A 110,702-nucleotide genomic window follows, 5' to 3' on the forward strand; every position below is an offset into this window, starting at 1 on the left:
AAGCGTGGCGAGCGGACGCGGATACCTGTGAAGCCCGCGAAGGGACGCGTTTACCTGTGAAGGTATCCGTGTCCCCTCGCGGGGCTCGCTGCGCTCGCCACGCTTCGGGCTTGGTGGCTCGCTGCGCTCGCCACACTATTCTATTCTCAACTCCACGCCGACGTGGATAGTGGGGGTATGAAAAGGTCGGAGGACGCGTACCGCCGCCCCTCGCGGGCTCGCTTCGCTCGCCACGCTTCGGGTTGACGTTGATCGTGGAGTGGCGTTAACAATTGTGGGGGCCATTTCTGACTTTAGTGTGACTATTTGGGCTCTGTGGCCCATTTAACATTGTTTCCTATGGAAAAATCGCGGCCATTGAGCCACTTGAACACTAAAATCGCGTCCAATCACACTTTTAACATTGATCCCTATGGGAAATCGCGGCCATCGCGGGCATCGCATCGCACCCGTTTTTTAGTGCATGCGATGGTCGCGATGGGCGCCGTTCTAGGTAAAGAGTACCAATAATATAAAAATGCCCGCGATTTTTCCATAGGAAACAATGTTAAATGGGCCACAGAGCCCTAATAGTCCCCCTGAAGTCTTAAATGGCCCCCACAATTTTTAACGCCACCCCACGATCAACGTGAACCCGAAGCGTGGCGAGCGCAGCGAGCCCGCGAGGGGCGGCGGTACACGTCCTCCGACCTTTTCATACCCCCACTATCCACGTCGGCGTGGAGTTGAGAATAGAATAGTGTGGCGAGCGCAGCGAGCCACCTAGCCCGAAGCGTGGCGAGCGGACGCGGATACCTGTGAAGCCCGCGAAGGGACGCGTTTACCTGTGAAGGTATCCGTGTCCCCTCGCGGGGCTCGCTGCGCTCGCCACGCTTCGGGCTTGGTGGCTCGCTGCGCTCGCCACACTATTCTATTCTCAACTCCACGCCGACGTGGATAGTGGGGGTATGAAAAGGTCGGAGGACGCGTACCGCCGCCCCTCGCGGGCTCGCTTCGCTCGCCACGCTTCGGGTTCACGTTGATCGTGGGGTGGCGTTAACAATTGTGGGGGCCATTTCTGACTTTAGTGTGACTATTTGGGCTCTGTGGCCCATTTAACATTGTTTCCTATGGAAAAATCGCGGCCATTGAGCCACTTGAACACTAAAATCGCGTCCAATCACACTTTTAACATTGATCCCTATGGGAAATCGCGGCCATCGCGGGCATCGCATCGCACCCGTTTTTTAGTGCATGCGATGGTCGCGATGGGCGCCGTTCTAGGTAAAGAGTACCAATAATATATTTATTAACAGTTTCTTATACAGCGCACACATATTCCGCAGCGCATTTCGGAGAATAGTTGAACAGTCACATCAGTCCCTGCCCCAGTGGAGCTTACAATCTATATTCCCTACCACATGTACACGCACACAGACATTCTAGGGTTAATTTGTTGGGAGCCAATTAGCCTACCAGTATATTTATTGAATTGTGGGAGGAAACTGGAGTACCCGGAGGAAACCCACACAAACACGGGGGGGAATATACAAACTCTGCACAGTTATGGCCATGGTGGGAAAGGAGCCCAAGACCTCAGTGCTGTGAGGCAGTAATGTAACCATTACACCGTCCGTACTGCCCCGTATATATATAACACATGGTGGGGATAGAACCCATGACCTCAGCGCTGTGAGGCAGTAATGCTAACCATTACACCATCCGTACTGCCCCGTATATATAACACATGGTGGGGATAGAACCGATGACCTCAGTGCTGTGAGGCAGTAATGCTATAACCATTACATCGTCCGTACTGCCCCGTATATATAACACATGGTGGGGATAGAACCCATGACCTCAGCGCTGTGAGGCAGTAATGTAACCATTACACCGTCCGTACTGCCCCGTATATATATAACACATGGTGGGGATAGAACCCATAACCTCAGTGCTGTGAGGTAGTAATGTAACCATTACACCGTCCGTACTGCCCTGTATATATAACACATGGTGGGGATAGAACCCATGACCTCAGCACTGTGAGGCAGTAATGTAACCATTACACCGTCCGTACTGCCCCGTATATATATAACACATGGTGGGGATAGAACCCATGACCTCAGCGCTGTGAGGCAGTAATGTAACCATTACACCATCCATACTGCCCCGTATATATAACACATGGTGGGGATAGAACCCATGACCTCAGTGCTGTGAGGCAGTAATGCTAACCATTACACCATCCATACTGCCCCGTATATATAACACATGGTGGGGATAGAACCCATGACCTCAGTGCTGTGAGGCAGTAATGCTAACCATTGCACCATCCGTACTGCCCCGTATATATAACACATGGTGGGGATAGAACCCATGACCTCAGTGCTGTGAGGCAGTAATGCTAACCATTGCACCATCCGTACTGCCCCGTATATATAACACATGGTGGGAATAGAACCCATGACCTCAGCGCTGTGAGGCGGTAATGCTAACCATTACACCACCCGTACTGCCCCGTATATATAACACATGGTGGGGATAGAACCCATGACCTCAGTGCTGTGAGGCAGTAATGCTAACCATTGCACCATCCGTACTGCCCATATATCTTAAATTAAAAATGTATAAAATATGGCAGATACTGTTTGCTGGGAAACTGCCCATAGGAATCCATTTTTCACATTATTTTTACATTGTTTTAGTATCACCTGAATGAAATAAAGGGCTTTTGGGCAGTTATCGTCACCAAGGGGGAGGCCATCATTAGGGTGTGGAGGTGGTGTCCTACCGGAGGGTGACACCCAGGTGCGGGCCACACCCCCTTGTGACGCCACTGGGTAGGATAGGTGGATAGTTGGAGACCTGCTCTGGCTGCTGCAGCAACTTTTGCCCTGCTGTGGTTGGGAAGAGTAGGTGGAACAAGAATTGCATAAGCATCAACCTTTTTTTTTAGGGCATTAGTGATGACAGCTGTGTGTGTGCGTTATTAATTTAAGCAAAGCATGTTTATCTATTCCCGTGTAAGATCAGATAACATATTGTGATATACTGTATTGTGACATATTTGTGCAGAAATCCAGATTATTCCAAAGGGTTCACATACTGTACTTTGTCTCTCTACTACAGAAGATGTCGGAATGAATTATAGAGGTGTAGGGATGGGTTACATGATAATATCAGGGGTATACACTGGCCACTTTTCGGGTTTTGTGTTTTTATTTTGGATCTGGATCTCCCATCGCGGTTTGGAATTGGATTGGTTATGGCAAAACCACCCTTTTGGGTTTTGGGTTTGGATCTTTTTTTTAAATGCATAAAAACACCTAAAATCACAGAATTTGGGTGTTTTTTATTATTATTATTCCTATGCAATAATTAACCTCGGTACTCTTTACCTAGAAGGGCGCCCATCGTGGTGATCGCGGGCATCGCGGGCAGTACATTAACGGCCGCGACGCGATGCCCGCGATCACCGCGATTTCCCATAGGGTTCAATGTTAAATTTTGTGCTGACCGCGATTTTACATTCAATGCTTCAATGGCCGCGATTTGGCCATAGGAATCAATGTTAAATGGGCTACAGAGCCCAAATAGGCACAATTAACCCTTAAATGTCCCCCCAAATTTGTAACGCCACCCCACGATCCACGCGTCCTCCGACCTTTTCATGCCCTACTATCCACGTCGGCGTGGAGTTGAGAATAGAATAGTGTGGCGAGCGCAGCGAGCCACCGAGCCCGAAGCGTGGCGAGCGCAGCGAGCCCCGCGAGGGGACGCGGTTACCTTCACAGTTATACGCGTCCCCTCGCGGGCTTCACAGGTGTCCGTGGCGAAGGGACGCGTTTACCTGTGAAGGTATCCGCGTCCGCTCGCCACGCTTCGGGCTCGGTGGCTCGCTGCGCTCGCCACACTATTCTATTCTCAACTCCACGCCGACGTGGATAGTAGGGCATGAAAAGGTCGGAGGACGCGTACCGCCGCCCCTCGCGGACTCGCTGCGCTCGCCACGCTTCGCGTGGATCGTGGGGTGGCGTTAAAAATTTGGGGGGACATTTAAGGGTTAATTGTGCCTATTTGGGCTCTGTAGCCCATTTAACATTGATTCCTATGGTAAAATCGCGGGCATTGAGGCATTTTACATTAAAATCGCGGTCAATCATCCTTTTTAACATTGTTCCCTATGGGAAAATCGCGGTCATCGCAGGCAGCCGATTTTTATGTACCCGCGATTTACCCGCGATGCCCGCGATTTTTTACCCCCGACGCCCGCGATTCCAATCGCGGGCGCCCTTCTAGGTAAAGAGTACCTTAACCTCAATAACTTTAATTTTCACTCATTTCCAGTCTATTCAACATCTCATACCTCACAATATTGTTTTTAGGCTAATAGGTTGCACGAGGTAGCTGGATGACGATGCTAAGAGGCACATGGCACATCTAGGAGTGGCACTGAAGTGGCAGACAGTATGGCAGTTTTAAAAGCTAGGCCCCTAAGAGCACATAATGAGGTGCAAGATGTAATTGTCCTTGTGCCCTCCCACCCACCCTTGTGTTGCGTAAATAGGACATTCACACTTTAACAAACCAATCATTTCAGCACCAGCCTGCAAACCATGCAAGTTATAGACCGGTGAGCCTAACATCCATTGGCGGGGAAATATTATTAGATGGTATAAGTTTTGGCATCAAGGTGATAAGTAAGGCTCAACATGGGTTCGTTAAAAATAGATCATGCCAGACAAACTTAATTAGTTTCTGTGAAGAAGTCAGCAGGAATGTGGATGTAATTCTTCATGATTTTGTAAAGGCGTTTGACATGGTGCCACATAAAAGGTTGTAAAGAAAACTTAGTAACCTAGGGGTAGGGGGGGAAATTTGTGCTTGTCTAAAAAATTGGTCATACGATCGTGAACAGAGAGTAGCGGTAAATGGTAAACATTCCAGATGGGGAAAGGTCCAAAGTGGAGTCCCACAAGGTTTATTATTGGGTCTCAACTTGTTTAATATATTTATAAACGATATAGGTGATGGCCTAGAAAGTAAAATTGCCACAAAACTGAGTAAGAAAATTAACTCAGGAGGGGATGTGGAAGCACTGCAAAAATACCTAATAAAACTACAAAAATGGGCATACAGGCGGAAGATGTGATTTAACATACTGTAGATAAAGGCATTTTATTTAACATTTTATTCACTATGGAAGCAAAAATTAACATGTTAGTTATAAGTAAAATAAAGTTAATATGGGGAGCTCTGCAGTGCTAAAGGATTTAGCACACTGCTCAAGTGCTGCATCAAAAGCATTAAAAGGCGAATGGACTCAAGAGATGCTAGTGTGATAGTGCCCCTTTATAAATCATTGGGGAGGCCATACATACTGTGTTCATTTCTGGGCACCTCACCTTAAAAAAAATACATAAGTGAACTGGAACAAGTTCAGAAAAAGGCAACTAAACTAATAAGGGGTCTTGAGTCACTAGAATATAAAAAATAGGCTATCCAGGCTGAATATGGAAAAAACTGAGGCTAAGAGGTGATATGATTAGTTTGTTTAAATACAGGACTGGAAACCATAAGGAACTAGGAGAAATACTGTTTAAAAAGCTGTGAAAAAATATTTTTATTTAAAAAAAAAATTATCCTGGTCACCATTGTTTTTACCAATTTATTTAAGTCTTAAATCCATGCTGTAGATCTTTTTCAGGCTTCCATCTAACAGGACATACCATTAGTAACCAATATAGAGCATCTCCACTGTGATTGGTCAGAGAATAAAATCTTACTCGGATTCAACAGGTTATAGCATTCAATTGAAAAACATAAGCAGCACATACGTAGCGAAGCAGTTAGGGCAAAATGATTACAAAAATCATACTTAAAGAACACGCATTTGAAACCTGTATTCCCACTCTGGCAGACTTGCATAATTAATTTATACTGTTTGGATATAACGCTTCTCTTGCTAATTAACTTCCATTCTTTCATCAGTGGCGTAGCTATGTTTTGGGTGCCCCCCCCCCCCCCCCGTCGCCGCCCCACCAAGCACCCCTACCCCGCCGCCCATGCAAACCCCCCCTCAATCCCCCACAGCCTTACCTATCACACTGGTCCCGGCGGCTCCGTTCTTCTGCTGAGGACCACCAGAAAATGGCCGCCCCCATACAGCAGACAGTTTCAGAGAACTGTGTGCTATATGGGGGCGGCCATTTTGTGGTGGTCCTTAGCAGAAGAACGGAGCCACCAGGACCAGCGCGATAGGTAAGTCTGCGGGGGATTAAGGGGGGGTTTAACTATAGCACCGCAGCCCCCGGCGCCCCCACATGCACAGCGCCCCCCGCTTGAGACAATGGACACAGGGGGTTATTCTGGTTGATTCGCAAGGCTGTGAATTTGCAGCCTTGCGAGTTCACCAAACCCCGCTAGTGAACGCGCCCCCTGCTCGCGGCGTGTGTTCCCATAAACATCCATTCGCATGCTACGGGGAACATCCACATCTTTCGATGGTCACCGACCATCAAAAGATGTGGTAGGTGCACGCATATAAAAGTGACTATATGCATGCTATAGTGAATATGCGTGCATGGAAATGGGAAGGCAGCAGGCATCCGGTGATGTCAGATGCCCGCCCCCTGCACCCGCATCACAGCCTTATTACCATGAGACCGCCCAGCATTCTCATGGGAACGCCTATGAAGCGCTGGGCGTTCCCATATGGTAATGGGGCTGCCTGGCGCCCCACGCCCCTCTCCGCTCCCCTATAACCATGTTTTTGTTCCAACCAGCCAGATCTGAAGATAAATCTTACTAGTGTATGGGCACCTTAAGGCTACACAGACTAGCTGTAAAGGTGCCCATACACTAGTAAGATTTATCTTCAGATCTGGCTGGTTGGAACAAAAACATGGTTATGGATGAGTGACAGTTTGTCAGTTTTCCAGCATTTCCAAGCAAATGGTCAACTGTCATTTGCGCTCATCCATAACCAGGTTTTTTGTTCCAACCAGCCAGATCTGCAGATAAATCTGCGTGTGTATGGCCACCTTAACAGTAGCGACGTTGGTGCCACAGGTTATGTACATGATCGCAGCTGATGACCGATTCACACCCCAAAACAGCCATGACATGGCTGCGTATTGGCTGTCACTCTCCATTACCGACCCGAAGGGGTCTCTTTCCGTCAATCATTCTGCAGTGAAATCCTTACTGTGAAATGCGTCGTAATGGTACCGTGTGCTCTGGAATCCTTTGTATTGATTATCTTGCCATAACCCTGTGATTTGCCACACACCAATGTTGCATTAGGGGCCCCTAGATTATTCAATTGAAAAAAATTGACAAAATTGTGTTTAAATTTAAAAATGAATTTATCATTTTTTAATGGAATATTCCTGATGAAATGTATCACAAATGGCCCCATTGAACAAAATGTCACCCACTAAAGCTCATCGCTTGTCTTTGCCCCGGAAGATATATGACTTTCTTCTCCGGACTCTGGAACGTGAAAGGCAACAATAGGACATTTCTTCACGTTGAGACACACCAGCTTCTTAATGGAAGCAGTCTTTATAATATTAAATCCAGTTTCACCGCCAAAGGTGCTGGGTTTCCAGTATTCTGGAGAACAAATCGGGTTCCCCATAAGTCCTTTAAGTGAAAATGGTGCTCCTATCTCTATCATGCTTTCTCCAAAAATAGAATTTGGGTGAGTTTTTTCCAACAGAAGGCCAGGGTAGAACTCCAGGGCATCGATATCACCATATAGTGATTCCAGTTGGGATGCCATTTCTTCTTCTCCTGTCAAATAAACAAATGATATCAGTATGTATTAATTAATATATCAAATAGCTAATTACAACAATCATTTTCAATGTGCATATCAATATACTGTACTGTACAGTACCTCTTTTTTTAATATTACAGTGTGGGAGCTGCCTATTCATAGGGTTTAGTTATTAGTGATATGGATAGTCTGACTTTAATTCTTATGGTCTTAAAGGAGCAGTAGCTTATCTATAATGGGTGCAAGGTGTGTTGTGCACAAGGGCCCCTGGGTCCAGGGTGGCCCACAATCAGAAGCGAGTATACCTGCAAGTATATTTTTGGATTGCAGAAGAAAACCAGAGTACCCAGAGGAAACCCACACAAGGAGGGGAGAATATGCAATCTTTAAACAGTAAGGGCCATGGTGGGAATCAGACCATGACCTCAGTACTATGGTCAAAGACATGACAATTACAGTTTAATGTAAAAGATGCAAAATCATTTACTTGGGTCTCAAAAATCCAAAGACTAAATATAGTATATATGGCACTATAATGGAAACTACCGAGGGAGAGGGGTCTAGGTGTCACTATTTCAGGGGACTTAAAGGCACGTAGGCAATGTAACAAAGCAATGAAGAAGGCAAGTCAGATGCTTGGTTGCATAGGGAGAGGAATCAGCAGTAGAAAGAAAGAAGTAATAATGCCACTGTATAGGTCATTGGTACGACCTCATCTAGAGTATTGTGTTCAGTTCTGGAGGCCATATCTCTAGAAGGATATAAATATATCAGAGACTGTACAGAGAAGGGCAACTAAAATGGTGCATGGCCTACATCACAAAACGTACCAGGAAAGACTAAAAGATGAATACTATACTATACTATAAAACTATAGCTTGTGCTAGCATATCATGGCTAACTGAACAGCCCCGCGCAATACAGTTACCTGTAAATTACCATGTCCACACATACAAATTCTACCTGTTTTTTTTTTTTTCAGACTATTCACAAAAAATACTGTGTGAAATTAAATAGAATCAAAATGCCCCAAGAATTTTTTTTTTTTTTAATCTTTCTTTGAAAATTGAAGAACGTTTCTATTTAGCTCCTCTCACCAACATACTGTAGATGTCCCGGACACAATTTGGATATTTTCCGGAGCTTAAATATATGTACAGTAGGTGTTTTACCTGTAAAATCCTGGAAAGACTTATAAGCTTTTAGGCCAAATCTTTTTCTGTACTCATTGAAAGACTGCAATCTAAGTTTTCGGGACTCTTCAATGACCCCAACAGCTACATGCAGGAGACGCGGGTGAAGGTTTCGTCCACCCCCAATCTAAAATGTAAAAAAAAATTCAAGTAAAAGCTATTTTATTTGTAATAATTCATATTTTCTTCAACGGTCATTTTTTATTCTGATATTTATAGTAGCAGGTACAGCACAAATAAGCCACATTGGGACGCTTCAGAAAGACTTCCATCAAAAATGTAATACGGTCAACCGCTGCTCTCTCCACTACTAAAGCTGTTTAAAGCCACAACTGTATTTTTAGGGTCCCACCTCTATGACATTCCCATTCGCCAGACACACGGGTAACTTTAGTAGTATGGGAGATATCTTGCAGATGGGATGTTGCCTAAAACAACCAATCAGATGCTATTATCTTCTAGAAGGCGCTAAATAAATAAGAAGTACAATCAGATTGGTTGCTATGAGCAATCTTCTATAGAATTTTAGTACATTTACTCCACTATTAGCTCACTGAGAGGCCGTAGCAAAGACAGCAGCACTGGACTATTGGAGATACCAAAGGTAAAACAAAATGAGTACAAAATTCCTCAGTCCTGACAGTTAAAGACAGACAATGGAATCCCCAAGGATCACTGTCATTGTTTTAGCACACCCTGCCTGCAGCCTAACCCTAACCTCCCCTTCCTGCAGCCTAACCTTAACCTCCCCTCCTGCAGCCTAACCCTAACCTCCCCTCCTGCAGCCTAACCCTAACCTCCCCTTCCTGCAGCCTAACCCTAACCTCCCCTCCTGCAGCCTAACCCTAACCTCCCCTTCCTGCAGCCTAACCCTAACCTCTCCTCCTGCAGCCTAACCCTAAACTCCCCTCCTGCAGCCTAACCCTAACCTCCCCTCCTGCAGCCTAACCCTTACCTCCCCTCCAGCAGCCTAACCCTAACCTCCCCTCCTGCAGCCTAACCCTAACCTCCCCTCCTGCAGCCTAACCCTAACCTCCCCTTCCTGCAGCCTAACCCTAACCTCCCCTTCCTGCAGCCTAACCCTAACCTCCCCTCCTGCAGCCTAGCCCTAACCTCCCCTCCCCGCAGCCTAACCTCCCCTTCCTGCAGCCTAACCCTAACCTCTCCTTCCTGCAGCCTAACCCTAACCTCCCCTCCCCACAGCTTAACCCTAACCTCTCCTTCCTGCAGCCTAACCCTAACCTCCCCTCCCCGCAGCCTAACCTCCCCTTCCTGCAGCCTAACCCTAACCTCTCCTTCCTGCAGCCTAACCCTAACCTCCCCTACTGCAGCCTAACCCTAACCTCCCCTTCCTGCAGCCTAACCCTAACCTCTTCTTCCTGCAGCCTAACTCCAACCTCTCCTTCCTGCAGCCTAACCCTAACCTCCCCTCCCCACAGCCTAACCTCCCCTCCTGCAGCCTAACCCTTACCTCTTCTTCCTACAGCCCAACCCTAACCTCCCCTCCTGCAGCCCAACCCTAACCTCCCCTCCTGCAGCCTAACCCTAACCTCCCCTTCCTGCAGCCCAACCCTAACCTCCCCTCCTGCAGCCTAACCCTAACCTCCCCTCCTGCAGCCTAACCCTAATCTCCCCTTCCTGCAGCCCAACCCTAACCTCCCCTCCCTGCAGCCTAACCCTAACCTTCCCTTCCTGCAGCCTAACCCTAACCTCTCCTTCCTGCAGCCCAACCCTAACCTCCCCTCCCACAGCCTAACCCTAACCTTCCCTTCCTGCAGCCTAACCCTAACTTTCCCTTCCTGCAGCCTAACCCTAACCTCCCCTTCCTGCAGCCCAACCCTAACCTCCCCTTCCTGCATCCTAACCCTAACCTCCCCTTCCTGCATCCTAACCCTAACCTCCCCTCCTGCAGCCTAACCCTAACCTCCCCTTCCTGCAGCCTAACCCTAACCTCCCCTCCTGCAGCCTAACCTTCCCCTCCTGCAGCCCAACCCTAACCTTCCCTTCCTGCATCCTAACCCTAACCTCCCCTTCCTGCATCCTAACCCTAACCTCCCCTTCCTGCAGCCTAACCCTAACTTCCCCTTCCTGCAGCCTAACCCTAACCTCCCCTTCCTGCATCCTAACCCTAACCTCCCCTCCTGCAGCCTAACCCTAACCTCTCCTTCCTGCAGCCTAACCCTAACCTCCCCTCCTGCATCCTAACCCTAACACTCCCCTTCCTGCATCCTAACCCTAACCTCCCCTTCCTGCATCCTAACCCTAACCTCCCCTTCCTGCATCCTAACCCTAACCTCCCCTCCTGCAGCCTAACCCTAACCTCCCCTCCTGCAGCCTAACCCTAATCTCCCCTTCCTGCAGCCTAATGCTGGCCATACATCAGACCAACTTTCATCCAAACATACAACTGACCAACCGCCAAATAGTCTATCCAACTAAAACACCGCCCCACACTCCTAACCAACCTTTATTATCATACCAGCCAACTTCTGTCCAGCTCAACTTGTGATGTCAGGGTAATTAAAGTCCCCTATAATTAGCGCTTGACCCTGTTTTACAGCCTTTTCAATCTGCAGTAGGAGTTGTGCTTTCTCTGGCTGTTTGTAGCATGTCACAATAAACAACTTTTTGGGATATTTATCTCCGCTTGATATTTCCACTCATATTGCCTCTATATTATGACAATCCCATCATTGATAATTTTCTGTTATGCATGATTTTATCATTGGTTTAACATAGAGACCTACGCCAATGGTTTTGACCACTGGATTTATTGTCAATACGACACCATATATGAAATCACTCCATAGTAAATGTAGCACCTATCAACTACATACTGAAGATGAACCTTATTTTTAAGTTGTGCAGATGTAATAAATAGGATATCATTTACATAAACGTGTAACTGCCTAGGGCAACAGATAATAAAAAGGCGCAGTCTCGTCTAGAGCACTCGCAGCTAATGAATAGAATATTATACGTATGAACTTGTAAGTATAACATACAGTGGTTATTTAGACATGCCCAAAACATGTATATACATTGGAAGGAAATGGTTTACTATTTGCAAGGAAGAAATATGAGATACAGTAGTGCAATAATAATATCATACATATGCGGCTACTGTAAGGAAAAAGCATAATCAGTCACCGTTATGAAAGCAGCAATAATATATATAAACAAAGCTAATCAGGGGAATGAAGAATTTAAGCTACGAGGAGAGATTGAGCCATCTGGGACTATTTACATTAGAGAAGAGACGTTTAAGGGGGGATGAGCTCAAAATGTATAAATACATTAGGGGCCAATATAAGGAACTGTCAAACACCCTTTTTTCTGCTAGACAGGAATCTAGGACGAGAGGGCACGAGTTTAGATTAGAAGAAAAAATATTTTGTTCATCTAGAAGAAAAAATTTCTTTACAGTCAGAGCAGTCAAACTTTGGAACTCTCTTCCTGGAGAAGTGGTGTCGGCAGACACTATAAATATGTTTATAATAAGGTTGGATAAACATTTATTGGTTAAAAACCTCCATGGGTACGAATAAGTAACATAATCTGTCTTTAAAATATCAGAACATACTATACAACAAGGGATTAGCTACTATAAACATAGGTTGAACTAGATGGATGCAAGTCTTTATTCAGCCTCACCTACTATGTAACTTGTAGGTGCCTGGCATTTCTGTGTGGCCTCTGGTTTTGTGGTATGTTTGGAATGAGTAGAAACAGAGGATTGTAGAAATCTCAAGGCAGTCAAGGGCTGGCATGCAACCATAGTCAACCTTTGAAATTTATATTAATTCTTGGGGATATTTCAAAATATCCCCTCTCTCTGTGTGACGACACTCCTTTGCAATACTCCGTAATATACCACTTTCCCACTGATATCACAATAATTTTGGAGAAGGTGTGATTATGTGCATCACTAGGGGGTGTGGCGCCATTGAAGGGGTTGATGCCAAAGGCTCACTCATACTGGCTACATATCTTTCTGACTAAATCAGTGATGGCTAACCTTGACACTTCAGATGTTGTTGAACTACACATCCCAGCATGTCCTGCTACAATTTTGCTATTTGGCCATGTTAAAACTGATGCAGGGCATGCTGGGATGTGTAGTTCAACAACAGCTGGAGTGTCACGGTTAGCCATCACCGGACTAAATGGTCATACCTACCAGCAGCTGCCAACGGTATATAAGTCCAGTCATAACTTCTGTTCCAGAATGCCAGGCATGATGATGTCACTGCGCATAACATCGCCACTCCCACCTTGGCATCCTCCAGCTGGCACAGATATGCCAAAGCTCAAAGCAAAAACTTTGGGGAGGTGAGAAAGGCCAGGATCCGGCTGGAGGATTCACTAGGCATGATCCTAGGTCTGTGTACATGGATAGGGAGGAAAAGCTCACCCCAAAAGTATTCTATTGGAATCAGAGCTTGTGACGATGGAGGCTGTGTGTAATGTAGGGTACACACCAGAACGATTTGGCCTCAAAGCACCCAATTTCGATACAATATCAACCGATTTGAGCATGTTGTGGGCATTTCTGATCCGATTCCTATACGATGTGCGGGACATTTGGTCCTTTTTCAGATCCTACCAGCTGCAGTCAGGATTTAAAAATAACCCCTTCCACTGGGTACAGATCGGGATCAGATCGATTTTGGATCATATGCAGATCGTGTGTTTCAACAGATCGTGAGACGATTGTACGATCGTCTTACGGTCTGCTCATGATCTTCGTCGTTCTGGTGTTTACCTAGCATAAAGGTGCCCATACACTAGAATGATTTTTTTGCCGATTGGCCGATTTCTGACTGATCGGCCGAAAAGTCAGACGATTTTTACAGATAATAGGCCGCAAATCGGCTGATATCGATTGTTATTGTGAAAGGGGTACTAGTCAACATCAATATTCAGAGAGGCTCCGACATTTAAACAATGCTTATGGATAATTCATGTTGTTTATTCTAAATTCTAAGCTTACCATCTGAATATTACTACACAATCACCAATCACATTTTTTTTTTAAGTCTTTGTGGGGCCTATTCATCAAATAATATTTGTGGGATATCGAGGATTACCCTCAAATATTCAGCAATAGGATATATCAGATTCAATAACAATACCCTGTTTTTATTGGCATAAACAGCCCCCATAAAAACCTAGAATATACCAAGATGACGTTAAGCTTACAGGCTACAGTCCGCAAAGTTTACAGGGAGAGGGATCCAGAGGACCCCTCCCCAGTACTCTCAACTCAAACATGCACTGACAGACTGCACTGGGGCCCCATAGGCAGTGGCGTAACTAAGTTTTGGGCGCCCCCTCGCCGTTAGGGGGGGGGAGCGCCCCCCCCCCCCGCCAAGCACCCCCAATCCCCCGCCGCTCCGCCGCCCATGCAAAACCCCCCAATCCCCTGCAGCCTTACCTATCGCGCTGGTCCCGGCGGCTCCGTTCTTCTGCTGAGGACCACCACAAAATGGCCGCCCCCATACAGCAGACAGTTTCAGAGAACTGTGTGCTATATGGGGGCGGCCATTTTGTGGTGGTCCTCAGCAGAAGAACGGAGCCGCCGGGACCAGCGAGATAGGTAAGTCTGCGGGGGATTGGGGGGGGGGTGTAACTATAGCACCGCAGCCCCCCGGCGCCCCCACATGCACAGCTCCCCCCGCGGTGGCGGGGGCTGCGGTGCTATAGTTACGCCACTGCCCATAGGTGAAGAGAAGTGATATCGTCTAACAAAACACACTCTTATCGGGATACAAAAACATAATGATGACTTGTGGACAGTTATTAGAACACATATCAGAGGTGAACAACCAAGAATGGCATAAGTAAGCTTTTTCTGTTGAAAAAACATTACCAAATGAAAGGAAATGCAGAATCTTATCAATGTAACAACAATACAACTCTGTTCATATGGCAGAACAGGGCTCTATGACATAATGTGTCTCCCCCACCATTAGTCGTGATATGAAGATGAATTCCAAGAAGTAAACCACTTCTCAGAGGGCACAAAGGTAGCACCTATGGAGGAAAATATCTCTTGCCCTAACATGGAAATTTAAAATTTCATGGCAGATAAGAACCATTGGCCCATCTAGTCTGCCCCTTTTGTAACTCCTTGTAGTCTTCATTCTAGCACCCTGCTCCTTGAAAAATCCCTGCAGTGCCATCTTCCTGCCTGGGGTGTCTCTCTCTGCTGTGGAGTTTCTACAACAGTCTGGTTTGTATCTCAACATTGAGATACAACCCAGACTGTACTTGAAGTAGCACAGCAGAGGGTGACACCCCAGGCAGGAAGGAGGAACTACAAGGATTTTACAAGGAGCAGGGTGCTAGAATGAACACTACCCTTGTACCACCTATAGTGCACCATGCCATTAGTGTTACGATGTGTATGACCATGTGGGTTCTCCTGCAGTACCCACATTAGTAATGCAAGACACCTGGATGGTGTATCCAGTGGACGGAGGTATTTGAGGCAGTGAGATGCATTAGGTACCAATGCTGAGATGCAGTGAATGGAGAGACCAATGGAGAACCTTGTCAATGCTCAGGGCTTAAAATGGTCCTGAGAGGTGGGGGATTTAATTTCCCACTGCCATCCAATCCCCCCCCCCCTCCTTTTGGTCAGAGCCAGGGCAAGAGGTAGGGTTTTTGGCAATCTGTAACGCTTTTCTGTTAGAATTACTGTGCAGGGCCAAGTGAAGGTTGAACTACACCATTACCGGTGGTGGAACTCAGTTCCACCCCGTCCCCCCACAATTTAACCCGTGGTTGCTCTTGTATTCACCAAACAAAAGGTATTTAAAGTTCATGGTCAAAATTTACCTTTCCTGATATCTGTTTTGTGAAGGATTCCACCAGAGCTTCAACGCCGTAGTCCGTAAGGATTGAAGAGTTGTACAGGAATTTGCTATAGTCATATTCTTTCCCCATAATATTAAAGTGGTCTGGCATCAATGGATGCCAGTGATAAAGTTGATTGAACTCAACAGCAATCCGGTTACGGTACTGAAATTGTACCCCAAACAGCAATTCTGGATCAAATTTCAGTTTTAAGAAATATCCGCTGAGATGTTGAACATAGTCTTCTATCACAATTTTTATGGTCTCTCCTGCGTACAGAAAAACAAACAAAAAGAAAATTTTAATATGGAGGGCCCTTTCCTAAACTCTTATCTATGAGTTATTATGAGTACACAGTATGGTTATAAAAATAAACCAATGAACATTTTTGGTTGCTTTGGGTCAGTTCTAGATTGGATCCACAATGACAAAACTGTAAGCTGAAATAAATGTATATGTTCATACAGGTTGAGTATCCCTTATCCAAAATGCTCGGGACCAGAAGAATTTTGGATAACAGATTATTCCGTATTTCAGAATATTTTTATATTTCAATGAGGTATCTTGAGGTATCTTGCATTTACATTGTATAAACACATCAAAAACATGAAATAAACACAAATATATTTTACGCCTGTTGTTTTTGCGGCCGTGATACTGCGCGTCCGTGACTGCCAGAAGTCGGGAGTTTGCCGGATGTTCGCTGCGGCCGCCGGGCAATGTTTCACGGCAGGTGTGGGGGCAAGTGCAAGTGTCCTCCTCGTGGGTCCGACGCGTTTCGTGCATCCTGCACACTTTTTCAAGGATGGTTTGGCTTTCCAACAATGTGGGTTTTTATAGGAAAAACTTTATTGATAAAACGGAAGTTCTGTTCCGGAAGTAGAGAAAAAGGGTGGGAAACACATGTTCCTATCTTTATAATAGGAATTGGTTCTGTTTTAGTTTATAGCAGAATTAAAATTAAAAAACAAGGTACCACTCATAAAAATGCATTTAACTCAATGTCAATGTTAAGTCCTAGAGCAGGCATGTCCAACCTGCGGCCATCCAAATGTTGTGAAACTACACATCCCATCATGCCTTGCCACAGGTTTGATATTAGGGAATGCTAAAACTATGGCAAGGCATGCTTGTTTCACAACAGCTGGAGGGCCGCAGGTTGGACATGCCTGTCCTAGAGGTTCTAAAGTTTTCATGTATATCCATTTTGTTTCTGCTTTTTTAATTCTCTCACGAGATCGCCTCCTCGCCAGCTTTTTGTTATTTTCTGTATTGCTGTGCATTTTAGACCGGTTGGGTTTTTGTAAAAAGTGATTAGAAACACTGTGAGTTGTGAGTCCTTTTGTTATATTGTAGATGTGTTCCGCAAATCGAACCTTGGCTTTTCTTTTTGTCTGTCCAATGTACTGTTTCCCACATTGGCATTCCAGTAAATCAATTACTCCTTCTGAATTGCAAGATAGATGTTCTTTCATTTTATATTCTCTTCCTGTTTGGTTTGATTTAAAACACATCACTGGTTTTGTTGTTCCTTTTTAATTTTTACATGCTTTGCAGTTTAGACAACTGAAAAAGCCCTTCCTTTGGGTGATATCAGGATCTGTTTCTGATATAGTGAAGCTGGTGACTAGATGTTGTTTGATGTTTTTTGCTTTTCTGTAGATAATTTTGGGTTTTTATGGTTCTAACAGGAGCAGAGTTTCATCCAATTTCAATACCTGCCATTGTTTGTGGATGATATTTTCAACGGTTTTGTAGTTGCTGTTGAATTGGGTGAAGAAAGCAAAGTTGCAAGTATCTTGATTTTTCTCTTTTTTGTTGTATATAAACAGATCTTTTCTTTCTATTTTCTAGTTGATTTTCCAGAAGGTCATTGTTATATCCTTTCATCAGGAAGTTCTTTTTCATTTCTTCACTTCACTTCAACATCTGTGCAGTTCCTCTCGACTCTCCGGAATTGTCACACTGGGATATTGGAGACCCATTTGTTATGATGGTTGCTAGTGGATGGTAAAATGTTGTTCCCGCTGACTTTTTTTTAGATCTGCTCTTGTCTTCAGATGTTCATTTTCAGTGAATACTTCAAGGTCTAGATAGATAACTTGTTGTTTACTGAAGGTTGTTGTGAATTCTAGGTTTAATTGATTGGGGTTGATATATAGAATGAATTGTTGTAACTGCTCTTCTGTGCCTTGCAATATAAAGAACACGTCATCTATATAACGGTTCCAATTTACAAGGTGCTGAGTGTGTTCATTTGGGATCCAGATGTGGTCATCTTCCCACTTTGCCACAAAAAGGTTAGTGTAGCTTGGGGCTAGTGGTGTCCCCATAGCTGTCCCCCGTTTTTGCAGATAGAATGTTCTGTCATGCCAGAAGTAGTTATGTGGTAGGATGAAATGTATATTCTCAATTTCTCAATTACTCAATTTCGTGTCATCTGCAAATATTGCAATTTTACTCAGTATGTCACTTCCAATATAATTAATGAATATATTAAACAAGTTGGGTCCCAATATTGAACCTTGCGGCACTCCACTTTGGACCTTACCCCAGCTGGAATGTACCACCACTCTCTGTCCCCGATTTTAATCCAATTACAAATTTTATATCCTAACCCTAATTTACCTAGTTTCATTAATAACCTTTTATGAGGCACCGTGTCAAAAGCTTAAAGCTTAAGATAAAATCCCGACATGACACACTGCTGTGCAATCTGTGTTCTGCTACATATATATATATATATATATATATATATATATATATATATATATTCATTCCTCTTAGGAGGAAGGATGTGTGATTGTCCGGCAGCATTTGATTTGTTCAAGTTGTAGATGTAACAGGTGAAGATAGAGTTAGATTTGAAGGAATTGTTTTGTTTCTCTGCAGGGTAAATTTAGATTTCAGCTTCAACACACCCCACACAAATCTAAGTTGCTTACACGGTGCAATTTTGGCAATTGATTTTGACTATTTAGTCAAAATCGCATAGCTAGTCAGTGAAAATTCTGTTCAGCAGCATGAGATTCTGATGGGTGGCCCAGTATTGCATGGTTAAATAGCCTGTGCACGCAAGTCTATCTTGAATATGTCATCTGCAGAATGTATTTGGCCTAGGGCCAAATAGCAAGATAGTGTAAATCTAAAGTAAATCTTAAGCACAGTTAGCCAAAATCAGATAGTCAAAATCGGATAGTCAGAATAGGCCATTAGTCTGAATCTCACCGTGTGCACAAATCATTACTCTCTGCACCTGTTACATCTGCCCCAACTACAGTGCAGCATGATTTTGCCCATTTTGAGAACTAATTGAATTAATTATTTCAATTACTGAAAATAATCAGTGTTCATACAGTATATATAACCAAAGTAAAATGTGGATAAATAACTAGTGTCCTGTCTCAAATGATTAAATATGTCCTTTCAGCTTGAGACGTCATGAAAATACGAACAATGTAGACTGGAATATCTGATGAATTCTGGAAATATAACCTACCACCAATAACCAAAGACCCAATGGTCAATCATTAATGGATTAGTCACCAGACCATAAAAAATTACACAATACAGTCCAGTTTTCAGCCACTTTTGAACCAACACTTTAATTAACTTTTTGGCTTTTTTCCCTAAAAAAAACTGTTGGAATTATCCTAATTTATAGCTTCAATTTATGAAGAACATAACGTAACATAAGGACATTGAATTGCACATTATAGCTGTATTACCTGTGGCACTTTGGTGTGCTGGAAGCTTATTATTATAGCAAATTACTGGGAGTTGTCCTTGAAATGCACTTTATTGCAGATAACACAACACTAATCTCCTTATAAACACACAATGACTTCCGAAGACAGCCAAGTCTTTGCTGGTGCAGACTTGAAGTGTTAAAAATGGTAATTTACCCCATTTATGCTTCATGGAACTCCCAAAACAATGCTCCCTCTCTGTCTTTTATATTTCTTTTTCAATGATTGTACTATAAAAAAGTTGTTTCTGCACTGATCCACAAAACCAAGTACAGTGTACTTTAAATAATATGCTCTGAACCCCCCCCCCCACACACACACACACACACACACACACAGACACACACAAACATACATACCTCTGTTGCTGAGGCCACCATTTTGATACACAAATCTACCCTAGGGCCCCCCTGTGGTCAGCATGTGTTTTTAAAACAATTTTTTTTATTTCTTTTAGCTAAAGGTTTTGTGCATGGTAGTGGGGTAGTGCTGCAGTTTCACCTATCTGCCAATGAGACAATGATTAATGGTGCTGAGCATCGGGAGCCAAGGCACACTGACTGCACAAGTGTGCAGTGCATTACTGTGAGTTGACTAAGTCCCATGAGATTGCACAAGAGGTCAGATGCGGAGAGGCTTGTGCTGAGCTCTGATTGGTGGAACTCATCATATACTTCTCAGGCCCATGTAGACAGCAGCAGCAAGCTCGTCATGGGAGTGTTTTTTTTTTATTCAGAGGCAGCACTGAGCCTGCCTGGGAGGTCTCCTATGTGGTAGGGCCCCCCGAAGGTTTAATCCGGCCCTGTTGATTCCAGGATAAATTTGTAAAATGGGTAAATCCATATGCACTGCAGATGGGGCAGATGTAACATGTGCCGAGAGGGTTAAGCCCGCACACACGTAATTTGGAAAACATCTAGGTGCACTGGTGCACATTGAAACAAATAGCAGGACCTCAGTTTACTGGGCAGAGCCAACTCAGATGTTTTGTGTGGTCGGTAATTGCATTGGATTCAGTATTAACCTAAATATGCAAGTTGTTCAGTTTAAAATGGCTACAAAGTTGTATGCGTTGCTACGGAATATATTTTATAATTTAATCACGGGATGAGATATGATACATTTTATTAATCAGAATAATTATAATTACCTACCAATGAGAATAAGTCTTGTCGTTTGAAACAGCTGCTCGTCGTCCCAAGTGGGATGCTCCTTTTTTAGCACGTCACAGACCCGATTGTGCTCACGAAGCCAGATAGTTGCATACATCATCAATCCAGGGAGAAGACCAAACACCTCCTGTCCCATAGCGAGCCGCTGTTCTTTGGGAACACTGGTTGGGTAGATCATGTGAACCGGAGCATCGACCACTGTTGGTGGATACATATCTCCATTTATTATCTGAAGTACAAACAGACCCATGAAAAAAACTTATTGTTTTAGTTATATGTTAGACATGAAACTAATGCAGACATTGCTAAAAAAAAAACAATAGCCCTACAGATCTCATGGTCACGGGGAAGCACTGATTAAGTGTAAGGGCACCGGAGGTCTGCGGCAGCCTCCTCAGCATCCTCAAAAATGGTCTGCTGTTAGGGGCAGCCATTTTGTGATGGTAATTTTCATTAGCAGGAGCCAGCCAGGAGATGTGCCGGGACCGCGGACAAGTAGATCTGCAGGTCCCGGCCACAGACCCAGCGGCAGCGGGCTAAGGCAGGGTTGGGAGAGGGGGATTTATTTTACTGGGGGGACGGGGACGGGGGACATTGCCAAAATTTCCGGCACATTTTATAGTTACGCCACCGAAGAGTGTTACATAATTATACCAACAGAATAAAACCACTTATATATATAATATATAAAGCGTCTTAGGAGCAATTTGCCTTCATTCAACTATGGAGCACTGACAACATGAGCCGTAGTACAAGTAGATGGGTTTTTTCAGTAAATATAATGAATGCAAATTATACAGCCAATGTGATTTTGCATGTAGCAAGACACACCTCAAATGAATTAAGCTCATATGTCCACATGCTCTAAATTCCCAGCACCAGGTCTCTGGGGAAATGGCCACCACGCCATCCTCACAGTGATTGCTGCTGTTCTGCGGCACTTTCCTACACAGGACGCCAGATAAGTTAGTATAATTATACTGGTGCATTATACACACACTCTGCACCCATTACGCTCTGTGCACTTGCTTGCATGAAGACATTCATGATGAAAAAATACAATAGTGGCCAACACAATGCAAAGCTCCTAATATTGAAAACCTTTACAAATGTAATGTCCACCTGGTATTTCAGCTTTCCGTCCTCAAAAAGTCGGAGTGTGTGCTGCCGCTCTAAAGAATCTCCATATATATGACTAAGGTCAACCTATAAAAGACAAGACAAGTATCATCACAACCGTGTAGCTAATTGGAAGAAAAAATATACAGAAAGTAATGTCTTGTTGGCAGAATTATTTGATAAATGGGATACAACAGGCTAAACTAAATGACTAGTATGTCAAAGGGAAACACAGAAGGGCAATATAATTCATGATAGTGAAGGAGAACTTTCAGCACCATTGACAGTAATGCAATGTGTGTGGTCTTGTTTGGCTGAGTCCTAATATACAGTACAAAGTATAGACAGTTTTTGAACCAATGTATAATGCGCTTAAACAAGCAGCCTAAGGCACTGCTACCAAAATTGAAGAACCGCTTCCATGGAAAAACATACAATACCAACACAGATATTAGATATTTATAATATTTTTTTTAGTACCCAAAAGGAAAGAGAAAAAAATACAAATAGTGTAACACTGTAAGAATTCGTAATATTTATAAAAAAGAAAACATGTAATCATTTGATTCGTACCAGAAGTATATGTCTACGTGCAAGGTAGACATAAGCGTTTATCGAGGGACAAATTCCTGTCACCAAAGGTTTTGCTTTCTTCCTCATTCAAGATAAGTTGCTCAGATGAAAAATATAACGTAGAAAACCATCATGGTGCAATAAAATGTAATAAGATAAAATGTGATAAAACAACTGAGAGAGAGGTAAATCAAAGGGACTCTCACCATACAATTTTGACCACAAGAAAATGTAGACAAAATAAGCAGGAGGTGTTATCAAATACAGGCATCTCTGGAAGCGTTGGAGTAAGGCTGGAGTCCGTTGAAAGTCCTTCTGTCATCCACCAAACTGACCGGTTTCGGATATAGGCTTAAATGGTGATAGTTTTTCAACACTGTCTACATTTTGTTGGTTTATTATTTGAAAAAACTTTTTTAGGGTTAAATTACGTAAGAATTTTTGGACATCAATAAAGATGTCAAAGGGATTAGCTGGGATATTATAATATGGTATTTAAACAATCCCTTTCTGTTTTGAGGAGTCATAAAACAACGGATAATGTATTCAGAATGTTCATGGAATCCAAAAAACATGGCGGCTGCGTTCAGAGGAAGTGGCTGTGAGCAACATCTTGATGGACCGCAACTGAAAGCAGTCTCTGTGACACTCAGACGTCACTTCCGCTTCCGGCAAAATACCAGAAGTCACCAGAAGTCACAGACCGTGTGCATCGGATGGTGGGAGCCTGATGGATTTCACCTGCGGGAGGGGACGCAGGTTTAAAACACGGAGTGGACTAAGGACCATCTAAAGGACTTTTCAATTGAGTTATACATATTAGGTAATCCATGTCTGGCATTAGGATAGTTTGTTTGTGTAATGAAGGAAGGTATAAATACCTGCCATATGGGACTACACCTCCATACCTTGAAAAAGATGCTGCATAGTATCGAAACCGGTCGGTTTGGTGGATGACAGAGGTACTTTTAGAGGACCCCAGCCTTACTCCAATGCTTCCAGAGATGCCTGTATTTGATAACACCTCCTGCTTATTTTGTCTACATTTTCTTGCGGGCAAAATTGTTTGGTGAGAGTCCCTTTGATTTACCTCTATGTTTTGTCACATTTTATCTTATTACATTTTATTGCACCATGATGGTTTTCTAAGTTATATTTTTCATCTGAGCAACTTATCTTGGGTGACAGGAATTTGTCCCTCAATAAACGCTTGTGTCTACCTTGCACGTAGACATATACTTCTGGTACGAATCAAATTATTACGGGTTTTCTTTTTTATAAATATTAAGAATTCTTACAGTGTTACACTATTTGTATTTTTTCTCTTTCCTTTTGGCTACTACCTCTCTGCCAGAGAAAAATATTTGCGGTGTTCAGAATATTTATACATTATTCTTTTAAATAGCATCACCAGTATTTTAGTTCAGCAATTGTATTGATAGGGGCCCACACAAGTCAGTTGTCCTAGGGCTTCCACAAAGCTTAATTCAGCCATGCTACTATATATATTGGCTTTTTTTTATGACATCACAAATGGATACAATGACATTACAATAGCAAATATGGAACAGGATCTAAAAAGGAAAAGGAAACATAGAAAACCAGAAACAGATCCATAAAATATTACATGTCATTATGAAGGATAAAAGCAATATCACATAACTTCAATTAGACACAAAGGGCACTAAAAGTAGGACTTATCCATGGTGTATCCTATTATATCCCAATGAACAGATATGAGCCGCGGCTTCTTATGTATTATATTTCACCTGCCTCTGGCAGGCAAACTGAATCTGCAAAATCAGCCCTTTTTTGCTCAAAACCAGGGCTGTTTTTTTATGAGAAAACACATTTCACTGAACCTGTGTGATTTCAAGAATTGTTTTGTTTTTCAGGCAACCTAATTGGATAACCAGTAAAAAAATATTGGAGGCATGAAAAATTGATGTTTTCCACTCCTAATGTTTCATCTCAACTAATCTCCACAGACTCTAGATCAAGTGGGTGCCAGATGACTGACCGGCAGTCCGATTCCGACAATCATTACACCGACATCAGATTCCCGACTGCTAAAAGCCCGACAGATGGGCAGCGGGTATTCTCCCACATGGGGGTCCATGATTCCCATAGAGGGAAAATAAAATAGGTGGCGAGCGTAGCGAGCACACTGTGCCCACAGCGCGGCAAGCCAGCAAAGGGCATCATTGCGCTTCCCCCACTGTCTGAATCCCCGCAGTCAGGATTCCGAAGTTGGGCTAATGACTGTCGGAAACTCGACTGTCGGTGTGTTATACCACACCCGATCAAGAAGTGCTCGATTCAAAGGTCTTATTTCTAAGTGAGTAGAAGGAGGGTATGTGATACTGTAATATATGGTTTCCAAAAACACCTTTTTCTATATCAGAATAAGGGGCCCATTTATCACAGGGTTGCCTACTCTCCCTGAAGGGCCGGGAGGATCCTGGAAATCGGGTCCCCCTGTGTGCATGGGCCTTAAGGCTAGAAGCTATTTTCCATATACAGTGTAATAGTAATGGTATAGGATTAAAGGGTAAACTGAGGTGGAACAACTAGGTAAACCAAAAAGATCCTTGTTCCAATAGCAGTGGACTTTTGAACACAACTACACGTAATAAATATAAGATATATGACATTTATGGCAGTGGCCACATGGCTTTGGGAGCATGTAATGGTGTGGATACATTTATTTATTTTTTAATGCAAAAGTGTAAAGTTTATACAGACTGAGCAATTCTCATTTGAGCGGCTCCCGGCACGCCAAACACCATTCTTCGCCGGCGAATGGTGCGAATGCAAGTTGGTGACGCTCACGCACCCCGTTCTCGGGCGTGTGAGATGCTGGCGCATCCACATCCCCCGGCATACCAGCGGACAGATATCAGCGGATGGCGCACCGGGGGAAACAATGAAAACGAGTGTGCTGAGCGATCTGAGCTACAGTATGCTAGATCTCTCAGCACACACACACACACAGCGATGTGTAAAACTGTGTGATGAGGGAGATGTCAGCACCAGTGTTCTCCAGTGAGAGAACACTGGCGATGCCAATATTGATGGTCCCTGCTCATTCTTTATTCTACCGGCGATATCACTGCGCAGAGCCGGGCACCACTATCGCTGGCCCCTACACACACCAATGTAGTGTAATTTTCTAAGCGATCTAGTCAGATTGCTTTAAAAAAGGCTAAAAATCACTATGTGTGTAGGCCCCATAAGGGACATTTTCTATCACTGGCAGACACTGATCTAACTTTTTGCCAGCCTAAAATACTGTTACGAATTGTACATTACTGAGTAGAAAATAAATCTATTTATTCAGTGATAAAACAATGTTGATTTTTATATTGGTTTATATGGCGAGATGTTGAAACAGGGAGCAGCTTTATCGTCCTATACCTCCGGCTTCGCTTCTTTATCTAAAACTCCGGGGCGTGATCATAGCAGTTCAAATATTGGAAAACTGAAGGCGCCAAGCATACAATACTGTTTCTAAAGTCTTTTCTTTCTTATTGTCGTCAAATTTAACATTTGGATGTCATACAACTAATGGTGTTGGAAGTTTTAAGAGTTCACAAAGATATAGGAGTTGATCCAATTGTACTTAAAGGGTGCGATTAGGGTGTCCAATCCCCGGATCGGGGGGATCCCAGGATTTGGCCCCAAAATGTCCAGTATTTCAAGGATTGCGCAATCCCAGGATTTTGGAATTGCTCAGTCTATTGCCGGTCAGCGTCTGTGCACCCACTCAGATGCTGCCCAGCTGTTTCCGACACGGCCGGGAGAGTTCGGGCGGCGGCGAGGCGGCGAGCAGGTTCCAGCCTCTGTCACTCACTGTTGGGTGGCGAGCGGGTTCCGGCCTCAATGACTTCCGTGACACTGGAGAGGTCGGGTGACGAGTGGGTTCAAGTGCACATAACTCACGCAGCGCAGGCTACATCGTTGCACCTCTGGCACCAGATCACCGGAGCCCGCCCTCTCCCGGCCGCACACAGCAATCACCTCCATCCAGCGTCACAGCCGCCTGCCTTCATTCCACTGCCGCCTGCCCTGCTCCACTGCAGTAAGGCTCCACTAAAGTAAGGGGGGCAGTTATCTTTTACGGAAGCCAATCCCGGGATTCTGGGAATCCTGGGATTGAGCATTTTTCAATACCGATTCCCAGATTTGAAAAAATGCCCTGGGATTGGCATCCCTAGGTGCGATGTGTCAATGCTGTGGCGTTTCAATGCTGGCAATGGCACCTAATTTAAATATGCTCAGCTGCACACAAAAGTGTTCAATGCATTATGGGGCAGTGAAGTGCTCCCCCCTGGGCCAAGACTCGCATCCACAAGATTGTCACGTGTCATTGGAATAATCCCATCAAGTTTTAAAGGGGGATGTTTCCCTTCTGCGGTTATGTTTGCACTAGTTTACATATACAGGATCATTCCCATCTATGTTTATTATTATTATTACAATTATTTTTCTAAAACATTATCATCTTTATTATACAGAGCAAGCTGCGCAGAAAGGACATTACACAATTCTAACAATTAGAAACCGTATACTGTATTTTCCTAAGATAATTTAATTAGTCCGCAATGGGCTTTAAACTTTGAGATTTACATTTTAAACTACTTATCTCCAAACTGTTGATGCTTATCCTTTTTGCTGGAGGAATGGGGGAGGGAGTTAAATACCAGACTTTCCATTTATAATTGTAGCTGGCAGCCATTCAACCACACCCAGGATCTCCCTGTGCCAGAACTCACTAATCAGGGAGGCATGCTTGCTTAAGTGATGTGGAAACTCGTCTTTGGTGATTAATTGCTTCATACAGAAATGTTTCATCCTGAGAAGATACTGTATATTTAATGGAATGCATAAAAAAAAGGATTGCATCTCACCCCATGACCGAACCCTTTAACAAATCCTCGACCCATCCTCCCGTATGTCTTGAAAAATTGATGAGTAAAATGTTGGGCAAAGAAAGAAAACATCAGGTTGGAGCCCTGTGGGTCCGGGATGAACTGTTCCCTCTTCAGAAAGGTTTCCGCGAGTGAAACGGCATCTGGGAGTTGTAGATGTCCTGAAAATTAAGATAAGAAAAAGCACATTAAGCATTAATTAGGTTATGGAGAGAGATATGAGACCACACGAATTCAGAGCAAAGGCGATGATCAAGTTTACATAACTTTGTTACACCAGAATGAGAAACTTAAAGGGTGTACGCACGGTGAGATTTTGGCAGGAGATTTTGACTAGCTAGTCAAAATCTCCTAGAAGGTTAGCCAAAATCTCCCTATTTATTGGGTGATTTTATTAAACGTTATTGCCCATTTTGACCCTTCTGAGAAATATCCATTAAAATATTGCTTAGTATTGTATGGTACCCAGGGGTTAAAGTGAGGGGAAACGTGGTGGAACTGAGTTCCACCTCTAATGGTGAGGTGGAACATTTTAACCTCCACATTGGCCCTGCACAGTAATCTCACATTCTAGTTTGTAGGAGGATGCCAAAAACCCTACCACTGGCCCTGCCTAATGGGGGAGGGGAGGGGGGTAATTAGGTGGCATAGAGAAATGAGTTGCCCCACCTCTGCATGACCACTTTAAGACCTGATGGTACCAACACAAAACATGAGGGTGGGTGCGGGGGGTGCAAAATTTGTTGCTCCGCCACTGGCTGGGTCTCCATGTTCTGGCTCGCATCAGCTGCATGTGATGTCACAGCCCGCCCCACAAATGGTCCATTGTCTGGACCACACCCTTCCCAATGCCTATTGACGCCATGAAAACACTGTTTGGCCAAGCCCCTTTGGTCCTTAGCCTCCGGTTGCCTTTTACAGAATCAAACTCTAGCTTCAGGGTTCACATGTGCGCGTGTCACAACTGAAGGGCTGGATGAAGTCGTGTGGTGTGTAGCAACCGGAGACGGACCAGAGGAGGAAGGATTAAATCGTGCAGGTTTAATAATAGAATTCATAAATAGAACAATACACGCTTGAATACTTTGTTAAGTGGCAGTTTAGCAGTAATAAGAATTGAGCCGGCACGGCACTTTGTAAAGAAGAAAAAGTTCATTTAAACAATGACAGTTCAAGCACTGCGGACTGCAGGTTGGGGTCTTGGAAAATGAAGAAATCCGGAAAGAGAATGCACTTGATGGTAATGAGGGATCCTTGAAGACTGAAAGAAGATGGATGATGACAGAAGAATGGGAAGTTGCTTGGAAGCAGACGACTTGAAGAACTTAGGCCAGGAAGCTCAGGGATGCAGGCAGAGACCAGACTGTGGAGAGATCTGGCAGCGATGGGGTTAAGCTGAATCGAGACCAACACAGAGCACTGAAGCAAGGCACCAAGTCAGGAGAGGTGAGTCAGAGAGCCGGAGTCAGCTGGGAGCTGTGAACGCCTCTGGAGACTCTTTGTACTGACACTGAACAGGCCTAGGCAGATCCCCTATATCCCTAGAGGGCGGCTGCCATTGGCTGTCAGGTCAGTATGGGCGGAAACCTCAGACAAGGACCAATCTGCTATTTGCCCTTAATCAAGATGGCGGCACCGGCCTCCCGGCGCCCCTACAGCACATACCGCTACACTTGCTGGCGTCCCACGCTGCCTGCTGCCCACCAGACTGCCGCTGCCTGCTGCCGCTGACCTGGAGACCACTACACGCTAGCCGACGGCGGGCGCGAACGGGTGAGTAGTAAGCCCGCCGCGCACCGCCGCGGCTGCGTGTGACAGTACCCCCCCCTTTCTGGGTGACCCCAGGGCACCTACGCACCTTGTGTGGATTTCTTTGAAAGAACTGTCTCACCAGACGAGGAGCATGAAGATCTGCAGCATCAACCCAGGAATTCTCTTCAGGACCGAATCCAAGCCACTCTACCAGATACTGAAGATGGGTATTGCGGCAACGTGAGTCGATAATGCGCCTCACCTCGAACTCTGTTTCTCTTTCCGAGCCAATCTTGGGCGGTTTAGGCACCTTCTTCTGATATAAGTTCAAACGCAAAGGTTTCAGAAGAGACACATGGAACGAATTTGATATTTTTAAGGAAGGAGGGAGCTGTAGTCTGTAGGCCACCGGATTAATCACCTGAGTGATCGGGTACGGCCCGATGAACCGAGGAGCCAGCTTCATGGACGGTAACCGAAGGCGTATATGGCGGGTAGACAGCCATACTCGATCTCCAACCTTCAACTTAGGAGCTGCTCTTCTTTTCCTGTCCGCCATCCTTTTATATCGAGCGGATGCTTTGAGGAGAGCTGTATGGACGTCTGACCAGATCTTTGCAAACCGTTGTAGGGAAGAAGCAGCTGCAGGGACTTCGGACAATGATAGATCTGAGAACTCCGGAGATCGGGGATGCTTGCCAAAGACAGTGAAAAAGGGAGTGGTGCCGGAGGAAGAATGATAAGAATTGTTGTGCGCAAATTCCGCCCAAGGCAGAAGGTCTACCCAGTCGTCTTGAGAGGAAGAGACGAACAAACGAATGAAGGCCTCCAAGTCTTGGTTGACTCGTTCTGTCTGCCCGTTGGTTTGTGGGTGGAAAGCAGTGGAGAACTTGAGCTTGACTTGTACAGCAGAACAGAGAGCCCTCCAAAACTTTGCGACGAACTGCACGCCACGGTCAGAAATGATCTCTTTGGGCAACCCATGGAGTTTGAAGATGGTGGAAATGAAGAGCTGAGCCAACACTGGAGCAGATGGAAGACCTTTCAATGGGAAGAAGTGCACCATCTTTGAAAAGCGGTCGACCACCACCCAAATTACTGTATGCCCTTTGGAGGGAGGAAGTTCGCAGATAAAGTCCATAGACAGGTGGGACCATGGTTCTGTTGGTATGGCTAGAGGTAGAAGAGGACCGACAGGGGACGTTCTGGAGGACTTATGCTGAGTGCACTTTACACAGGAAGCGACAAAGGAGTTTACATCGCGACGGATGGTAGGCCACCAGTAAGACCGCAATAGGAACATTAAGGTCTTCTGTGCCCCGGTATGCCCTGCGAAACGGGAAGCGTGTGCCCAGGACAGCACTCTCTTCCGGAGATTGAGAGGAACAAAGGTCTTGCCTGGTGGAGGTGAAGGCTGGACTGTTACTTGAGCAAAGACCAGAGGATCGAGGATGGGTCGAGGAGGAGTCTCAAGATCAGCGGAAGTTTCAAAAGAGCGTGAAAGGGCATCGGCCTTGGCATTCATCGTCCCGGGTCTGAATTTGATTTGAAAATCAAAGCGTTCGAAGAACATGGCCCAGCGGGCTTGACGAGCTGTAAGACATTGGGCCTGCTTGAGGAATGAGAGGTTCTTATGGTCGGAGTACACCGTAATTTTATGTCGTGCCCCCTCCAGGAGGTACCGCCACTCCTCCAACGCTGATTTGACTGCCAGTAACTCCTGCTCTCCAATGGGGTAATTCTTCTCCGCTGGAAGAAACTTCTTGGAAAAGAAGGCACAGGGATGAAGCACCTGGTCCTCCCCTCTCTGTGACAAGATTGCCCCTACCCCCTCTGAGGATGCGTCCACCTCAAGAATAAAGGGTTTGTCGAGGTTTGGCTGGAGAAGGATTGGGGCGGAGACAAAAGCATCCTTTAGTTGTTGGAAGGCTTGAGAGGCTTCGGGTGACCACTGACTTGGATCAGAACCCTTACGGGTTAGAGCAGTAAGAGGTGCAGCAAGGGTGGAGAAGTTCCGGATGAAACGACGATAGTAATTTGAAAAGCCCAGGAACCTCTGGATGCCTTTGAGCGTGGTGGGCGCTGTCCAGTCTAAGATGGCTCTTACTTTCTCTGGATCCATCTCTATCCCAGTGCTGGAGAGGATGTGGCCAAGGAATGGAATGGAGGTAACCTCAAAGACGCACTTGTCTAGCTTGCAGAATAATTTATTTTGGCGAAGGCGCCGCAAGACCTCAGCTACTGTTTGCCGATGGAGATGGAGGTTCGATGAGAAGATGAGAATGTCATCGAGATACACCACAATGGAATGATACAATAAATCTCGAAATATGTCATTTACAAATTGTTGGAAGACGGCTGGAGCGTTGCAAAGACCAAAGGGCATCACCAGGTATTCATAGTGGCCGTCTCGGGTGTTGAACGCCGTCTTCCACTCATCTCCAGATCGTATACGGATCAAGTTGTACGCCCCTCTTAAATCCAGTTTAGTAAAGATGGAAGCCCCTCGGATTTTATCGAATAATTCGGTGATCAGAGGCAAAGGATAGCGGTTCTTGATCGTGATATCGTTCAGGCCCCTGTAGTCGATACACGGGCGGAGGGTTCCATCTTTTTTTTTCACAAAGAAAAACCCCGCTCCGGCTGGCGAAGTGGACGGGCGAATGAACCCCTTATCCAAGTTCTCTCGAATGTAGTCAGACATGACTTTGGTCTCTGGCAGAGACAAGGGGTAGATGCGGCCCCGCGGTGGGAACTTCCCAGGTATCAACTCTATCGGACAGTCCCAGGAACGATGAGGCGGCAGGGTATCGGCACCTCCTTTGCTGAAGACGTCAGAAAAAGAAAGATATGGTGTGGGTAACGACAAGGGTGGAGCTGGTGAAGATGAAAGACTGGAACCTCCTACTTCTTGAGGATTAGTTTGATGGAGTGGAATGACACGAGGCATGCAAGTAGTTAGGCAGTTCGTACCCCAGGCTGTGATCTCCATACTGGTCCAATCAATATGAGGGTTGTGCTTAGTAAGCCATGGTAGGCCCAGGACTACCTGGTGTGAGGACTGAGGAAGGACAAAAAATTCTAGAGTCTCTTGATGTAAGGCACCGACGAGAACTGTCACTGGATCGGTCTGAAGGGTGATTTGCCCGCTGCTGATGCGACTCCCATCTACTGCAGTGAGAGCCAACGGATGGGCCAAAGGTTGCACCGTCAAGGAATGTTGAAGAACGAAAGAGGAAGAAAGGAAGTTCCCGGCTGCTCCGGAATCTAGTAGAGCCTGGACCTTGATTTTTCCCTGAGGGCACACAAGAGTAACAGGAATGGTGGGCACAGTTGAAGAGGGAGATGAAAGCAGAACTCCTAACCTGGCCTCCCTCGGGGAGGTTAGGAGCGGTCGTTTCCCGGACGCAGTGGGCAGGAAGACAACAGATGAGCGGAAGAACCGCAGTACATGCAAAGATTCTCACGACGTCTACGGGATTTTTCTTCAAAGGAAAGCCGAGAGCGGTTGATCTGCATGGGTTCGTCTGGTGGTGTGGTTGTGGAGGGCCCAGGTCTAGGAACAGGAACAGCGTTGGTGGTGAGACGAGGGCGGAGACGGTCGGAGCGATTTCTCTCTAGTTGACGCTCCTGCATCCGTAGATCTACTTTGTTGCACAAGGAGATGAGTTCAGCCAAAGTAGCAGGAGAGTCATGGGTAGTTAATTCGTCCTTGATACGACCTGCCAGCCCATTCCAGAAGGCGGAGACGAGAGCCTCTTCATTCCACTTTAGTTCCGAAGCCAGAGTCTGGAACTGCACAGCATATTGTCCCACTGAGCGACTACCCTGGCGAATTCTCAGGATCTCAGTAGCGGCAGACGACACTCTGCCAGGTTCGTCGAAGATGTGACGGAAAGAGGTAATAAAAGCTTCATAGTCGTTGAGCAGGGGATCAGCACGTTCCCAGAGAGGGGACACCCAGTCCAAAGCTGACCCTGCTAGGAGAGACACAATATAAGCCACCTTTGCCTTGGAAGTAGGAAAGTGAGAAGACTGTAAGGTGAAATGCACATCGCATTGGTTCAGAAACCCACGGCATCCTTTCGGAGAACCATCATATTTGCTGGGGGTTGGTAATTGCATGTGATGAGGAACTATTGGTCCAGGTGTAGGAACAGGGACTGGAACCTCTGGAGCTGGAGCCACAGAAACTGAGGGAGCCGCCGGGGGCGAAGCCAAGACCTGAAGGAATTGAGCCACTTGACGTTGGGTAGCCTCCACTTGCTCCAGACGAGCCATGATGCTGTGAAGTGCGTCCGCCATGGAAGCCGGTTCTTCACCCGACTCCATCGGGTCAGTACAAACTGTCACAACTGAAGGGCTGGATGAAGTCGTGTGGTGTGTAGCAACCGGAGACGGACCAGAGGAGGAAGGATTAAATCGTGCAGGTTTAATAATAGAATTCATAAATAGAACAATACACGCTTGAATACTTTGTTAAGTGGCAGTTTAGCAGTAATAAGAATTGAGCCGGCACGGCACTTTGTAAAGAAGAAAAAGTTCATTTAAACAATGACAGTTCAAGCACTGCGGACTGCAGGTTGGGGTCTTGGAAAATGAAGAAATCCGGAAAGAGAATGCACTTGATGGTAATGAGGGATCCTTGAAGACTGAAAGAAGATGGATGATGACAGAAGAATGGGAAGTTGCTTGGAAGCAGACGACTTGAAGAACTTAGGCCAGGAAGCTCAGGGATGCAGGCAGAGACCAGACTGTGGAGAGATCTGGCAGCGATGGGGTTAAGCTGAATCGAGACCAACACAGAGCACTGAAGCAAGGCACCAAGTCAGGAGAGGTGAGTCAGAGAGCCGGAGTCAGCTGGGAGCTGTGAACGCCTCTGGAGACTCTTTGTACTGACACTGAACAGGCCTAGGCAGATCCCCTATATCCCTAGAGGGCGGCTGCCATTGGCTGTCAGGTCAGTATGGGCGGAAACCTCAGACAAGGACCAATCTGCTATTTGCCCTTAATCAAGATGGCGGCACCGGCCTCCCGGCGCCCCTACAGCACATACCGCTACACTTGCTGGCGTCCCACGCTGCCTGCTGCCCACCAGACTGCCGCTGACCTGGAGACCACTACACGCTAGCCGACGGCGGGCGCGAACGGGTGAGTAGTAAGCCCGCCGCGCACCGCCGCGGCTGCGTGTGACAGCGCGCATGAACAGATTAGCCAAAATAATTGAATAGCGCTTTTTGCTTATCAGTGATCCATGTTAAATTAGCCCCTTTGTATTTAAGAAATACAATGTTAATGCTGGCCTTAATATTTTACCTCGGGACTGTCTAGAAGGGTCACTTAATAAAAGAAGGAGAAACTGAAAATGCTTTCATGTCTGGTTTATGAAAGACTCACTTCTTAAGGCTGTTTCCTTTACCTCATTGTATAACTTAGAGTGACATTATAGGGGCCCACTTTAGGGGGTGTGGCCCGTCTCCAAAGGGGGTGTGGTCAGATGCCACAGAAGTTTGGCTTACCATTAGAGAGTAAATAGTACTGTATAGTATAGTAATTACTGTTAGTGCATGCATGATGATGTACCAGATTTATTACAGCAATGCACTGTAGAGAATTCACCATAGTCCTGTGCTGTATAATTTAACATATGTATTATGTAGAATCATGTGTATTATTGGAGGTGCCCAAGCAGTGGGGCCCACCAGAAATTTCCCCTGTGGGCCACACGGAGCGATGTAGGGGCATTTTCTAAGTGATCAAGTCAAATGACGCCCTGTGTGTAAGCCCCATTATTTTACCCAAACCAGCGCTATCCCTTGCAGTGCATTGTGGTGGACTGGATCTCCTCTTGTAAGCTCACACCCTCCTGTACCAATTCCACCACCATTAGGGTAAAGTGACAGTACTTTTTAATACAGAGGTTATTTTAATTATTTGCTACTAGTGGAGAAGCATTTAGCGGTTCATAAATAATAATAATATATAAAGAAACTGGTTGATATGGGCAACTTCTTTATTTGCCAACTCTGGTCTGAAGCTTTGATAAATATCCCCCGATATTTACCATATTTTGAAGCGTTGTTATTTTATAGATGTGGTAGATACACAGATTTTCGCTAGATACTCAGAGACCTCCTCAGTGATCACATCTCCCACACATAACTGATATGATAGGGAATGCAGATTCCAGGGCTGGGGTAAAATCAACAAACTGTTCCATGAAATACTAAGATAAAATATAATAAATGCTACAGTTTAATGCTAAAAACAAAGTTATATCCTAATTGCTCCATAGAAGAATAGACAGAAAATGTTTTCCACATTTGCCATCTTCAGACTCTGGGGAAATCTACTAAGATCAGATGGGTAAGAAGGCACCGATTCGTACCCATTTGATCTTAACTGCCATTCGGCTGATTTATTATCACCCAAGTAGCATAACGTAGAGGGGGTAGAGGACATTGATTGGGTCTAGATTAGGTTCACAGCCACTAACTCCCACAGGACACAGCTGGGGTCCCAGGGGCCCAAAAAGGGGTCCGGCCACTACAAAGTGGATCCGGGATGTAAGATATGGCAGAGTTGTATAACATAAAGGGGGTAGGGGACATGAGGTTTAAGAGAAAAAACTTTGCTCAGATCCGGGAGTACCGACACGTGTATACCGGTCACACCATGGGCTCAGATCCTGGAGCACCGACAGATGTATACCGGTCACACCATGGGCTCAGGTCAGGGAGTACCGACACGAGTATACCGGTCACACCATGGGCTCAGATCCTGGAGCACCGACAGGTGTATACCGGTCACACCATGGGCTCAGGTCAGGGAGCACCGACAGGTGTATACCGGTCACACCATGGGCTCAGATCCGGGAGCACCGACAGGTGTATACCGGTCACACCATGGGTATGGGGAAAGATCAAGCAATGCTAATTACACACAAACCTGAGCAATGCCGAGGACCTCGGTTAGTAAATTATAAAGGGTCCTGTAGCCTCCAATGCCCTGCTAGCAATATATATGGGACCTTATTCATATCCGTTCGGACCGATGTTGGGCATCTGCGCATGCACAACACGCGTTTCTGTGCATGTAAGGATACAGGGTGTGTGCACCCACGGCGAACATTTGGTTCCCCGGTCGCATGCACCATACACGGCAAGCGGGGGGGGGGGGGGTGCAGCCCCATTACCATATGGGAATGCTCAGCGTTTCATGAGCGTTCCCATGAGAACAGAGGCGGTGATGTGGGTGCAGGGGGCAGGCAGATGACATCACCAGATGTCAGCTGCCCGCCCATATTCGTTCCAGCATGCACGTATAAGTAAAGGACTTGAAAGTCACTTTTATATGCTAAACATCCATTCCCAGCCTGTGCGGGCGAATCCATGCTGCGAGTGGGTGTGGGCAGCTGGGTATCAACCAGCATAACTTCCATGGTCACAACAAATGCAGCAAAATAAACAGTATTTGGAACATTACACTGTCCGTTCAGCGATATACACCAATCATGGGACTAACCTCCACGCAGCCTCAGACCGGTGGTCCTGTGGCTGATACTCTGCGAACGGAGACTGATACTGCAACAACAGCTGTACCATACAAATCCCCCAGATGCTGTCAATTTCTAGATAAAATATTAATACTGACAGCCTTAGCCAGATAGCAGCATCTGATGCTCAAATATAGCAGCCAAAACCTATGAACAGCAGCTTACGGTGAAAACTGGTAATCACATACGGCAATATAACCACACCCGGCATCACCATATGGCAACATGATCAATGTTTACACTACTCTGGAATTGTATCAAATTATACTACTGACCTGTAAGTAAACTCAGACTGATGTGGTTTTTTTTATAGCAGGGGAACTGCAAAAGGGACCATAAATTCACGTGACACACTACCCACTCAATAACCATATGGAGAGATAGACAGTGTTGCAATTGTTACCAATTATATACAAACAGGATGATACACTGTGAAAACAAGATTAGAAAGTTTACAGCTTCACCTGCACAGACAGCATAAAGCAATAGAACCAGACATGTACAATGGCCCTTATTCTGGGATGCGGTCATTTGGTCTACAGCATGATGGTTGACAGTCATGAGGTCGACATGGGAAAAGGTCGACATGGGACTAGGTCGACATAGGAAAAGGTCGACATGGTTCTAGGTCATAAGGTCATTAGTTCGACAGGTCGTTAGTTTGACAGGTCATTAGTTTGACATTGTCTAGGTCGACATGGAGTTTTTCACTGTTTATTTGAGCCGACCATCCACTAGGGCGTGGTAAAATAGTGTGCCAAGCGCAGCGAGGCACCGTGCCCGACACATAGCGAGCGCAGCGAGCGATGTGAGGGGATGCGGTGCAATTTAAACTGTGTCCATGTCGACTGTGTTGACATTCAGGTAAAAAAAACAGTGAAAAACCCCATGTCGACCTTTTGACTGTCGACCTAAACATTATCGAATTAATAACCTGTCAAACTAATGACCTTTTGACCTAGAAACGTCGACCTTTTCCCATGTTGGCCTAGACCCATGTCGACCTTTTCCCATGTCGACCTAATGGTGTCCACCTAATGACTGTTGACCATCATGCTGTAGACCAAATGATCCCAACCAGTGGCATAACTATAGCACCGCAGCCCCCGCCACGGGGGCGCTGTGCATATGGGGGCGCCGGGGGCTGCGGTGCTATAGTTACACCTCCCCCCAATCCCCCGCAGGCTTACCTATTTCGCTGGTCCTGGCGGCTCCGTTCTTCTGCTGAGGACCACCACAAAATGGCCGCCCCCATATAGCGCACAGTTCTCTGAAACGGTCTGCTGTATGGGGGCGGCCATTTTGTGGTGGTCCTCAGCAGAAGAATGGAGCCGCCGGGACCAGCGCGAAAGGTAAGGCTGCGGGGGATTGGGGGGGTTTGAATGGGCGGCGGGGGGGCGCCCAAAACGTAGCTACGCCGCTGAGCCCAACCCATTGTGGTGGTGGTAGGTGATCTGAATTGGACTTAAGATTTAGAACACAACACCTCTAGTAAGGTACTTTGTCATCCCAATATAGAATACAGGCAATTCTGCTGTACATTACATGACTACCACACCCCACTATGCAAAAAAAGGGAAAACATTGTCATTTGCCCACGGTATAGGCTGATTTTTCGACTCAATGTTTATATGAAGCTATATGCTAAGCATCTTAAATTCTTACTCCATCAGCTGATTAAGGGGCCCATTTATTTTATTATTTATTTATTAGCAGTTTCTTATATAGCGCACACATATTCTGCAGCGATGTACAGAGTATAGTTGAACATTCACATCAGTCCCTGCCCCAGTGGAGCTTACAATCTATATTCCCTACCACATGTACACGCACACACACAGACATTCGAGGGTTAATTTTTGTGGGAGCCAATTAACCTACCAGGCACCTCCACTTGTAGAGTCCCTTTTCCCTTTATTTTTTGTTGTCGTTGTGGTTGTTCATTTTTTGTAACTTTTTTTTCATGTGAATGAGATATGGGTACTTATGTAGTATCTGGGCTGCCGATTTTTTGATTGTATGCCTTAAGTTAAGGCATACAATCAGATGCGATGCGATGCGATATCGCATCGCATCGCATCGCATCGCATCCGATATCGGATGCGATGACCCGATTTTTCCATAGGAATCAATGTTAAAATGATTCCTATGGAAAAATGGGTCCTTTTCATACCCCTACTATCCAAGTGGGCATGGAGTTGGATATAAACCTGTGGCGAGCGTAGCGAGCCACCGAGCCCGAAGCGTGGCGAGCGAAGCGAGCCCCGCGAGGGGACGGTATTCGTCCCCTCGCGGGGCTCGCTTCGCTCGCCACGCTTCGGGCTCGGTGGCTCGCTACGCTCGCCACAGGTTTATATCCAACTCCATGCCCACTTGGATAGTAGGGGTATGAAAAGGACCCATTTTTCCCATTGAATTCCATGTTAAAATGGACTCAGTCCATTTTAACATTGATTCCTATGGAAAAATCGGGTCATCGCATCGCATCGCATCGCATCGAATCGCATGGTCGCATGCGATGCGATGCGATCTCCCGATCCGACCCGATTTAGAAATCGGCAGCCCAGTTACTACATAAGTACCGAGATATGTAATCAGGGTCGGGGGACGGTGACTAGACAGGCATGCATTATGTCGACATGTACCAAGGTCGACATGACAGAAGGTTGACATGGGGTTAGGTTGACAGGGTCATTAGGTCGATGTGGGGAAGGTTGGCAGTCAAAAGGTCAACATGGGGGGTTTTTTTGAGCCGACATATGCCGACAGGCGGTATTTCATGCCCTACCAACCACTAGGGCGTGGCGGGAAAATAAAACCAAGGGGTCGCGGTTCTACGCTTCAGTGTCCATGTCGACTGTGTTGAAATTTGGGACAAAAAAAAAAAAGTTAACTTAATGACCCTGTTGATCTAACCCCAAGTCCACCTTGTGGTGTCGACCTGTACATTACATGACTACCACACCCCACTATGCAAAAAAAGGGAAAACATTGTCATTTGCCCACGGTATAGGCTGATTTTTCGACTCAATGTTTATATGAAGCTATATGCTAAGCATCTTAAATTCTTACTCCATCAGCTGATTAAGGGGCCCATTTATTTTATTATTTATTTATTAGCAGTTTCTTATATAGCGCACACATATTCTGCAGCGATGTACAGAGTATAGTTGAACATTCACATCAGTCCCTGCCCCAGTGGAGCTTACAATCTATATTCCCTACCACATGTACACGCACACACACAGACATTCGAGGGTTAATTTTTGTGGGAGCCAATTAACCTACCAGGCACCTCCACTTGTAGAGTCCCTTTTCCCTTTATTTTTTGTTGTCGTTGTGGTTGTTCATTTTTTGTAACTTTTTTTTCATGTGAATGAGATATGGGTACTTATGTAGTATCTGGGCTGCCGATTTTTTGATTGTATGCCTTAAGTTAAGGCATACAATCAGATGCGATGCGATGCGATATCGCATCGCATCGCATCGCATCGCATCCGATATCGGATGCGATGACCCGATTTTTCCATAGGAATCAATGTTAAAATGATTCCTATGGAAAAATGGGTCCTTTTCATACCCCTACTATCCAAGTGGGCATGGAGTTGGATATAAACCTGTGGCGAGCGTAGCGAGCCACCGAGCCCGAAGCGTGGCGAGCGAAGCGAGCCCCGCGAGGGGACGGTATTCGTCCCCTCGCGGGGCTCGCTTCGCTCGCCACGCTTCGGGCTCGGTGGCTCGCTACGCTCGCCACAGGTTTATATCCAACTCCATGCCCACTTGGATAGTAGGGGTATGAAAAGGACCCATTTTTCCCATTGAATTCCATGTTAAAATGGACTCAGTCCATTTTAACATTGATTCCTATGGAAAAATCGGGTCATCGCATCGCATCGCATCGCATCGAATCGCATGGTCGCATGCGATGCGATGCGATCTCCCGATCCGACCCGATTTAGAAATCGGCAGCCCAGTTACTACATAAGTACCGAGATATGTAATCAGGGTCGGGGGACGGTGACTAGACAGGCATGCATTATGTCGACATGTACCAAGGTCGACATGACAGAAGGTTGACATGGGGTTAGGTTGACAGGGTCATTAGGTCGATGTGGGGAAGGTTGGCAGTCAAAAGGTCAACATGGGGGGTTTTTTTGAGCCGACATATGCCGACAGGCGGTATTTCATGCCCTACCAACCACTAGGGCGTGGCGGGAAAATAAAACCAAGGGGTCGCGGTTCTACGCTTCAGTGTCCATGTCGACTGTGTTGAAATTTGGGACAAAAAAAAAAAAGTTAACTTAATGACCCTGTTGATCTAACCCCAAGTCCACCTTGTGGTGTCGACCTAATTTATGATCCAATGACCCAAACCCTTCAGATCTCTGTTGTTGTCGTACTTATCTATTTAGTTCCCTCTATTGCTGTTACTGTTTTCCATTGTGGTGTTTATCTCCCCTTGAACATTCTAATTTCATTGTTAAATGTTCGTTTTTCAACTGTTTGGATATATGAAATAAAGTTTTCTTTAAAAAAAAAAACAACACATGTAAGGCCCAATACTGTAGATCACAGAAGAACTAGGATGTAATGTACAGTAACTGAACGGCTTTACGTCATCTTACCTTTGGTTCCCATTGGTGTAGGACAATCGTCCGGCACAGGTGGAAGGACTCTGGTGTAGTAGCTAACATTGGAATAGGCTTCCCAGCTAATGTAACCATATGCTGAATTGTATGTCGGAGGGCTGGGTATCAGATTGGAACGCACTAAAAGAAATATATCGGATTTTAAGTAACATTTGTATTTTCGTTGCATTAAGTGATAATGTTTATTTTGAGTAACTTTAGTTTTGCACAATATCAAGATCACACTGAACCAAGGTCCTTATTCTTGGTGGACTCGCAAGGCTGCGCATTTCGCAGCCTTGCACATCCACCAAGTGCCGCCCGCCGCACGTACTCGCAGCCTTGGGTGAGGGGGGAGAAAACATTTGATGGTCATCGAACAGCGCTCACCTAATCAGTGTCTCAGACCTGCGGATGCCCTGTGCGAGGACAGGGCGGGCAGTTGACATCCGCCGCCCGCCGCCCACCCCTCCGCACCAGCGTCATCGGGAAATTACCATGGGAATGCCCAGAATTCTCATGGGAATGCTTTTGAAACACTGGGCGTTCCCATATGAAAATTGCCCAGACCGCCGCCCCACGCCCCCTCGGCCGGACTTCTGTGTGCAGCTGCTGTGGGGCCCAGAGGTGAAGGGGGCCCATCTTTACTGTATAAGTAATATGTTTTACATTCATTTATCACCATCAGTTGCTAAATAGGTGGCCCTTACAAACTTTTGCTATGGGGCCTACAAATATCTAGTTACACCTCTGTACTGTATACAGCGGCGTAACTATAGCACCGCAGCCCCCGCCACCGCGCGGGGGGGGGGGGCGCTGTGCATGTGGGGGCGCCTGGGGCTGCGGTGCTATAGTTAAACCCCCCTCAATCCCCCGCAGACTTACCTATCGCGCTGGTCCCGGCGACTCCGTTCTTCTGCTGAGGACCACCACAAAATGGCCGCGCCCATATAGCGCACAGTTCTCTGAAACTGTCTGCTGTATGGGGGCGGCCATTTTCTGGTGGTCCTCAGCAGAAGAACGGAGCCGCCGGGACCAGCGCGATAGGTAAGGCTGTCACTGTGGGGGATTGAGGGGGGGTTTGCATGGGCGGCGGGGCGGCGGGGTAGGGGTGCTTGGCGGGGCGGCGACGGGGGGGCGCCCCCCCCCCCTAACGGCGGAGGGGCGCCCAAAACTTAGCTACGCCACTGACTGTATATAGAGTTGCATTCCTATGCACCAATCCTATTTATTTGCATGTGAGAGTAGCCAGCACCATGATCAGCTTGCATCGGCACCACTTCATCCTTGCTGCAAACCTTCTCTTACCCCTGAATTGCCTCAGTTTCACCTGCATGCGCTTATGATATATATAAGCTTCCATTTACTGTCCATGTACACACTTTCAGCAGGAAGTGGAGAAGGATATGACCGCATCACATGTAGCTGCATTTACTTGACTCAAACACATACAGAGTGCGGATAATCACAAATCCATGTAAAGTTGGATAGTCACATTGGGGGTTATTCTGGTTCACTCGCAAAGGCAAATTCCTTCTCAAATGGACAAAACCATGGCCCTTATTCTGATCGGTGCGGATATTCCCGCATGCGGACGGGCCGCCGATGTTGTTCGTCTGCGCATGTGCAGAGGTCACTCTGCGCATGTGCAGGCGATTTCGCCGCACGGATTCTTTATACGCCGCACAGGGGGCGTAGAGGGGCGTGAGGGGCTACTTAGCCTCATTACCCTATGCATACGCCCCGCGTTTCATGGGCGTTCCCATGCAAACGCGGGGCGTATGCATGGTAATGAGGCCGTGACGCGTGGGTACGGGGCGGGCATCTGACATCGCCGGATGTCAGCTGCCCGCCCCCATACATGATTTCACACGGACAAGTGTCCGTGTGGTCTTGTGTGGCGGGACCTGGTGGAGCGTGCGGCCCTGCATTCGATGTTCGGCGACCATCGAATGCAGGGGCAGCTCCCAAGACGGAGGAGGCGTATCCCCGTCCAATTTCATGCGGATCGCCACATATCCGCGTATGGATGGCAGGTGGCGATCCGTATGGAAGGCGGGGATTCGCCTGCACGGTCGTGGCCGCATATTCTGATCGGGCCGCACCGATCAGAATAAGGCCCCATGTGCACTGCAGGTGGGGCAGATGTAACATGTGCAGAGAGAGTTAGATTTAGGTGAGTTATTTTGTTTCTGTGCAGGGAAAATACTGGCTGCTTTATTTTTACACTGCAAAATAGATTCCCACCAAATTACATCTGCCCCACCTGCAGTGCACGTGGTTTTGTCCATTTAAGAAGGAATTTGCCTTTGCGAGTGAACCAGAATAACCCCCAATGTGACTATCCATATAAGGGCCATAGAGGGAAATTTAATACGATGAGTGATTCAGAAAGTGAGAGATTTGGGGCCAGATTCTCTAAGCTTCAAAAGTGATAAAATGTAGAGTGATAAACAGCCAGCCAATCAGCTCCTGCCTGCCATGTCACAGACTGTGTTTGAAAAATGTCAGACAGGAGCTGATTGGCTGGCTGTTAATCACTCTCCATTTTATCACTTTTGAAGCTTAGAGAATCTGGCCCTTGGTGAGAAATCTCCAGTTTTTTTTAAAGCGGCAATCACACTTCAAAATCAAACTGGTTTTGCAGTGTAAATGATTTTACGCTTTAAAAAAATATGGAAATTTCTTACCAAATCTCTCACTTTCTGAATCTCTCTCTCTATTTCAAACACAGCCTGTGACATGGCAGTTAGGAGCTGATTGGCAGTTTATCACTCTCCATTTGATCACTTTTCAAGCTTAGTGCATCTGGCCCAATAACTGGTTTATAATCAGTGATGAGCAAGGTGATCTTACCTGTTAGAACTAGCTTTACAATTGTATCCCGGATAAACGTTGCATTCACTATATCCCAAATCCACTTAAACCGAGTCAGTATGTAGTGATAAAAGGAGGGGCTCGGCCGCAAGAAGTCCCGAATTCTAGACCATAATTCGGCTGCAAATGAAAAAAAAAAAAGGCTAAAATGAGATGTGTTTAAAAAGGTCAGTGAGAGGTTTATAAGCAGAACTAGGAAAAGGGGGACAGATCTGATGAGGTTTGGGAGAAGGCTTAAACCAATTATTCTTCGGACTGGAAATATTTTCCCCCTTTTCTCGGATCTGCCTTCAATCTCTGTCACAGATCTGTGTTTACAGAGGAATTGTCCATCTCCCAAATGGATTTCAAATTTTATAGTGAAAGTTTAACGTATTCATTAAATGTAAACAGTAACGCCCTCATGCTCCTTGCATTCCACTATTAACCGTTTGAGTACAAAATTCCTGGGAGAGATCTTCAAAATATCTGTTCTTTTTTTGGGGTGCAATAACTGAACTTAAATGGCACGACTGTATTCGTAGTCATTTGTACTAAAAGTACAGTCGCTGTGAGTCGCTGTGAGCACCGCTGGCATTTTTAGTGGATATTTTGAAGATCTCACACGTTGGCAATCAAAGGAGTCGATCCTATTCACCCCAAAGGGTGCGGTTTGCCATTCGGGTGCCATTGTAACGCTGAAAACAGCACCCGAATTAAGCCTAACTCGCACCCTTCGCAGGGCTGAATTCGCTGAAAATTGCTCGCACCCGAAGGTGCAAGCACTTTTCATCGAATTCGTCCCGACCATAAAGTGTGATGATTTGCAACTCGCAAATCATCCGCACTGTTCGGGGTTAATAGGATTGACCCCCAAAGGGTTAAAGTCAAATAAAGTTTTTTTTTTTTTTTTTTTTACCAGACTTTCCAGATGTACAGAATGACTATCAGGGGAGTGAGAGACCCTCAAGCAAGTTAATGAAACACATTTAATGGTACATTTTTGAGGCTTTTTTGCAGGTTTGAAAAGTTCACTTAATGGAAATGTTGCAGGCCATAAATGTTACAATGTATGTGCTTATTGGATGGCGCAGACATTGTTTATGTGCTCCAAATGTACAGAAAAGTTATACAACTGAAGTATAGGTATGTGTAAAAAAAATGAAGTGTAAATAAGGATAAAACTGTTCCCATTAGACTTTATTATGGAACAGAAGGTAGGTCTCTTTCACATCACACAAAATGACCGGGTTCATGTCGGTTTCTTGCCGGTTCGACTGGGTAATTAATGCGATGTGAAAGGGGTTACCGGTTACAGCTATCCGGCAGCAACACGGCAATACGAACCAGGTAAGAAGAAGGGTTCTTACCGGTTCGTTGCCGTGCAGTGTGAACGGGTCGAGCCATTTCCTGTTCACACTATGGAGGAGGCAGTGGTTGGAGCAGCGCCAGCTATAAGCGCTGCCTCCTCCCCGCCCCCAATGACACTCTGCCGCGCCCCCACATGACATCAGCGAATTGGCAGTATTGCCGGTTCGCTGATGCGATCTGAACTGACCGCACATGCAGGGTCGCCCTGGGACTGAACCATTTAAAAGTTCCGGTGCGACCCTGCATTTGTGGTCTGAACACAGTATCAGACAGCTCTTGCTCCCGCCCACCTCTACATACTGTAGCTGTTATAATTGTGCTCTGTCCAAAGTTTCAGCACTGCTCAGCAATGACTATTTGATTGCTGCTTTACAGGAAACAACTGTTGGATATGATAAAGACATGTGTTCCATAGCTTACGGATTGTGCAGTTTCTTCCATAATACCCGGTCCGAGTGCAGTCACATTCATACTGGTCTAGCTCAAACCTCACGCACACGCCTTTGTGCTGGCATGGAAAGTAGCAGCATGGATTTACTAAAATAAAAAAAATAATAGTGCATTCATTGAATTGAAATTAGTGTAAAGCAAAATAATTCTAGCAGGTTTTTCAAGTAACTTATAGGGAAATCTATCAAACCTTCTAAAAAGCGGAGAAGTGGATAAATGGATGTTATCGATAGCAACCAATTAGCTATACAATGTATTTATGCTAGCTATGAGCTACCTCCGCTGTGCACCCTGTGCTGCACTCAGCGCGCTGAACGAAGCAGGTCCTGGAGTGCAGACTTCATCAACACAGGATGCTGGCGGCCAATTAAAATGCTGCACTCGCTTTTGTGCTTCAGAGCTCGTGTACCGTTAGCCAATCAGAGCAGCTGCCGGTATGCATGCTCGGATTGGCTCACCAGCCGGTGCTGCATCTTAATTGGCCGCCGACATCCTGAGAGGAAGAAGCCTGCACTCCGGGTACTGCTTCGTTCAGCGCACTGAGCTCAGTGCAGGCTGCACAGCGGAAGAGGGGAATCAGAAAGGGGGAACAGGAGCCAGGAGCGGTAAGTGAAGTGAGGAGGGAGGAGGGTGTGGGGAGGGAGGGGGGCCCGGACTGGAAATCAGTCCCGGGCCCCAAAACTCCTAATGGCAGCCCTGCTACAGTACAGTATGTCCATAATTTGTACACTCTGATGATATCTATTAGTCAAGGCCCCCATACACAGGTCCAACTTGGTACGTTTTCCTCCAAATCTGATGGACCGGGCCGATATATCGGATTAATTCTGGCCAAGTTGGAGGTATTTGACATCATGTCCGATCCGATGCTCGTGCCCATGCTCATCGGATCTGATCCTGTAGATCATAATGTATGTGTATAATGTATGATCTACCAGAATCAGATCATCAGCAGCACATCCGATTCCTTTGCACTCCCCTGGGAGTTTCTTTACATGTCATTTATTGCATGTACAAAATGGTGCCAAATCCTATGGAGCCCTCCTAGGGAGCTGCCAAGGGTGCACTAGGGAAAACTTAAGCATCAGTCATGCCGGACCTGTGTATGGGGCCTTAACACTCCTGCAGCACACTGTTGCCATGTAGCTACTACAGTATAATACAGGTTCACTAATATAGCAGGGTACACGGTACACACTATATGATATATTGTACAATCTTGGTAGTTTCAAAAAATTTGCACAACCATCATATATTTCATTGTACCATCGGATGTGATGCACGTTCAAGAAAACAGTGAGATGTTCATTACAATATACATCACATTGTGTGTGTGCTGGACCACATGATCACACAATATGTTGCGCACTTAGGTTTGACACTGTTCTGTATGGTGATTTAATTGTGTGTACAGGAGCAACAATTATTTGTATACAATCATTCTGAAGATGGCATAGTGCAGTGATTTTCAACCTTTTTACCTTGCGGCACACTAAATAAGATTTTAAAATTGCCAAGGCACCCCATGAGATCCCCACAGGGCAAAACACATTGGCCCCCACAGGAAAAAAAAAACTATTGGCCCCCATATGAAAAACAATCACGCTGGTCCCCACAGGCAGGGGTGGGCTGGGCCGGGGGGCAGGGTGGCACATGCCCCCCAGGCCGGTGTGACTAGGTGCAGGCTGGGCCGCTGTGTGCATCTTGCACACGCTGCCGCAACCCAGCCGTCACCTCTGCAGCTGCCCGCCACCTCCGTGTTGCACTCCAGCATCCCCGGCTTCCTCCTGGCCGCAGAAATGTAAGGCGACAGCCTCTCCAAAAATGGCCGCCGCCTTATAGGAGACCGACACTAGAGGTACTGCCATACCTCTAGTGTCTGTCAGAAGACAACAGCGCAGCCAGCGCTACCTGGAAGTGCGGATTCGGGTAGCGCTACATGCTCATCGCCAAGGGGTTCACCTGCAGTGCACATGGTATCATCTGTGGGGACATTATCATCATCAAACTGCAGTATAACAAAATGATGGGGCCTACAGACATAGCGCATGTGCACAGCGATCTGAGTGATGCTAGATCTCTCAGATTGCTCAGCACACAGCGCTGCTCAGCACACACACACACAGGGATGTGTAGCGGGGTGTGCTCAAGGAGCTGTCAGCACCAGTGTTCTCCGCTGAGAGAACACTGGCAATGATGACATTTATTGTCCCTGCTCATTCTTCATTCTACCGGCGATAGCGCTGCACGGGGCTGTTCACATATTTGGAACACTCACATCAGTCCCTGCCCCAGTGGAGCTTACAGTCTATATTCCCTACCACATGTACACGCACACACAGACATTCTAGGGTTAATTTGTTGGGAGCCAATTAGCCTACCAGTATATTTTTGGATTATGGGAGGAAACCGGAGTACCCGGAGGAAACCCACGCAAGCATGGGGAGAATATACAAACTCAGCACAGTTAGGGCCATGGTGGGAATCTAAATCATGACCTCAGCACTGTGAGGCAGTAATACTAACCATTACACCATCCGTACTGCCCCGTATATATAACACATGGTGGGGATAGAACCATGACCTCAGTGCTGTGAGGCAGTAATGTAACCATTACACCATCCGTACTGCCCCGTATATATAACACATGGTGGGGATAGAACCCATGACCTCAGTGCTGTGAGGCAGTAATGTAACCATTACACCGTCCGTACTGCCCTGTATATATAACACATGGTGGGGATAGAACCCATGACCTCAGTGCTGTGAGGCAGTAATGCTAACCATTACACCATCCGTACTGCCCTGTATATATAACACATGGTGGGGATAGAACCCATGACCTCAGTGCTGTGAGGCAGTAATGTAACCATTACACCATCCGTACTGCCCCGTATATATAACACATGGTGGGGATAGAACCCATGACCTCAGCGCTGTGAGGCAGTAATGTAACCATTACACCATCCGTACTGCCCCGTATATATAACACATGGTGGGGATAGAACCCATGACCTCAGCGCTGTGAGGCAGTAATGTAACCATTACACCATCCGTATATATAACACATGGTGGGGATAGAACCCATGACCTCAGCGCTGTGAGGCAGTAATGTAACCATTACACCATCCGTACTGCCCCGTATATATAACACATGGTGGGGATAGAACCCATGACCTCAGCGCTGTGAGGCAGTAATGTAACCATACTGGTATTCAGCATCCTTGCAATTATGTAAGAACAACAATACATATACGGTACCACTGTATATACAAGAGAATAACTAAAGAAGTTCAAGGACCTTTAAACCAAAAGTCAGTCTACATGCAATTTACTATAGATTCCATTATCCATCGTCTTACAGAGCTATTCAGTCCTACCAACTACAGTAATCATCATAATTTCATATAACCAACGCAAAGGTTTTATTTTAAAGGGGGACTCTCCTTTCTTTTGTCCCCCATAGTTTTGGAATCAGGGCCGGTCCAAGAGTCCGGTGCTGGTTTTGGAAATATGGGGAACTCTGTTTATTTTAACCACCATTATTTCTGGAACCAGGAAATGGCTCAAAGAGCTTGGGGCTGATCATTCTCATGGGGGGGGACCCCAAGCAATTTTTTTTCATGTTAATTTGAACTATTTAAACACTTTTCAAAACAGAAGCAAGCCTGAATCTCACCGATCTGTGCATGCTTCTGTCAAACACCCCAGACAGACCCAAGTCTATTTTTTGGCAATTTTATAGTCATTTTAAGTGTGTTATTTCTATACTTCAACATTGGAAAACATCTGGATGAAATTTTCGAGGTGCGATTTTTTTGTTTACGGCAAAACAGCACACTATTACATGTGCCATATTTGACCCAAAAAAATCACACCCATTTAGCCCTGTATCTCAACCCCTCCCCATTCAAAAAGCCAGTGCAATAATATATACTGTATGTTTTTTTTTTTAATCAGCAGTCTATTTTATTGCATAGATTAACATGTAAAGTACATGCATGTACACACAAGGCATGTATATTGAGGTTTGTATTGCATTTATCCTGTATAATTTATACATAATATAAAATACCAACATTATTCTGCTGACATGGAAGCATGGCAAGTGCAACGAGTCATGGGAGGGGAAGCAGTACACTTATACGGCATCCATGTCAAGCTTTGTCCACATACACACCAAAACATTTTTTAGTTTACTTTTTGACCTGTCAACATTTTAAATGTCGGTATGTTGACTGTATCAGCATTTTGACCATGTCGGTATTTGACCTTGTCAATGGTGGTCAGTATTTTGACCATTGGGATTTCGATTGTAGGTAAATCATACTGAACCCCTTGGAGGCTTTGCCTAAATCCACTGAAAATGACTCCCCAAAATGGCCGCCACCTCGGAGAAAACTATTTTGGCCATTTTGGGAGGGTCATTACTAAGTGCAAGAGCGACGGATCCAGCAGGGACATTGGCTGCCGGATCATCAGCGCCATCTTCAATAACTTTCTTTGCTAAGGTTTGAGTTTGATAGAACATATGTTCTGGTCTCTATAATACAATGTAATCTTCTGGCAGGTGCCCAAAGTTTCAGCAAATGATGCATGTACCAAAGTGGGATTGGTGCCCAGAATAGTGAAAATATATTGTATGACGTACTTACTGTGAAGTGCAGACCAGAAAGTAGGATTTGGACAGAAGATAAGTAGAGTTTGGAGATGGGGAATGTATACAGCCCTCTGTGTATGACACATTAAGAGATATACAGATTCTGGTAGAGAAAATGTAAAATTGCAGCTTACATAAAAATACATGGAAAAAACCTGTCACACAGAGCTGTCCAAATGAGGGGAAATGGATTTGGAACTTGTTTTAAAGAGTCCAGACTTTCAATACACCAATAATGTATCTTGCTTATCTTGCTGTCTCCATTGAGCATATATTTGTGTACATTCAATTGTATTATGACCTACAGACACATGCTCTTCTAAATAAACACAAAAAATGTGTAGTATACAAAAAGTAAATGATTGAAGTATCATATTGAAGAACTTTTGAGCGGGCCTTGAATGATTTTGGTCCCGTGAAACGTGAAACAGGAATGACAGGGGGGGCATGTGCCCGGGATATCAGGACTCGGGTGAAGCTGCCCAGTGCCGCAGGGGGGGGGGGGGTGTGGAGGAGGGTTGTCCACCACCACTGTAGCGCTGTGGGGAGGAAGGGGGGGTGCCAGGAGCAGCTGCCCTGTGCCGCCCCCCCTGACTACTACAATAAGCACTAGAACACAATTTGGAAAGGTAATTGTGTGACCAGCATCAGTAACAACCTGAAGGGCGAATTGGTACAGGTCAGTGAAAGGGTGACAAGCATATGTACAAATATACCGTATACTTATCAGGGAATGTGGCTGTAATTGCATGGTGTTATGGTTATTGAGGGCAGAATCATCAGACACACCTTGGCTTAAAGCATTGAGTTCACCTGACTCAAGAAATAGTTCACGGAGTAGAATTTAGAGTCATACAGAAATGAAAAGAAGACGCAATCTGTACCGGAGACTGCACAACAAGTCTGAACGGTGCATTATATTAGTAGCAAAACACTGTGTAAGATTCAAATACAAACGGATAAGTAATCCACCAAAGTAATCCCAACAAAATATAAACACATGAAAATCATGTATGGCATACTTACAGACTTTTACTACGATTACTATAGACTTTTCACATAGGAGACATTCATTTATACAATATGGTCCTTATTCTGGTTCACTCGCAAAGTAAAATTCCTTCTCAAATGGACCAAAATTATGCTGCACTGCAGGTGGGGCAGATGTAACATGTGCAGAGAGAATTAGATTTGGGTGAGTTATTTTGTTTCTGTGCAGGGAAAATACTGACTGCTTTATTTTTACACTGCAATATAGATCTCACTTTGAGGTAAAAACCCCACCCAAATCTAATTCTGTCTGCACATGTTACATCTGCCCCCCCCCCCCCTGCAGTGCAGCATGGTTTTGTCCATTTGAGAAGAAGGAATTTGCCTTTGTGAGTGAACCAGAATAAGGGCTCGTGATTAAGGAGTAAGACGAAACCTGAACTTGTGCTAAATAAACCACATTGCCTGTTAAGTCACTGGACTGGTCATTGCGGGAATTGCAACTGCTGGTGTGTACAGTACTGTACTACAACACTGCGCACATTCCAACCTAACAAATGTGTATAATTTACATTAACTTGTATTATTTAGTAAAAGGATTTGAAGTATAACAAAATAACATTTATATTTCAGTGAGTTGTTACTTTTTTCCATTCCTGTGCTATTCATTATTGCATAATGGCAGTTTGCTACCATTTCTATTGTGCAAAATACCAGGCTGCAACTGGTACCGTATACATTGCAATGTACGGAATGTGGCCACACCTCTTCATCTATCATAGTAGTACAGATATTGTAGACATTTAGTAGGTACGACATGTAAACATTAACGAAGAGAGACATTTATAGAAAAGCATGCGTGCTTAATCATTAATTGTTATTTTTAATTAAGTAAATGGCAACGTTGCATTTATTTTGTTTTGTTTTTCTTTAACATCATATTTTACATTTAAATAAAAAATTGTGTTTTGGGTAAAAGTCACAATGAAGTACAAGTATTTTCGGATAATGGCCCTTATACAGATCTGATCGCAGTAAAAATTTGTTCTCAAAATGGACAAAACCATGTGCACTGCAGGTGGGGCAGATGTAACATGTGCAGAGAGAGTTCGATTTGTGAGAGTTATTTTGTTTCTGTGCAGGGTAAATACCGGCTGCATTATTTTTACACTGCAATTTAGATTTCAGTTTCAACACGCCCCACCCAAATCTAACTCTCTCTGCACATGTTACATCTGCCCCACCTGCAGTGCACATGGTTTTGCCCATTGTGAGAACAAATTTATACTGCGATTAGATAGGATTAAGGGCCAATGTGTGTTTGCTACAAACACAACAATGGGGTAAATAGGCTTTGATGGGTGTTCTATTGAAGATGGGAGGTTGCCCACGGCAACCGCTCTATGCATTATCTTCTAGATGGTGCTAAAAAAAAGTGGAATCTGATTGGTTTCTAATAATAAAATGTGTAATAACCCAGCTGCAGAATCAGACATTCATATGTGTCTATAGGAAAGGCGTCCTAATGTGACGCGTCCCACTGTGGGTTGTAAGTAACAAAGAGAGTGCTATACTATAGGAAGCTCTCACTGTATCCTTCTAGTATCATGCCAAACTGTGGTTTACACACACACACACAAATGTCCTGAAGCAGAAGACAACTCTTTCATTATATATTCCAGCTGTTTGTTGGTAGGACCTGTATGAGCAGTAATCAATCCCATTGAAGCCATGCATTAGCACTCCTGCCACACAGCGGAATACACAATGAGAGAGTTGTGTCCTGCAGCAGGACATATGTGTGTGTTAATCAGCGGCGGCTTGTAACTATGGGCTGCAGGGCTGCACCCCCCCTAAAGGTAAAATCCGCCAGTGTGCTCAGCCTAAGTGAAGCCAGATGTAGTCTGTGAGACAGCAGTGGCTTCCTATCGGAAGTCTGACCTGCCAGTCACCCAAGCCAGTCCCACTGGGAAGTGTTCCCTCTCCCTCTGGACTGCAGCCAAAGCAGCCCACAGAACCAAGGGCATGCGCATGCTTGGCACAGAGGTTGGTTCAGCACATGCACAAGTCCAGCTGTCTGTCATCATTGTACAGGCGCCGAAACCGCAGCGGCGGCAATAACAGGGGTGGGGGTGCAGGCATCACTTATAGCAGGGGTGGAGAACCTTTTCTGTGCCAAGGGCCAATTGTATGGGGGGGAAATCCTTTGGGGGCCATATGTAAAAATTTCTCTTACAAATTGTCCTGCTGCAGCCGTCCCACGCTCCGGCGGCTGCCGCTGAATAGGACTGACAGTCTCCGGCTGCTGCTGATTAAGCGAAATCTCACAAGAACTACCGACCTCTCGTGAGAATTCCCCTGTACTTGACTTCAGGCAAAGCCGGCGGGCCGGTGGATGGGCCACTCAGACAGGCTACGGGGGCCACATACGGCCCCCGGGCCTGAAGCTACCCACCCCTGACTTATAGGGACAGTCCATCTATTCCAATGTGATTTAGCTGGAAAGCAACTTACAGTATAACACATCAAAGCCTTATTAAGCCTTAACAAGAGATAAATGCAAGCCAATCACCTCCTTACTGACTTTTTTGAACACAGGCTGTAACATGGCAGTTAGCTGGTGATTGGCTGGACGTTTATCTCTCCGTATCACCCTTGGATTTATCTCTTGTTAAAGCTTAATACATCTGCCCCATAGTAACTATAAGACATTGAATACAATGTGGTATTGAATAAAAGGAGATTTATTATAGTACATGTGAACCCCCACATCAGCCTTTTAGATCACATCATCACTGTTTTTATTGTATTCACCTAATTGTGTATTTTAATATTTCCTTCGATGACGGCTCTTCCTATCATTGTGAAGCACAATTCATTAATCGTTGGATTTTTCACCCTCCAATAGGGAACGTGAGCTGGGTTTAGACCGTTGTGAGACCGGTTAGTTTTACCCTACTGATGAGGCGTTGTCACTATAGTAATCCTGTATTCCCTGTATTAATAAGTTATACGGGTATTTTAAAAACACCTAGACAAATCTTTTTGTTGAATAACGTTAGTAAAGCATCGTAGTGGAGTGACAATTAACTACATATTAGGGCTATCACTGCTGTTTCCACATAAGCAGCAGCGATAGGAACTCAATACAGGGCAGCCGAGAGGAATGCCGGCCCCGGTAAAGTTTTGGGGGCGTGGCCTAAGGGTGGGAGGTGTGGGCACCTCCCGCCCTTAGGCCACACCCCCAAAATGTTTAGAGGAGGGTGAAAGAAAACATGCTGTAGAAGTGTGTGCTGCTGTTGCTACCCGGGAGGGATGGAGGGGGAAGGGAGGGGTCGGAACAGCAAGCCTGGGCCCAGGTAATTAGTACCCCCCCCTTCGGCTGCCCTGACTCAATACCCATGTGAATGGTAACCGGTTGACGGGTTGAGATGAGTTTCCGGGCATTTAAAGGCATCTCTATTTGAACTTTTTATTACTTTACAATCCAGGTGTTGCGAATGTTAAATTGCTGAGTGAAGCGGTAGCGAAGTAAGGCACCTTGCATGAAGCACGGTGAACAATGCGAGGGGACATGCAACTCGAATTTGGGGTCCATGTGATAAAATCTACAAATGTGTACAAAAAGAACATAAAAAAACCTACTGTACTCAGAGGCGTAGCTACCGTAAGGCAGCCACCGCGGCTGCTTGGGGGAGCAAGCGCCAGCTGGGCGCCCCCGGTGCCCGGGCACTCTGGTCAGACCCCCCCTTACCCCTCCGCATGCCGCCACCACCGCATTCAGTCCGGCACCGCAGATAGCCTCTGGGCTCCGTCTCCTGCAGTAATGAAAAATGACACGACAAAATGGCTGCCCCCTAGTAGCAGACAGTTTTTAAGGATGCTAGAGGAGGCCGCCGCCTCCTCTAACATCCCTAAAAAAACTGTCTGCTGTACGGGGGCAGCCATTTTGTTGTGTCATTTTTTCATTACTGCAGGAGACGGAGCCCAGAGGCTATCTGCGGTGCCGGACTGAATGCGGGGCCGGCGGCAGCGGCATGCGGAGGGGCAAGGTAATTTTTTGGCGGGGGGGCGCCACAATATTAGTTACGCCTCTGACTGTACTGTATGTCAATCCTTGCTTGGGATGACCATTTCCACACTGACGTTTACCCTAAGTCGACCTTGTCCATTTCGACCATTTGGCTTCGACCAAGACAGACCCGTTGACTGTTGACCCTTTATACCATAAATCATTTGAATCAGGCCCCTAGCGCATAAGGACTCTCCTTCCTGCTGTTACCTTAATTAAGTATAGGCTACAATTAACGGTAGACTAAGAAAGTATTGTTGACATTCTGACAGTTGACATTGATAACTTTGACTTATTGAATAGTTTACATTAGGTCAGTTGGGAATGTCAACATGAAATGTTGACTTTCCAAACATGTGGACATCCTGAATTACATTTCATATCACACCCCTTCCTGAATATTACAGCTGCATTACACACAGTAAAGATCTCGCTATGTCCCACAGATCTCTTGGTATCAATAACATCAAACATTTAGGTGTTATATAAGGAAGCTGAGCATACACTGGGGCAGATGTATTAAGCCTGGCAAAGAGATAAACTGGAGTTAATTTGCAAGGAGATAACGCACCAGCCAATCAACTCCCAACTGCCATATTTCAAACACAGCCGATTGGCTGATGCGTTATCTCCTTCCACATTAACTCCAGTTTATCTCTTTGCCAGGCTTAATACATCTGGCCCACTGTGTCCATTTCATGACAGGGATGAGCGGTGAGGTAAATGTTTGAGGAGTCCACTGTTTCATCATACACAATCACAGCATTGTCATGATAAATGGTAAGAAACATACAGTACTGACCCTTTTACAGACAAAAACAAGTAACAAAAATAAATGTAAGCAGTTCTCCAGACAATGAGCATGACTAATGTAATCCTCCTTAATTTGCCCAAACAAATGCAAAATATTTTTATTGTACTCCTGTTATACGGTTTTATTGTATGTTTTGTGGAAGGTTGATGGCAATGCCATCACTGTCACACAAATCATCTTACAGTGTGGGAGACCAGGTCACAACTGCCTAACTTACTGTTATGTAACGACAAATTGGTCCGTTTGGCTGTAACACAATGTCCTTTTAAAGGAATTCTATGGAAATATTGTCTTCTTCCCAGTGACATTTAAATGGAAGCACAAGTAGCTCGTTGGGTAGGAGTGCAGCAAGTTTAGCATACTTTATATACATCGGATTTCTCGGCCATTCGAAACATAAATTATTTGTCATTAAAAAGAAAAGAAAAAAATTGTCTATACTTCTCTACTTGCAATGTTGTAACCTAATCACAAGCTTATTGATATTGTTTTTCTACAACATTCACCTAAAGTGCAAGCAGCGATCAGTCCTGAATTAGGCCCTTAATTCAGATAACATCAACTATGTATAAGAAACGATACCATAACATTTTAGTGCATTGCGGTGTATTAAGTAAAATGTTAAATATTGGAAAGGGATTCCTTATACAACTCTAAGCACTCATCGAGGCGTGGGTAGGCATTACTAGCCTATCCACGATAAGTGTCTCAACTGCCCATATTGTGTAAAGCAGTGATACACGGAAAGGAGGAGGATGAGAGCCAAATTTAGCCAGGTATTCAATGTTCACCAAAATTTCTGCCCAGCAGAAATATCGGCCCGTCACTTTGAAAAGCCAAACCTGCATTTGCGGAAATGGCTGCTAAATTTGAAAATTAGATACCGATCCACTTCTTTTCGGACTTTCGGAATGTTTCCGAAAGCCTAGGGAAAAAATTATATTGAATGCTATTTTCATCTATTCGGCATGAAAATGGACGATATTATGTGTAGTCAATAACTGAAACAGAAACATCGGTGATGGGGGCTTAAACCTGGGTGATAAACAGCCAAACTCTCTTACAAAGATGAGGTTGTAGAAGACAATTTAATGTCACAGTTCTTACACCATGGCAAGACTGTGTACAGCAACAAGACTCAAGAAAGTTATACTGCATCAGCAAGGTCTCCCACAGGTAAAGATGTACTGTTCAAGCGGTTTTGAATATGCACAATGAAATTGGCAATGTTGGGGACGGCCAAGACAAGTTGCATCAGATGAAAATTCCATCATGCTTACTTCCCTTTGAAATCTGAAAATGTCCAGTAGTGCTCAGAACTGTCAAAAAGCAGGGACCAAGGTACACCCATCTACTGTGCGAGGAAGTCTGCCCAGAAGTGATCTTCATGAAAGAATTGCAGCTAAAAATCCATACCCTCGACATGGAACTATGCACAAAAACAAAACATTTTTGGCTGTAACCGAAGGCAGTTTGTATGAGCCCTACAGAGACATCATCTAAACCTTATCGAGTCTGTGTGGTAGTTAAGCCAGCTACATCCACAGAACATCTGTGGTTGGTTCTCCAAGATGTTTGGAGCAACCTCCTGGCCGAGTTCCTGCAAAAATTGTACCTAGAAGAGTTGATGATGCTGAAGGCAAAGGGTGTTCACACCAAATATGGATGTGATTGAGATCTCTCTTCTGTTTATCCACTTTGCATTTTGTAAACTTATAAAAATAAACTACTAATGCTATTTTTGAACGCATTCTTACTTTCTAGCATTTTTTCGCACCTGCCTAAAATGTTTGGCCAGTCCTGTATCTTTACTTACTTGTGATGGGAGAGAGCGATGCACATGCTGCAGGGTAATGGCTGTTATCACTACTGTACTATATATTTTGCTCCCTGCCATCACTCAGCACTGACTCCTCTGGCCTTGCCATCTGGCAGACTTTCCAACAAAACCATTAAGAGGAGGCAAATATGTGATACCCCCAGGCAATGTGGGTAAATGATGGAATGGAATGGAACATCAGGTCTTCTCTTTACAAACAGCACAGCAGTTTATTTAAAAGTTCACAGTTCAGACAGGGTTATTGTCATAGTTATCCAATATCAACCCTTGCTATTCTCTTCTCCACCACAATGTTCATATCAATTACTTTAGGTTACAGAAGTGCATTTCCTTTTTATTTACTTCAATGGCAACAACAGCATACACAACGGCGGGACAGTATTACATCACATATCCTCAGTCTCTAGGAATCAGTAATGCACCCGTTGCACTCTGAGATCACTTTCAATGTGTTTTCTCCTCCATATTCGCTTGGAGATCTCTACAGTCTGTTTACTGGAATTGACCCTTCTCACATGGGGGCCATGCACCTCGCCTGGTTTCCTTTCCACTCAACCTCACACCTCCCGTTCTTTTACATTAGCAAGCCTAAAGAATGTGGTTTTACCGGGTCATAAAACTTTCCAAGAAGTTCCTTTGTCTTCCAACCTAACACATCCCACTCACCCTCTGATAAGAATCAACTGGCTTTTTGGAACTTTCCAATATCTCTTAACCCCTGCAGCTCAGCCAAAGGCTTGAGTATCACAAATAGAAAGAAAGAATAGGAATGAGCCACTTGATTCCATAGTAGTGTACTGTGTTTTTGTTTTCTGCACTATATCAAGGGGGGATTTAGGGATAAGGGCGCCCCTAGGCACAACAACAACTTACGCCTGCCCACGCATAATTTTATTATTTTTATTGATTACTTATAAGCCCTCATTTCATAATAGCCAATTTAATGGATTCATAAAAAAAAGCCACTAACTGTGACATTGTTTTATTTTTTGTTGCGTATACATATTTACAGGTCGGGTCTCCCTTATCCGTGTATTCCAAAAATGAAATATTACGAAAACCGTGGTTTTTTAGAATATTTTTTTTCCTCATCCCCCGATGTCCATGGCGGCCTCCGGGATCCTGTTCAGCGGCATCTCCGGTCCCAGGGTGCATTGCGTGACCGTGCACTCACGCAATGCACCCCTGGGACCGGAGATGCCACTGTAGAGGATCCTGAAGGCCACCGTGGATGCGGGGGGACACCGTGGACATCGGGAGACCATCGAGGCACCACCAGGTAAGTACGGAATTTTTTTTTTCCAAACACCGAAAAAATCCCTTATCCAAAATGCTCGTGGTCCCGAGCATTCCGGATAAGGGATACTCAACCTGTACTAAGGTTTACAGGGGCAGTATCTGCACGTCCTACCCATTTACATTCTATTTGGAATATGGTACAGTACAGTAGATATTTTGCACTTCCAGGTACATGTTCAGGCTGACAGTACTATCACAAGCATCCAAGTCCCGCCCCCAAACATGTGCCACTCCCAGTAACGTGCCTAATGGGAAGTTCGGCACCGCACTATATTCCATAATAACATTTATCAGTTTTCAAAGAATTGACCTGGGACTGGACAACTGCTGGCTGTTTATCTACGTCTTCTGGCTATGGTAGGCTGTATACATAAACATCCCTTGATGTATGATAATGTGTCTATTATCCATCTTCCTCACTTAACAAATATTGGGGCAAGATGTATTAAGCCTGGTGAAGAGATAAAGTGAAAGGAGATAAAGCACCAGCCAATCAACTCCCAACTGTCATTTCAAACAAAGTTTATTGGCTGGTGCTTTATCTCCGTTCATTTATCTCCAGTGCATCTCTCCTCCAGGCTTAATACATCTGCCCCACTATCTGAAATATCTTTTACCTTAAGTGCCGAAAATGTTACTCTGTAAATATTATTTTAAACTGAAAATTCTATTTACATCCTAACTGAGCCAAACACTTATGTTTCCCTGGCAACTGAAATGCTGGAGGCCTGCTCTTCCCTCTGCTACTAAGAAAACAAGAATGTTCTGAGTCCTCTGTCAGTATCTCGTTTCAAGAGAGATATCCGAGGGGCATAATATTAGCAATAGGATCATGCTAAGTTCTGTAGCAGAAAGGAGACAGTTCTGAACGACCGAAGACATTGGAAGTTCCATGAGATTAAAGGAAGTCCGTATCCTGGGAATCAGAGGTCCTTTAAGAGATGAGAGGGCCCCTGTGCAGACTCTGATTGGGCCCCCCTCCTCTATAGTGGTGCAGTAGACTCTGGCATTGTGTCAGAGGTTACAGCACATGCGCAGGTCTCCGCCAACATGGTGTCTCTGTGCTGCGTTAACAGGGACACCTCTATTGCACATGCACAAATCACCAGAAAATTGAAGCTGCGGCCAGTTTCCAACGCCAGAACGACGGAGAGGAGGGTATGATTAAATGGGTGCAGGGTGTGCAGTGTGTTGCCCCCTGCACCCAGGGGCCTTGCGCCCATTATAGATACACCAGCATTGGGAAGGTAAATCTTTGTATTTAGGGGGTTATTCAGACTTGACTGCACAGCTGAAAAGTTACGGGCCAGGCTATAATCGATAGATCAGAGCGCGTATGCTACTTTTTAATCGCTGGCCATATGCAAGTTAATTGACAGGAAGCCTGTGTTTGTGGGTGGTAACCGGACAATTTATGGGAGTTTTAGGGAAAACCCAGGGGCGCCAGGCGTTTTTGTGGTTTTTGGGGCGGATTGGTGAGGAGATCCGGCCCGGGAAAAGTTTTGAAGCAGCCCCGGGGGGGGGGGGGGGGGGGAGGGGTGCGAGTGATGGGGGGGGGGATGACTGGGGGGGGTTGCGAGTGACCAGCAGGGGGGGGGGGTGCGAGTGACCAGCGGGGGGGGGGGTGCGAGTGACCAGCGGGGGGGGTGTTTGCGAGTGACCAGCAGCGGAGGGGGGGGGGGCGAGTGACCAGCGGGGGGGGGGGTGCAAGTGACCAGCCGGGGGGGATCCTACAGTGCAGTGCTAGTGAACCGGGGGGGGGTGGGGGGCGCGAGGTGGTGCCGCTGCGCCATCCAGGAGCTACCGGCGGCCGCGGCCATCGTCAAACTGCTCAAACATGGCCATGTTTAGTGCGGGCAGGACAGCCGGGCAGCGGACCTGGGGGGGGGAGCGGCGGGAAATCGCCCGGTTTCCCAGCGGCCCCATCCGCCTCTGATCCCCAATCAGCCAGTTTCTATCGCAGCCAAGTAAGTCCTCGGCTATGCACAGACTGCACACAGCGGAAACATCCTCCAGTGGTGAGCGGCTGGTAATGGTTTTGCAGGCTTGCACGGGAGAGATTTCCCTCTGGCTGGGTGGTTTATACCTGAACCAAGGGCTCTGCAAATTTAGCGTAGCAGCAATCCGTTCTGAATAACCCCCATGATTATATCTAACTGATAACACTTCAATTAACCCTTTAACTGCCAAGTGAATTTGTGAAAATAGTTGTGAAAATTGCCAAGCAAACATTTTTGTTTATCATGATGACCTGCAATATTTACTATAAACTATAAACTTTTTTTTAAACAACATTTTTAATTTGAATGTATATAACAAATGTGAGAGACGCTGGCTTTTTTAGCCGATATTTTACACATCTCTCTCTGGCACTCAAAGGTTAAAGTCGGGTGTTTTGGTTGGTTCTCCTTAAATTACTGCTAAGAGAAAAGCATACTATAATTCGGGGAGAAGACAACCTAAAATACAAATATACATGGAAATGTTTCCATTTATTTGCAGAATGCATTGTCATTATTCTGTGTCACTGTATACGTGATACCACAATACAGAACTACGCTTTGACTAACAAATACAGTAGAATATAATGACACAGTATTGTGGTCAGTACGAAGTAGAGATATTAAGATCAGTTAACTAATTACCTTTATTCATGGTAAATATTCTTGCTTTGCCTGTTTGCATTTTGTTATTACAATAATAATAATAATTATAATACGTTTATTTATATAGCGCTTTTCTTTCATAGGACTCAAAATCGCTTAAAATACATCACAAAAACATGGTACACTGAACAAAGGAAATAGAACTGCATTAAGTTGAAAAACAGAGATACAGTAGTTGATGATATAAGGTCCATTCACACTGGGTGACTATGCCCAGTGTGTATGGAAAGCGATGATGTCAATCATCGCTGCGGGGAAAGCCGCTCAGTCAGTGGCGTAGCTACGTTTTGGCCCCCCCCCGCCGTTAGGGGGGGGCGCCCACCCCCCGTCGCCGCCCCGTCAAGCACCCCTACCCCGCCGCCAATGCAAACCTCCCCTCAATCCCCCACAGCCTTACCTATCGCGCTGGTCCCGGCGGCTCCGTTCTTCTGCTGAGGACCACCAGAAAATGGACGCCCCCATACAGCAGACAGTTTCAGAGAACAGTGTGCTATATGGGGGCGGCCATTTTGTGGTGGTCCTCAGCAGAAGAACGGAGCCGCCGGAACCAGCGCGATAGGTAAGTCTGCGGTGGATTAAGGGGGGGTTTAACTATAGCACCGCAGCCCCCGGCGCCCCCACATGCACAGCGCCCCCCCGCCCCCCCCCCCCCGCGGTGGCAGGGGCTGCGGTGCTATAGTTACGCCGCTGCGCTCAGTGCATACACACAGAGCGGCTTTCCCCCTGCCCGGCGCCGACGGAGGGGGGGAGGACGGCATTGCATAGCGGAGCACTATGCAAAGCCGTCCTGAAAGCCGCTCATCTGATGGTATTACCAGCAGATGAACGGCTTCCCTGGAGATGTTACGGGAGCGCGCAGCAGCAGTCACCGCTCATCGCCGGACCATACACACTGAGCGGCTTTGAGCTGAAAGCTGCTCAAACTTGCTGTTTTGAGCGACTTTCAGCTCAAAGTCGCCCAGTGTGTATGGGCCTTTAGAGTAGAGAGCACAATATAAGCATACTGCCGAGTTGGTGCAGACATTTTGTAATAACTTCTACCCGTTATATAGTCCAACCATAAAAGGTATCAGGTGCGGCAGCCATCTTGGCCGCACAATGTAGGATTATCTTGGGAGGAATAGGTCACACCCAGAAGAGATTACCCAAAATGGGTCATTTCAGCATCCGAGTGCTAGAGATAGTGTCTCAGCATAACTATCGGGCCCATGTGTTTTTCATCCTATCCACAGGCATATTACAAGAAATACCTTTGACTTAAAGCTTACTTTCTTATTCTCTAGTTCTGAAAGGTTTGGGTAGCTAGCGCTCACCTCTCTGGTGTATAACTTATGTACTGGCAGCGGGTTACACGTGAGGAGACCTACCTCACAGAGAAGTTGCATACAAAAAGGGGGTTTATGTAACCTGCGCTCTTTTCAGGAAGTGTGATACATTCGTGGTGTGTGTTGCACTAATTGATGGATTGGTAGATTGATAGATTGATCGATTGGATTGCCAGATTGTGGGGGAGATTCTCTAAGAATCTCCGCCCCCCTTCGCCGCCCATCGCATACTTAATTATCGCATATGTTGTAACATATGCGATAATTAAGGCAAAGGACAGCTCTTGCGTTAAGAGCTGTCCTTTGCGGTGAGAGTCGCCGGGTCCCAGCAGGTCCCGGCGGCTCCCCCCTCCCTCACACACAGCAGCAGCAGCGCCGGGCTCTCCTCCTCCCTGCACCCGGAAGAGGATCAGTGCAGGGAGGAGGTCACAGGTCCGGGCAGCACTGCGCTGTGCTGCCCGGACACAGGTGAGGGGGCGATGCGGGGCGGCGGGGGGTCGGCGCGGGGCGGCGGAGGGTTGCGATAGAAGTCCATTGGCTTCTATGGGGCATCGCCAGATTTTTCTGGCGATGCCCCCCGCCGCGGTAACCCGGCGGGGGATGCTTACAGCATCCCAAAATGCGGTAAAAACCCTGATAACGGGGTTTTTACCGCATTTTTAGTTTAGAGAATCCCGCCCTGAATGAGTAATGAAAATTTACTATATTCAAGGGATGACAAAGAACGGGGGCCAGGTTGCAGGGGTGGTGCAACAGGATATATATATATATATATATATATATATATATATATATATATATAATTTTTTATTATTTACTCCATCTGGAAACCCCCCTTTTCAAATCCTGGGTTTGCCCCTGAGCCCCCCTGCATGAGTCTATTACCTGCAGTAATTGGATATTATGTCTAATTCAGATCCGATCGCAGTACAAATTTGTTCTCAAAATGGGCAAAATCATGTGCACTGCAGGTGGGGCAGATGTAACAAGTGCAGAGAGAGTTAAATTTGTGTGGGGTGTGTTGAAACTGAAATCTACATTGCAGTGTAAAAATAATGCAGACAGTAGTTACCCTGCACAGAAACAAAATAACTCACCCAAATCGAACTCTCTCTATACGTGTTACATCTGCCCCACCTGCAGTGTACACGGTTTTGGCCATTTTAAGAACAAATTTGTACTGCAATCAGATCTGAAAAAGTGCCATATTGTCTGTATCTTATGTAAGGTCCACACCAGTAACGACCATGATTGTGCAATGATTGTGAAACGATTTCCTGTAATTGGAGTACACTATCTGCACACGAAACTTGCATCGAAGCAGAATCGCATTAAAAACATGTATAATTCTGCTCTTGTTACATACACCCAGACATATCAAAATTGGGGAAATTGAGCCCAAATCGTTTTGGTGTGTGCCCAACATAACATAGCATTTATATTACAGATAGAGAAATCCTCATCTAGCCCTTTAATGGGACTAAAGCACATGCATCGAATTTTGGATATTTGCGATTCAATTTTGCTTATAGAAGTAAAATCGAATCCACATCGAACGGTTTTTAGGACACTTTCGATCTGCATCCGATTCGATGGGCGCTCCTGTTTTCTCAAAATCGAACAAAAAAATCTACTGTACAGCCAAGGAAATATCGAATTCGATCCAGTAAATCGAATGTGCACAATGTACCGGGAATGTAAATAGAATTCGATATCTAATGCAAAAGTACAGATCTAATGCCAAATTGAATGACAAGATGGGACATTTACCAAAATGGATTCGTAGAAAAAAGGTGTATTCGTAGGGAGAAATACACCTTTTTTTTACGAATTTGTATTTTCGGGATTTACAATCCCAAAAATACAACAATTCGTAGTCCTAAAGATGGAACATTCGTATTTGTAGTTACAAATACGAATGCCCTACACCATCGATAGGATACGACAGAAATCACCATTCAAAAGAATGGTGGTTTCTGATTTACTAAGCAGCCGTACTGACAATACGGCTGCTTAGTGGTGTGAAACACCCACGCAAATACGACAGGAAAATAGAACACCATTTTCCTGTTCTATTTGCGTTTTAGCCTGCACGGATCAGTCAGATCCGTGCAGGCTACAGTGTAAAAAAATAGAAAAATAAATAAATTTAAAAAAAAAACGGCGTGGGGTCCCCCCCACAGCCGAAACCAGCACCAGGCTGAAGGAGCCGGGGCCGGTAATTAAAAATCAGGGAGCCCGACAAATAGGGGTTCCCCGATTTTTAACAACCAGCCCCAGGCTCCAGGTCCGGGGCTGGTTCCCAAAATACGGGGGACAAAATGAGTAGGGGTCCCCCGTATTTTAAGAACCAGCCCCAGGCACAACCAGCCGGCAGGGTAATGTCACAGCCGGGGGACACTTATAATATAAGGTCCCGCGGCCAAAACATTCTCCCTACCGACCAGTCAGCCTGGCCAGGGGCCCTGGGGGAGTGGGGACCCCCCCAATGAAGGGGTCCCCCCCCTCCAGGACTTACCTGACCAGGCTGAAGCCTGGTGCTGTCCTCGATGCCCCTGGGCGGTGGGCATCGAGCTGATAAATGGTGTAAAAAAAAGATGAACCTATTGTTTTTTACTGTGGCACTACAAGTGCCAGCAAGCCTCCCCAGCAAGCTGGGACTTGGAGAACCACAAGTCCCAGCCTGCTGGGCATTAAAGGGCCCGCTGGCACTTGTAGTTCTACAGTTAAAAAAATAGTACACAAAACACACTGATACACTTTTAAAATAAAACTTTATTACACACAAAGCCCACACATACTTATACTTACCTATCTTCTTCCCATAGGTCGCCCTGGTCCTGTGTCGGCGTCTTCTGGTCCTGTGTCGTCTTCTTCCTCCATGTCGACCGTCGCTGTCGCCGTCCGGATCCGACGAAATCCATTTGGGAAGCTGTGGAAGGAAACCATACTCACCTGTCCCAGCGCGACGTAGTCCAGGTAAGGGTCTTTGCAAAAAAACAAACCGACACCCCGAAACCAGACCGGACTGACGGAGACGCACGTGTGTTTGTTTACATCGTGCGGCTCCGCCTCCCGAATGCCGCTATTGGCCGCCTTGCGGCCTAGCGGCTCCTGATTGGCCGCTAGGCCGCAAGGCGGCCAATAGCGGCATTCGGGAGGCGGAGCCGCACGATGTAAACACCGTGCGTCTCCGTCAGTCCGGTCTGGTTTCGGGGTGTCGGTTTGTTTTTTTGCAAAGACCCTTACCTGGACTACGTCGCGCTGGGACAGGTGAGTATGGTTTCCTTCCACAGCTTCCCAAATGGATTTCGTCGGATCCGGACGGTGACAGCGACGGTCGACATGGAGGAAGAAGACGACACAGGACCAGAAGACGCCGACACAGGACCAGGGCGACCTATGGGAAGAAGATAGGTAAGTATTAGTATGTGTGGGCTTTGTGTGTAATAAAGTTTTATTTTAAAAGTGTGTCAGTGTGTTTTGTGTACTATTTTTTTAACTGTAGAACTACAAGTGCCAGCGGGCCCTTTAATGCCCAGCAGGCTGGGACTTGTGGTTCTCCAAGTCCCAGCTTGCTGGGGAGGCTTGCTGGCACTTGTAGTGCCACAGTAAAAAACAATAGGTTCATCTTTTTGTTACACCATTTATCAGCTCGATGCCCACCGCCCAGGGGCATCGCGGACAGCACCAGGCTTCAGCCTGGTCAGGTAAGTCCTGGAGGGGGGGGACCCCTTCATTGGGGGGGTCCCCACTCCCCCAGGGCCCCTGGCCAGGCTGACTGGTCGGTAGGGAGAATGTTTTGGCTGCGGGACCTTATATTATAAGTGTCCCCCGGCTGTGACATTACCCTGCCGGCTGGTTGTGCCTGGGGCTGGTTCTTAAAATACGGGGGACCCCTACTCATTTTGTCCCCCGTATTTTGGGAACCAGCCCCGGACCTGGAGCCTGGGGCTGGTTGTTAAAAATCGGGGAACCCCTATTTGTCGGGTTCCCTGATTTTTAATTACCGGCCCCGGCTCCTTCAGCCTGGTGCTGGTTTCGGCTGTGGGGGGGACCCCACGCCGGTTTTTTTTTTATTTATTTATTTTTTCTATTTTTTTTTACACCTTGCAGCCTGCACGGATCTGACTGATCCGTGCAGACTGCTAGAAATAATTCGTATTAGCGGCCGTATATACGGCCGCTAATACGAATCATTACACCATCGGAGGGTTACAAAGCAGTCGTATATGACTGCTTTGTAACTGATCCTCCGGAACACGACTTTGCATACGACTTAAACAGTCGTATGCAGTCGTAGGGAAAATACCAATACGAAAAACTAGGTTTTTCATATTGGTAAATTTCCCCCCTAATGCCAGATCTAATAGAAAATCGAATGTAACATCAAATCTAAAGCAAAATGAAGTGTGTGTACATAGCTTAAAGGGCCTTATTCTGGTTCACTCTTAGAGGCAAATTCCTTCTCAAATGGACAAAACCATGTGCACTGCAGGTGGGGCAGATGTAACATGTGCAGAGAAAATTAGATTTGGGTGAGGTATTTTGTTTCTGTGCAGGGAAAATACTGGCTGCTTTATTTCTACACTGCAATATAGATCTCACTTTGAAGAAAAACCCCAGCCAAATGTAATTCTCTCTGCACAAGTAACATCTACCCCACCTGCAGTGCACATGGTTTTGTCCATTTGAGAAGGAATTTGCCTCTAAGAGTGAACCAGAATACTATTATAATCTCACTCCACTTGGATATTAAAGTACGAACTACTGTCACCTTTGACATTCAGCACCAAAAATACGTGACCAATGACCACACTCCCGTCGCTCTATTGCTGTCATCTAACTTCAGTTACTGTCGATCTAGACGTGGTCAAATTGACATTCAAACTTTTTTAACGATGGATCTGTTTTTCCGAGTGTCGGAATAGAGGCCGACAGTCGGAAACTCTGTGGATAGGTGAGAACGACTGCCAATAGTGGAATATGCATGAGGGGAGTCCCGGGCGATTAAATACCAATGGCCGATGTTTCCGCCTGTTGGAAGTGTGTTTGCCCCGTGTGTTTTTCCCTATGTGTTCTTTGAGCCACCTCTCTGTAGGAGAGGAAGTTTGGATAACAAACCATATTGCAGAGAGAGCCTGGAAAAGTAACAGATGTATTATTTTATGTTCCCTTATTTACAGTCATGTAACATTTGTGGCATGCCATCTGTGATATATAACGTAGATTAAGGCTGCTGTATTTTCAATATAGCCCCAGCTGGGTTTTTTTTTCTTCCAGTTTTTTTTATTTTCTCAATTAACTCCTGGAAAACATCTCTCTGGGATCTCCCTGCTGCAGTTGTTGGGTGTTCCCATAAGGAACAGTTTTCATAAACAGCTTGTACAGTTTTCATAAACAGTTGCAAACATAGCGTTAAAAAAATGAACCCCTTCAGTGGTGTTTTTTTTTTTTTAGGTAGTGCTACCCAATGGGCGAGTTTTTAGTTTTTAGGGGGAGCGCTCCCTAAAAAACACCCCACCACTCTGTCTCCCGGGGCCGGGCAGCTCCGCAGAGTACTATGTCAGCCGCTGCCCGTCCTGCCCCCGGCAACCCGGCCCTGCCCCCCGGCAGCCCAGCGTGACGCAGACTGTCGCACAAAAGCCGGGGGGAAGGAGGCGCGGCTGAGCAGCCGGAGCCGGGGCAGCTCTGAAGCTAGCTGAGTTTAGCACTCAGCTCATCAGGGCTGCCCGGTCCTAAGCAGCGGCAATCCCGAGAATTTTCCAGGCTTGCCAGTCTGGGCACTGAAGCATAGTCCAGAAAATAATCAGGTTTACCCACTGAAAGGGGTTAATCTGCATTAATAATAATATTATTTTTTATTTTTAGTAATAATGATAATCATAATAGGTCTGCTTGCCTAAAAAACATGTAAACGCTGCCGCCGATTGCCCGCCCCACCCTGAGGCCCAAATCCCCCCACTAGCATGCGAGGGGATGTGCACGGTAACACACCCCCTCGCGTTCCACCGCAAGCAGGAGAAATATTTCTCCTGAAAAACCGGGACTGACTTTTCCAGCGCCCATTATCCGCCGAATTTGGGACGGGCGTTGGCGTCATGTGATGTAACCTGCCTGCACCAAGCCGGCATCAACATGCAGTGGTACGCCCACCAATTTTATGGGAATGCCCATATTATGTTATTTACATATGTAACATACATACTGCATGCAAATCCCTACACAGGGTGCAATTGGAACTAGACACGATGCGATGTAGTACAATATACCTGCCCGCACACACTATTGGACTTGCGATATGGACTACACAGGAGCGCGCAAGGCAAAATGAACACGGTGCGATTTGAACTAGACGCACTATGATTTGTCTCTCCCCCCCCCCCCCCCCCCCGCCCCGGCTCTTTTTTCATATTTACCTTGGTGTCCACTGTGGCTGTCGGATTCCTTTTTCAGCAGCATCCCCATTCCCAAGGATGCATTGCGCGGGCACGCTGGGGACATCACTCGCGCACTAGCGCAATGCACCCATGGGACCATAGATGGCACTGAAGAGGATTCTGAAGGTCGCCATTGGATGCCAGGGGACCCCATGGACATCGGGGCACCTAAAGTGACCCGGGCCCCCCAAAGGCTTAATCCTTCCCTGAATGCAAGGCTTTGCATTCTTATATCGCAAACCATACTTGCCTACTTTTGAAAACTAGTTTCAGGGAGATTATAGTTGGTAGCAGAATTTTGCACAGCGTAGCATTGAGGGGGCGTGTCATGCTCCACCCAAAGGATGTGTCTAATGTGGGAAATGGCGCTGATGATTCAATGTAAATGTATCTATCTCTTATTTCTTTTTTCCCCAAAAATGTAACAGTGTAATGTGGGCTAGGTGACATGAGGGAGATTGCTAGACTAATGAGGGAGAGAGGGAGATTGCTGCTATGTCAGGGAGTCTCCTGCAGAATGCAGGAGGGGAGGTAACTATGATGTAACAGTGTAATGTGGGCTAGGGGAAATTAGGGAGATTGCTAGACTAATGAGGGAGAGAGGGAGATTGCTGCTATGTCAGGGAGTCTCCTGCAGAATGCAGGAGGGTAGGTAACTATGATGTAACAGTGTAATGTGGGCTAGGTGACACGAGGGAGATTGCTAGACTAATGAGGGAGAGAGGAAGATTGCTGCTATGTCAGGGAGTCTCCTGCAGAATGCAGGAGGGAAGTTAACTATGATTTAACAGTGTAATGTGGGCTAGGTGAAATGAGGGAGATTGCTAGACTAATGAGGGAGAGAGGGAGATTGCTGCTATGTCATGGAGTCTCCTGCAGAATGCAGGAGGGGAGGTAACTATGATGTAACAGTGTAATGTGGGCTAGGTGACATGAGGGAGATTGGTAGACTAATCAGGGAAATAGTGAGATTGCTGCTATTTCAGGGAGTCTCCTGCAGAATGCAGGAGGGGAGGTAACTATGATGTAACAGTGTAATGTGGGCTAGGTGACATGAGGGAGATTGGTAGACTAATCAGGGAAATAGGGAGATTGCTGCTATTTCAAGGAGTCTCCTGCAGAATGCAGGAGGGGAGGTAACTATGATGTAACAGTGTAATGTGGGCTAGGGGAAATGAGGGAGATTGCTAGACTAATGAGGGAGAGAGGGAGATTGCTGCTATGTCAGGGAGTCTCCTGCAGAATGCAGGAGGGTAGGTAACTATGATGTAACAGTGTAATGTGGGCTAGGTGACATAAGGGAGATTGCTAGACTAATGAGGGAGAGAGGAAGATTGCTGCTATGTCAGGGAGTCTCCTGCAGAATGCAGGAGGGTAGGTAACTATGATTTAACAGTGTAATGTGGGCTAGGTGAAATGAGGGATATTGCTAGACTAATGAGGGAGAGAGGGAGATTGCTGCTATGTCAGGGAGTCTCCTGCAGAACACAAGAGGGGAGGTAACTATGATGTAACAGTGTAATGTGGGCTAGGTGACATGAGGGAGATTGCTAGACTAATCAGGGAGAGAGGGAGATTGCTGCTATTTCAGGGAGTCTCCTGCAGAATGCAGGAGGGGAGGTAACTATGATGTAACAGTGTAATGTGGGCTAGGTGACATGAGGGAGATTGCTAGACTAATCAGGGAGAGAGGGAGATTGCTGCTATGTCAGGGAGTCTCCTGCAGAATGCAGGAGGGGAGGTAACTATGATGTAACAGTGTAATGTGGGCTAGGTGACATGAGGGAGATTGCTAGACTAATCAGGGAGAGAGGGAGATTGCTGCTATTTCAGGGAGTCTCCTGCAGAATGCAGGAGGGGAGGTAACTATGATGTAACAGTGTAATGTGGGCTAGGTGACATGAGGGAGATTGGTAGACTAATCAGGGAAATAGGGAGATTGCTGCTATTTCAGGGAGTCTCCTGCAGAATGCAGGAGGGGAGGTAACTATGATGTAACAGTGTAATGTGGGCTAGGGGAAATGAGGGAGATTGCTAGACTAATGAGGGAGAGAGGGATATTGCTGCTATGTCAGGGAGTCTCCTGCAGAATGCAGGAGGGTAGGTAACTATGATGTAACAGTGTAATGTGGGCTAGGTGACATAAGGGAGATTGCTAGACTAATGAGGGAGAGAGGGAGATTGCTGCTATGTCAGGGAGTCTCCTGCAGAACACAAGAGGGGAGGTAACTATGATGTAACAGTGTAATGTGGGCTAGGTGACATGAGGGAGATTGCTAGACTGATCAGGGAGAGAGGGAGATTGCTGCTATTTCAGGGAGTCTCCTGCAGAATGCAGGAGGGGAGGTAACTATGATGTAACAGTGTAATGTGGGCTAGGTGACATGAGGGAGATTGCTAGACTAATCAGGGAGAGAGGGAGATTGCTGCTATGTCAGGGAGTCTCCTGCAGAATGCAGGAGGGGAGGTAACTATGATGTAACAGTGTAATGTGGGCTAGGTGACATGAGGGAGATTGCTAGACTAATGAGGGAGAGAGGAAAATTTCTGCTATGTCAGGGAGTCTACTGCAGAACACAGGAGGGGAGGTAACTATGATGTAACAGTGTAATGTGGGCTAGGTGACATGAGGGAGATTGCTTGACTAATCAGGGAGAGAGGGAGATTGCTGCTATTTCAGGGAGTCTCCTGCAGAATGCAGGAGAGTAGGCAGCTATGTCACAAACATAATGCAGCAACATCTAGAACATCTGGAAGTCAGTTAAAGTTAATGAGTTTGAATTACAGAGGGAGGAAGGAAGGGTAGAGATAATAGAGGAATAGGGGAGATTAGATTGCATATGCCAATGCACTTTGTTTAGCAGTCATAATTTATAGCTACAGTAGTAATTACAGTAAGGAATCAGTATACAAATTATGACACGTTTGGACACTACACACACTGGCTTTATTATTGCTTGTGTTGTATCGAATGAGTATTTACACATACTGTATGTATGAAAGGGGGACATGTATCAAACCAGTGTCCAATCAAGAGCGCACAAGGCCAGTATGCAGCCTCTGCGCAGGTCTCGTCAGATTTCTGTGACAATGGCGCCATATTTCTGTAGCAATGTTTTTGGTGATACTTGCGGCACCAACAGAGAGGTAAGTATTTTGAATGGGTGCATGGGGTGCGGTGTATACAGGACCGTGCACTCATTATAGATATTGCCAATGCACACACACCTTCTAAAGAGGTCAAATTGGAGAAGTAATCAATCAACCAGTAACTAGTTGCCACCACATCGTTCTCTAGCCATACCACCAATGCCCTTTCTATTAGAGACAGAGATGCCACACGGCGGATATATGATCTGGCCTGGCATCCATTAGAGCCAGCCCTGTGAAAAGTGCACACAAGCGGAGAAGACAATGGGGACGCAATAGTATGTGAAGAAAAACACTCTATCGGGGCCCATTGTAAATGTGCTTGCTGAGCAGTCGGGAGTCACAGGACTCCATAGTAGAGGCAGAGCCAGATTAAGGTCTAAATGGGCCTGGAGCTGAAAATGATCAAGGGCCTATTATGCACAATAATAGGGGTTGCGGCCAGCACCTAATAATGTGGGGGGCCTGACCAGTGTTCTGGTTGGGTGGTCTGCTCATGGGTGTGTCTCTATTTGTGTAAATACTTTCATCTAATTATATATGCCAGGAAAAGGCAGGGGGCTGGCATAAGAAAAATGGAGGGAGATATATTGGCGGGTGCACTCCAAAGGTGCACCCGCAGGATGCCGATGTTCTAAGATACTTGCAGGGTGAGGCGGCACTCCAGTAATAAAAAATAAAATACTGAAAGCTGAAACTAACAACATTTCAGCACCTTTTATGTGGTCAGCTAAGTTTACCACACCATATTCCCCTTATACAAATCATGCAACACAATAGTAACCCCTTATACTGTACTTGCCTCTTACACATAATGTCACATGGAATGAGACAAAATTCACACCGATTGAGCAAAAATTCACACTATGGCACACAGATTGAGCCAAAATTCATGTTATGCCACACAGAGTAAGGCAAAATTCACATTTTGCCACATGGATTGAGCCAAAATACACACTATACCAGGCATGTCCAAACAGTGGCCCTCCAACTGTTGTGAAACGACACGTCCCAGCATGCCTTGACATAGTTTTAGCATTCCCTAATTGCAAAACTGTGGCATTGCATGATGGGACTTGTAGTTCCACAGCTGGAGGACCATAGTTCGGACATGCCTGCACTATACCAAACAGATTGAGCAATAATGCTTCATAAATAGGGGCATTGCGCTCCAAAAGCGCACATTAAAAATTTACACCGTAATGCCCATTACATGTTAAGCCTCGCACCATAATCTCCATTACGTGTTATGCCAAACAGCATAATGCCTATTAAAAATTATGCTACATAAGTGTTGCTTACCTACATGTTCATTGCCAGGGGTTCCATGTACATTGCCAGGGGTTCCATGCTCATTGCCAGGGGTTCCATGCTCGTTGTCATGTGGGATTACATGCTCATTGCCAAGGGGGAATACATGCTCGCGGTAACTGGGGAACAGTCGCCGCCGGGCAGAAATGACAGCCATTAACAGCCGGGCAGAGAGCAGGGGGCTGCCCGACTGTATTCAGAGCACTGCATGTCCCGGCTATTTGAAATAATACCCCTTTCATACCAGAAAATGCAGGGAATATGGTCCCAGGATCATGCAGGGACATTCTCGGACTGGCCCCTTTTACACCAGCCTAGTCCCTGCATTTTCTGTTGTGAGGGGGAAAGAAAACCACCCCGCCCCCCTTTAAACAACCAGCTATATCTTCGGAACCAACTGACCCATTTACATGTAGGCTTCGCATGATTTTGGTCCCGTCAAATTGGGTCGTTTGGTTCCAGAGAAATCTGCCCTCAAACAACATGAACAGCCATGAAATTACATTTCAGAAATGAAAAAAAAAAAAATAGCTTTACCTGCAATATCTCTAGAACCAATGAACCCATATGGACCAGGTAGGAGATTGAAGGCTCAGCGATTTGGGTTCGACTGAGATCAATCTCGAGTTTCTGTGATGCTGTAGGGGGAACTGGCAGGTGTTGGAACCGGGTGGAGGTCGGAATTAGCGGGTCCTATGTTATCCTATGGGGAAAACGTTCCAGGTTTGCCTGGCGGTATCTCCGGTTCCCGGGGGGCTAGCGACGCGGGGCTGGTCTCGTTGGAAAGCCCTGACCCTCAGCTACAAAATGGGCCTATTTAGAGAGTGGGCCTGGAGCTATAGCTCCATCAGGCCCATTGTTAATCCGGCCCTGAGTAGAGGCACATTTTTATTTTTATTTGCATTCAGGCTGTATGAAAAGGAGACGTCCAGTTCTGTGTTCAGAAAAAGGGAATTACGTTTAGTGTATTTGCAAGTGTACTAGGCCACGTGGTGGCACCATGGTCAGCATTGCTGCTTTATAACCTAAGGCCACGGATATAATTCCAGCTGGGGAACTATCTGTGAATTTGTGAGGGCTTCCACCAGGCAGAAGACATCTTGCGCTAGAGCTTCCATTTATGGGTGAAGGGGTGGACATCTGAAATCCACCGTTATTACGGATAATGAGTGTATATTGGGTAGACACGAGGCAATGTGCGGCCAATGGAACTCAGCGGGGGAGCCTACACATCAATGATGGCAAGGACAGAGGGCCAGCGGTGGCCATTCTGTTTTGGTATAATAGATCTACAATGTCTAGGACTACAGTCATATGGTCGACCACTAATGGTCAACAGTGAAAAGGTCGACATGGCCAAAAGATCGACATTCTCAATGTCGACATGAGTTTTTCATGTTTTCCGGTGTCTATGTTGACACTGACACTGTCTAGGTGTAACGCGCCCCTCCCCCCCCCCCCCCCCCTCTCATGGCTCTCTACACTCGCCATTTTACAATCACCTTTTTTTCATGTCAACCTTTTGCCCATGTCAACCTTTTGGCTGTCAAACTTTTGGCTGTCAACCTATTCACTGTTGACCTTTGGGCCCTGTCAACCTTTGACTGTCGACCAATAGTGGTCGACCTTATGACTGTCAACCTAGAGTCAATCTCTCATGAGTCCGGATATACGGTAGACGTCTGACTGGGTGTGTGGTCTTGCCCATTGAACTCATGGAAGAATAATACCATTTGGGCCGGGTATGGGTTATATGGTCAAAACACCTAAGGTCGACATGCATTGGGTCGACTACGGAAAGTCTACATGGCCTTAAGTCGACACCTGAAAAGGTCAACATAAGTATTAGATGGACATGGGGTAGGTCGACAGTCAAAGGTCTACATGGGTTTTCCGAATGTCGACACCATCGTCATGGACACTGTATCGGTGCACCGCTGCGCTCGCCATGCTTCTATCCTTCTATTCTCCCACCACGCCCTAGTGGATGATACTATGGTAGGGCATGAAATACCGCCTGTCGGCACATGTTGGCTCGATAAAATGTGAAAAACTCATGTTGACCTTTTGAACTTTCCCAAGTCGTCCTAATGTATGTGTCAACATATTGACCCTGTTGACCTATTCCCTATGCGCCCCTGTCCACATCGGCTCTGTTGTCTAAATGATAGCAGGCCGATATGCAAGGCAAATGTATGAACACTCAGCAGCGGACGAAGGGACATCGCCGGAGGAGGGGGGGGAGTTTGTGCTCCCCCCCTTCGGCAGACAAGATGATAATACATCTCGTTGATGTCCATTCCTGCTTCGCCTCGTTAATTAGGCGAAACGGGGTGGTATTGGCCAATCAGATCCGAACTGTCATTTTTCAAGCCCAATCTGTAACTTGACAGTTAAGGGCCAATTTGCAGGTGATAAAGTACCCAGTGAGCTAAATAAATCTTCCCCGGTATCGTTATATATAGATTCATTACTGACTATGCTATCACTTCCCTAAATTTCTAATTCTGACACATTCCTAAAACTTTAGCCTTTATGTTTGCAATTGATAATTACATTAGAATTTTTTTTTTAAATAATGATAATAATAATAATAATAGGAGATAAATAATTGAGACCAATTTGTATGTTTTAGTCTGAACTATATAAAAAGGTTAAAAAATTGAATATATGTATACAGTATATACCCACCCATTTTATATATATATATATATCCATGGGGTGGGACGACACTCTCTTGAAAGGTCCATTAATGCTGGGGTGCACACTCAAAATAGTCCTCCATAAGGAGTGTATTTGGTATATACGTGGGTACAAGGGAGGTCACTCGCCAGACTGAAGTTTTTAAATACTTGCTTTATTTCATCACATTAGTACGCTGCCAACACTCTGGTCAATGTTTCGACCCGAATTAGGGCCTTTATCAAGCCTTGTTTTGACAGCCATCAGATATACATCGAATAAGTACACACCTTGCGGTGTGGAACAGTAGCAACACGATCGTCAAAACTATCTGGCTGTCAAAACTATCCACGCCAAGTGTGGCGAGCGGCGGTGGAACGCGTCCTCCGAATTGTTCATTACCCCACTATTCACGTCGGCGTGGCACTGATTTTACATAGTGTGGCAAGCGCACCAAGCCCGAAGCGTGGCGAGTGCAGCAAGCCCGAAGCGTGGCGATAGTGGGATAGTGAAAAAGTCAGAGGACGCGTTCCGATGCCGCTCGCCACACTTTGAGGTGGCGTGGATAGTGGGGGGGTGCGTTTAACCTATTTTTGGGACAATCAGATTATTGTATACCTAATGTCATGGCATCGCACACCCTATAAGATCTTATGTGATCGCATGCGATTTTCGGGACATGCGATGCTATGCAATATAGTGGGGTACAATGGCCATTGAAATAATTACATTAAGAAAAAAAAATTGCATCGCATGCCACTATTATGGCACATGCGATGCGATTTTCCTACGGTGCCGTACGTAGGAAATCTGGGCGCCGTGCTAGAAAACAAGTACCAAAAATACCTACTTTGATGATTAAAAACTTGGCATGGTTATTAATCCTCCTCACAGTAGCGCTGTTTGTCTGTTCTTCTTTTGTTTGTTCCCAAATAAGGACTCTATTTCCCTAAATGGTGGAACATTACGATTTTTTTTCCAATATGCTTCCAAAGTAAATGCCTCACGTCTCTTGAAACATGCAATAAAAATAAAACAACAACTATCTTTAGCTAAATAAAAACCTGATAGTTTATTGTAGGAAAAGTACTTCCTGAGGAAACAGATGGACCCCAAACCTGAAATTAGCTTGGTCACATAGGAGGGGGGGGGGGTATCCAGTCGTGTAACCGATACGTACAAACTACTATTGTACATGAAAATTTAGGACTTGAAAAAATGTCTCTGCAGCTTTTTTGCTTTATTAAAATACCAGCACATTAACATGAACAAAAGGTATAAAATGACAGCTATGGATTTAGTGTAGACAAACCACATCCCTATTCAAGTGCATAAGAAGATATGACCGATCGTGCAAGCACAGAAAGTAAGATGTCAAAATGTTCCTTCACAATTTGTTTAATGACGATATAAATATAGCGAGCCGGCACTCCACATAAATCAACGTTTATTATTTATTATTATTATTTATTAACAGTTTCTTATATAGCGCACACATATTCTGCAGTGCTGTACAGAGTATAGTTGAACATTCACATCAGTCCCTGCCCCAGTGGAGCTTACACTCTATATTCCCTACCACATGTACACACACACACAGACATTCTAGGGTTAATTTTGTTGGGAGCTAATTAGCCTACCAGTATATTTTTGGATTGTGGGAAACCGGAGTACCCAGAGGAAACCCACGTAAGCACGGGGAGAATATACAAACTCCGCACAGTTAGGGCCATGGTGGGAATAGAACCCATGACCTCAGTGCTGTGAGGCAGTAATGCTAACCATTACACCATCCGTGCTGCCCCGTATATATAACACATGGTGGGGATAGAACCCATGACCTCAGTGCTGTGAGGCAGTAATGTAACCATTACACCGTCCGTACTGCCCCGTATATATAACACATGGTGGGGATAGAACCCATGACCTCAGCGCTGTGAGGCAGTAATGTAACCAGTACACCATCCGTACTGCCCCGTATATATAACACATGGTGGGGATAGAACCCATGACCTCAGCGCTGTGAGGCAGTAATGTAACCAGTACACCATCCGTACTGTCCCGTATATATAACACATGGTGGGGATAGAACCCATGACCTCAGTGCTGTGAGGCAGTAATGTAACCATTACACCGTCCGTACTGCCCCGTATATATAGCACATGGTGGGGATAGAACCCATGACCTCAGCGCTGTGAGGCAGTAATGCTAACCATTACACCATCTGTACTGCCCCGTATATATAACACATGGTGGGGATAGAACCCATGACCTCAGCGCTGTGAGGCAGTAATGCTAACCATTACACCATCTGTACTGCCCCGTATATATAACACATGGTGGGGATAGAACCCATGACCTCAGCGCTGTGAGGCAGTAATGCTAACCATTAAATATAGAGTATATGATTTTATTTTATGTATACATTCATAACCACAAATAAGGAAGTTATAAACTGTAACTTAACTTAAGCAACAGTGTTGCAGACTACATTCATGTTTTTGTAATCAAAATGTGACTGTTATTACAGGTACACATAATATTAAATGATGATATTATACAACATCCACTCTTGCATAATGCTGGGGGAAAGTGTCCAGCATCGCCTCATTGTGCAAGTGAATTGGCTGCATCAGGGGCTTCTGATTATTAAATCTTTGTTCTCCATATATATATATATGGCAGCTTATGCAGCTTATGCAGTCACCTGAAAGCCTTGTTCAATTCAGATCAGCAGAAAACGTCTGAGAAAACTAGGAGATTTTACTAACCTGTATTAGAAGTTTGGAATGAAGACAAAACATTCATCATGACCAGTAGCAGAATGAAATATCCTCCTGAAATATAGCCAGTCATAATTAAGTCAATGTATCATTGAATGGAGCAAAGCTTTTGAGTCATTGTTAGGAAACTTACCAGCCATATCGAAAGCTATGTTAGGTCCTTCATGAAGAAAGACTCAGTGCATTCAAACTTCAGACAGCAGCACAGAGGATTAACCCCTCCTTCCAAATTCCAGACCATCCTCCTACAAGTCATAGGATTGGCTGAGAAAAAAAGATAGCTTTGGGCAAAAAAAGGGTTTACAACATTCATAGTCACAGGTACGACAAAGAATGTGCAGTGGGATAATTGGTCAGTAAATGTCTGTCATTCTAATCAGATTATTTTAGCAGGGGCATTAGATGATCCTGGCAGAGCAGAGTTGGTGACTTTAAGAAGATATTGAATTCTAAACTTTATTAAATACATGGTGTTTTTTTAAAGCATCATTTTTTAAATTGTTATTGTATAATTGCTAAATAAAGGTACACACTGTACAAATTTTTTTGACCAACTTTTTTTGACCAATTTCGTTCATCTCGGCTATTCTGAACGAAATTGGTCAAAATGTCTTTCAGTGCGTTTGCGACGAACGACGAATGATGACGCGCGTACCCGCCACCTGTTCATCAAGGTTGTTCGTCAACTGTGCATGCAGCTGAATTTGGTTATCTTTCAAAAAAAGACTGTAGCTAGATCTTTCGTCTTTCGTCTGTCGTCAATATCTTTTGTCAACATCTTTCGTCCAGGACACTGGGTTCAAGGGAAATGTATTTCACCGAAATTGGTCCCAAAAAATTGAACAGTGTGTATGCACCTTAACATTATTGCTGCAAATGTTTGACTGACTTTTTATTTTTAATTTAAAATATCCGCAATTCAGTAATGCATGCTGCATACATAATTGGACTGTGCTAAAAAGAACACTGGTTAGCACCGATCGCCCATCGCTATGTGTATGGGCGATCTAGGCAGCCAGGACGTTCAAGGGAAGCTCAGCTCAGAGGGGCAAACACATCTCAACATTTCCTACAAAGAAAACTTTATTGCACCGGTAGGGCTTCAAATCAAAAATCCATTTTTACTCTGCTACAACATGGGGGTTATTCTGGTTCACTCGCAAAGGCAAATTCACTCTCTAATGGACAAAACCATGCTGCACTGCAGGTGGGGCAGATGTAACATGTGCAGAGAGAGTTAGATTTGGGTGTTATATTGTTCCTGTGCAGGCTAAATACTTTATTTTTACACACTAATATAGATATCAGTACAACTCTCTCTGCACATGTTACATCTGCCCCACCTGCAGTGCATATGATTTTGTCCATTAGAGAGTGAATTTGCCTTTGCGAGTGAACCAGAATAACCCCCATGTTCTCATCACAACACTATGGGCCTCATTTAGACTTGATCGCAGGACAAATTTGTTCTCAAAATGAAAAAAACCATGTGCACTGCAGGTGGGGCAGAGAGTTAAGGCTCATACACACGGGGCGACTTGGTGTGCTGAGCGATCTAGGCTAGCCGCATCGGATTGCTAGGTCGCCCATACACATATGTGAGTGTATGTGAGATGTGAGTGTATGTGAGATGTGAGTGTATGTGAGATGTGAGTGTATGTGAGATGTGAGTGTATGTGAGATGTGAGTGTATGTGAGATGTGAGTGTATGTGAGTTGTGTGTATGGGTGATCTGTGCTAACCAGTGTTCTCCGGTTAGAACACTGGCAATTTGGCTAGACCTTGACTACATGCAGTCATGATCTAAGCTGGTGATGGCCGCGCACTGCTAAGGGTAATATACATGGAGCGATCCGTGCTTAATTCTAAAGGTGGCCATACACACGCAGATTTATCTGCAGATCTGTCTGGTTGGAACAAAAACCTGGTTATGGATGAGAGCAAATGACAGTTGACCATTTGCTTGGAAATGCTGGAAACCTGACAAACTGTCACTCAACCATAACCATGTTTTTGTTCCAACCAGCCAGATTTGAAGGTAAATCTTACTAGTGTATGGGCACCATAAGCGATCTATTCAGCTGTACGCCCCTTTAGATTTGGGTAAGTTATTTTGTTTCTGGCTGCTTTATTTTTACACTACAATTTAGATGGAATGGGATCATTGGACAGACAAGCATTAGGTCGACAGACACTAGGTCCACATGACTGAAGGTCGACATGGGGTTAGGTCAACAGGGTCATTAGGTGACATGGAGAAGGTCGACAGTCACTTTTTTTGTCACAAATTTCAATACGGTGAATATGGACAATGAAACGTAGAACTGCGTCCCCTCGCTGCGCTCGCCGCGCTATTTTATTCTCCCACCACGCCATAGTGGATGGTATGGCATGAAATACCTAATGCTTGTCTGTCAAGTGACCGTATCCCATTTAGATTTCAGTTTCCTTTAACACACCCCAGCCAGATCTAACTCTCTCTGCACATGTTACATCTGCCCCACCTGTAGTGCAGCACGGTTTTGCCCATTTTTGTGAACAAACTTGTCCTACAATCAAGTCTGAATTAAACCCTATGACAGGCTGTGTATTTTACATTCCAACCTGCAGCGCAAAAGGGCCCCACCGTGGAAGCCTGCGATATGCATTATATAAGCTCCCAGTCTTCTTATGTCACAGCGACAGTAGCTCTTTGTGAGCCCTTATAAATCAGGAAAGCTGAATAAACTCTCCTGGGGACAATAACACATTCTGTACGTATATGATGCACTTTATCACTCTCTCCTGCCTGAATAGAGCAAAGGCTGACAGCAATTGTAATCATGTAAATCTTCACTTACATAATCATCGCGCCGTCAGTACATAAAACACGTGTTACCTACTGTGTATTCTCTATAAGCTTCATCTGGGTGAAATGTGGAGATATTTAAAGGGCTGTAACACAAACACAGCTTTCGGTTTTATTGCAGTCCTCTCATTGTGCATTCAATGTTTCCTGCCTTACAAAGAGATTCCTGTTCTAAGGAGCAGGAAGCAAAATAGTTCATTATTGCTTCCCCTTACAAAAAATGTAATTTCTGACTTTTTCAGTGTAGACAAAGGCATACCTCCCAACAGTTCCATTTTTCGCGGGACCGCCCCGTTTTTTTGGGTTGGTCCCACCCCCTGCCCAGGGCCATCAGTGTCACACGGCAGGGGGGTGGTAGTTGGGAGTCCACCCCAGCCTGAAGGGAATAGATGCTGCGCACAGTGTCTATTCAGCAACACAGAGGGTGAAAACCGGGGGGGCGTGGCCCGATAGTGCCCTCATTTGCACAGGACATGCCCTCATTTGCATAGGCCATGCCCCCTTTTTGGGCAAGAGTCCCTCTTCTAAAGATGAAGAAGTTGGGAGGTATGACAAAGTGATTAAATTGACATCTAAAAATGGAAAGAGGATGTTGTTGCCCATAGAAACCAGTCTGATTCTGTCTATTACTTCTCTTGCATCCTAGAAAATGATAGATTCTGATTTGTTGCTATGGGAAACATCACCTCTTCATTCCGCGATTCCGACTGTTGGAATGACCCGACATTCGGAATCCCGGGCTGTTTTTGTTTCTTTTGACTGTTACTCGACAGTCGGAATTCAATGTTCCAGTTGTCGAGCGTCGGAAAGTCAGTGGATTGTTGTAAGACATCCGTGAATTCAACAATCCGCAGCTATTTCCGAAAAAAAAAAAAAATCCGTCTTTTAAAAAAAATTGGATCTGGCACCCTTCAATGCTGTCGTTAACGGCAGCATTGAATAGGTGAGTGCCGACGCAGCATTGAATAGGTGAGTGTTGAATATTTACAATTATCTTTATCACTAATAAGGGTGCATTGCACCACACATCGCATTGAAAATGCCATCCATCCATCCATCCCTTTGGCATTTAGTAATGTCCTATGTATGTAGAATTGCAGTTAAAATCACACAGGGCAGTTTTTCAGATAAGAGGCCTTTTTGGTTTATTACCAGGAAATACTGTGAATCCACCAGCCAACGCATGTGCGAACTATGCTATCGGCAAACTTTTTTTAGGTATATTAGTGAAAGGAGAAAAACAAAAAGTGGAGTAATAAGACTAAAGCCTAAGGGGGAAATTTTACCTATCAGATCCTGTCTTCTAGAGGGTGCTAAATAAGAAGTAGATTCTGATTGGTTGCCCATAGAAACATCACATGTGAAGTAGAATACACATCTTAGTAAATTTCCTCCTAAGAGTGGAAGTCTTCCTGAGGGGGACAATGTAATAGCAGATCATAGTAATAATTCTTTCTGCTCTGTATTCACTGCTGAAAGAGAAGGGAAGGGGCCACAGTTAAGTTGCAAGTATAGTCAGAAAACTGAGGGAGAAACAAGTACATTTACAGAAGAGAAAGTCCTAACAGAACTCTCAAAACTGAAAGTGGACAAATCAGTGGGGCCAGATGGGATATAATCAATGATACTAAAAGAGCTTAAAGGGGATCTGGTAAAACCATTAACAGAATTATTCAATCAGTCACTAGCTAATGGAATAATCCCAGACTGAAAAATAGGGAATGTAGTCCCACTGCACAAAAGTGAAAGCAAGGAAGAGGTAAGCAACTACTGACCAGTGAGCCTTACATCAGTAGTTGGGAAATTGATGGAAACATGGTGGTGGTTCATGGGTCTTCAAACTGCGGCCCTCCAGATGTTGTGAAATTACAAATCCCAGCATGCCTTGCCACAGTTTTGCTATAAGGGAGTGTTAAAACTGTAGCAAGACATGCTGGGATTTGTAGTTTCACAACATCTGGATTTGTAGTTTCACAACATCTGGAGGGCCACAGTTTGAAGACCCATGATCTAGGTAGATTAGAGCAGTGGTTCCCAACCCTGGTCCTCAAATACCCCCAACAGTGCACGTTTTCCAGGTCACCCAGCAGGTGAACAGATTATTCAGGCACATTTTAAAAGATTCACAGGTGAAGCTAATTATATCTCTTGTGATTCTGTGTGGTGACCTGGAAAACATGCACTGTTGGGGGTACTTGAGGACCAGGGTCGGGAACCACTGGATTAGAGAAAAGTTCAAGAGCATGACAACTACAGTTTAATGCCCAAAAAAATGCAAAAACATACACTTGGGTCTCAAAAATCCAGAGACTATATATAGTAAAAATGGCACTATAATGGAAACTACTGAGGAAGAGAGGGATCTAGGTGTCACTATGTCAGGGGACTTAAAGGCAGGTAGGCAATGTAACAAAGCTATGAAGAAGGCAAGTCAGATGCTTGGTTGCATAGGGAGAGGTATCAGCAGTAGAAAGAAACAAAGAAGTAATAATGCCACTGTATAGGTCATTGGTACGACCTCACCTAGGCCCTTATTCTGATCGGTGCGGATATTCCCGCTTGCGTACGGGCCGCCGATGTTTATCGTCTGCGCATGTGCAGAGGTCACTCTGCGCATGTGCAGGCGATTTCGCCGCATGGATTCTTTATACGCCGCACAGGGGGCGTAGAGGGGCGTGAGGGGCTACTTATCCTCATTACCCTATGCATACGCCCCGCGTTTCATGGGCGTTCCCATGCAAACGCGGGGCGTATGCATGGTAATGAGGCCGTGACGCGTGGGTACGGGGCGGGCATCTGACATCGCCGGATGTCAGCTGCCCGCCCCCATACAAGATTTCACACGGACAAGTGTCCGTGTGGTCTTGTGTTGCGGGACCTGGTGGAGCGTGCGGCCCTGCATTCGATGTTCGGCGACCATCGAATGCAGGGGCTGCTCCCACCATGGAGGAGGCGTATCCCCGTCCACATTCATGCGGACCGCCACATATCCGCATACGGACGGAGGAGGCGATCCGTATGGAAGGCGGGGATTCTCCAAGACGGACATCACCACATATTTCTGATCGGGCCGCACCGATCAGAATAAGGGCCCTAGAGTATTGTGTTCAGTTCTGGAGGCCATATCTCCAGAAGGATATAAATACATTAGAGACTGAAGAAGAAAAGGCAACTAAAATGGTGCATGGCCTACATCACAAAACGTACCAGGAAAGACTAAAAGATCTTAATATGTATAGTTTAGAGCAGAGAAGGGAAAGGGGGGACATGATAGAAACTTTCACATATATCAAGGGTTTTAACAAGGTACAGGTGGGAGACATTCTTCACAGGAAGAGGAGCAGCAGAACACGAGGACATGCACTGACACTAGAGGGAGGAAGGTACAGGTGGGAGACATTCTTCACAGGAAGAGGAGCAACAGAACACGAGGACATGCACTGACACTAGGGGGAGGAAGGTACAGGTGGGAGAAATTCTTCACAGGAAGAGGAGCAGCAGAACACGAGGACATGCACTGACACTAGAGGGAGGAAGATACAGGTGGGAGACATTAGTCACAGGAAGAGGAGCAGCAGAACACGAGGACATGCACTGACACTAGAGGGAGGAAGGTACAGGTGGGAGACATTCTTCACAGGAAGAGGAGCAACAGAACACGAGGACACACACTGACACTAGGGGGAGGAAGGTACAGGTGGGAGACATTCTTCACAGGAAGAGGAGCAGCAGAACACGAGGACATGCACTGACACTAGAGGGAGGAAGGTACAGGTGGGAGACATTCTTCACAGGAAGAGGAGCAGCAGAACACGAGGACATGCACTGACACTAGAGGGAGGAAGGTACAGGTGGGAGACATTCTTCACAGAAAGAGGAGCAGCAGAACACGAGGACATGCACTGACACTAGAGGGAGGAAGGTACTGGTGGGAGACATTCTTCACAGGAAGAGGAGCAGCAGAACACGAGGACATGCACTGACACTAGAGGGAGGAAGGTACAGGTGGGAGACATTCTTCACAGGAAGAGGAGCAACAGAACATGAGGACATGCACTGACACTAGGGGGAGGAAGAGTCAGGGGAAGTCTGAGGAAGAATTACTTCACAGAAAGAGTAGTAGATAAGTGGAATAGCCTCCCATCAGAGGTGGTAGAGGCAAATACAGTAGTACAATTTATACATGCTTGGGATAGGTATATTAATATCCTTACATAGAAATAAGGATCAAATATGGTTTGAGGTAACATGTTTAAAAAAGGGGCAGACTAGATGGGCCAAGTGGTTCTTATCTGCTGTCAAATTCTATGTTCCATCAGCCAAAAGGTACACTTTCGCCCTAGGTCAGAAGGGAAGAGAGGACATGACAGCTGCAGGCTAGGGGAAGACTTCTAGAAATAACAACCATGCAAAGTAATTAAAAGACAGCAAGATAACGAAGTATAATTTTGAAAGCTGAAAATAATGGACTTGTTGATAGTTTCCAACTCCATTATACTGCCATTCAAAACAAGCGTTAGATCCATTGCTTATATATAGTCTGTCCTGAGCTGTTTTCCTGCGTTCCTGCCCTGCTTCTGAATGTCCTTCATTTTCAAGTTAAATATCTAATACAATAGGTCACTGCTACCTAATTGTTTCACATTATAATAACAATGATCTCAATTCAGATGTTGTTATTATTGCAATTGCTCTTTCTAGCTTGTGCTGTTCACAATTGAGATGATGGGACTGGTTCAGCATCGGTCACATAAGCAAAATCTTGGGCAATACCATGAGCGCTGCAGCAAATGTAACATTAGCAGAGAGGGTTAAGCCCCAAAAACACAACTCAATGTTTTTCAATCGATATCGCTCAGAAGGGTCCTTTATCTTTTAAAAAACCTGGTAGGATAGGGCTTGCGAGGAAGCCCTGTCCCTGGCAATCCAGCTCCCTGGTCTCCCCCGGTGTTATCGCAATTTGATGCCCCGGGAAGCTACTGCACATGCCGGCCGGCTTACTTTCACTTTCCCCGTATGCTGTGTAGGGATGGCCATCGTTGCCTTTGCCATTGGTGGTTGCCATCGATGGCAAAAGTGCAACTGGTCTTCGATAGTGCATAAGTATGCAATGGATGACATCAATGTTTTTATATATATCGATGGTCATCCATTTTATTTGATTGATTGGCCTGTGAGCGGCATCTCTGTCTGCCTCCTTCACAGTCCGGAGCACACACTGCACAGTGCAGCCTGCAGAGCGCCGAGCCCCTCTGTGTCCTAGGCTCGGCGCTCTGCAGGCTGCACTGTGTATTGTGCGTGCCTGACCGGGGGGCCGCCGGGTGGGGGAGGCGTTGTGCAGGTGCGGGGAGGTGGCGCCATACCACTGTGGGCAGCTGCCCGGGCCCCTCCAGAGGCCGGTTCCCGGGACAGCTGTACCCACGGCACCCCCCTGCCTAGTGGGGGAGGCCTGGAGGCGGGTTGCGGGGGGGGGGGGGGGGCGAGCCGTGCTGCTATGGGCAGCTGCCCGGGCCCCTCCAGAGGCCGGGGCCCAGGAGTGCTCTACCCACTGCACCCCCCTGCCGGGTGGGGGAGGCCCGGAGGCGGGTTGCGCGGGGGGGGGGGGTGAGCCGTGCCGCTATGGGCAGCTGCCCGGGCCCCTCCAGAGGCCGGGGCCCAGGAGTGCTGTACCTATGGCACCCCCCTGTCGGCAGCCCTGCCTGTGCTTGGGAAATTTAGGTGTGCAAGCCAGTTTAAAAGATAACTTACTACAGGCATGAGAAATTTAGCATTTTGTTCTAAGCTTCTATCTCTTCAAGGGGATTTGAAATGATTTACTTAAGATTTAAAGGTGGAAATATAACCTGGCTTACTTCATTTAGTATCAACCTTTTATCTCATATGAAAACAAATAGATACAGACAGCAGCCAGACTTTTGATTATGGAAAACACGAAAAAATGTGAAGAATGTAAGCAGGTTATTAGTGCGAGAGCTGCTTCAGAATCCTCTTTATACAAGCGTACAAATATTTATAGCATGTATAAAAGGAAAGTGAAGATTGGCGTTGTGCGCGGTGAGCAGCTGGAGGTGAAAAACACAAAAGGTGATGACCCCGCACCACAAAGAATACAGGGGTAGATTTATTTAGCTTGGTGAAGTGATAAAGTGCATGGTTTTTATCACCAGCCAATCAGTTCCTACCTGTCATTTTCAAAACCAAGTCTGTAACTTCACAGGTAGGAGCTGATTGGCCGTTAATAAAAACCAGACAGTTTATCACTTCACCGAGTTTAATAAATCTGCCCTGTAGTGATTATTATTATTTATTAACAGTTTCTTATATAGATTGTAAGCTCCACTGGGGCAGGGACTGATGTGAATGTTCAAATATTCTCTGTAAAGCGCTGCGTAATATGTATGCGCTATATAAGAAACTGGTAATAAATAATAAATAAATATAGCGCACACATATTCCGCAGCCCCAGTGAAGCTTACAATCTATATTCCCTACCACATGTACATGCACGCAGACATTTTAGGGTTAATTTTGTTGGGAGGCAGTGACTCAGTGGTGTAAGTTCTCACGATGCGCCTGGAGGCGGTATTGATAGTGGTGCCCCCCCACCCCCAGTATTTGTGCCCCCCATATACAGTATACCAGGTATCTAAAAAAAAGTTTAGTACTTGTTTCCTAGCACGGCCACACCGATTTCCATCGGGGTGGTTGTGTCGGAAAAATCACGTCGGTCGCATCGCATGCGATTTGGTCGCATGCGATGCGACCGACCCGAATTTTTTATTGAATCAAATGTGAATAGGGTCCCTGGGACCCGATTTTACATTGGATTCAATGTAAAATATTCCCTAGACCCCCAAATTTTACAACGTAAACCCCACCCCACGATAGACGCCAACCCGAAGCGTGGCGAGCGCAGCGAGCCCGCGAGGGGCGGCGGTGCGCGTCCTCCGACCTTTTCATTCCCCTACTATGAGTCCATCTTATCTTGTGACATTATAATGGCACAAGACCGACGCGATGCTCCCAATTTCAATGTTAAAAAATATTTTAACATTGAAGCCTATGGCAAAATCGGGGGCATCGCGTCGGTCGCGTCGGGGCCAATGTTAATGGTCCCGACCGACGCGATGCCAGCGATTTTTCCTTTGCCGGCAAAATGGACCTGATTTCAAAGGAAATAGGGTCCATCGCGGGCATTGTGTACCTTAACTTAAAGGTACACGATGGCCGCGATTGTGGCCATGCTAGGAAACAAGTACCAAAAGTTTTATACCTCTAACCCCCTCATGGCCGCACAGGCTACATGCCATTGCCGAGTCTTTGCCACCTCCTTCCTCCCTGCAGCCTGCACACCAGCCAATCAGAGTGCCGCAGGCTGCAGTTTCAAATCTCATTGGACACATACTAGCGGTTGTGAATCCAGAGAGAAATGATACAGGGAGCGCAGCACGGATCGGATCCATGGCGAGTGGCAGGGACGGCTTTCAGTGAGAGAGGTCTGATCCGGAGATCTTAAATCCCCCATCGGTGGGGCTCCTGGGACTGGGTGGAGCTCTGCTCTTTGTGCCCCCTGATGGCTAACGCCCATGGCAAAAGTTTCCATTGCTTTCAGGAGTTATGCCACCTTTTAAAGTCAGCTCTTTCCTCAGGGAGCATAAACACTCTGCCGGTTAGCTTCTGGTTACGCTGGCGTCCTTTTCTACGCTCCGGACCTCAATCTTATTTCTGCGCTGCCGCAGATAGTTCAAGTCTCCGGGTGCATGAACTATCTGTGGCAGCAGAGCCGGATTGAGATCAAGGTCCAGAACGCTCACAACGGAATGATTTTCCCAGTGTGGGCAGACTGTGTTTTACACGGACCCTTCCACAACTCTGTCACAGACATATGGTGATCGAGGCCAGAGCTGCCGTCACACGCCTTCCCTTATTACGTCTGGGCATGCCTACATTTTTCCTGACACTCCCAGATAATGGCCGGCTACCACCCCCAAACCGTGACTTCCTGTCAATCAAACAGCGGCTGGATTGCGGAAAAAAAATAAATAGATGACTTTTGTTGCTATTGCTCAAGCATTCTGGGATCCATATGCATTCACAGTCATTCCATAATCGCACAGCAACCATAAGGTCTGAGTAATCCCCATAGTGCGTATATACTAGATCAGTGGTTCCCAACCTGGGGTACGAGTAATGGCGGAAGAAGAGGAAGAAGTTTCCTGATGGTGAATGAGTCTTCTGTTGCCGTGGAGATGAACCACGTTGCATCACTTCCAGTTCCATCTGCAGTGTCATCAACGTTTCCTCGTGCTTTTGCCCAACCAGCAATCCACTGGGAGCTACCCGCACTGCCCTCAGACCTCAGCGATCATCTGCCCCGCACTGACACGGGTAGAGGTAGCGGGTGCCGGACGGGGTCATGACAGTCGGGATCCCGACAGGAATTTACCCGACTTCGGGATCCCGACTGTCAAAACACCGACAGCCGGGTTCCCGACGGCCACCTGCTTTTTCCCTCGTGGGGGTCCACGATGTCCATAGAGGGAGAATAGAATAGGTGGCTCGTGTAGCGAGCCACCATGCCTGCAGCGTGGCAAGCGCAGCGAGCCTGCAAGGGGCTTAGTTGCGCTCACCATGCTGTCTGGGTCCGGACAGTCGGGATCCCGACTGTCGGACCCCTGTACCACACCCGAGGTAGCAGCGGCATTAATCCTATAGGCAGTAGCGGGAACCAGAGAGACAGAACACAGCCAGTGGGCAGACACCAGACGAACCGATTCCTGACCCGAAACTACACCGTAATATAAGGACATGCATAAGTATACACATACCGCTCATGTCCTCTCCAGTCGTAAGTACTGTGGATATTTAAAATTGAGAGGAGGGGGTACTAATAAATAAAAAGCCTTATCAAGGGGTACGTGAAAGAAGAAAAGGTGGGAACCGCTGCACTAATAGCTATATCTGCAGATCCATTGATCTGCAGATATATCTACAGCAGATGGATCATTTAGCGTGTTCTCCATTCACACTGCCCGATCCGTCCGGACTGACATCACAAGTGGGCGGGCGCATTTGCATGCTCCTGCCAACTGAGCTTTCAATCACCGGCAGCTCCCAGCGCGGCTGTACGGGTGGTAGGCAGATCGCCAGTACACACACCAGGATGCGCTGATATATCTCTACATCTATCAGGCATTGGCTGTGTTGCGTAGCCTATTCGATAGATTTGTGAATGACGCCATTCAGAGATATATCGCTTGTACACACTGGCGGAAGGTGCATCGATATAACGGACGATATATATCGATAAACAGTATATTGGCCAGTATGTACCCACCAATAATCGGCCAGATGTTATACCAATTCATCAACTTGAAATCAATGACACATGATTTCTTTGTGGGAAAAAATGCTTGTAGAATGATATGGAACATTAAATTATAGACAATCAAAAGGGAACTCCTCCCTCCGTAAATATGCTATTTATATTATGTTTTATTAGTTATATTTAATTAGTTTCTGTTATTTAATAGTTTACAGGTTTAATTTTCATTTTTTGAATTGCTCATAGTTTATTATCTAAATAGTTTGCATTGCTTGGTTTATAGATCGTTGTTGGATTTTAAAGGACATTCCAACAGCAAGGGTGACGGTCCCTAAAGAAAGGGGTGACGGTCCCTAAAGAAAGCGGTGACGGTCCCTAAAGATAGAAACCACAAAAAAAAAAAAAAAAGCTACCTTCTTCTAGGCCAGGGATGGGGAACCTTTGGCCCTCCAGATGTTGTTGAACTACACATCCCAGCATGCCCATGCTACAGTTTTGCTATTTGGCCATACTAAGGGCCAGATTATCTAAGCTTCAAAAGTGATAAAATGGAGAGTGATAAACAGCCAGCCAATCAGCTTCTACCTGCCATGTCACAGACTGTGTTTGAAAAATGTCAGGCAGGATCTGATTGGCTAGCTGTTTATCACTCTCTATTTTATCACTTTTGAAGCTTAGAGAATCTGGCCACTAAACTGTTGCAGGCCATGCTGGGATGTGTAGTTCAACAACAGCTGGAGGGCCGAAAGTTCCCCATCCCTGTCCTAGGCCAAGCAAAGCCTGTAAAATACACAAGTGAAGTCAGCTGATTTGCCATTCAGGAGTAAGAAGTAAAGGTGCGTACACACAGGGCAATATGATCGCTGGCAATATATTGCTCAGTGTCCCGTTTTCATCAGTGACCAGAGATGGCCGCTGATGAAAATGTCACACTGCCGGGAGAAGAGGCAGGGGAAGTGTCTGGTCAGAAGAGCATGCTCCTCTAATCCAGCGACCATTAGGGGGCTGAAAACGGGAGCGCGCACCCGTTGATTTATCGCCGATGCACACTTCAATCGTTCGCAATACGGTCGCTCAGCCACCATATTGCCAGTGATAAGTGTACCGTGTGTACAAAGCTTAAGCTTACTTCCTTACATGCAGGCATACTGCAGATACAAAACATGACCAGATCAGTGACAAGCGCAGTATATGATAACGGAGGCAGGAAATAAATGGAGATATAAATGACTGATTAGAAAGAGAAGCTGATGGAGGATCTGAGGCTCGTCATTTCAGAAGAATGTGCAGTCTTTCTTGGTAGAATAAGGCTGCCATTTTGGGAAATCATGGGAATGCTGTATCAAAGTAAAGCAAAATAAATGAAGAAGAATTTACAGTAGAAACAAAGCATCCTTGGGCTTGTAGTTCACCTGTAAAAAGAATGTTAAAATAAAGACACACACACCAAGTACAGTATAGCTTTAGTACTTTCATTTTACACCAAGATACAAGACATATGGTTCGCCAAGTTTGACTGTAAAAAGCAATATGTTTTCATGTGATACAGATATCACCCCTGCGTCCACTGCAGATGCCGGGGACAGCCCTGGTCTTCAGCCCTGGACCGGTGAAGCCTGGGGGTCCCCACTCCACCAGGTACCGCGTCCAGGGCTGACCAGCCACAGAGCGCATGGTACGGCCAGGGGACCTTAACTAAACAGTGTCCCCAGCTGTGCATGACTATGCGGGCTGTTGGAGCCCGGTGCTGGTTCTAAAATATCGGCGGACCCCCAGTTTTTTTGTCCCCTGTATTTTTGGAACCAGGTCTGGCTCAATGGGGGACCCCCAAACCTTTTTTTTTTTTAACTAAACACCACATACTTTCATATCTTAAAAAAAAAATCGCACATTATCATTACTAAAAATCGCACTAAGGGCCATATTCTCTAAGCTTCAAAAGTGATAAAATAGAGAGTGATAAACAGGCAACCAATCAGCTCCTGTCTGACGTTTTTCAAACACAGCCTGTGACATGACAGGTAGGAGCTGATTGGCTGGCTGTTTATCACTCTCCAGTTTATCACTTTTGAAGTTTAGAGAATCTGGCCCTAAATCTCATGCGAATTCCAAATATTGAAATCGCACCCTATTACATTTGCTATTTATTTTTTTTAAATGTGCAATTTTTTTGCATGTGAATTAGAAAAATGACTAAAAAATCAGACCCTATTACATCTCACCCAATGTATTTTTCAATTCTGAGTCAAAACCTAATTAACCCCCGGTACTTGTGTACAATCACGGCTCCCACTATGTCCATCGCATAGCAAAAAATCGCATGCGATCGCATCGCATGCGATTCGATCGCATCGCATGCGATTTTTAACAGAAATGCATCCAAATGCATTGAAATTAGTATCAAACATGTTCAATGGCCCCCAAATGTCATTTTTGAGGCTGTACCACCCCCACTATCAACGCGAACCCGAAGCGTGGCGAGCGCAGCGAGCCCGCGAGGGGCGGCGGTACGTGTCCTACGACCTTTTCATACCCCCACTATCCACGTCGGCGTGGAGTTGAGAATAGAAAGTGTGGTGAGTGCAGCGAGCCACCGTGCCCGAAGCGTGGTGAGCGCAGCGAGCCCCGCAAGGGGACACGGATACCTTCACAGGTATCCGCGTCCCCTCGCAAGCTTCACAGGTGTCCGCGTCCCCTCGCCACGCTTCGGGCTCGATGGCTCACTGCGCTCGCCACACTTTCTATTCTCAACTCCACGCCGACGTGGATAGTGGGGGTAATGAAAAGGTCGTAGGACGCGTACCGCTGCGCTCGCCACGCTTCGGGTTCGCGTTGATAGTGGGGGTGGTACAGCCTGAAAAATGACATTTGGGGGCCATTGAACATGTTTGATACTAATTTCAATGCATTTCTGTTAAAAATCGCATGTGATCGCATGCAATGCTTAAAAAAATGCTTAACAACTGCAAAAATCGCATGCCATCGCATGCCACTACATATGGCATGTGATGGCATGCGATGGGAGCCGTGAAAGTACACAAGTACCAAACCCCCTAATCCCTGTGTATACTAACTGGAATAAGAATGAATTGCTTGTCAATTTTGACTATTTAGACTGGACTGAATTTCCCAGAATGATTAGCATATATTTTTCCATTCATAAAAAAGAACACAGTTTGTCCTGCGATGATTACAATGTTTTACATGCCTAGTTCTAAAATGGCAGGAAATCTAAAATAAGCTTTTCTGAATTATAAATTTATCGGACCAAACAATGTGTTTCTGCTCTTGCAGGAAACTGTGGAAAGCAAAGATAAGTCAGTAAACCGTAGGCCTGGCATATGAGAACATAAAAATTGATATATTACAATTATTGTCAAACAAATGTGATTTCCACCATGAGGTGAATTATGGCCCTTATTCAGATCTGATCGCAGTATAAATTTTTGGTATTAGGGGATGCTAATAATGCGGCAGAGTATTTTGGGATGTGTAGTTTCAGTTTGGCCACAGCTGGAGAGCAAAAGGTTGGCTAGGACTACCTTCAATTGTTCTAGAGTCTATTGTCTCTAACGCTCTTCCGTCTTTTGGTTGTGGTTTGGAAATATGCAGTGCTTTATTTTAAAGGAGGCGACTGCGCAAGCTCCCCACCTTCAGAGGGCTCCAAGCCACCAACTGGGTCACCACTCCACAGCAACCTCACTGTGACCGTGTCACAACCTTTAGGGTTGATCTGGTGACTCAGGGTCTGCAGGAGTCGCTGTTAGCAGTAATAGCGGCCTTCTGGCTTCTATTGCCCCTTGAGTGCCGGGGACGCGGCTTGCGACAACAATGGATCCCCGACTTCCAGTGTCCCTGTGAGCGCCAGAGTCACAAGAAGTGTCAGAGACGGGTGCGCACGCTGCACACGAGGCGCATTAAAAGGATCAGCTCCTGATATTATCCTGTTTGGTTCTGCGCTTCTCCATGCTGCTAATCAGCCCTGTTTTAGTCTGAGCATTGCAGATTGATTGCAGCACCTGGGTGAGACCTTGCTCAGTTCTCCTTGATTAGGAACCTGTGAAGCTCTATGTCTTTGCTGACAGCTGTAGCTCTCTAGCTCCCTATAAAAGGCATTCCCTGCCAGAGTATAGGGTCAGACTATCTCTAGTGTTCCTGTGCCTTATCAGTTTATCTTGAGATTCCCGACTACTGCGTTTGAACCCAGCTATGCCTCTGACTACCCGCCTTCCTAATCCTCGTGCACCATACCTAGTGTCTACTAGTGCATGACCTCGGCTTACCTAGTGACTAATCTATTGCCTGCTCCTAGTGTACAACACCCCATGACTACCAGTGTATGACCCAGCTGACTACAGGTAATTTTGAGTCCATGTCGCGCTAGTGGTTTCCAAGAGTTTGCCAGTGCTACATGGGGAACCTGTTTAGGGGATCGTGACCGGCGTGTCCATAGCCCAAATCCCAACTGAAGGGGCCACTGGCGAACACATATGGCGTGTTAAGATTCCGCACCCCTGCATCTGGTCTAGCCAATCCACAGCAAAGAGTATGATTGGCCGCTGACACATCTCAGTGTACTACAAACAGTTGTACAAGCTGCAGGGGAGGCGGTGAGTGGGCGCCGAGGCATGGGAGTAGTGACGGTAATGACATGTCCACAGTAGTATTTTTCAAATTAGAGGGGAAAACAGTGGACACTGAAGTGACTTTGTCCTAGTGTCTAAAATTGAATAGGGGAGGTTTGGGGTAACCGGTAACACAGTTAACTTGTCTTTGTTCGCAGCTGGAAAATAAATGGGAGGATTCCACTGACACTTGGGGTTAGTGAGATTGAGAGCAGAGCATATTTTATATGGTAATGTCAATGAAAGTGTATAAAATTAAATTCTATCACATTGGTAAGGGGGGAATCGGGATTGGTGGAGACGATGATAGGCAGTAAAAGAGTAGTGTTGACCAGAGAGAGAGAGAGAGAGAGAGAGAGAGAGAGAGAGAGAGATTTGTAGAACCGGCACACTCAACCTTCCAAGAACAACTGCTGGGGTGCCACACTCAGGCCACAGTCCATGGGGGTACAGCCAATGTATATAACTTGTACAGAGAGCACTCACCAGCCTTCAAGCAGTATGATGCAAATAAAAACTTTAATACATCACCAGAGTCTCAGGCATACAGTCAACGTTTCGAGCCACGCCGGGCTCTTTGTCAAGACACAAAGATAGGATGGGTCACAGCCCCAGAAGACACATACAGGGTTTATATACCCCAGAGACAGGAAGTGCCCGCACCGGTCAGTAATAGAGTCACAATACTCATAAATTCTAACCAGATACACTAGGCATGATATAAGCGCTGCGCTATGGCAAAAAATACATATACAGTGTGACTTACTTAAATCAGGCGTTCAGATTTACACAATGTTCAGAAAGCTCAAAAAGCCATTACCAACTCGGCGTGCGTTCCACAGTGCTGGAACGCACACACCGGAAGTAGCTTCTACCAATGGAAAGGCAGCGCGTCACTTGCAGCTGCCACGTGATCGAACGTCATTCACCGCCTAGCTTCCCGATAGCCGGAAGCTTCAATGCGTAACCCATGGAAACTAGTAAACAAGCTACTAGCCTTCTAGCATATGCGCATCTTGGTGCGTTCCACTTGAAATGCTGGATCGCACGGCCATCATGGTTAGCACTGCAGTTAAACACTACAACATCTACATACATAAATAAATGACTAGTGTGAGCATTTAACTGTCTCTGGTACACAATGAAACACACGGAAATGCATTGAAGTAAAGGACAAACAACATAAAACACACTAATTAAAAACAATGCAGAAGTTAGACGGGCAGCCCACTGGGGGTCAGGGGACCTCTCCCAGTGTACAGTCCGTCACAACTCCCCCTTTAAAAGAACAACTCACTGAATGTAAACAGTGTCTTTTAATCTCTAGATCGTAATCAGTAAAATTTTGTAACACTATAGAGCCACCCTTATCAGCGCTACGTATAATTACTGAAGTATCATCTTGTAGCTCTTTTAGTGCCACTCTCTCAGCTGAGGAGAGATTGTCAAAGATCTTATTGTTTTTGGCCGAATCTTTACATTGCTGGTCCACCACTCTCAAAAATGTTCTCAAACTGGCATTGGTGCTTATTGGGTCATAAGTGCTAGGTTTTTTGAAAACCTTTTTTACCTGGGAAACACTTGGAGACATTTGTGTAGTTTTGTTGTCAAAATATTCTCGGAGTCTGAGCTTCCTACCCATTTTAAAGTGATCAATAGACCACTGAAAAGAATTGAATTTATTAGTGGGAATGAAGTTCAGACCCTTCGAGAGGAGTGATTTTTCAGGACCTGTGAGGACCCTTGAGGACAGGTTAAAGATTAGTTCTCATTAAAGGCTGTATAATTATTTTTCTTTTTTTCCAGACAGATGCCCACCTGGTTTCTGACCTTGAGGTTCCGTGTCACAGAGTAATTGAATTGTTTCTAAAAACTAGCTAGAGATTAGTTGTGCCAGAACTCCAATTGTTCTTTTAAAGGGGGAGTTGTGACGGACTGTACACTGGGAGAGGTCCCCTGACCCCCAGTGGGCTGCCCGTCTAACTTCTGCATTGTTTTTAATTAGTGTGTTTTATGTTGTTTGTCCTTTACTTCAATGCATTTCCGTGTGTTTCATTGTGTACCAGAGACAGTTAAATGCTCACACTAGTCATTTAGTTATGTATGTAGACGTTGTAGTGTTTAACTGCAGTGCTAACCATGATGGCCGTGCGTTCCAGCATTTCAAGTGGAACGCACCAAGATGCGCATATGCTAGAAGGCTAGTAAGCTTGTTTACTAGTTTCCATGGGTTACGCATTGAAGCTTCCGGCTATCGGGAAGCTAGGCGGTGAATGACGTTCAATCACGTGGCAGCTGCGAGTGACGCTCTGCCTTTCCATTGGTAGAAGCTACTTCCGGTGTGTGCGTTCCAGCACTGTGGAACGCACGCCGAGTTGGTAATGGCTTTTTGAGCTTTCTGAACATCGTGTAAATCTGAATGCCTGATTTAAGTAAGTCACACTGTATATGTATTTTTTGCCATAGCGTAGCGCTTATATCATGCCTAGTGTATTTGGTTAGAATTTATGAGTATTGTGACTCTATTACTGACCGGTGCGGGCACTTCCTGTCTCTGGGGTATATAAACCCTGTATGTGTCAATGGTGAACCATCTTCTGGGGCTGTGACCCATCCTATCTTTGTGTCTTGACAAAGAGCCCGGCATGGCTCGAAACGTCGACTGTATGCCTGAGACTCTGGTGATGTATTAAAGTTTTTGGTACTCTTTACCTAGCACGGCGCCCATTGCGGTCATTGAATGCACTAAAAAATCGGGTGCGACGCGACCGACGCGATGCCCGCGATTTCCCATAGGGATCAATGTTAAATTTCTCAATTGACCCCATTTTACTGTTCAATGCCTCAATTGACAGGATTTTTCCATAGGAAACAATGTTAAATGGCCCACAGAGGCCAAATAGCCACCCTGAAGTGTGAAATGGCCCCCACAATTGTTAACGCCACCCCACGATCAACGTGAACCCGAAGCATGGCGAGCGCAGCGCGCCCGCGAGGGGCGGCGGTACGCGTCCTACGACCTTTTCATACCCCCACTATCCACGTCGGCGTGGAGTTGAGAATAGAATAGTGTGTCGAGCGCAGCGAGCCAGAAGCGTGGCGAGCGCAGCGAGCCCCGCGAGGGGACGCGGATACCTGTGAAGCCCGCGAAGGGACGCGTTTACCTGTGAAGGTATCCGCGTGCGCTCGCCACGCTTCGGGCTCGGTGGCTCGCTACACTATTCTATTCTCAACTCCACGCCGACGTGGATAGTGGGGGTATGAAAAGGTCGTAGGACGCGTACCGCTGCGCTCGCCACGCTTCGGGTTGACGTTGATTGTGGGGTGGCGTTACCAATTGTGGGGGCCATTTCACACTTCAGGGTGGCTATTTGGCCTCTGTGGGCCATTTAACATTGTTTCCTATGGAAAAATCGTGTCAATCGAGGCATTGAACAGTAAAATCGGGTCAATTGAGAAATTTAACATTGTTCCCTATGGGAAATCGCGGGCATGGCGTCGGTCGCGTCGCACCCGATTTTTAGTGCATTCAATGGCCGCGATATTCAATGTATATATATTTCTTACCTCCAATCTATTGATGAAAGTAAGTCAGGATCCTGCAGGAGCGCCTACATGCCTTGACAGAATACAGTTGGCGGACGCTTTCACCATCGTTGACTCACCCTTCTACTGTATATCACTTTTGTTTTTTTGTTCAGCAACCCCACCCTTACAGATTGTTAACTCTTTCAAGAGAAGACATTTTTGCTTGATAGCAAGTGACGGGGGGGGGGGGGGAGCAAAGAAAGCCGCGCAGAACTGTGCGTGGTGGATATGTCATTAAAAGAACAATTGCAATAGAATAAAAAAGAAAAATGAATTAATCAAAAAAATTCACAGCAAAACAGTATATACCTATGGGGAAAAAATAAAATACAATAAATAAAGTGAATTAGCCCCAATTTTTAAGGTGTCTGGGAATTTGGGGAGGGGGGCTCAGGAATTCCCATTTGCGAACAGACTTCCTGATGGAAATTGACAGGTAATGGAGTATCCAAGCGTCCCCGGTCCTCCAAGATGGCAGGAATGTTAACTGATATATAGGAGTACTGTATGACAGAGAGGTGATGGTTAATTCTCTCTGAACAAGTGACATCTGCCCCTCTGCAGTGCACATGGTTTTGTCCATTTGGGAAGGAATTTGCCTTTGCGAGTGAACCAGAATAGGGGTAACCAGAGGCAAGTGGCGTGCTTCAGGAAAGGTGCAAAGTTCGTAACAGCCCGGCTGTCCCACAGCAGTGTGAGATGTAGTTGGAGTCTAACACCTAGAATCTGAGCGTCGAAGTTCAGCAGTGCGGCGCTGTATGCAATCGGAGGAAGGTGGAGGTAAAGTCCGCTGATTGTGCCGTTTCCCTGCAAGGCTCAACTGGGGCGGGTTACCGCCATCCACCGGGAGTTCTAAGCCCCGTCTGATGATATTAGCCTCACAGACAGGGGGAACAGGCAGGTGGGAGTGAGCGCTTGAGTCCGTGCACTGATCTGCAATTGCTGGTGTGGGAGAGAGTAATCTGAAACCCCTACAGGTGTAGAGAAAGAGGACAGTTAGGAGGCAGGCATGCCCAGGCATTTTTGAGGAGGGTCTGTGACATCATCAATGACCACTTTCAGCCTCAGACCTACTCACATTTGCACAGACAGCAAAAACTCTTTGATGGTTTGGGAATCAATTCTCTTGCAATTTAGCAAAGTCCTTTTCTATTTCTGTCTGGGCAGCGTCTTTCTCCTCACAGTACAATGCAAATTCTCGAATTAGCAATCCATGCCGGATAAGGCCTTTCATCTTTTCACGGATTCCATGAGTTTTGAATGTTCTATTCGAGTCCGCTAAGGCAGATGCAGCTGAATTGGACAGAACTTTATACAAAGAATGTTCATCCAGTTACTAGTGTGTATTTCCATTATTTGACAGTAAACCATTTTGTTTACAAAGGTGCCTTTATTTTAATGTCTCGCCATAAGGAGAATGTTGCACATTTCAGGCTTATTCAGACAGGAAACCACTTTTTTTTTTATAAACTTTCTTTTATTGAAGCGTAAAAACAAAATTCAATATAAATAGTTTGTGCATAGAATACAATTTATATATATACATAAAGATTTGTCAAAACACCAAAGTATATTTTACCAATACAGTAAACGGGTAGTCTTTGAACAAAAAAACATAGTAAATAAAAAGAAGAGACAAATACATACATCATAGTGTGGTGGGACTGTCACTACAGTACGTCCAGGTCCAAACTAATATTCCTATAGACATAACAAGTCTCATACCAAAGTGTATTCCGAAAGCATCTCCATATCTGATCCTTTATATCAATGTAACTTTCCCACGTGTTTTTCAATGCATATATCTTTCCGCAAAGATGCCCCTAACCATTCCATTTTGAAAATATGGTGTAATTTAAGAGAGAATTGAGGGGCCGTGGGATGCAGCCAAAACTGTAAAATATTTTTGTTTTTTTAGCAACTGGAGACACAATAATCAACAATTTGCGGACCTCCTGTGTCACACGAGTACCTTCAGGCGGGTTGGGATCATTTGGTCTATTGCATTATGGTAGAAAGTCATTAGGTCGAATCCATTAGGTCGACATGCTAAAAGGTCGACATGATTCTAGGTCGACATGGGAAAAGGTCGACATGATTCTAGGTCGAAAGGTCATTAGTTCGACAGGTCATTAGTTCGACAAGGTCATTAGTTCGACATTGTCTATGTCGACATTCACAAGGTCGACATGGGGTTTTTCACTGTTTTTTTACCTGAATGTCAACACAGTCGACATGGACACAGTTTAAAGTGCACTGCATCCCCTCGCATCGCTCGCTGCGCTCGCTATGCGTCGGGCACGGTGCCTCGCTACGCTCGGCACACTATTTTATTCTCCCACCACGCCCTAGTGGATGGTAGGGCATGAAATACCGCCTGTCGGCACATGTTGGCTCAAAAAACAGTGAAAAACTCCATGTCGACCATGTGAATGTCGACATAGACAATGTCGAACTAATGACCTTGTCGAACTAATGACCTGTCGAACTAATGACCTTTCGAACTAGAATCATGTCGACCTTTTCCCATGTCGACCTAGAGTCATGTCGACCTTTTAGCATGTCGACCTAATGGATTCGACCTAATGACTGTCGACCATAATGCAGTAGACCAAATGACCGCATCCCCTTCAGGCATAACACCAAATATCGCCCACTCTGGGGTCAGTTACAGTGCAGATACCAAATGTTAGGCGTGGAGATACACCACACCTGAGTTCAGAAGCCCCGTATCACAGGACATTTCATAAACAATGGAATAACTCAGCCCCCTGGGAACCACATCGAAAACATAAGTGGTCAGGAAGCATCAAATACCGACGATGCGGTGACAAATAAGTCCTGTGGAACACATTAAGGAAAAATTCTACATTTGAGGCTGCAGGAACCAATGTAATGAAAGATTCCAGAGTTTTCAACAATTTTACTGTAGTTAGCGAAGGAAGGTGATCTCTCCATTGTGCCATCCCGGTACGTAGGCATAGATGCCGATTCTGTGAGTGCTCAAAGGCCTGAGCACCCACGGAAATTGATGAGCACCCACGGGTCCGAGTCCCGCTGCTGGGCCGCCATATTAACTTGCCAATTTGCGGCTGCAGCACCCACATTGCCGGACCCGCCACCTGGGAAACAGTATGCCGGGAAGAGTGTATTCTGTCCACGGAGTAATTTCACTGTGGGGGCATTTATGTACCTACACTGTGGGGGCATTTATGTACCTACACTGTGGGGGCATTTATGTACCTACACTGTGGGGGCATTTATGTACCTTTTCTGTGGGGGACTTTATGTATGTGGAACTCTGTTGCCGTAATTTGAATATTGGAGACAACTGTGCTCCGTACTATAAAATGGAATTATTTTGTGGCCACAACTCTTCCCCATGAAGCCACTCCTCTAGATTTTTGGCTTGAGCACCCACCAGCAAAAACATAAATCGGCACCTATGTACGTAGGCCCTCATGTTGAAGAGGGGTGTGAAGGAATGAATAATGGACCGAGAACGCCTTAAAGGAGGTGTTTTCCCATCTCAGGAGAGTATCCGATGGATTAGTATAGGCCTTTGGGGAGCGCATCCTGGAGAGACCTGCTACATAATGTTGGACTTTGGAGAAACACCAATGGGAAAGACTGTAAAATTGGAAATTTGTCAAAGCTTGTGCAAATGTTAATGGTTTATTAGACTCTCTATTGACAAAGGGGGAAATTTACTAAAGTAAATTTGTAAAAAAAAATAGGTGTATTTGTATCCAGAAATACACTTATTTTTGACATTTACTATCCCATTAAATACGGGTTACTCGAGTTTGCATTATAATAATAAACAATCATAAGCAAAATAAAGCCCTAAAAAGCACAGAAGACGATCCTATAAGACTAATTAGAAAATCATAAAATTAGAGCAAAATTAACTGTGAATGCTTGCATGCTGGTCAGGTGACCTTGTTTTGTATCTCATGCAGTTTGGCCACCTATATCAGTGGGGATAATCCCAGACTATAAGCATTATGTTGGGGGCATGCTGCTAGTTTCCTTTATTTATTTTCAATGGGAAACTGACTTGTATGGGTGGATGAGCATACCACTAGCGTATCAATGGAAAAACAAGCACTGCAACATCTGGTAGTGATCCGTAGAAAACACATTTCTCGATCTACTGGCCCCAACAAAAAAACGCAAATCATTTGTTTCAGTCATTATAGGATTTACAGTAATTACCTAATTAGTATATGACGGTTACTCTTTGATGGCAGTGACATATAAAGGCTTAGTAGTAGTTAAAATCTCAACAGTATTTTGAACATATAAGTCAAAATTGTCTAGCAAGTTAGCCAAAATTGTACCGTGTGTACACTGCGAGCGATAGCTACGTGTGGCATATAGACGATATAGACTGTGCAGGCAAGGCAATTTTGACTAAGACTAGTTTTGACTAGGCCCCACACTGTATCTGGCCTACAGCCAAAGCACACAGTCAAAATCGCTTATTGCACTTAGCCAAAATTGTCCATTAGCCAATTAGCCAATATCTCACCCAGAGTACATGGCTTTTGGAGCCGAGCGAGGAGGAGCGCCGGGATCGCAGATTAGATATGAGTGTTCCGGTTACAGAGGCAGCGTCGGCAAGTGGCAGCGTGGAAGGCTCGCGCGGGGGGGGGGGGGGGTGGGGTTAACTTTTCTTGAGGGGGGGGGGGGGCATTTTTTCGTAGTTACGCCACTGGTGCAGTGTCTTCAATGCAGATGCTTGGAGAGGACATCAATTCCAAGCACTGGGAAATCCACAGGCAAGGACCCCACACAGCACTCTGGAAAGCTGCTGGGATGCCCCCAGCCTCCATCTGTGAGGTCAATGGAAGCCGCACACAGGTTTTGGCATTAACCCAGGAAATGAGCTTGGTGTAAAAGTGGTAATAATGGGGCAGTGACGGTGCTGCCGCACACACCTTAGTCACAGACCTCATGGACAGCGTTCCTTTTTTGTGCCCGATTCTGATTTGGATAAAAACAAATCAATGTAAACTATGCATAGAGATTTAGATTTAGATGGGGTGTCTTCAGACTGAAATTTAAACTGGAGGTGTAAAAAGAAATGTCATATTTGTGGACTACATGCAAAACCAACTAGTTTTTATCCTGCACAGAATATATATAAATGTATTTTCTCTCTTCGCATTGCAACATGGTTTGTTCCAGATACAAAGTTACATTCTTTCTCGTCATCCAAACAAGACTCTTTGTGCCCTGAATATATATATATATATTTTTTTTTTTTTTTTAATCTTTAGAGTTCACCGATTCCTTTTTATAGAATAGCGGTTAGAAGAGAAATATACAACGTGTGATTGCCTCTAGGCAAAATTCATTTAGCATTTTTATAAGCAGAATATTCACCGGACAAAAAGAAAGAAAGAAAAAGCTCTTGGCCAAAGTGTAAAGTTTGTATTTAATTTTTTTAATAAGGATACTGACATCCCAAAAGCTGGAGCTGAAGAGAATAATAAAGTACTGTAGCTCTAAATTTTCCTCAAGAGATAGAAGAATGATGGATAGACACAACAGACGTATACCACTTTTACATCGAAACACCCGGTCCGGCCCAGGATGCTGAACATGGTCTCAAGCCACAGCAACTTGCACACCGTTTAAATCGCAGGCTGGACCCGGTATGCTGCCAGGGCTTACTCTGCCAGTGCTTGGAGAGGGTCATCTCTAAGCATGGGGAATTCGGCTGCAGTGAACCGAACACAGGTCATGTGACCCAGGGTACCAGTTTACACTGCCCTGTAACATGGGTCCTTCTTGGTCCAACCAGGCACAGTTTACCCCTCCCTTTTGGCACCTGAGTGACATCACCATCTGATTGAGCAGCTTGCCAATACATGTGTAGTGAAATTGCTAAGTTTACCCAGAAATCTAACAATTGTATTTTAGCATGTTAACGTATGCACTGTTGTTTGGAGACAGCGAACAGCCGGGAGAGAGAAGAGTAGGTTGAAGGAAGTTATAATTACTATGCACTGCAGGTAAGTTTTGGGTCAGTTGGGGGCATGCACAACTACAATTGCTGGATCCGGTGGGCTGTTGGCAGACAGCAGACACCGACACATGTTTCAAAACTGGATTTTATGATCTGTGGTTTATAGGAATTTTGAAAAGCCCATTACCAAAACATTTGGGAAACAACACCGACGCGCTAAGTTTGGCATAAGGAACAGATCCATAACCTCTGGGATTACATTGTCTACGGCAAAATAAATATTTTCTTTTCTTTTGCTACTTTCCTTAAGGAAAGTTCTTTTCCTCTGTTTTTACCGCTCTGTGGTTACCATCGCTTTATGAACACGAAAGAATCCTACTCTGCGTGTTTATTCCCGTTTTGCAAATTTCTAAGCATGCAAGCAAATCCAACTATGCCCATCTAAATGAAAGTATACTGACAACATGTTGTAAGAACAGTTAAACCACAAAAAAAAAAAAAAAAAAAGAACGAAAAAGACGGACTGGAAAATAAATAACAAACATGCATCTGTATCCATTAGCGTTTGGTCACTGGATATCAGCCAATAACATAATAACAGGAATAAACAGACATGAAAAAAGTAAGCAATGAAAGGAAATGAAGACTCAATCAGTCACAGGATTATCTTTACTTAAAATCAAGATTCATCAAAACATTTTTTCAGCCAAGAGACCAATAACCGTTTGGATCTTTTCTTTCTTTTACCGCGCAGCATTATTTTAACAGCAAATCCCTCCCACAGTGTTTACAGGGCATTTAATGAATAAAGCCGAGTTATCGGACCAGTCATTTACACAAGAGTGCGTACAGATATGTTTGTATAGGAATTGTCTTTTGATCTGTTACATTTTTCATAAGGAACATATTTTGCTAAATATTGACTGACCCCAATTTGAGCGCTCCTCTATTGGATACTGCAGCTGTTCCAAGAGACCAGTAAAAGCACAAGTGACAAGAAACAGATTTTGGCCACACATAATAATCCGTCATTTCCTAAAAAGGCAGAACATGATTTGTTTGGTAAACATAAACATAAGTTTCATATTCGTGACCGGAGCTGATTACATTTCAGGAGAACAGAACTGAAAAGTATAAATATAGTACTTGCTGCTTCATCATTATTCCTTCTCGACTTCACTTTTTTATAATTTTACAGTGAAAAGGCAATTACAGGTCCCTTATCTGAAGTGCGCTGGACCACAAGCATTTTGGATAAGGGATTTTGGAATATTTTTTTTCATACTTACAGTACCTGGTCCCCAGGTGGTGCCCCGATGTCCACAGCAACCTTCATGATCCCTTTCAGCGGCATCTCCGGTCCCAGGGTTGCATTGTGCTGGTGACAGATACCGGCGCAATGCAACCCTGGGACCGGAGACGCCGCTAAAGCGGATCATTAAGGCCGCCGTGGACATCGGGGGATGAGAAAAGTATGAAAAAAAGGGGTAGGCGGAAAAAAAAAGAAAAAAACTAAATATTCTGAAAAACCACTGTTTTTGGAATACACGGATAAGGGGAGACTCGACCTGTATAAGTATTTCTTCACCTTTTACACAAAAAAAGGTAACTCAAAATCCTTTATGTTTTAGCAGGAGGGCTCAGTTCATAATGTTGTATTTGCACTGAAATACAGTATCCAATGAGCAGTTTGGTTTTACCAGTTTAATGCTAGGAAAATGTATATGTAAATATCTGATTGGCTGTTGTGATTTAGTGCCAACTTTGCAAATAAAAGTGTGTAAACAAAAAATAATATGGCAAATACATTCCAAGAAAGTTTATGAATGCTTTTAATATCTTGGTTTGTCCTGGATAGTGGCGTGACAACATCAGTCACAATTTAATGATTATTCGGTACTTGTGGAGTATCACGGCTCCCATCGTATGGCATCGTATGCCATATGTAGTGGCATACGATGCGATACGATTTTTACCGATTTTTTCTCAAAAATCGTATGCGATCGCATCGGATGCCATACGATGGCATCCGATGCGATGGCACCCGATTTTGCACTGAAATGCATAAAAATGCATTGAAATGTGTATTAAACGTGTGAAATGCCCCCAAATGCCATTTTTCATAGTGCACCACCCCCACTATCAACGTCAACCCGAAGCGTGGCGAGCGCAGCGAGCCCGCAAGGGGCGGCGGTACGTGTCCTACGACCTTTTCATACCCCCACTATCCACGTGAAGGTATCCACGTGTGCTCGCCTCGCTACGGTCGCCACACTTTCTATTCTCAACTCCACGCCGACGTGGATAGTGGGGGTATGAAAAGGACGTAGGACGCGTACCGCTGCGCTCGCCACGCTTCGGGTTGACGTTGATAGTGGGGGTGGTGCACTATGAAAAATGGCATTTGGGGGCATTTCACACGTTTAATACACATTTCAATGCATTTTGATGCATTTCAGTGCAAAATCGGGTGCGATCGCATCGCATGCGATTTGATGCGATGTGATGCGATTTTTTAGCATACAATCAGCATACGATGAAGGTCGTGGGAGCTGTGATACTCCACAAGTACCGATTATTCTTTAATCTGAGGTACAAAGCCATATCAAGCACTTAATTCCCTCAGAAGATCTACCGAAAGATATACATGTATTTTTATAATTTTGCCTGAACTACTGCAATGCCCTCTACCTTGGTCTCTCAGTAAAATAACTGCACTGCTTGCAGATGATACAGTCAATATACCGATGCTGGAATCCCGACCGCCGCAATGCCGACACTTTGTCCCTCCATGGGTGTCCACGACACCCATAGAGGGAGAATAAAATAGTGTGCCGAGCGTAGCGAGGCACCGGGCCGCCGCGGGGCAAGCGGCAGTCAGGATTCCGGCGTCGGTATTTCGACCGCCGGCATATCATACCGGTCCCGATGATAAAAAATGCAGCTGCCAGATTACTAACCAACCAACCATGTTCCAGCCACATTACACCCATTCTCTACCACCCTCCACTGGCGTCTAAGCTGGCAAAACCTTTTTAACCCTTTGAGTGCCAAGTGAATTTGTCAAAATTGGCGGGAAAATTGACAAGCAAACATTTTTATTCATCATACAGTCAATGACCTGTGATGTTAACCTTATATAGGAAACAATCTTTTTTTACACATTTCTTACTTGAATTTATATAACAAATGTGAGCGACGCTGGTATTTTTAGCCGATATTTTGCACATCTATCACAGAGATGTTGGCACTCAAAGGGTTAAAGATCGGCTTACTTTCAAAACCCTACATGACCAATGCGCAGGGCACTTGAAGCCGCTTCTGATCCCTTGCGGTCTCACCCGATTACTGTGATGAAGGACTATTAGCGGTAACTAGAATCTCCCTATTTTCATTTAGCCATGCGGCTCTGACTCTATGGAACCCTTTCCTGTACAGTTGGAGAGGACTCCACTCTAGACTCTTCCAAAAATAGACTCAAGACTTTCCTGGTCCCCAAGCATTTCATTAATGTCCTATGCTAAAGCCATTTCGCATTTATGTACATTATAACAGTATGTAATAGCATTTGCCCTACCTAAATGCTCCTATACAAACTCTATAGTAATTTGTTTATAACTAGACCTCAAACTAACGATCTATCCACCCACCAAAAATACCCCAGAATTGGGCCAGTATTCAATGAGAAAAATTTGCCTTGTTTTATGGCGAGTTTGTGCTGTTTTCGCGTTGGAAGGAGCATTTTGCTCTCCAAAAGTGAACCACCCTATTCAATGTGATATTTTCGCCGTCTTTTTAAGTGATTTTCGCCGTGTCTCTCCGTGTAGAAATTCTCCATCTTTTCATGGAGAAGTGGAATGTGAACTTTTAAACTAAAAGTTTTTTTTTTTTTAATTTTGGTGTAAAAAAATCAGGATTTTTTTTCTGTGAAGGGGCATGTTATTTTTATTCATGTGCTTATAGCACATGAATATATATTTAATTTAAAAAAAAAAAAAATTTATTTTATTTTTTACACAGAGCAGCCAGCAGGGGGCCGGAGCTCTCAAGCCGCTCATTAGATATTCATATATTCACTGCATCCGATCATTACATATGCACGTCGGGTGCAGTGAATACTGGGTTCCCCGCTGGCTATAGGGGGGGCAGCTTGTGCTGCCTGGGTCCCGGGGAGCCAACCTCCCCTCCAACATATGTTCTGGGGCAGCCAGGGAGACTTTTAATCTCCCTGGCTGCCACCGTCCCCCGGCTCCCTGCCAGCTCCCTGCCGCGGACGCTCGTCCGCTGCAGGGGTTAAGACTCGCCACGAGTGGCGGCGAGTCTTAACCACATTGA

At 45.5% G+C, this 110,702-nt stretch overlaps 1 protein-coding gene across 1 annotated transcript; it reads right to left on the reverse strand.

Moving 5' to 3' along the window:
• Positions 1-6,907: 6,907 nt before the first annotated feature.
• Positions 6,908-80,198, reverse strand: PTGS1 (prostaglandin-endoperoxide synthase 1). Its single transcript, XM_083160489.1, has 11 exons — positions 80,138-80,198; positions 79,993-80,058; positions 45,943-46,059; positions 44,152-44,292; positions 41,293-41,436; positions 27,340-27,521; positions 21,860-21,943; positions 20,720-20,966; positions 15,799-16,085; positions 8,935-9,082; positions 6,908-7,776 (listed from the first exon to the last, which is right to left on the reverse strand). The coding sequence occupies exons 1-11, from the start codon at positions 80,142-80,144 to the stop codon at positions 7,418-7,420; spliced, it is 1,782 nt and encodes a 593-aa protein (XP_083016615.1). The 5' UTR covers positions 80,145-80,198; the 3' UTR covers positions 6,908-7,417.
• Between the last annotated feature and the right edge of the window lie 30,504 nt (positions 80,199-110,702).

The sequence above is a fragment of the Crinia signifera genome, chromosome 9, assembly GCF_055691185.1.
Source record: "Crinia signifera chromosome 9, ASM5569118v1, whole genome shotgun sequence".
In the NCBI taxonomy this organism is placed as follows: domain Eukaryota; kingdom Metazoa; phylum Chordata; class Amphibia; order Anura; family Myobatrachidae; genus Crinia; species Crinia signifera.

Bases quoted from the DNA above. Each gene is read 5' to 3' on its own strand.
- PTGS1 (XM_083160489.1), bottom strand. The intron at 20,967-21,859 runs GTGGACATTACA...TTTGTACTTCAG, and splicing joins ACGGAAAGCTGAAATACCAG to ATAATAAATGGAGATATGTA. The intron at 9,083-15,798 runs GTAAATTTTGAC...TTTACATTTTAG, and splicing joins CAAAACAGATATCAGGAAAG to ATTGGGGGTGGACGAAACCT.